Raw genomic sequence first — 144,179 nt, forward strand, 5'->3', positions numbered from 1 at the left:
GCTATTTTCAGCATGCAACCAAGTGTGAAATCAGCCATTGCGACGCCATCAAGGCACCGCCAACATACATTTTAGTCGACTAAATCAACTGCAGATTATTATTATTTTTTTATCCCTCGATTTTGTAACCCATTTTTTCACCCGGTGCCAATTTGCTAAGTGATCCTGGGCACTACACTCCCCCCACCAGTCTAGGGAGGCCAGGGCCGAGCTCATGCCTCCTTCAATGCATGAGAGCCAACTGACCTTCTCGTCACCTGACAGGGGGGAGTTTCCCTGGTTGAACGTGGAAGGAACACGTTATTCTAACCAGTTCCCTTCCCCTCCATCAGGCGCCCCAGCTGACCAGGGGGGAGGCGGTATAGTGACCAGGATTACTACTATTATGTTTCTGTGAGGGTATTACCTAGGAGACACGGGGAGAACATGCAAACTCCACACAGAGTAGGCCCTTTCGCCAACCCCACCTAGGGGTATGGGCGCTGGTGACGCGGAGGAGAAGACACCACCCCCAGCGCCCACAGCGTCCCCCCGGCGGGAATCGAACCCAGGACCTTCTAGCTGTGAGGCGACAGCGCCACCGACTACGCCACCGTGCCCCTGCCAACCGCAGATTTAGTCGACTATAAACTTGATATTTAGTCGTCCAAAAAACTAGACAAAAACTAAAACATTTCAGATGACTAAAATATGACTGCAACTAAATGGATTTTTATTCAAAAGAATATGACCAAAACTAAATCAAAATTTGCTGTCGAAATCAACGCTGCCCTCAAAGTGCTGTTCTGTTTTACGGGGGGCGATGCGTTATGAAAGCTTTGACAGTATACCAGTGGTGGAAAGTAACTAAGTACATTTACTTAAGTACTGTACTTAAGTACAATTTTGAGGTATTTGTACTTTACTTGAGTATTTCCAATTTTCAGTACTTTTACTTCTACTCCACTACATCTCAGAGGCAAATATTGTACTTTTTACTCTACTACAATTATTTGAAAACTTTAGTTAATAGTTACTATTCAGATATAAATTATGATATAATGAAACACACATTAACCACTTTAACCCTATTTTATACCTAGGCTATTTGAAAATAGCAGATCTACAAGCTCACAACGCGTCGCATCGCGACGCGTTGTGAGCTTGTAGATCGGCTATTTTCAAATATTTAGTACTTTTACTTTTGGTACTCGAAGTACATTTTGATGCCAATACTTTTGTACTTTTACTCAAGTAAATTTTTAATTATTTTACTTGTAACAGAGTATTTTTATATTGCAGTATTGGTACTTTTACTTAAGTAAAGAATTTGAGTACTTTTTCCACCACTGCAGTATACGTAGACATGAGGCCCATTGGACCGGGGGGGGGGGGGGGGGGGGGGCTGAGGGACAGGTGTGTGTGTGTGGGGAGTATAACAAGGGGCTTGACGGGGGGCGAGGAGGGCGGTGGATGAGCGGCCCGGGCGGGCATAGATGGATGATGGATGGTGTTGATACAGGAGGCAACAGCCCCAGCTTTATCTAGGCAGCAGCAGCCAGACCTGTCGGGGTGATGGGTGGGCTGTCAGCTCTTTGTTTATGGCCTACCACCCGTATGCCCCCCAAAAGCCTAGATCACTCAAAAATGGCCTAATACCTCATCCTTTTCCTTTGTCTCTCCATCTCGGGCTCTCTCTCTCCTCTCCTCCCCTCTGGCACTCTTTCATTTTCTTCTCTTCAACCTTCTCGGCGATTGCTCTAATAAATGACATCATACGCCCCCCTCAACAGGGACGTGCAGCGGGGTTTGGAGAGGCAGGGGCTGGAATTTTCAAAGGCCAGAAAACCCGAAATGACCCGAAGAATATGTCCTTTAAAGTCACACATCCAACTAGCTTTGAACTGAGCAGATTGGACCTTCCGTTCTAGAGATAATGGCCAAAACGTCTTGAAAACGGCCACTTTTGGTTCGGTTTTCGATCGCCGATGTTCGATTGAGTTTTTGGCCATTGTCGCCCGTTTTTCTTTAATAACACGGGCTAGGAAGGCGGTACAGCGACAAAGTAGATACCTGAGTAAAGTTCACTTTGAGCTGCATCCAACACATCCACTGCCATTTCCGTCTGCCTTACCGTTAGTCCGCTAGGGGTAGTTGAAATTTATTATGTTTTTTTGGGGGTAATAGATATATTTATATTACACCACTGCTCTAGTCTGGAGCAGTGGTGTAAAGTAAATAAGTACGTTTACTCAAGTACTGTACTTAAGTACACTTTTGAGGATTTTTGGCTTTACTGGAGTATTTCCCATTTTCAATACTTTTACTTCTACTCCACTACATCTCAGAGGCAAACATTTTACTTTTACTCCACTACAATGATTTGAAAACTTTAGTTACTAGTTACTTTGCAGATATAAATGATTATATTATGAAACATACATTAACCACTTTAGCCTTATTTTATACCTACACTAGGCTATTTGAAAATAGCCGATACCTAGGCTAATTGAAAATAGCCGATCTTCAAGCTCACAACGCGTCGCATCGCAACGGGTTGTGAGCTTGTAGATCTGCTATTTTCAAACGTTTCAGTATTTTTTACTTTTGGTACTTTAAGTACATTTTGATACCAATACTTTTGTACTTTTACTCAAGTAAATGTTGAATTCCGGACTTTTACTTGTAACAGAGTACTTTTACATTGCAGTATTGATACTTTTACTTAAGTAAAACATTTGAGTACCTTTTCCTAACCCTGGAGAGGGCACTTTTTTACCTTTTTTACTTTAGGTAAAGGGCAGGGGCTCAAGCCTCCTTTCATGTCTACGTGTGCACGTGCCTGCCCTCAAACTTCTTTATCCCGTGTACAGTAGAGGAAGTATAGTGCGTGGACGTCAATTCAATTTCCGTTTCATGGAGACGGTTTGATTCAAAAGGGGAAAAGAAAGAATATGAAAAGAAATAAAATAAGCATTGATAATGGAACGCATCTCCCAGACATTTTAAGTCCAGGGATGAAGGACTGGAAGAAGAAAAAAAGAGGCAGAAAGCAAAAAGGGGAAAAAAGTGTGAGGCCATAATCCTAACGTCTATCCCCACGAGTTGCGCGCTTCTAATTAACGACTGCTTGGTTTATCGGGCTCCGACTGGTGATTGCCGTTTTTAACCCATTAAGACCGGCGGGAACGCATCCGTGTAACCACTTAAAACCATTATTTTATACTTTTGGCTATTCAAAAATAGCAGATCTACAAGCTCATAGCGCGGCACTCTATGAGCTTGTAGATATGCATTTTTTGCTTGTATATATGCATTTTTTTATCGTGAAAATGTGTGCAAATCTTTGAATATATATATTCTTTAAAGCGTTGTGAGCTTGTAGATCTGCTATTTTCAAACATTTTTGTACTTTCACTTTTGGTGCTTTTAAGTACATTTTGATGCCAATACCTTTGTATTTTTACTCAAGTAAATTTTTAATTCTTGTTTTTTTTTTACTCAAATCTTTGCTTCTGGGGGTCCCCGGAACAACATATTTTGAGATGGGGGTCCGCGGCCAAATACGTATCATTTTGGGTGGTCCTTGACATGAAAAAAGTTTGAGAACCACTGATATTATCGCAACATACGTTTTTTCAAAAAACTGTTAGGATTTAGACGACATTTAGAGAATCCCCCAGAAGCAAAGATTTGAGTTACAAAATGTTCGCTTTGAAAAATACACACATTCAAAGATTTGCACAAACTTTCACGATTTTTCGAAAAAAATAGCACATCTACAAGCTCATAGCGCGGCACTCGGTATATCTGCTATTTTTGAATAGCCAAAAAAATTACAAGATAATAGTTAATGGATAATGGAAAATGACAGAGATGCGTTCCCGGTCTCAATGGTTTAATCATTTCCCTTCTCTACACGGTTTCTTCCCCTCTATCAGTTCCTGCTCTGCTCTTATCATCCCTGACTCCCTCCTCCTGCCGCGTCTCTCCTCCGCTTCCCAACCCGACGTCTCTTGTCGCAGCGCAGCCTTCTTCTTTTCATCATGTTCTCACGGAGCGCTTCCTTCACGCCGCGTTCAAGCTTTGGCATCCGACCAACTGGAAGCTTAGGGAAACGGGCCAGGAACCATTTTGTTTCCGACGAGGAGGAGGAGGAGGATGGATCAATACCAGCGGCGGCTTTCACAATAAATGATTAGATCAAGCCGGGGCCTAAAAGACATCTCGGGCTGAATTACACGACGTGTGTGATCTCTCTTGTAACCACACCTAAAAACAGTGTCCCAATACTACACAGCGAATTCCTGTGTTCATTTCACTGTAGTGTATACGTAACGTTACACTGTAGTTATTGAACAGTGATACTGAATAATAAGAGGCTGTCCCTTCAAATAAAAAAGGATGGAAAAGGGGGATTTGAGCAGCGGTCATCGCCATGATTTACGTTCGGACACTGACATGTGATGTCCTAATAAATGCCACACATAGTGTCATAGTAAATCAGTGTTATACATATTCTGAGGAAAACCTGGATACTTGACATTCAGTAATTGGGTCTTACGATAAAAAAACAAGAACATTATAATGGTGTGCAAAAACTGAAAATCAAAAATGTGTGCCACGGACGAGGCCAAGTCTTGCCACTGCATGTCGTGGGAATTTTGATCGATCAGTAATCGATGAGGCACAGAGGAGTCGAGACAATATTCTAGGTGGTGGTGGTTATGCTTTATGTTACATGATATCATGGGGAGTGCAATAACGCTCATGTCAGTGGTACGGTATAGTTCTGCCTCGAGCACAGGGCAGAGATCATAGTTATACTGTAGCTGCTTCAAGGACAAACCGAACCATAACAAGATAGGCTGTACCAAAACAATAGCTATTATTAGGCCTATAGTGGAGACATTTAGGCTCTTACAACAAGCTGTCAAATATCATAATGTATATTATAAGTGATGGTATAATATAAAGGATAGATATAAGCAGCCACATAACTTCTTCCTCACCACCGACACATATTTGTCCGTGTACAGACATATCGATGACCCCTGGATCGGAGCGTTGTGCAGAACAACAACAGAGGTTAAACTAGGGGCCTTTTTTCCCCTGACTCATCCACAAACCCGGAGCCTCCGTCCGTCCGTCCGTCCTTCCTCCTCCTCTTCCTCATCCTCCATAGCCTTTGTTGGGGTTGTGATTGATTTGGAGAGCTGAAATGTGCCTGTCACTTTGATCGATCTGCCCACCTGATGGGGGGGCAGGAGGGGGAGGAAGGGGGCGGGCCATCCCGTTGGCATGGTAATAAATGGAGGGTGACGGGCGGGCAGGCGGGTGACGGAGCAGCAGTTATGGCTTATTTAACCCATTAAGACCGGGAACGCATCTGTGTCATTTTTAGATTTGAGCAAAAAAAATAAAACATTATTTTACACTTTGGCTATTAAAAAATAGCAGATCTACAAGCTCGTAGCGCGGCACCGAGTGCCGCGCTACGAGCTTGTAGATCTGATTTTTTTTTATTGTGAAAATGTGTGCAAATCTGTGAATATATATATATATATATATATATATTGTTCTAAAGCCAACATTTTTACCTCAAATCTTTGCTTCTCGGGGGTGCCTGGAACCAAATATTTTGAGATGGGGGTCCGCGGCCAAATACATATAATTTTGGGGGTCCTTGACAATTATGAAAAAGTTTGAGAACCGCTGATATAGCAACATACGTTTTTTTTTTTTGGAAAACTGTTGGGATAGAAGACATTTTGTAGAATGGGCTTCAGGTCTTAATGGGTTAATTTGGCAGACACCTCAATGACGGAGACGCATAAACAGGTGACACGGTGCTGTAATGGTCACGCTCAGTCACCTCTCAGTGGCGGATTGGATGGAGGGCATGGGGGTGGGGGGGCGGAGGTACTATGTATATAAACGTGTATTTCTTTTCATGTGTTTGTTGCTCAACGGCTTTGGTTCGTGTCCTCTCTCCTCCTTCGCCTTGGTCAAGGTGTTATTGAGAGCGTTGTGGCTGTTATCTCTCTCCGTGTGAGAGCCCCCGCGCCCGCCTCTGCCTCCTCCTCGCTTATAGCAGGAGAACACACCAATCCCAAGGAGGCGAGCGAAGCGGAGGAGCAGCGTGTCTGGGGTGGGTCGCTGTTCGCCGCGTCCTCTCTCCTCCCGGGTGGGCTATAACTCATCTCCCAGCCCCGGAGAAGAGAAGAGGGGGGGGGGCCTTATCTCAGTCTTACCCTTCCCCAGCGCCCACCCCTCACTCGCTCTGTCTTAACCCATTCAATCCGGGTCTTCAATCTGTGTCATTTTAAGATTTATTTGGCTATTAAAAAAAATAGACGATATAGATCTGCTATTTTTGAAAAATCGTGAAAATCTTCGAATATATATATATATTTAAAGCGAACATTTTTAACTCAAATCTTTGCTTCTTTGGGGGGTCCCTGGAACAAAACATTTTGAGATGGGGGTCCGTGGCCAAATACATATCGAAAAATTATTTTCAAAATCCTAACAGTATGTTGCTAAATCAGTGGTGCTCCAACTATTCCATTTCAAGGACCACCCAAAATGATATGTATTTTGCCGCGGACCCCCATCTCAAAACATGTTGTTCCAGGGACCCCCCAGAAGCAAAGATTTGAGTTAAAAATGCTCGCTTAAAAAAAATATATATACAGTATATTCAAAATTTTAACAAAAAAAAAACACTGTTTAAAAAATAAAATGCTATGAGCTTGTAGATCTGCTATTTTTGAACAGCCAAAGAAATCTTAAAATGACAGAGATGCATTCCCCGGTCTTAGCGGGTTAAGGAAAAGATTTCCTCGCGCCCCAATGTGTGAGTTATAGTTGGGTTTAAGGTTGACTGAATGGGCCTGTCTGTTTGCTGTGTCTCTGAGAATTTATGTCTATACGCGGCCTTGTGGGGATGTGTACGTGTGCACGTATAGAGGAATGTGTGGGTGCATCTACGTATATATATGCATGCATGTATGTGCGCCCCTATATATACAGTACAATTAGCTGCATTAATAATAATGCATGACAGGATTTCCAAGATGCCTGCGTTCCAGTATGTCTGAGCAGCATCCAACGCAGGTGAAACGCTATTGTCGTAAGTTATTTAATCATGTGAAGGGCATCATTACAGTTGCAAACCGAGCATTCGCCCCCCTCCTCCTACACACACATGCAACACACACACACACACACACACACACACACACACACACACACACACACACACACACACACACACACACACACACACACACACATGAGGCCTTCACCCACACCCCTATCCTTACCGCCTCTCTCTCTCTCTCTCTCTCTGTCATCTCGGCCTATCAATCAAAAATGTATTAAGTCCGGAGTCGGGGCCGATCAAAGGCAGAATTCCTGGGAGGAGAGCAGATAAGGCCTATCTCATTAATAAGTGCTTTACCATCGGAGGGGCCTTGCGTTCAGCGCCACACCCTGCCTGCCTCCCTCCCTTTGATATCTAATTATCCATCCGTTTCGTTCTGTCAGAGAGAGAGAGGAGGAGGAGGAGAGGGACGACTCAGTGTCATCAGAACCCAAATGCTTATGCGCACACTCGTGTTTGCGTATGTGCGTGTGTGTGTGTGTGTGTGTGTGTATGTGTGTGTGTGTGTGTGCGGTGCACGCTGATGTGTTCAGGGATCTTTAGCGCACGGGGGCTATGCACCAAAAACATCGGTGTGACACGACACACAAGCGATGTTGCAAAAAGACTGTCTGGCACATGGTATAGAAATGCAAATAGCATGTTAACCCATTGAGACCTGAAGCCGATTCTACACGTCTCCTAAATCTCAACAGTATTCTGAAAAACGTATGTTTCTATATCAGTGGCGCTCAAACTTTTTCATGTCAAGGACCCCCAAAATTATATGTATTTGGCCGAGGACCCCCATCAAAATATTTTGTTCCAGGGACCCCCCAGAAGCAAAGATTTGAGTTAAAAATGTTCGCTTTAAAAATATATATTCAAAGATTTTCACACATTTTCACGATTTTTCAAAAATAGCAGATCTACAAGCTCGTAGCGCGGCACTCGGTGCCGCGCTATGAGCTTGTATATCTGCTATTTTTGAATAGCCCAAAGTGTAAAATAATGCTTTTTTAGCTCAAATCTAAAAATGACACAGTTCCAGGTCTTAATGGGTTAAGGCCCGAAAAGGAACCCGGCTCATGTTGGAGCAGCCTTTTTCCTAAAAAGCCATCATGCATACAGTCTGCGGGTTGAAATGGATAGTGGGATCTATTCTATACGAGGGTGTAATAGACCAACCCTCTGCTATAAGACTCTAAAGGTAGAACCATGGCGTTCCCTTTCTATAGCAATCTGTAGAGGCAATGAGCCTTAACCCTTTCAATCCGTTTTTTTTCAATTCAAAAATAGATATACAAGCTCATAGCGCGGCACCGAGTGCCGCGCTATGAGCTTGTATATCTGCTATTTGTTTTTGAAAAATCTTGAAAATGTGTACAAATCTTTGAATATATATGTTTTTTAAAGCATTTTTAACCTAAATCTTTTCTTCTGGGGGATTCTACAAATGTCTTCTAAATATATCTTTTAAAAAAATTACTTATGTTGCTATAGTATCAGTGGTTCTCAAACTTTTTTCATGTCAAGGACCACCCAAAATTATATGCATTTCTCCACGGACCCCCATCTGAAAATCTGTTGTTCCAGGGACCCCCCCCAGAAGCAAAGATTTGAGTTAAAAATGTATATATTCAAAGTTTTGCACACATTTTCAATTTTATTTCTCCAAAAATAGCAGATCTACAAGCTCATCGAACAGCACTCGGTGCCGCGCTATGAGCTTGTATATCTGCTATTTTTGAATAGCCAAATAAATCTAAAAATGACACAGGTGGGTTCCGGGTTCGAACGGGTTAAGAGCACTACCAAAGAGCCAAAAGACGGACAGATAGTGTCGGGGCGCGAGCAAAAGAAACAAGATATTAAAACATCAAGGTGAGATATTGAGGGAAGAGGACAATGGAAAGAAGTGCAAGGGTTAAGAGGATTTTTAAGGAGCAGCGCAGGGTAAAAAGACTGATGGACAAAAGAGAGAGGAGGGAGAGAGGAGGAGAAATGAAGTAGGTCTGGGGAGAGGAGAGGAGAGGCAGACAGGAGAAATGAGAGAATGGGGAAACGGGAGGCAGGAGAAAGAGCAGGGCATTATTTTCCCCTTCTCTCTCCTTGGTTTTCTTGTAAGAGTAGCTCGGGAAGATAAGGGCTAAGAGGTCCGTCAGTCTGTTGTGGAACAATCCGTTCTGTGTGTGTCTCTCTCTCTCTCTCTCCCCCCCTCTTTCTCTCTATCCCTCGCTCTCTCTCTTCGAGATACTAAGGCTTTTTTCTCTCTGTCTAATGGCACAACTCAGATTTCTAAAGCGATGCCTCTGTCTGATATGGCTCATCTCTGGTGGCATGGTTTACTGACATCACTTGTCCAATACTCATCTCATATCGAGCGGGGGGGCTCTGCACAGACCTATACGGTGTTCCGTGACAGCCTGAATACAGCCCAAACACTTCTTCTGAGATGGACTTCTATAAAACGAACAAACGTTGAATTACAGCTTGTCAACCACAACGAAGCGCCAGTGTGTCATTTATTGATACGGGTTGGGTTGGGGAGGGTGGAGAATATTCAAAGCTAACAATAAAGAGTCGAAAATACGTCTTAATTTTTAGCCTTATAGGCTGGTCCCCTAATCGTTCAAAGCAGAGCTCAGAGACAAACATGAACTGAAGCGGGATTTAGAGGAACAAAAAAATGGACTAAAAAAAAACGCTAAAAGGCCCACGACGTGCCTGATGACAAAGACTCCAAAGCCTTGCCTCCGCGACTCGTGTCTCTCTTTTTAAAAGAGAGCCCTTCATCTCTTTGCCGCTCCGTGTTTATGAAGAGACTTGCTTTAAAAAGAGAAAAGGAGGAGCGTCAAACACATACGGGTCACAATGTTTACAAAGACAACTTTTAATCCAATCACAAGCCTTCCTCCTTCTTTTATTTCTCGTTTCATGGGATTAAAAAAACCCCCAGAAATGAAACGTTTGTGAAAACCAAATTAATTTATGGCTGAATAATGTACTTCCTTGTTTAAAAGAGGAGGGAGGGGGGGAAAAGAGGGTCTGGGATTTAAAAACTCTACAAAGGACGACAATTACAGTCAAAGAGGCAACTTAAGTTCCATAGACTGAAGCATTTATTAGTTATTTCATTAGGAGAGTTTCAAGGCAAAACGTAACAAACAGCGTACAGTACAGCACAGAGCACTGAATGTCTTTCTCTACAAACGTTTGACCAAATCCACTCAAAGATGGACACTTTCATCATCGGCCCTGTAATCTGATTATGTGATGGATTATCTGTAGTAGTAGACATAAATATGACTAAATTACAGTTAATCACTAAATGATTCACCGCTGAGGCACGCACACACTCTCTCTCTCTCTCTCTCTCCCTCTCTGTCTCTCTGTGTGTGTGTCTCTCTCTCTCTCTCTCCCTCTCTGTCTCTGTGTGTGTGTGTCTCTCTCTCTCTCTCTCTCTCTCTGACTGACCTGTAGTGAAGCTGAAGCCTGAGGGTTTGAATAACTGACTGGTGCCAGGCTGCCTCAGCCTCGGGCCCTTATGGAGATGAAGCAGAGGTCAACGAAAGGGGCACGGGGAGGGTGTGTGTGTGTGTGAGAGAGTGTGTGTGTGTGTGTGTGTGTGTGTGTGTGAGAGAGAGAGAGAGGGGGGAAGAGAGGAGAGAATTCTGAACGTAAAATTTCCCATTTATTAAATCTATTTCCCCATGTACAGTTCATCCACATGACATCTGAAATTAATTGCATTAAAAGAAAAAACGAGAGAAAGAGATGTAAAGAGGCTCCCGAACAACATGAGAGAGAGAGAGAGAGAGAGAGAGAGAGAGAGAGAGAGAGAGAGAGAGAGAGAGAGAGAGAGAGAGAGAGAGAGAGAGAGAGAGAGAGAGAGAGAGAGAGAGAGAGAGAGAGAGAGAGAGAGAGAGAGAGAGAGAGAGGAGAGAGAGAGAGAGAGAGATGAGAGAGAGAGAGAGAGAGAGAGAGAGAGAGAGAGAGAGAGAGAGAGCGAGCAGTAAAATGTGTTAATTTAACTCCACACTCCATGTGTACACTCTTAGAGCTAAATTTAATAATTTAATGAATTTTACTGTGTGTGTGTGTGTGTGTGTGTGTTTGAATGCACCACAGACTCTTCGGAAGGCAGAAGGACATGGCTGTGTGTGTGTGTGTATGTTTGAATGCACCACAGACTCTTCGGAAGGCAGAAGGACATGGCTGTGTGTGTGTGTGTGTGTGTGGTAGAAGGACATTGTACGGATGGAAAGGTGGACAGACTGAGATGTGTGGAATGTGGTCATGAGACACAGCAGATAACCAACAGTAACGGAGCAGCATGAATGAATGTGTTTCCTCACATGATACAACCGACGCTATAGAATGCTAATTTAGCATCTGCCGACGATGTGGTGGACGTATAGTACTCAACCCCAGTACTCAAGTATAGTACTCAACCCCAAAGGACTTGAGTAGATATACTGCTGGTCTATTATTACAAGTGAAAGTTGCTCCGTCAAATTTTAAGTATCCAAAAGTGCATGCTTTTTAAAAATAATACTTAATCATTCAAAGGCACAAATTACAAAGTACATTTTCTTTTTTGTATTGAAATTTAGACATTTTCGAAAAAACGAGAAAAAAAAAAAAGAGTGAAACTAGCAGATTTACAGGCTCACAACACAAGTTTGGGAGCCTGTAGAACGGCTACTTTCACAATATTTAAAATACGGCAGGGTCAAAAGTACAAATTTCTCTTTGAAATGCAGTGGAGTGAAAGTCACAAGTATCCAAAAAATACAAATACTCAAGTAAAGTATATATAGGCACTCAAAAGTAATTGTACCTAAGTACAGTGCTGAAGTAATTGTAACTGCCCAGCCCTGGCACGATGCAGTGTAGAAAAGTGAAAGTGCTCTAATGGATTTCACGCAGATGTACAGCACTAATGACCTGTAATTAGGTTTAGGGATCCAGTGACAGCAGATGCTTGTGTCTGCAACAGTTAGCTGTGTTAGCTCTATATTCACTTCAATCTTATAAACACACCTATTAGACCAGCTCCCATTATTCTCACACAGTAAAATCCTCTGTGTCCATTGACCTCTGAAAAATATGTAGAAAATTATTTGTACACACATTAGAGCTACAATCCATAATACCCAGGATTTGAACCGTGGTTCTCTCGCACGAGCGACTACATTTCGAGTGGTGTAAAGTAACAAAGTTTACTCAAGTACTGTATATAAGAAAATGTTTGAGGTACTTTTACTTTACTGGAGTCTTTCCAATTTTCAATACTTACTTACTTCCTTACTTACTTACTTACTACTACTCCACTACATCTCAGAGGCAAATATTGGACTTACTCCACTACAATTATTTGAAAACGTTTAGATACTAGTTACTTATAGATTTGGATTATTATTACAAAACATACATTAGCCACTTCAGCCGTATACTATACATTTCGGCTATTTGAGAATAGCATCACGACACGTTGTGAGCTTGTAGATCTGCTATTTTCAAAAGATTTGTATGGATTTTGAAAACTTGTGAAAATGGGACATTCTGCATAATGAATACTTTTTACTTTTGATACTTTAAGTATATTTTGATGCCAAAACGTTTGTACGAATTTTGAATAATAGGCTATTACAGTATTTTTTTTACAATGTTGTATTGATACATTTACTTAAGTAAAACATTTGAGTACTTTTTTCACCACTGCGCTTCAACTTAGTAGTGGAGGTCTACAGGGTCTACATTTCTCAACAGAAGAGCAGGGAGAACCACCACAAATGTGGTAATTATATTGTATTAACATACTCTACCGTAAACATTGGTTAACCACTTAAACCCTATTGTGTAGAAGAAGAACCCTGGGGTCCCCCAGGGTTGTGTATTAGGGTCTGTACCGTTTTCACAATCTCTTGGGCGAAAATAGCAGATCTACAAGCTCACAACAACACGTCACAACACGTTGCAACACAATGCTTTGTGAGCTTGTGGATCGGCTATTTTCGCCCCAAATTATAGGAACGCTAAAGGTTCATGTGGTTGAAATAATGTTTTAATCAAAAAAAAAAAAAAAAGTATGAACTGCTGCTTTAACACATGAATCACAAAGTGTTTATGCGTGGTGTCGCACAGATGTACGCTGAAAAGAGTTGATCACCTATTTTCAGGGTAACCGGAAGACTCGCCCCAAAAACACGCTCGCCCCCATTTTCCAGCGGTTCTTGTATTCTTGTATTGTTTTTTACTGAGGATAAGGTTAGAAATAAGGTTAGGTTTAGGCATAGTTTTACTGAGGTTACGTTTAGGAATAAGGTCAGGTTTAGGCATAGTTTTACTGAGGTTACGTTTAGGAATAAGGTTAGGTTTAAGCATAGTTTTACTGAGGTTACGTTTAGGAATAAGGTCAGATTTAGGCATAGTTTTACTAAGGTTACGTTTAGGAATAAGGTCAGATTTAGGCATAGTTTTACTAAGGTTACGTTTAGGAATAAGGTTAGGTTTAGACATAGTTTTACTGAGGTTACGTTTAGGAATAAGGTTAGGTTTAGGCATAGTTTTACTGAGGATACATTTAGGAATAAGGTTAGGTTTAGGCATAGTTTTACTGAGGTTACATTTAGGAATAAGGTTAGGTTTAGGCATAGTTTTACTAAGGTTGCGTTTAGGAATAAGGTTAGGTTTAGCCGTAGTTTTATTGAGGTTAAGGTTAGGAATGAGGTCAGGTTTAGACATAGTTTTACTGAGGTTACCTTTAGCAATAAGTTTAAGTTTAGGCACAAAGTTTTACTGAGGTTACGTTTAGGAATAAGGTTATGTTTAGGCATAGTTTTACTGAGGTTAAGTTTAGGAATAAGATTAGGTTTAGGCATAGTTTTACTGAGGTTACATTTAGGAATAAGGTTAGGTTTAGGCATAGTTTTACTGAGGTTAAGGTTAGGAATGAGGTCAGGTTTAGACATAGTTTTACTGAGGTTACCTTTAGCAATAAGTTTAAGTTTAGGCACAAAGTTTTACTGAGGTTACGTTTAGGAATAAGGTTAGGTTTAGGCATCGTTTTACTGAGGTTAAGTTTAGGAATAAGGTTAGGTTTAGGCATAGTTTTACTGAGGTTAAGGTTAGGAATGAGGTCAGGTTTAGACATAGTTTTACTGAGGTTACCTTTAGCAATAAGTTTAAGTTTAGGCACAAAGTTTTACTGAGGTTACGTTTAGGAATAAGGTTAGGTTTAGGCATCGTTTTACTGAGGTTACGTTTAGGAATAAGGTTAGGTTTAGGCATAGTTTTACTGAGGTTAAGTTTAGGAATAAGGTTAGGTTTAGGCATAGTTTTACTGAGGTTAAGGTTAGGAATGAGGTCAGGTTTAGGCATAGTTTTACTGAGGTTACATTTAGGAATAAGGCTAGGTTTAGGCATAGTTTTACTGAGGTTACGTTTAGGAATAAGGTTAGGTTTAAGCATAGTTTTACTGAGGTTACGTTTAGGAATAAGGTTAGGTTTAAGCATAGTTTTACTGAGGTTAAGTTTAGGAATAAGGTTAGGTTTAGGCATAGTTTTACTGAGGTTACGTTTAGGAATAAGGTCAGGTTTAAGCATAGTTTTACTGAGGTTACATTTAGGAATAAGGTTAGGTTTAGGCATAGTTTTACTGAGGTTACGTTTAGGAATAAGGTTAGGTTTAGGCATAGTTTTACTGAGGTTACGTTTAGGAATAAGGTTAGGTTTAGGCATAGTTTTACTGAGGTTACATTTAGGAATAAGGTTAGGTTTAGGCATAGTTTCACTGAGGTTAAGTTTAGGAATACAGGTGGTGACCTCGGAGCGGTCGCCACCTGGATTTGCCCCGGGGGGGGGGGGGGGGCGACTGTGTTTTGGGGCGAGCGTTTTGGTATTCATTTTCAGTGCGTGACACGGCGCGTTTCTAACTTCACAGTCTTAACACAGAGGCTTAAACACCAACCAAAACAAGTTGTGTAAGAAGAGATAAATGTGCCTGAAGGCCATGTTCTCTCTCTCTCTCTGGGCTCTGAGACGTTGCCCTGGTTGGGTGTGTGATGTCAGGACAACCAAGCGGGGCAGATGAAAGGGAGAGTCCCCCCCTACTGGGGATGAGACTCCTCTTTAGGGCCAAACGGGGCCAGAGAAAGAGAGAGAGAGAGAGAGAGAGAGAGAGGGGGGGGCCCGCCTCTCTGGGTGGCACTGCGGCGGTCCCAGCCGAGGCCCTGAAGGGGCCTGGTTGTGATTTGGTCTAGTGGACGCTAAGCCGCGGCGGGTCTCTTCTTCTTCCCTTTTTTTCCCCCGTGTTCCCAGAATGCCGTGGCCACCACCAGGTTAACCCCTTAAGACCGGGAACGCATCTGTGTGTCATTTTCTTGATTTCTTTGGGCTATTCAAAAATAGCAGATACAAGCTCATAGCGCGGCACCGAGTGCCGCGCTATGAGCTTGTAGATCTGCTATTTTTTGAAAGATCTTGAACATTTGTGCGAATATATTTAATATATATTTTTTAAAGGGAACGTTTGTAACTCAAATCTTTGCTTCAGGGGGGATTCTACACATGTATTGTAAATCCTAACAGTTAGGGTTGCTGTAATCAGTGGTTCTCAAACTATTTTCATGTCAAGGAACCCCAAAATTACATGTATTTGGCTGCGGACCACCATCTAAACATATTTTGTTTCAGGGACCCCCCCCCCAGAAGCAAAGATTTGAGTTACAAATGTTCGTTTAAAAATGTGACATACGTGCGGTAGTGGCTCAGCGGTAGAGTGTGGCCGGGTAGAGTGAACTGGAAACCGCAAGGTTCCCAGTTCGATCCCGGGTTGGGGGGCTCCCCCAGAGTTAGATAAAAGTGCTATATAAACGCACCATTTACCATTTTTTTATTTCTATATATTCAATTTTTTTTTTTAAATGTTAAGATTTTTTGAATAGCCAAATAAATCTTAAAATGACACACAGATGCGTTCCCGGGTCTGAATGGGTTAAGAAGAAGGCGGGGGTGAGGGAGAGGTCAGAGAGGGGCTCCGGTCCAAAACTGTGTGTCCTGAGGGGGAATCCTTGGGGGGGGGGGGGGGAGGGGGTTGAAGAGGAGGGTGGCTGGCAGTACAGGGGGGTGGGGAAGGGGGGGGGGGGTGGTGGCATCCCTCAGGAGCCTGGCCCCTCCCAAATCAAAACAAACAAACAGAGTGGTCCGTCCGTCGGTCCGTCCGTCCGACCGTCTGATCTAATCTAGGCTTCATCTGCAGAAGAGCTGCCTGGAGCATGCAGCTACCAGCTTACTGTGCAGAGGGAGAGAGAGAGCACACACACACACACACACACACACACACACACACACACACACACACACACACACACACACACACACACACACACACACAAACAAGCAGGTTTGTATCACTATACTTGTGAGGGACATCAACAAAATTTGGATAGTGATTTTATGAATGTTATTTTTTAATACATTTAAACCGTAATGTTTAACCGTAAGCTGAAATACACGTCGACACGTTGTGAGCTTATAGATCGGCTATTTTTCGGTGCACGACAATGGCACGCCCACTAAGTATAAATCATGTTCAACTCTTGATTCCAAACCCTAAAACTATAACCTCAAAATGTCTAAAATCCTGAGTCTTTTTCCAATTGTAAACGTATAATAAACGTATAAACCATTTTTCTTGTGAGCAGCACCACGAAAATGGTCCTCAAAACGTCTATTTTTCAAATTATTCTATACGTGTGGGGACACTTGGTGCTCACAAGTATAGTTATACAAACACACACACACACACACACACACACACACACACACACACACACACACACACACACACACACACACACACACACACACACACACACACACACACACACACACACACACACACACACAAAGGGATCATCATGTTCCCTGACTCACAACATCAGCGCACGCTGTGCCCATAGGGAGCTCATATCACTATATTTGTCAGTCATGCTTATTTATATTCATATAAAAGTGGTGAATAATGCCAATGTAGGATCACCATTTTTTTCTTTTTTTAAAGATGTACTTACACAAGACAATGTATAAAAGGTATAAAAATATTTTGAAAATATCAGATCTACAAGCTCACAATGCGTCACATCGCGACGCATTGTGAGCTTGTAGATCTGATATTTTCAAATGGCAGAAATATATATAGGGCTGAAGTGGGTAATGTAGGTTTTGTAATAAGCTAAATCTACAAAGTAACTAGTAACTAAAGTTTTCAAATAATTGTAAAAGTAAAGTATAATATTTGCCTCTGAGATGTGTAGTGGAGTAGAAGTAAAAGTACCGAAAATTGCAGTTACTCCAGTAAAGTAAAAAATACCTCAAAATTGTAGTACAGTACTTGAGTAAATGTACTTAGTTACTTTCCACCACTGGTTACAGCCATATGCTATTTGGTACGTAAGTTTATATTTGCTGAAGTCATGCTTCTCTCTCACACACACACACACACACACACACACACACACACGCACACGCACACACGCACACGCACACATGAGGGGGAAACCGTATCGAGCATAATTCACACTGCCTGGGAAAGCCTCCATGTTTGGTTCTCTGAATTCTGGCCCTAAAACATTCCTTCACTCTCTGTGTTTTGAAGCTTTGCTATGGTTTAGAGGGCAGACTAAACCTCTCGCCGGCTAACTGTTAACTCAACACAATGCTAAACAAAATTCCTCTTCCTCAGTAGCGCGGCCGGCCAATCGCAGCGCGGCCATTCTAGTCAGCTGACCCAAACCCGGGAGAAGATGAGGGCAAGATTAGACCAATCAGGGGTCAGGCTGAGGTTATCACAACCGCTCCAAAACTAAAACAGATGGAGAGTGGAGAGAGCAGCGCTGAGACGACCCAAACATCTACTGTCGGACCGGGCCCTTGTATTTTTCTACTCCAGTGGACTGGAAGAATGTTAAGATTTAGTTTTGGTTTTGAATTCATGGCCGGTGTTGTTTTAGTAAAACAGAGAGCGTAATCAGTGAGTTTGGAGGGAGGGTGTGCGAGGGAGTACGAGGAAGGGATCAGACATTTTGACCACATGAACCCTATTCTATGCGTCCCCGATTCTGGGCCGTGTCGTAATAGCAGTGGTGGAAAAAGTACTCACATATTTTAGTTACTGTAAGTAAAAGTATCAATACTGCAATGTAGAAATACTCTGTTTCAAGTAAAAGTTTGGAATTCTACTTTTGCTTGAGTATGAGTACGAAAGTATTGGTATCAAAATGTACATAATACCAAAAGTATTAAGTACTCATTACACAGAATGTCCCGTTTCACAAGTTTTCAAACGTATAACAATAATTTGAAAATAGCCGATCTACAAGCTCACAATGCGTCGCATCGCAGCGCATTGTGAGCTTGTAGATCGGCTATTTTCAAATGGCCGAAACATATGTAGGGCTGAAGGGGTTAATGTATGTTTTGTAATAATAATCAAAATCTACAAAGTAACTAGTAACTGAAGTTTTCAAATAATTCTAGTGGAGTAAAAGTACAATATTAGTCTCTGAGATGTAGAAGTATTGAAAATTGGAAATACTTTAGTAAAGTAAAAATACCTCAACATTGTACTTAAGTACAGTACTTGAGTAAATGTACTTAGTTACTTAACACCACTGCATAATAGGCAAACTGGCATATTTCCAAGCTCTTGTGAGCTTCTAGATAGGCTATTTTTTCGGCAAAGAGATTTGGTGTAGAGGGGAAAAAAGGACGGACCAAGTACAGACCCCTGGTGGGCCCCTGGTCAACTAAGTTTATAGGGTTTAAGTGGTTAAGCTAATACATATATATTGATAATATGATATGATAATATTTGACTTTCTTCCTCAGAGGGGTGGAATACCGATGGTTGAAGATATAGAAACGTAAGAAAGGTTGAAACCGTAACCAATTCCTCACAAAAACATGAAGTCAAGTCACCGTTTATTTATTATAGCACGTTTAAAAACTGAAACAGATCAAATCAACCATAATAAAATCACAATCCCCTAAATGCAAGACTAAAATGGGAAACACGTGAATCACAATAAAATGATAAAAATCAAGAGCAGTAGTAGCAAAATAAGAAGTCAGGAGAAACTGAATAAAATAAGAGATTAAAACTGTGTAAGAGGATGTTAAAACAAACAAATCCATAGGGTAACATCAGATTAAATTAAATGCAAGAGAACAAAAAGGCGGGTCTTTAAATTTGATATAAAGATTATCAGTGGTGGGGCTGGACTTGGGGATGGGAGACTATTCCAGAGTCTATAGATGCAGCAACAAAAAATGCCCAGTCACCTTTTATTTTGAGGCGTGTTTGTGGGAAACTGACGGGCGTTATTTTGAAGATGGCAGTGGTGTAAAGTACATTTACTCAACTACTGTACTTAATTACAATTTTAAGGTATTTTTTACTTTATTGGAGTACTTCCAGGTTTCAGTACTTTTATTTCTACTCCACTACAGTACATCTCGGAGGCAAATATTGTAGTTTTACTCCTCTACAATTATTTGACAGCTTTAGTTACTAGTTGCTTTTTTGATTTTTATTATTATTACTAAACATACATTAACCACTTCAGCCCTATATACATTTCGGCCATTTGAAAATAGCCGATCTACAAGCTCACAATGCGTCGCGATGCGACGCATTGTGAGCTTGTAGATCTGCTATTTTAAATTTTTTTAAATACATTTTAAACATTAGAAAACCTGTGAAAAGGGGACATTCTGCATAACTTTCTACTTTTGGTACTTTAAGTACATTTTGATGCCAATACTTTTGTACTTTTACTCAAACACATTTTGAATTCCGGACTTTTACTTGTAACAGAGTATTTCTACATTGATACTTTTTCTTAAGTCAAACATTTGAGAGAGGGTGGGACTGGGTCAACCCCCGAGTACTGGGAATTACAGTAGTCCAGACCGAGAAGTGATAAAAGCGTGGATAACTGTTTTCAGGTTGGTATGAGATAAAAACAGCTTTATTGAATGGAATCTTGCCCGCTCGCATCCTCTCACTCCTTCTTTAGCCTCATGTACCGGTTACACAGAAACATCTTCATTTAACTCCAAGTTAAAGGAACACTCAGTGGTTTTACAGAGTATCCGGCGACTATAGAGCACTGTGTGTCGTGCCCTCTAGTGATTTCCCTCATGGGATCTGAAATAAAAAACGTAAAACATTTTTCTAAGCCCCGCCCCCCCCCCCCCCAAACATTACTCCTGTCGTCTGTCAGTCTGCCTCCGCTTTTTCTTTCGCTCTTTCTATTTTTGCCATTTTGTTTGCTTGTTTTTTTCTCTTATTATCTCTCCATCAGGAATTCAACTCCCTGATGGTGATAAACATAAGGCCCCACTGAGTCTCTCTCTCTCTCTCTCTCTCTCTCTCTCTCTCTCTCTCTCTCTCTCTCTCTCTCTCTCTCTCTCTCTCTCTCTCTCTCATCTTAGTCTTCTTGCACCCAGATGAGATGTAATTGCCGTTTAACCGCGGCGTGACGGAGGACACAATTCTTTCGTCATGTGGGGGGAAAACAAACAAACAAAACAAGACAGATAACGAAAAACCAAAAAAAAACAGGGATGGAAATATGTACAGTGCCTTATCACGGATGCTAATTGTTTCCGCGTGGGGCGGGGGAGGGGCGGGTGGTGATGGAGGAAGGGATAGAGAGACGGGGAGACGGAGAGAGAGAGAGAAAGAGGAACTTGAGAATATCCTCCCCTTGTGCCTTTGGCCTGTGTCTGACTTCTAGAACGTAAGCCTCTCTCCCAAGAAGGTCAACACCAGGTTCAACTTTTCACCTCGGCAGCAGCCAGAGAGAACACACTAAATACCATGGATTACACGACCGCGGTGCGCCGCAGTGTTAGCCCTTCTCCCTGCACTGTGTTTTACTGTGCCAATAGCCCAGTCATTCTCAACCCTGTTTTAATTCCAAATTCCCCCAGTTTGATATGCATTAGGCCACGGACCCCCATTTCATATGAATTTTATTTTATTTTATTATCAATCGTTTAGCTGGGGACCCCCCTGGCTCCCCCTTAACTCTTTGACTGCCAGAGTATTTTCATAAAGTACTCCCCCAGTGCCAGCAATTTTCGTGTTTTTTTATTTTTATATTTTGAATTTTTCTCATGAAAATAATTTAAGGACACATAATGTAAAGACCCAGCACAAATCCGCCACTAGAGCGCAGCACATGACAGCTTGATCATGTCGTTGGGTCTCTCTCACCCTTCTTCATAGATTAGACAAGGAAAAACATGAAAACGGATGTGACGTCCCCCCCATTGTTTTGATCGGCGAAAATTACGTTGTGATATACGACGGCGATGACTGATCGTCACCCAGACCATAGATTATAGAAGAGAACCGTTCCGTTTGTCCGTTATACCGTGTGAAAACCCGTTTATTTACCTATTTTGGACGAAAATGACTGGGGAAAATAATCAAAAACCGGAAACGGAATCCAGGTCATGGAACCGGATGCAGATGTCCGTGAAGTAAGTGGAACTCGAGAATAACATTGAATATTAAGCAGCATAGCGCAATCAGAGATTAAACAATGAACGCGCGTCCAGCGCGTCGAGCGCGTCGACGGCCAACTGGACAAAGTAGCACTTGACGCGTTATCGCGTCGTCCGCAGTCAAAGAGTTAAGGACCCCTGGGAGTCCCCAGAACCCACATTGAGAACCAGTACCAATACATTACCGTGTAGCACTTTTTTTTTTTTTACCTCCATATCATTCAACAGTGCAATTTCTGTGCCCTACTATAAGAGACGGCCCTTGCAAAACCTGAAGCTCCAAATAGAGTTAATTAGAATAAAGTCGGCGCACGAGCCAAGACCACACACACTAACAAAAAGAACAAAAATGTGGTATAAGACGACTTCAAAGGCAAAGCACCACCAACACCCACCCCCCCCCCCCCCCCAAAGTCTGCCTCCTTGTCCTGGGGAGGACATTTAGCCAGCTACTGAAAAGTACTCAGCCAGCTACTGAAAAGTACTCACATGTTGTACTTAAGTAAAAGTATCAATACTGCAATATAGAAATACTACAAGACAAGTAAAAGTTTGGAATTCAGAATTTACTTACTTGTTTTCTAAATCCTAACAGTTCAAAAAAGAAAAAAGAGCTTGTAGATCTGCTATTTTTGAATAGCCAAATAAATCTTAAGTGACACAGATGCGTTCCAGGTCTTAATGGGTTAAAGTACTAAAAGTAAAAAGTACTCATTATGCAGAATGTCCCATTTCACAAGTTTTCCCCAAAAAATATCTTTTGAAAATAGCAGATCTACAAGCTCACACAGCTTGTAGATCTGCTATTTCCAAATGGCCAAAAAAAATAAATATATATATATATATATAGGGCTGAAGTGGTTAATGTATGTTTTGTAATGATAATCAAAATCTACAAAGTAACTATTAACTCATGTTTTCAAATAATTGTAGTGGAGTAAAAGTACAATATTTGCCTCTGAGATGTAGTGGAGTAGTAAGTAAAAGTACCGAAAATCAGAAATACTCCAGTAAACTGTACTTAATTACAGTACTTGAGTAAATGTACTTGGTTACTTTACACCACTGCTATTACTGTGTATTTGATCCGGGGATTTTTGGCGTAAGCACTTGTAGGCACCGTGGCGGGTGGCGGGGGGGGGGGGGGGGGCGTGCCAGCGCAGAGTACGCGGCGCGGTGTGTGGGGGCTACAGTATGTCAGCGCCGGTCAGGTGTGACCAAACAGGGCGCACACCGTCAGACAGACAGGCGGGCGGACCGGGCGAGGCGGGCAGGCTGGCTGGCGTCAGTGTGGCCACACGCGTGTGTCACGACACACCACACGCCAAGGGCCCCGCATACCGCCGCGCCCACACCGCTCTGCGGACGCACAATGAGCGCTCAGTGCTCCGCATCACGCACCAGCGGCAGCAGTAATGTGAAATATTCACACGGGGACAAAAGGTACACCGGCAGCGCCAGGGGAGAGAGAGAGAGAGGGAGAGAGGGAGAGGTGGGTGGGGTGGGGTGAGAGACCTGGGAGGTGGCTGGCTGAGCCAGTGGTGGGAAAAAAATACTCACAATTTGTTACTTAACCCATTAACCCATTAAGACCTGAGGCCGCTTCTAAACATTTTCTAAATCCTAACAGTTTTTCGGAAAAGAATATATCAACTTTTTTTTCACGATTTTTCAAAAATAGCAGATCTACAAGCTCATAGCGCGGCACTCGGTGCCGCGCTATGAGCTTGTATATCTGCTATTTTTGAATAGCCAAAGAAATCTTAAAATGACACAGATAAGTTCCCGGTCTTAATGGGTTAAGTAAAAGTATCAATACTGCAATACAGAAATACTCTCTTACAAGTTAAAAGTCCGGAGTTCAAATTTGACTTGAGTAAAAGTACAAAAGTGTTGGCATCAAAATATACGTGAAGTACCAAAAGTACGAGTGCTCATTATGCAGGATGTCCCGTTTCAAAAGGTAGCCTTTATAATGTATAAAATGTATTAAAATCTTTTGAAAATAGCAGATCTACAAGCTCATGATCGGCTATTTTCAAATAGCCAAAGTTTGAATAAAGCTCAAGTGGTAAATGTATGTTTTGTAATAATAATCTAAGTCTACGCAAAGGAACTTATAACTTAAGTTTTCAAATAATTGTAGTGGATTAAAAAGTACAAGAGATGTTAGTGGAGTAGAAGTAAAAGTATTGAAATGTGGACGGACTCCAGTAAAGTAGAAGTGCCTCACAATAGTATTTAAGTACAGTACTTGAGTAAATGTACTTAGTTACTTTACATCACTGGAGGAGGTGGGGAGGGAGGGAGGGAGGGAATGAGGGGAGAGGTGAGGAGAAGGGAAAGTGGGGCATGGACATACCTGTGTGTGTGTGTGTGTGTGTGTGTGTGTGTGTGTGTGTGTGTGTGTGTGTGCGCGCGCGCGCGCGCGCGCGTGTGTGTGTGTGTGTGTGTGTGTGTGTGTGTGTGTGTGTGTGTGTGTGTGTGTGTGTGTGCGTGTGTGTACGTATGTAAGAGTGAGCGTGTATGTACGTAAGTATGTATGTAAGAGTGTGTGTGTATGTATGCAAAACGATTCTGTGGGAAAGTTTGTTCACAAACTGTCAAATCCTCCACATTAATTTAACTCTTTACACGTATACATCTAACTCTGAGATACTAACTGCTTTATTAACAGGATCACTGAGGATATCTACAAGTACCCCTCTGAGAAAACTAAACATTTTAAGCTGCATTCTAGTTTGAAATTAATCTCCAGACATGCAACCTGTGTCATAATCATAGCCTTCCTTTTTATTAGAAAAAAAAAAAAAAACGTTTCATCAAAATAAAAACACACAAGGAAGTGACATTGTCATCATACAGCTTGAATAATAACTTGCATGACTATCAATACATCTGTGTCTGTAGATTAACCATGATTTTATATGTAGACGTATTTAAATCCAGGCCAAGATCTGAAAACAAACAAAGCAACAGAGCAACAACTACTACAGTATGTCAGTAAGGAGAAGTGTATGATTATTATCATGTCGTTTAATACAAAACCACAATACTTACGTGCTTTATCAGATTAACCCATTAAGACCGGGAACGCATCTGTCATTTTAGATTGCTTTGGCTATTAAAAAAATAGCAGATCAACAAGCTCATATAGCGCGGCACCGAGAGCTTGTAGATCTGCTATTTTTGAAAAAAGTTTTTTTGCAAATCTTTGAATATATATATTTTTAAAGCGAACATTTGTAACTCAAATCTTTGCTTCTGGGGGTCCCTGAACTGGAACAACATATTTTGAGATGGGTGTCCGTGGCGAAATACATATAATTTTGGGGGTCCTTGACGTGAAAAGGTTTGAGAACCACTGTAGCAACGACTTAGGATTTAGATGACATTTTGTAGAATCGGCCTCAGGTCTTAAAGGGTTAAACAAATACAAAAAAGTTTCAAACTGAACTGGGTCAAATGATATGAACTACAGTACCTATCGTCACAAGAGCTATTCTGGGACCACGGTTTGCACACCTCTACAGCTCTCTGCTGCCCCCTGGTGGCGGAAAAAGACGACCGCAACCTCAAAGAGTTTTAACTTGTGGCACAAAAAAAACCACCTCCGATGGTTTCAAATTCCTTTAGGGCAGACAGTGTTCTATAGAGTTGACCTGATGCATGCTGACCTCTTTTGGAGGCTGTAGAGGATGAACAGCAGTTATTAACCCATTAAGACCTGGAACTGTGTCATTTTTAGATTTGAGCTAAAAAGCATTATTTTACACTTTGGGCTATTCAAAAATAGCAGATATACAAGCTCATAGCGCGGCACCGAGTGCCGCGCTACGAGCTTGTAGATCTGCTATTTTTGAAAAATCGTGAAAATGTGTGCAAATCTTTGAATATATATATTTTTAAAGCGAACATTTTTAACTCAAATCGTTGCTTCTGGGGGGTCCCTGGAACTAAATATTTTGATGGGGGTCCGTGGCCAAATACATACCATTTTGGGGGTCCTGGACATGAAAAAGATTGAGCACCACTGATATAGAAACATAGGTTTTTCAGAATACTGTTGGGATTTAGGAGACATGTAGAATCGGCTTCAGGTCTCAATGGGTTAATGTCAGGCATGTGTGAAGTTGCTTGTGTATTTTCAATGAGCAGCAGAGAGAGCCTCATGGAGTACAGTGGGGCCTCTCAGAGCCATCACAGACACTCTGAGCCCCGCACATCTGGTGTGAATCAGCCCAGCTTACACAAACACACACACATGCGCGCACGCACGCACACGCGTGCATGCACGTATGTATGTGTGCACGCGCTCGCTCGCGCGCACACACACACACACACACACACACACACACTTCTAAAGATCCCCTTAAGAAAATCCCTCTCAACTCCTGAACTTCCGACATGACTGGGTTCAACACGGTTGCCCTGCGTCTATTAGTACACACACCATAGCCATGTAATAAGATCTGGGAAGCTGTTACAGAACAGGAGGTTCACACACACACACACACACACACACACACACACACACAGACACACGGACACACGGACGGACACACACACACACACACACACACACACACACACACACACACACACACACACACACACACACACACACACACACACACACACACACACACACACACACACACACACGGACACAATACAGTTTAGGGTCATTGCATGGAGGCATATAAACACGGAGAATCGCCCATGCGTGATTTAAGGGGGGGAGGAGGGGGGGATAAAATGCTTGAATTACAGTGCAAGTACAGGAAATATCAATGGCACTAATTGAATTCTAAATTAATGAAGGCAATAAAAAGAAGAAATGTAATACTCCTCACAAGCAGAGCACGACTACATGTCAGCCTCCAGGTTCCTGGCAGTCCGGAATATTTTTTTTTGCTGGAGTAAAAGTACAAAAGTATTGGTACCAAAAATGTATTTAAAGTACCAAAGTAAAAGTAAAAGGTCCCATTTCACAATTTTCCAAATGTATAAAATATAAAAAAATCTTTACACACACATTCTTCGTAAAACTACAATCATTCTCTGCCTGGTAAACATAGATAACCACATTATTCAAGACACACAGAGACAGAATGCCTTTAAGGGAAGTGGACAAACTCCTGTATACAGTCAGTGACATACAGCCTTGTTCAGTGTATGTGAAATATAGCCTATAATATGTACACTGTAAAAGCCTGAGCACGTTGAGATTTACCCTTCTGTTTTTTCAATCTCGGAGACACCCAGGAATTTGCAGTGCAGTGTTTGTTTAATTATGTATTGTATGAAAATCCTTTCACAATTTCACTAGATTTATCAACGTTCTTGAAAATATGGATCTACAAGCTCACTGCATTGCGATGCGACTGACGCATTGTGTGCTTGTAGATCGGCTATTTTTTTGAATTGCCGAAGTGTAAAAATAGTGGTTATAATAACCAGACTCAGATTGTGTTGAACAGGCCTGACACAATGTAGGCTGAGGCGTCTCCATCTATGAGGCCTGTTCCATTACTGTGAATGAACCAGCAGGGAGTATTCACTCCATTCTTCACATCTCTGTGGAAGTCCCTCTCATAGTGTCTGTTGGATATAGTAGGAAGGATAGAGAAACAGAAGAGAGTGTGTTATTTCTACTGCGTTTTTAATTAAAGTAATACTAGGTAACTTTAAAACAAAAACTAAAGTTAAATTGTATATCTTTTGTGAGTGGAAAACACCCACTCCATGAATTTCACCCCGAAAGCCTTTTATTTATATATTTTCTATTGAACGGTGTCGGGGGAGACTCTCCCGCGAAAATGACGTCATCTGGCCGTAAAATGCACCGGTTTCCTGTTTGGCCAGGAACTACCGCACCGGTTTCGTGTTTGGCCAGGAACTACCGCGCTAATAACAAAAAGGAACCTCACGCTGATTTTAAGAGAATGTAGGATTGTAAGATCAAAAAACAACAGAAAAAGAAAACACAGCTCATGGTAACTAATGCGCCACTGGCTAAGAGAAACGATCCGCAGATTGTATAAAACAATTAAAATAACGCTTTTTGAAACGCTTCCGGCTTCCGGTGAAAACAAATGGAATTCTGGGTAATCGAGGACTACGGAAAATTGTATGCAGTGACGGTAGTGACCAGCAGAGGTTGCTAAAAATCGTTAATTAATCGTTAACCTGCATTGTACAACTTTAAAGGTAGGGTTAGTGATATTTTTTGTATTTTTATTTTTTTTGTTAAAAGGTTAAAGTACTATATTCTGATAGTAATCATTGCTACAGAGCGTTTGTTCGGTCACAGGGGTCTCTCCAGCTCTTTAATAAACAGAATATAGTACATTTTCAGGTAGGTGACAAGCCAATCAGGAGAGAGCACTGAAAATGCATTTTCTGTTTAATAAGGAGAAGAGCTGGAGAGACATGGGAGACTCCTTTTACTGAACAAACACTCTAAAACAATGAGTACTATCAGAATATAGAGCTATTTAACACTTATTTTAACCAAAGTAAATCACTTACCCTACCTTTAATCATCATGACTTATCCACATCAGTGTTTCAGTTTCACGTCAAGAACCCCCAAGTTAAAAATGAAATTGGTCGCAGACCCCCATCAGAAAATTCAGATGAGATGAGATGTGTGCACTGTATGTGTGTGCGTCTGTTGTGAGTCATGTGTACCTGGTCACATTGAGCTGCAGTCCCTTCACATACATGGTGGCATCAGGTTTCTCAGGGACCTCTCCTGGACGCAGGTCTCCCACCTCAAACTCAACCCCATGGTAAAACTGACCTGGACCAAAAAATGACCCATTATTATACTCTTATACCAGTGAGACGTGGTGGGAAAAAGTACTAATTTTTTTTACTTAAGTAAAAGTATCAATACTGCAATATAGAAATACTCAGTTACAAGTAAAAGTTCGGAATTCAAAATTTACTTGAGTAAAAGTACAAAAGTATTGGCATCAAAATAATACTTAAAGTACCAAAGGTTATGCAGAATGTCCCGTTTCACAAGGTATCATATGTATGAAATGTATTAAAATCTTTTGAAAATAGCAGATCTACAAGCTCGTTGTGAGCTTGTAGATCGGCTATTTTCAAAAAGCCAAAGTTTAAATAGGGCTGAAGTGGTAAATGTATGTTTTGTAATAATAATAATCAAAATCTACAAAGTTCTGCCTTGGTAGCCATTTGTAATAATACTTTGAAAATCAATTCTTCCATTCTTAATTCATACCACAAAAATACAACAGATTATGCAAATGATTAGCATGCGGGACATAAATTATCCACTTCCTGGGCCTGTTATAAATAGCATACTCCTGCCCCCTGGTGTTGAGAGTTGTACCTAGCAGGCCATGAACGTCCGGGGACAGGAGGTGAGCGTCCAGGGTGTAGAACCCCAGGTAGTCCTGTCTGTAACGGAGCTTCTTCCACACCCTGGTGTGCAGGACAACCTTAAACTTGACCGAGTCCTTCAGAGTCACTGTCAGAGCGCAGTGCTTGGTCAGATTTAGGTTCATGCTGGATCACAGAGAGAAGAGGGTGTGTGAATGTAATGCACCATGGGGAAGTTAAAGGGATAGTTCAACCAAAAAAAAAATTCTATCAATTACACACCCCATGAAACATTGAATTCATGGAGAATTCTTTGAGTCGGTCATCAAATTAATGGCTTAGGAATCCGACAAAAACTAAAACATCTTCATGAATTCAAGGCTCCATGGGGTGTGTAATTGATAGAAAATAAGTAATTTTGTGGGTCAACTATCCCTTTAATTCAGCAAAATGCCCCAAAAATTATGAGTTAGCTAGAAACTATATTCACACGTAGGCCTATAGTGTCATGTTGAAATTCTACCTTTCATAAGTCTTATCAGTGAGCTGCATGTATCTATTTATTTACAGTCAATATTATGTTTCTAATAAGTTGTTTTTGCTTTCACGTCAGTACTCAGTACGTCACCCAACTTTAACCAACTCAATCCGTCAACGCATCTGTGTCATTTTTGTTTGTTTGTTGCTATAACCATTATTTTACACTTTGGCTATTCCAAAATAGCAGATGTACAAGCTCATAGTGCGTTAAAATGTGTGCATATCTTTGAATATAGGCTGTATATAGTTTTTAAAGCGGACATTTTTAACTCAAATCTTTGCTCCTGAGGAGGTTGGGGGAGGAGGGGGTCCATGGAACAAAATATTTTGAGATGGGGGGGGGGGGGGGCGTGGCCAAATACATATCATTTTGGGGGTCCTTGACATGAAAACCGTTTTGTTCCAGGGACCTCCCCAGAAGCAAAGATTTGAGTAATAAATTATCGCTTAAAAAAAAAAAATATATATATATATATATTCAAAGATGTGCTCACATTTTCACGATTTTTTTCAAAAATAGCAGATCTACAAGCTCGTAGCGCGGCACTCGGTGCCGTGCTATGAGCTTGTGGATCTGCTATTTTTTAATAGCCAACGTATAAAATAATGGTTATATAGCTCGAATCTAAAATGACACAGATGCATTCCTGGATTGAATGGGTTAAGATATTCTATCAATTCTAGATAGATTGAAAAAAGCAGTGTTACTTGGATCCGTGCAGGGCAGCTGTATCAGACCAGAGCAACGTGACGCGTCGGCCATCTTGTGACACAGAGATGTCTTCGGTGGTCACCTCCAGCCTCACCCCCAGGGTCCGGTGAACGATGCCGAAACGCCCAAAGTAGGTGTTGGTTTTACCATCGGGGGCAGCTTTCTTCTTGCCAATAATTTCGCCGTTGACCCAAAAACCTGCGCAAACGATGTATAAGGCTTGAGATCTGAGGCTAACAAATGTTGAGAAAATTGAGAGCAGACATTTGTCACGACATAAATGTAAATGTTTTCGTGACCTCCAAAATCACCAAAAAATACTGACTAAGCAATTGTAAAATGTATGGCGCGGCATGTTCGCCATTCGTTTTGCCATCAAATGAAGCTCCTACTTAACTCTATCATTAACATTCATTTCGACCGTTTCAACATTGACACATTGTGAGCTTGTAGATCTGCTATTTCAGCCAAAATAATGTTTGCCTATTCTAACGAAAATAATGTTGGGCAGGGCTACATAGCCTCACCTGAGGTTGAGTCTCTGACCAGGTTGAAGACGGTCCCCGGTGTGTGGTTGATGTCAAAGCACAGGGCGTCTTCCTGCTCTGGAAGCTCTATCATGAAGTGTGGATCTCCATCCACTGAGCAGGTATTATCAACATCAGAATAAAGTCATGAAAAATCAACTAGACTATATTGAAATACAATCTTGATCTAGAACTACATTCAGGAACTGTGAAGAATGCACATTGTGTCAAGATTTATAAACTATTTCTAGTTTAAATGTGCAACACTCATGCAGGACAACCTAGCCACAGTGTGAAAAGGGGATGGACACCCTTGTTATCAGCTGATATACCGACAATAAGTCACTCTGACCTACTTACTTCAAATAATATCACGAAAAAAAAAACTGTAGTCATTTAGCATACTGTATGGTTGGCTAAACAGCTTGAACACATTGTTATACAGTAGTAATATGGGATAAGAGAATACATGGTAATACCTCATAATACTGGTATGACTTATGGAGAACATGGGTACAATCCTCTACATGTACAGATATGTGTGTGTGTGTGTGTGTGTGTGTGTGTGTGTGTGTGTGTGTGTGTGTGTGTGTGTGTGTGTGTGTGTGTGTGTGTGTGTGTGTGTGTGTGTGTGTGTGTGTGTGTGTGTGTGTGTGTGTGTATATAGGTTTATATATATATATATATATATGCATTATGTATTCTTTGAAGATTCTTCCTTCATTCATATGAGATATTATGCATATTTAATTGGGGATTTTAAGGACATTGTGTGATGCAAAAATGTATATTTAATAACGGCTTACCAGATTGACTAGCAGCACTGGAATGGGAGCTCTGAAGACGTTTATGGGCGGTGTGACTACTGAAGGTCCTTGGGGAGCCTGCCACTGAAAGGATAAAAACAATGATCTTCTCTTAAAACATCTTGAGCAAACATTATGAGTACATTATCCAGTAGGATAGAACTGTTGACACTCACGTACCCTTCCTCTGTGCTTTCTGTCGTTGGTCTGTCAAACAGTGAAAGCAGGGAAAACCATTAAACAAAATAAGAGAGAATGATTGCCACAAATCAGTAAAACAGACGGTAACATAAACCCTCTCCTCTACCTCAGTGTTGATTTCGTCGACTAAAACTATGACAAAAAATGTTCGTCGACTAAATAAAAACCAAATAAAAACTAAGCTATGATGACTGAAACTAAGACTAAAAATATTGACAATTTCGTCAACAAATAAAAACTAGACTAAAATGTTAGTGAGGGACTAGTGGAGAAGAGATCCAGTAGAACTAAGACAAGTATGTTTGGTTGCGCTCAGGTGTTGCTCTCTGAAAATAGCAGATCTACAAGCTCACACAACGTGTCGCGCTGCGACGCGTTGTGAGCTTGTAGATCGTCTATTTTCAGCATGCAACCAAGTGTAAAATCAGCCATTACAACGCCATCAAGGCACCGCCAACATACATTTTAGTCGACTAAATCAACTGTAGATTTAGTCGACTATAATCTAAATGATATCTAGTCGACTAGAACTAGACTAACAGTAAAACATTTCAGATGACTAAAATATGGAATTTTATTCAAAAGACTATGACTAAAACTAAATCAAAATTTGCTGTCAAAATCAACACTGCTCTACCTTCAGTCAGTTTCTCAGCGATGAGGGGACCGCCGGGGCCATCCTCGGGGTCCGGCTTGGTGACCACCAGGGAGGTCAGAGGGGTGACAAAACCGTATTTCAGGGACATGTCCAGAGCCTTGGCCGTGGCGTTGCTTTTCTCCGGTTCAGTACCAATCTCACTGAGAAAGTAAACAGAAAATTATACATTAATTAAGCCATAGTGTGACAAGTTGACAATTTGCCCAGGATTGCAGTTTAGGCAATTGGCACTGGGTGAAAAAATGGGTTACAAAAATCGTGGGATAAAAAATATATTCCCTAAAATAAAATAAAATGATTAACTTTATTGCAATGACATTGCATTCAGTTTGGCGGTGTGACTCTGCTCCTGTGAAACTACAGATTGTTTGCGCAAGTATGACCCATAATCTGAGATCACTCTAACCCCCTGAAGCGGAGCATAAGATAAGATGCATGAACATAACACTGAACACATTCAAGGGCATTAGTTAAGATACAATCTGGGAACCCATCGCCAACTGAAAATGAAAAACAGCGCCCTCTGCTGTTTGTTCTATGTCTGTTGGCTCTGGGCGGACGATAACGTAACACCAGAGCACAAGGAAACCGGTGTTTGTGATGCGCCTTCAGCGCATCACTTCCGGTTGGTGCGACTATGTTTTCATTCCCACTAACAATATTTCTACACGGAACACTAACACCACTTCTCCCAGAGAACATGGATCGTTTTGGTTATAAGCCCACTTGTTTCTATGATGAAAGAGTAAGTTAAAATGTGAATATATTTCCGTGGTTTTGTCTGCTCCGCGGACGCTATTGTTAAATTAGTTTCGGTTTGTTTCGAGGGGGAAAGATCGACGGACATGTGAATCCCGCCCACTACATGTGATTGGGTAAAGCGCGGCCTACTTCCTGATCTGAATGCGCACTCGTTATGACGAACCTCCCCGACAGATTCCAACGCAGTGCAGAAGCTGTTCTTGAGAGATTAGTTAAGATATAACACACAGATATAACATCCCACAATCCACAGACAGAAACATACATTTAACACTAGGGGGGAGGCTGGCGAGGCGGAGGGAGTTTCATCACTGACAGACTGCAGAACAGCACTCCATTAATACCTTCTAAACCAGTAGTTCTCAAACTTTTTCGTGCCAAGGAGCCCCAAAATGATATGTATCTGATATGTAATTTTTTTTTTCAAAATAGCAGATGTACAAGCGTACCACAGTGTGGCACAAAGCTTGTATATCTGCTATCATACGTTTTTCTGAAAAACGTATGATACACAGATGCTTTCCCGGTTCAAATGGGTTACAAAGTAAATGCTAGTCAAGTAGACAAGATCTAAACTCACATCAGAAAATGTATCACAAATGCAAAAATAATCATAAAACTGTCTCTCAAATTTTCCTCCAATGCCTCTTATTTATTAATATATTCACTTCCTTTCTGTGTCCATTTATCTCCTCAAACCCGTGCCTGCTGTGCTTTTCCATGTCATTATTGACCCCATCTGTTTTCTAGGTAACGTCCAATAGTCCCAGCACTTTGAATTTCAACGTCAGGGCATTATCCAGAATAATGCTTCCTGCTTCCTTCTCTTAGCCTCTGGCTGTGTTCGTAGACCATCTTCAAACAGCTCTGCAAACAAATCTGCAGCGAGTGCCGGCTTCAGATGTAGACACACAGGATAGCATGCTACAGGAGACTTTAGATCAGTGTTGTCAAACTGGTGATCCGCAGGAAAAAAAAAGGGAAAAAAGAAATGCATCTAAAGTTTAGATGCATTTCTTTTTTTTCTTTTTAAATTTAGAGTAGCCAATAATTTTTTTACCCCTTTTTCTCCCCAATAGAGTACAGAAGTCCTGATGTCACTCGCCCAATCCCCTGGTTCGTAAAGTAATTTCTCTATAGAGAATAACATTGGGTCATCTTAGAATCGTCTCATATAAGAATTGTGGTCCAAAAATAAACAAACTGTCTCGGCGATATTGTCAGGGTCTGTATCGTTTATGATAGTCAGTCACTCATATTTGATACAGTCTGTTTCTGGCAAAAATGTAACTAATTCGGCGGAAGTAACATTAACGTTTTCTCACCGTCAGTTGATGCTTCATATCCATAAGAGTAAAACCGCCGGGATCATTTGTTTATTTTTGGAACACAGTTCTTATTTGACGCGATATTAAACGCGTCTATGGGAATTCAGAACGGGGGTGGAAAACCGCGACCCAGGTAGGATGTGTAAATGACCTCAGACTTCGGTGCTCTATTTAGTCGTTATGCCAATTGATTCCTCCCCACACACATTTCTGTGTTGTCACTGCTGTCGTATCCCACTGACTCACGTGCCAGTGAGGAGCCCCCACCGGGAGGACGTAGAGCCTTCGTCCTACTCCTCCCGCCCAACACTCCCCGCTGACAGGTGCCGCTCCAGCCCGTAGGAGTACGTGCAATGACCGATATCAGCCTCCCCGCCCGGCTGCCCTCCCCCGAACACGGGGCAATTGGCCCGTGTTCGGGGGAGGGAAGCCGGGCGTGTAGATGCTCGACAAAGCCGGTGGTGGGCAGAGACTTTACCACTGCGCCACCCAGGCGCTAGCCTGGTAAACCCTCCCTCCGGAAATCTCATTTCTATTTGATTCCTGGAGTGAGTCTGGCATGAACCGCCTCTCTGCAATATTGGCTGTGTATGCCAAACGGCCGCGCCTATCAGCGTCGTCGCTCATTGTTCTGTGATTGACAGCTTACGTTGGCCAATCAGGTGGCGAGTTCGAGTGAGCCCAAAACACGAACGGCAGCCATCTTTTTCTTGTGCGGCCAATTCTCCGCTATTTTTTTACTTCAAAAAGCTCTCTAACTTCTATTTTGAGGCACGGAATTTACTTATAAGATATCGTTTGGATAGAATTTAGTTGTTTAACTTCATATATGTGGTCAATTAATCATGACAAAGCCTATTTAAAAAATAATAATTAGAGAACCGGTAGGGGCGGGCAGTGACACCATTGTACCCGAAAAAGGCAACCCATTTTGGGTATGGCTGTCTCAAAAGTCCCGTCGCGTCACATTAAGACTGGTGAACTGCTGATTGGCTGAAGGGGAAAAATTATCATTGGCTGAAGGGGTTGTCAGTCAACGGTATTACTCCCGCCCAACTCCAGCACAGCCAATATTGCAGACAGGCGGATCAGGCCAGACTCACTCCAGGAATCAAATAGAAATGAGATTTCCGGAGGGAGGGTTTACCAGGCTACCCAGGCGCCTTCTTTAGATGCATTTCTGTACAGTTTATGGCAGCGTTGATTTTGACAGCAAATTTTGATTTAGTTTTAGTCATAGTCTTTTGAATCTACAAGCTGCGACGCGTTGAGAGCTTGTAGATCTGCTATTTTCAGAGCGCAACACCCGAGTTCTACTAGATTTCTTCTCCACTCGTCCCTCCCTTTTAGTCTAGTTTTTATTGTCACTATATTTAGTCTTAGTTTTAGTCATCATAGCTTAGTTTTTATTCAGTTTTTGTCAGTTAAAAAAGGTAGTCGACCAACATTTTTTCGTCATAGTTTTAGTCGAGGACGATTCACATACATGCCAAATTTAACCACCTGGTCATCATAGGGCGCAAATGTTTAAATATTTACAGAAAGTTTCCAAAATAGCTAAAATGTGACAATATATCCATGTCAACAATGAGGTAAATAACAATGAAGTAGAGTGAAAACTCCCCTCCTGTCTTGTTTCCTTAAAGCTTTCATGACATTCACTTTTACACCACATTCAAAGTCTTTGTCCTGGTCCTTCAAAAGTGTACAAAAAGTTTTAAGTGAAAATTCCATTCCAGTGATCAATGGCAGGTGTTTTTCTCTCACATTTCTAAAGCCTTTTCAACTGCAATGAAAAAATAAATCTTTGCCTGCGGGTGTCGCTGGTGAGGGATTTTGCCTGTCAATCATCGCCTTTGCTCCGCCCCCCCCAAAGGAAAGGATAGGGGAGGGGAGGGGCAAGGAGGAGAGTGGGCGGGATTAATCGACTGTGACCTCACTGTCGAAGGGCCAAGCTCAGATTACTTTTCAGCCTAATTATTCAGAAAACCCCAGACCACAGAAAATCCACTGAATGTTCTAAGTTCAGGTTTTTTGGGTGTAATTGAGGTCATAAAACCCCAAATAAAACATTGAAAATAAAAAAAGTGAAAATGAATGTCATGATACCTTTAAGTAATTAGGCTTTGAGGGCAAGATTTCTTTCCATAACTGCCATTTCATTTTAATAGTAAAATCAATAATATGGTCTTTTTAGGAGGAAGTTCAAACAGACCTCTGCTCCAGTAGCTGTTGGATGGTGATGTAGGCCCACATGCGTTCTGTGAAGTCCTCAAAGATGTACTCCTTCTCTGGGTAGATAACGTTCCAATCTACAGAGGTGGCCTGGCCCTCTACCTGGAAGTCGTCCTGAGACTGGAGAAAGAGAAAACAGCTATTTAACACGTATATATCAAGACCATTGTTTCACGTATAGTCTAATGGGTGTCATGGGAGTAAATGGGTGAGCGATACCTTTTCAGCTTAACTCATTCACTGCCAGAAAACATACATACATAAATCATCCACTGCCAGCGATTTTTCGATTTTCTTACCTTTTCAAGTAGTCACAGAATATTTATCTCCAGTATGATCAATCCCCTGATCGTTGCTAATCACGAGGGGTTCCACTGCTTCCACGGAAAAAAATAAGTAATTTGCGTGTTATAGGCCGTTGAAAATATCATGTCTCGTCAAAAATACATTGTAAAACACAGGAGGCAAGATAAAGGCGATTTCCCAAATACATTAACCAGGAAGTGAATGGAGCAGTAAATCTTGGGATTACGCGATGGTTCTGTGTACATCTGGGGATGAAATGGTCACTTATGTGTTAGCGAAGAGCGCCATCTAGTGGAAACACAAAAAGTCGTAAAAGTCGTCCTTGGCAGTCTGGGCCTTTGGAAAAAAAGTCGTCAATCGTCCTTGGCAGTCAATGAGTTATAAGACACTCCTGCTCCTCTGTCTCACCCCCTTGGCGAACACTTCCACCATGAAGTTATCCATGTCATCATCACTCAGTCGTCCGGCCACCACGATCTCTGAGCCGTTGAACAGCTGAGTGAAGTGGCTGTTGGTCAGGGACTCTACGGTGTTGTCAGGGTAACGCAGGTCCACCTCTAAGAGTAGAGTGCTGGCCACCTCCTCATAGAAACCCTGGAACACATCACACACAGAAACCCAGAACGGTCATTGTACACCGACATGCAAAATGTAAGTCCATAAGCAACAGCTGTTTTTTGTTTAGTTTTTTTCCTCTTGTGGGGTGTCATCAGACTAACCTGAGCTGCCGACTCATTGCTCAATACAATAAACAGTCACAGCTGCAAATGCGCAAACTTGGGAACTTTATCTACGCCCGCAGATTCCTCGTGTCCTGCCGGGCCTCACCCCACAACTAGGGCATTCACGAATAGCGATTTTTAGCATTCGACTTATTCGACCTATAAGTATGCGAATATTCGATTAATCGATTTGATTATAATTTTTTTTTTTATTGGCCAATGGCCATTGACGACTCGACTCAAGAAATGCGAGTCGACGTCAGGCTCCTCGCCAGACGCGTCGACTTTTCGGGGACAGCCCTACTCACATACAGTATGAAATGATTTGACAACAATCAACCATGAATGGATTAGGAAAACTACCAACACCAGAGCTCACAGCTGCATGTCTGCTGTAGAAAAGAAAAAGAGATCGAATCTCTGCGTGTCTGCTGTAGAAAAAAATCGAATCTCTTTTTCTTTTTTCTTTTTTTTTGAATAATCGACACTGATGTACAGTGGTCGAATAGTGGTTTGATAGTCGAATATTCGATTATTCTGTTAATGCCCTACCCACAACTGACACAGGCCTGCAGGTGAGCCAGTAAAGCCACCCAGCCTGGCAGAGATCTGCGCTTAGAAGAGCACCCTTTTATAGTTTGTAAGGGCAGACACATAACTAACTGCATGACCACCCTGCTTGCTATTAAATTACCATAGTAACCCTGGTGTCCCCATTTTGGGCATGTCGTTATAGGCGTCATACACGTCATGCACCGGTGTTGCACAGAGAAAATAGCAGGTCTACAAGGTCACAATGCGATCACAGCGCGAGCCGATGCGCTGTGAGCTTTTAGATCAATTTTCATTTCATGATGTCATTTCGTGTTAGGCATAAATGGTTAATCCGTCAACATTGAGGAATGGGTCTCATTAACGCCACCTGGAGTTGGATGCTTGCGTCTGAGGCCTCGTAGATTCTGCGGGCCAGACCCTTGTTTTGTTTGGCCATCACGTCCAGAAAGGAGTAATCCACATTGTCTCCAAATCCCAGACAGAAGAGAGACATTTTCCCGTCAACAGCACCACGCACATTTTCCTGGATCTTTGGGAGACGGGACTCTCCTGCATGTATATGTGCACACATACAAAAAAGGACAAAAAAGATTTGACAAGGCAATGGAATGCAATATATTTGCATTGTGATAGCACAATGTATACCCAAAGGCAATTCAAAGTGCTTTACATGAGGCATAAAACGGCATTTTAAGACAAATTCAGAATACGATATAAAAAACCTTTTCTATTGGTTTACTCATTAAGGACGGGAACGCATCTGTATCATTTTAGATTTGAGCCATAGCTAGTGCTGCACGATTAATCGAAAAAAGATTGTGATCTCGATTCAGACACCTATGCGATCTCGATTTTGAATTATGACGATTTTTTTTTCAATTAAAGGAAGAAAAATAAAAGTTTTTTTTTTCTTTTTTTTTTAGCTTAATATTTTTATATCTACAAGAGAATTGTGTGAGAATCGTGTGAGAATCGTGATCTCAATTCTTATGGAGGAAAATCGTGATTCACATTTGAGCAAGAATCGTGCAGCCCTATAGCCATTATTTTATACTTTGGCTATTCAAAAATAGCAGATACAAGCTCATAGCGCGGCACTGAGTGCCGTGCTATGAGCTTGTAGATCTGCTGTTTTTGAAAAATCATGAAAATTTGTGCAAATCTTTGAATATATATATATTTTTAAAGCTAACATTTGTCACTCAAATCTTTGCTTCTGGGGGGTCCCTGGAACAACATATTTTGAGATGGGGGTCCACGACCAAATACATATAATTTTGGTGGTCCTTGACATGAAAAAAGATTGAGAACCACTGATATATAATAACCACATACAGCTTTCAGACATTTGTAGACATTTGCGTTCCCAGATTTAATGGGTTAAGTTTGCACACTATCATAATAAAAGTGTACTTGTCAGCGAGTATTGTTTGTATTGCCGTAAGAAGAGCATTATCCTTCTGCTCAGCCACTGACATGTGGGACTCACTGTGATGTCATTGTTGGTTTCCTGTTTACAGAACTCTTATGTTCCCAGAACTTATTTATTTAGTGTCCCAGACCCACAGACCCACTCTGAACACAGAAACACATTTATTTAGTGTCCCAGACCCACAGACCCACTCTGAACACAGAAACACATTTATTTAGTGTCCCAGACCCACAGACCCACTCTGAACACAGAAACAAGTCCCCTGGACCTTTTCATGTTATCCTTTTAGCTCTAATCATGTCTTGACTGTACTTTGTGCTGTTTACATTTCTGCAGTGGTGTAAAGTAACGAAGTACATTTACTCAAGTACTGTACTTAAGTAAGATTTTGAGGTATTTTTACTTTACTGAAGTATTTACATTTTTGTTGTACTTTTACTTCCACTCCACTACATCTCAGAGGCAAATATTGTACTTTTACTCCACTACAATTATTTGAAAACTTTAGTTACTAGTTACTTTGTAGATTTTGATTATTATTACCAAACATACATTATCCACTTCAGCCCTATATATAGCCTACTTTGGCAATTTGAAAATAGCTGATCTACAAGCTTGTAGATCTGCTATTTTCCAAAAGATCTTAATACATTTTGAAAGCATATTGAGTACTTTTGGTACTTTAAGTATATTTTGATGCCAAAACTTTTGTACTTCTACTCAAGTAAATTTTGAATAACAGACTTTTACTTGTAATAGAGTATTTTTACAATGTTGTATTGATACTTTTACTTACGTAAAACATTTAAGTACTTTTTCCACCACTGCACTTCTGTCTAATAAAGTATTCAATCAATCAAAGAATACTTTGGCTATTCAAAAATAGCAGATATACTAAGCTCATAGTGTGTCACTTTGTGACACACTATGAGCTTAGTACACACTAGGAGCTTGTAGATCTGCTCTTTTTTTTTTATCGTCGCTGGAAAAACTACATTTTGAGACGGGGTCGGCGGCCAAATACATATAATTTTGGGGGGTCCTTGACTTGAAAAGGTTTGAGAACCACTGACATAGACGTTTTTCAGAAAATATTTTTTTTGAATTGGCCTCAGGTCTTAATGGGTTAAATATGTGTTTCAACTACATGTGGCATAATAACTAAAAGCTGCCACAACTGGTTTAGTTTTTTTGTGAATTTATTGAAGGATTACAATAATTGCCCAACTTACCCTTTTTTTTTTTTTGCAGCCAAGGTGAACTGGCTTGTTTGATCTTGTGGTTGACATGCCAAGTATTGCTCAAATCCACCAGTTTGAAACTACGATATGCAGAGTTCCCATTTTTGTCCTTAATAATTATCATTATGAGCCTTTGCATATTTAATGAGGTCACAGATCGTAGCACCTCTTGATTCTTTTTACACCAAAATGAACTCTAGGGGTTTAAAAATTGGCCATAGCAAGTGGACTACAAGAGAGTTGAGCTCACCGCTATTCGGTAATCCATCAGTCAGTAAAATGATCATGTCCGCACTCCTCTCTGGAAGCTTCTGGTCTCGTCTGTCCTTCACCAGCATTTTTACAGCAGTCAACACTGCATCGTTGATATCGGTCCCTGGAAGGTAATTGTAGATTTGATCTTAGTCATGTTATTAGTCAAGTTGCACAAGGGAGAGACTTGAGCCCATGACAAGTACAGTATGACAACATTATAGGCATTTACAAAATAGTGTGCACGCCGGGTCGGGAACGAGACTTTGCCCCATGGGTGAAGGAGTTTAAGTATCTCAGGGTCTTGTTCACGAGTGAGGGGAGGACGGAGCAGGAGATTAGCCGGAGAATCGGAGGCAACAGGAGCGGTATTGCGCAAAGCTCTCGATATACCGAGCAACCTTAGAGATTTAGAGAGTGAGAAGTTCAGTCATCCGCGAGAGACTCGGGAGTAGAACCGCTGCTCCTTCACTTGGAAAGGAGCCAGCTTAGGTGGTTCGGGCACCTAGAACGGATGCCTCCCGGGTGTCTCCCTAGGGAGATCCTCGCTGCACCTCCCAATGGGAGGAGGAGACCCCCCTGGCAGACCAAGGACCAGATGGGGAGGACTATATCTCCACACTGGCCTTGGAACGCCTCGGGATCCCCCAGGAGGAAGTGGCTAATGTTGCTCTGGAAAGGAAAGTCTGGAGCTCTCTGTTACCCCCGCGACCCGATTCCGGAGAAGTGGTTGAAGATGGATGCATGGATAGTATACACAGCACACCATTTAAAAACAAAAATTCAGTCATGTTTTCTTTGCAAATGTCACAGTTAAATAATAGTTCGAGGAGGTTCACTCGGAGAACGTAACGTGTGAGGAAGTTCACACCGTCCCCTAAGTTTTCCTCTTTCTTCCCCGATTAAAATCACACAATCAACTGACTTCTAAAATAAGAAAATAGAGCCATTAGACATATAAAGATGGCTGTTCTCACCTCCTTTAGCCTTTATTTTCTTGGCATACGTCAGGGCTTTGGCCACGTTTCGCTTGGTGGCCTGGGTCAGAGACTCCTTCCAGGTCAGGACGGTGTCGTCGAATTGAACGAGACCCAAGTGGTCGTCCTCGTGGAGGTCTTTGAGGATGGCGACCATGGCGTCCTGGGTCTGTAAACAGTTTACAACGGTTAGAGGACACACTGTCCATATATGGTAGTTAGTTTTTTTGTTAGTTAGTTAGTTTATTTCGGTCATGATTTTTTTTTAAAACAAAACAGTTGAATATACAGTACAACTTAGTCAACAAGATGACTATGTGGCTGAAAAAGTATGGGCTGAAGCCGAAGCTTATTTTGCCCACCTTATTACCATTCAAAATAAATTATCACAGTAGAATATAGAAAACATAAGAGCAAACAAAAGAAAATGAACTATGACGAAGCTTCAAATATTACATTTCAGAACAGACGAAACAAAAATAATCATTTTGGTTCGCATCAGTTTTTCAGACGTGAACAATTTGTATATACCTTTTCACTAATTATATTATAACAATATCTTCGATCACTAGTAACATTTATACCATCACTATTTATCTATCACCATCACTAATTATCATTACTATTTGTATTAATTTATTTTATTTTATCTTTCTATTTATTTATTTATTTTTATCTTCCAATTGTTGGAAATTGTATTTATTATTTGTATAAATAATATTTATCTCAATAACACACTTTCTACATATATGAAGTGATTGCTTCATACATACAGTATAATATATGCATTCAATATGGACCCAGGTGATGCTCTGAGTCAAACACGGATGGACGGATATCCATGAATTTGAACTTGCCTGTTTCATTTTTGTTCCAGACATAGACCCACTCCTGTCAATCACAAACACCACATTCTTTGGAACTCTGGGTAAGTCAGGAGGAGCAAAGAAGTGCACAAAGTATCCATTCACAATCTGAAGGGGAGAGAAAAGGTCAACATAAAAAGCATTAGTTAATCCATTAAGACGATCCAGATCCATTAAGGTACGCATCTGTGTCATTTTAAGATTTATTTGGCTATTCTAAAAATAGCAGATCTACAAGCAGATCTACAAGCTCATAGCTCTACTGTAAGCTATGAGTTTACAGTAGATCTGCAATTTTTTGAAAAATCTTGAAAATTTGTGCGAATCTTTATATTTTGTAACTCAAATCTTTGCTTCTCGGGGTCCCTGGAACAAAACATTTTGAGATGGGGCCCACGGCCAAATACATATCTATGTATGTTTTCTAGATTAGTGGTTCTCAAACTTTTTCATGTCAAGGACCCCCAAAATTACATGTATTTGGCCACGGACCCCCATCTCAAAATATGTTGTTCCAGGGACCCCCAGAAGCACAAATTGGAGGTAAACATTTTAGCTTTAAAACATATATATATTCAAAGATTTGCACACATTTTCTGCGATTAAAAAAAAACATGCAGATCTACAAGCTCATAGCGCAGCACAGAGTGCCGCGCTATGAGCTTGTAGATCTGCTATTGTTTTTTGTTTTTTTTAATCCTTCCTCTCTCTACCTCGCTATTATGTACAGTATGTATGATAGGGGACTGACCTGAACGTCCCCTAGGCTCGTGGCCCGTTTCACGTCGTACTTGATGATGAAATCTCCATCGATCAGAGTTCCATCACAGCCTGGACACTTCCTCTGCTGCTCCAGTGTCGGTGAGAAGGAGATGTGTGCCTGCAAATAATTAAATGCAATCAATCTGTGATTTGTAGGACATGGATATGTACACACATTCTTATACACAGCAGCCAACATGATGGTAAATGTTACAGTAGAAAAACACAGACCACTGAGGGGTGACCTTATAGTACAGAATATGACCTTACTATACCTTTGTATCTGAGACAGTTTTCTCCACTGCAGGAAGAAGCTCATTGGATAAGAAGGTTCCATAGGCATCAACATATGCAATTCCCTGAGGCTCATAGATATTTGCCACTACCTGCGCCCACGCACGCACGCACGCACGCACGCACGCACGCACGCACGCACGCACGCACGCACGCACGCACGCACGCACGCACGCACGCACGCACGCACGCACGCACGCACGCACGCACACACACACACACACACACACACACACACACACACACACACACACACACACACACACACACACACACACACACACAGAGTTACTGGGGCAGATGGTCTGTAATATGAGGGATACATACAATTTCCTATTCACGTTCACACAAATCCTTTACAATGCAGCTTCAACACTTCAAAATCCTCAGTGTTATTTGAACTCTGAAGAGTGTAAAAACTGACACTCTTCTTCAGAGTTCATTTAACACCGAAGGTTTTGCTGTGTGGGTTCTCTTGTACGTGAGGAGAGGGGAAATAATTTTGAACCTGTTAAAGAAATAATATATATCCAGTCGAGGTGAAGCTGATAAGAAACATGTTTATTTGTCCTTTGTTCCTCTTATCTCAGTGTCTTTATACCTCTCTCCCAAGCCAGGCCGATGGCACAACCGCAAGGACTGAAATAAAGACTTGAAGGTGAAGTAGATTTTTGTGAAACTATATTTAGGAGGACGATGGGAGGCAAGTGGAGTAATAAGAGTGATAGTACAGTAGGAGCAATTTGAAGAGAAACATGCAGTGGTGTAAAGTAACTGCATGTACTTAAATACTGTACTTAAAGGGGAAATCCACCCATTTTCAATATTTAACTATGTCATTAATATAGCATAAAGGAGTTGTGTGGAAATAAGAAATTTTTTTAAAAAAAATTAACATTGCAAAAAAAATTAACATTGCAAAAAAATTAACATTGCAAATTACACTGTGATGACTCATCATGGTGTAATTTGCAATGTTAATTTTTTTGCAATGTTAAATTTTTTTGCAATGTTAATTTTTTTTTTAATTTTTTCTTATTTCCACACAACTCCTTTATGCTATATTAATGACATAGTTAAATATTGAAAATGGGTGGATTTCCCCTTTAAGTACAATTTTGAGGTATTTGTACTTTACTTGAGCATTTCCAATTTCCAACACTTTTACTTCTACTCCACTACATCTCAGAGGAAAATATTGTACTTTTACTCCACTACAATTATTTGAAAACTTTAGTTACTTTGTAGATATGAATTACAATATTATTAAACATTAACCACTTTAGCCCTATTTTATACCTGGGCTATTTGAAAATAGCCGATCTACAAGCTCACAACGCATCTGCTATTTTCAAACATTTTCGTACTTTTACTTTTGGTACTTTAAGTACATTTTGATACCAATACTTTTGCACTTTTATTCAAGTACATTTTCCAGACTTTTACTTGTAACAGAGTACTTCTACATTGCAGTATTGATACTTTTACTTAAGTAAAACATTTGAGTACTTTTTCCACCACTGGAAACATGCTTGTTTTTGATGCGGTCGGACTTGACAAATAAACATATTTCTTATCAGCTTCACCTCGACTGGATATATATATTATTTCCATAGCAAACCTGAAGCTTGTGGACCAGCTGTTTGGGTGTGACCCGGATCAGAATCTCATAATGGCCCAGTTTCCTCTGAAGAAGCTCCTCGTAAATTAGAGTAAAAGTCACTACACTATTGGCAGCGATGTTTACGGACACAGCAAACTTCTCAATTTTTCTTCCGGAGGCTCTGGAACAGAAAGATGACATGGGACATTCCTTGATGTAATATAATATGACGTTCATTCCATCAATGCATGTCTTGGTTTGTCAATTTAACAGTGGTGGAAAGTAACTAAGTACATTTACTCAAGTACTGTACTTAAGTACAATTTTGAGCTAGTATTTCCAATTTTCAGTACTTTTACTTCTACTCCACTACATCTGAGAGGCAACTATTGTACTTTTACTCCACTACAATTTTTTGAAAACTTTAGTTACTAGGTACTTTGTAGATTTTGATTATTATTACAAAACATACAGTAACCACTTCAGCCCTATATGCATGCAATTGAATCTTTTCAGTCAGACTTACTTGACCAGTCCAGCAGTCTGTCCTGATGAGACAGCTTTCTCATACTGCTTCTTGGCTTTCTCCTTATCCTTGACCTCTCCAACGTACACCTGACCATCGATCTCCCTGAGGAGCAATAAGTGAACAATTAGCACAAATGGAGAGAGAGACAAAAGATGATGGTAGTTCTCTCAAAACATATTGTTTCCCTTTCAACTGACATGCTGAAGTTGGTGATGAAGGCGGTCTTCCGCGGATGAAGGCGGAACATTGCGGTGAAAATGGTCAGGGAGATACAGAGGCAGACACGGGTACTAAACCCACAGTAAGAAGAGACAGAGAGATTGCACTGACATGCTGAAGTTGGTGATGAAGGCGGTCTTGGGCAGCTCCACCTCGAAGAAGATCTCCTGTGAGGAGTTGGCCTTGTTCAGAGCAGTGGAGGTCATGACGGTGTGAGCGAAACGAGACGCTACGGTACAGTCCACTGTAACACTGTCCACCTCCACCTGAGAGAGAGAGAGAGAGAGAGAGAGAGAGAGGGGGAGAGAGAGAGGGGGAGATTTGATCTTTTGATACATTTGCTGAAGCCCTCCAGGGCAGTGGTTCTCAAACTTTTTCATGTTAAGTTAAATTATATGTATTTGGCCGCAGACCCCCATCTCACAAATAATTGTTCCAGGGATCCCCAGAATAGAAGATTTATGTAAAAAAATAAATTTATGAAATACTGTACAATTGTCAACATTTTTATCAAATAATTTCAAAAATAGCAAATATACAAGCTCATATAGTCATATGATCTTGTATATCTGCTATTTTTGAATAGACAAAGTATAAAATATGGTTAAAGGTTGAAATGATATGTTGCTATATATATTATATTAACACATTTTGCTGGGGGACCCCTTGGTACACCCTCAAGGACCCCTGGGGGTCCCTGGACCCCAATTTGAGAACCAATGCTCCAGGGTGTACAATAAACATTTTCATTAATAATTATTGTTTGCCTACCTTTGCATGGTTTATACTTCTTTTCTGTTAAATAAATAGACAGCACACATGCACACGTATTATTGAGTAAATACATATATAAGAGATTCAGATATCAGCAACACAATATGATGTGATTTATTAAATGTTTTGTGTCGTACCTTTATTGACCTGACACCTACAAACCCTTTTGTTTCCTGGAACACAACGGACAGAGTGCACCAGGTTATTATATAAACAGAATGCCAGATTACACACAACAGTATAACTGAACTTCTTGCCAGTTGTTGTCATGGCTGAATGCTTTGAAAATGCACTTCATGAAAAGGTCTGGATTCAACCAGTTATTTTATTTCCTCCACTGCGCCCTCTACAGATATGGTCAATGGTAATTACCATTTTGACCAGATCTGTAGAGGGCATAGTGGAGTAAATAAATAAAAAATCCATCTGGCGGACATATTTTATTTTCTGCCCAGAAAGTGTATTATACAGAGAAGCTGGGGTGCTGAGAGGCTTCCCACCACAGAGAATAGACTTTCAACAACACAACACTGCCTTTGTTTCGGTGAGTAGCGAAATTGTTTTGTTTATTTTTTACTAAAGTTGGAGACCTCGCACGGCAGTGGAATTTTCGGTCTATAAGAAGAGCAGCGTGCCTGGCAGAGCGTTAGAGAGAACTCACTATAACGCTCTGGACCATGGGGCTACAATGCAGTGGTGGGAAAAGTACTGACATTTTTTACTTAAGTAAAAGTATCAATACCACAATGTAGAAGTACTCTGTTACAAGTAAAAGTCCGGAATTCAGAATTTACTTGAGTAAAAGTACAAAAGTATCAGTATCAAAATGTACTTAAAGTACCAAAAGTAAAAGTACTAAAATGTTTGAAAATAGCAGATCTACAAGCTCACAACGCGTCGCGATGCGACGCGTTGTGAGCTTGTAGATCGGCTATTTTCAAATAGCCTTGGTATAAAATAGGACTAAAGTGGCTAATGTATGTTTTTATAATTTAATAATTGATGTCTGCAAAGTAACTAGTAACTAAAGTTTTCAAATAATTGTAGTGGAGTAAAAGTACAATATTTGCCTCTAAGATGTAGTGGAGTAGAAGTAAAAGTACTGAAAACTGGAAATACTCCAGTAAAGTTAAAGTACCTCACAATTGTACTTAAGTACAGTACTTGAGTAAATGTACTTGGTTACTTTACACCACTGCTACAATGTATCCAGACTGTATGTAGTATGTTACCGTACCTGTGTTAGCGGATCATCATCACTGCGGGAGACGACCAGAGCTCCGTGGGCTGGGCTGTGATGAAAGCACATACATCCACATAGTAGCAGCAGCAGCAGAACGCTCCACACTTCACACATGGCTGATAGCTGTGTCTCCGCTTGTGGAAAAGTAGGAGAATTCGAGGCATGCAGGACTAAACTTGTTCTTTACTCTGTCTCTCTGCCCACGTTCTTTCCTCCACAGGGAGGAGGAGGGAGGGAGGGAGGGAGGGAGGGAGGGAGGGTTGTTGTCATCATATCTGGTAAGTGGGCGTGCCGCGTGCGGTAAGTGGATGTGAACCGTCCCGGTCCGTGCAGTGCATTGTGTAGTAGACCAGTGGTTCTCAACCTGTGGGTCGGGACACCCACATGAATTTTGGGCTGGTCTCCTCCAGATGACAGTGAAGTGACAATTTAAGGACTTTTAAGACCTTTTTAGTACTTCAAAAATGTTTTTTTAAATACATTTAAATAAAAACTGGTCAAACATTGGCCAAAGTCAAATATCAGAAAGAGGCAAACATTTTGAATATAGCCGATCTACAAGCTCACAACGCCGGCAAAGGGAGGAGTTGTGAGCTTATAGATCTATTTTCTATTTTCACAATATTTATCTGTGCAACCGAGTCAAACTAAATTGATCAAACCCACATTCCAAGTGCTCGTCAGGGTGGGGGGTCCCCAGTTCTTTTGGGGAGTCTGAATAGGTTGAGAACCAGTGGTGTAGTCGACAGTTGGCTAAATAAAATTGTGTAATAAATCATTAATAATTTATGAATTACATTCACAATTCATGTGTATCAGTATCACAAAAACGAGAAGGTCTATAGGCTGATGGCTAACCTTATATACCTTTTCAGATCCCTTTATGATTACATAATCAAACAAACCATTTATAGATGTATGTTAGTCTACCCAAAAGTCCCTCAAATTAATTTACACCTTCATAGAGAAATGTTTTCCAAATACAATTTCACATAGGCCTCACATGTTTGCAAAATGTTGACCTTGACCGTGATTGTGACTTTGACATTTGACCTTTTCAATTCAGAAGTCATCCCTTATGGGCAACCTACTGATCTGACCACGTTTCATGAAGGTCTGCCCATCCGTAGATATGGATATATACTTATATACAGTAGATTCATACTAAACAATGGTTATTATTGACTGAGTATTGGAGTCGAGTGTTTTCTTGTGAAGTAAAAACTTGCCAATGCAACACAAATAAGGTACGTTTTGCTTTTGTGACTGGGATTTTTATTTGGTATTACCAGACTCCAACCATACCCTTTCCAAAATTAGAATCTACAATTCACATACATTCACATTCCAAGGCTCTGAAGAACACTTAGAACAAATTGCGATCTGGGGCGACCCAATACCTGACAGTAACAAGTCCCTACAAGTTCTACAAATGCCTGCCCTTCTAAATCAGTAGTTCTCAAACCTTTTCGTGTCAAGGACCCCAAAACAAAAGTGTGTGTGTGTGTGTGTGTGTGTGTGTGTGTGTGTGTGTGTGTGTGTGTGTGTGTGTGTGTGTGTGTGTGTGTGTGTGTGTGTGTGTGTGTGTGTGTGTGTGTGTGTGTGTGTGTGTGTGTGTGTGTGTGTGTGTGTGTGTGTGTGTGTGTGTGTGTGTGTGTGTGTGTGTGTGTGTGCGCGCGCGTGTGTGCGTGTGCGCGTGTGCGCGCGCGTGCTTTCCCGGCTTTAATGGGCTAGAGCAGTGGTTTTCAAACTCGGGTCCAGGCACCATCTGGGTTCTTTGACAGGGTTCCAAATGGACCCTTACAGGTCTGTAACGCTGAGAGTTATGGGGGTCCTTGGGAGTCCTCTTAGTGTACAATTGCTGTTTACGTAAGCATAAAATGTTACAATTAAAGAATGACAATCATGAACATTTGTCCTATAAATCAGGAACCCGGTGTGTCCTGTCATTGAAACTATTACTGTACCTATTATTATCAGTAAGTCTTAAACAGGCCAGACACGACGTAATCTGAGGCATCTCCATCTATGAGGCCTGTTCCATTACTATGAACGAACCAGCACGGAATATTTACTCCATTCTTCACATCATTCCTATAGTCCTTCTGCCAGCCTCTGTGGACCAATGGAGAAAGAGACATTATTATATGGACTCAAATGTGTTAAAAAAAACTGTACAGTACATCGAAACAAAGACAAACACACACTTTTATCTGTACCAGATCTATAGAAATATTCATTCAGCCTATAGGATGAGACAGTCATGTGTACCTGGTCACATTGAGCTGCAGTCCCTTCACATACATGGTGGCATCAGGTTTCTCAGGGACCTCTCCTAGACGCAGGTCTCCCACCTCAAACTCAACCCCATGGTAAAACTGACCTGGAGAGCAGTCCACCATTGTAATGTATTTATTTAAAAGGGAATCATTGTGGACCTGGAGTTTATTCTCTATTATTCTGAAAGCATTTTGTAATGTTTCCATAAGTTATAACCATTAGTATGATAATCTATAACGATATACTAACAACTTAACTACACAATTACTGTACATCAAAGGGGGTCAATTATTTTGACAGCTTTTTTTTGTTCATACAGTGTGATTTGATAGGGGGGGGGGGGTGTATAATAGATGTTTCAGTGTACAGCATTGGTTCTCAAAGTGGGGTCCGGAGACCCCCAGGGGTCCTTGAGGGAGTTCCAGGGGGTCCCCAGCAAAATGATGGATAGTTAGGAACCAAATGGACCCTTATGGGACAAATGGATTCCATTTGTACACTCTCAGAGTTAAATTAATTGATTTTACAATATAAATTGGGGTCCCAGAGATAGAATGTCACTAAATGGGAGTCCGTAGCCCAATGCATGTCAAACTGGGGGTCCTTGAAATTTAAATGGTTGAGAATCACTGCTAGAGCGGTAAAAAAAATCTTCTCTTATAAGGGGTCCCTGGCATATCTTTTCAAATGGGGGTCCGCGGGCTAATAAGTGTCAATTTGGGGGTCCTTGACATGAAGAAGTTTTAGAACCACTGGTGTACAGTACATCTGAGATTCTATCCTGTCCTAGTGCTGCCCCCTAGTGTGTGATTGTGTACCTAGCAGGCCGTGAACAGACGGGGAGAGAAGATGGCTGTCCAGGGTGTAGAAACCCAGGTAGTCTTGGTGGTATGGGTGGCTCTTCCAGACCCGGTGTAACAGGACCACAAACGTCACAGAATCTTTCAGACTGACCATAAGGGTGCAGTCTTTGGTCAACAGGAGATCCATACTGGAGAAGGAGGTGCCAGGGCAGAGAGAACAAGAGGTATAGGGAGGCAGTGGGGAGGGAAGGAAGTGGGGAGGGAGAAAGGAGAGAAGGGAATGTTGATAGGGTGTACAACACCAGTCTGAATTTATGAATGACCAGAGAGCACCTGGAGTGCGCTCCCAGTATTTCTGAACGAACCTGTCAATGTGTATTGTAAATATGTATGCTTAATGACCTGTGGTACACGTTAGGCAAAACCCAGACATTGTAAGGAATTTGTAAAAGAAAAAAGAAACCTGGACAGATTTTAGGGACCCAAAAGGAGGACATGTCTGGGTAAAAGATGACGTTTGGTCACCCTCATTCAGCCTTAACTTTTAAATATCATATTGTGTACTTAGCGAGAAGGTACTCTAAAAAGCAATAACTTACTTGGGTCCTTTGAGGGCAGCTTTATCAGACCACAGTAACTTCACACGTTTTCCATCTTGTAGCACAGAGATGTCTTCAGTGGTCACCTCCAGTCTCACCCCGAGGGTCTTGTGAATGATGCCGAAACGTCCAAAGTAGGTGTTGATTTTACCATCGGGGGCAACTTTCTTATCTCCAATAGTCTGACCGTTGACTAAAATTCCTGAGGAAATCAAATTGGATTCAGTCACTCAGAGATGAAAACATATACATACAATTAAAGGATCCCCCAACTTGCCCTTTAACTCATACAAAATACAACACTATTCAAATGTATTGAGTATTCAAATCCACATCAATATTATGTCCAAATTAAGTGTGAAACTAAAATGAATGTCAGAATAATCATCAGAAGTTGTCCACTACAGTATCTTTGGCTCTGACAATGTGAATAATTAAAAAAACGAGAAGAGAATCATATTTTTAATCACCTGTGGTCGTGTCTCTAACCAGGTTGAAGATGGTGCCTGGTGTGTCGTTGATGTTGAAGCACAGTGCATCATCTCTCTTTGGAAGCTCTATCATGAAATGAGGATCTCCATCCACTGAAAGGACATTATCAAGGTGAGAGTTCAGTTATTATTGGACACTCAAAGTCCAGCTGCCAATACCTGAAGCTGGGCTATATATATATATATGTTAGCACTTGGGTATTTACCCCAATATGTGGGAGAAGAATTTGGACTTTGCCAAAGAGACGTTCCTGGTTAAACAAAATGGCATCCAGATTAAAAACAATTACATTGGAAGCATAAACCTTTATTATTCTGTTGGGTGGAAATGGAATGTTTCACCTTGTCTGTCTTCCATTTGTCGTTGCGCTGTAGAACGGAAATAGTGAAAAGATATTAGAAGATCAATGACAATGTAATATGGATTCAGTAGCTTTAATAGTACTCGTGTCATAACGGACACAAGACCACACAGTCAAGTGTCACACTTTTTTCCTTCCCATTCCATCTTCCCAGTGTTCCCAAATGTACGATAATTTTGCCATATCACAAAAAAAGTGAGTGAATTCACTAAATTCCCTGGCTGCTGCTTCAGGATCCGATTTGGCTTTTCAAAATAAGTCAGGAAATCAGTCAATCTGAGCCTAGATCTGTACTTGGAGGCATTAAAGGAGAATTTAGTTTTTGTATACACACAATAAAAATAAAAAAAAAGTCTCGCTAGACGAGATTGAAATCTCGAGATTTCAATCTCGTCTAGCGAGACTATAATTTTTTTGGACAGTGTTCTGTCACTATGAACGTCAGATCTCAGAAAAAGAAGAGGAAAAAAAAGCTATTAAAATATGTGATCTAACGCAAGGCCTATCCGCGCACGTTTTAAGCTGTGGCGGACCCAGGATGGAGTTATGAAAATGTAATACTGTACCATTCATCCTAAGATATCATAACATCATAGAAAAGGTGAGAAAAACTTAGTCCAAAATGTTCCTTTAAAAACACTGGTCGCGTCTCTCCAGTCCAGTTTCAGGCTTTTATTTGTGTGAGGTCCAGGAAGTTGCCTGCTTCTACGCAGCCTATGTGATGCATTTCTCATCTCTCATCTCGTACAGGAGTATCAAACAAGGTTGTTTCTTGAATGAATGATTTTTTTTGGTGAAATTACATATTTATACTTGTGATTTATCTTTTTTTGGCTGTGTACTAGTGTTCATTTTGACAGCAAATTTTGATTTAGTCTTAGTCTTTTGAATAACACGCCATTTAGTTTCAGTCCTATTTTAGTCTTCTGAAAATTGTTTAGTCTTAGTCTAGTCTTAGTCGACTACATACCATAACCGTAGTCTTTTAGTCTTAGTCGACAAAATGAACACTGCTGTGTACGATAGTTTTCTTTCAATTACGATAATTTTAAGCCTCCGGTACGATAATTTTAACGATTTCCCATCGGTCAACACTGCATGGTCCCTACCCTCAGTCATGGTCCCTACCCTCAGTCATGGTCCCTACCCTCATGGTCCCTACCCTCATGGTCCCTACCCTCAGTCAGTTTGTCAGCGAGGAAGAAATCATCCTCTCCATCCTCAGTCTGAGGCTTGGTGACAACCATGGAGGTCAGTGGAGTGACAAAGTTGTACCGCAGCGACATCTCAAGAGCCTTGGCCGTGGCGTTGCCTTTTTCCTCCGGCGTACCGGTCTTACTGGAAAAAAAGAAAAGAAAAACTGTATTCATAATATACTTCTTCCTACTTACTACACCTGGTAGGAGTACTCAAATTCTTTACTTAAGTAAAAGTACCAATACTGCAATATGGAAATACTCTGTTACAAGTAAAAGTCCAGAATTAAAAATGTTCTCGAGTAAAAGTGCAAAGGTATTGGCATCAAAATGTAATTAAAGTACCAAAAGTAAAAGTACTAAATTGTTTGAAAATAGCAGATCTACAAGCTCACAGCGCGTCGCGATGCGACGCGTTTTGAGCTTTTAGATCGGCTATTTTCAAATAGCCTATGTATAAAATAGGGCTGAAGTGGTTAATGTATGTTTTATAATATAATAATTTATATCTGAAAAGTAACTAGTAACTAAAGTTTTCAAATAATTGTAGTGGAGTAAAAGTACAGTATTTTCCTATGAGATGTAGTGGAGTAGAAGTAAAAGCACTGAAAATTGGAAATACTCCAATAAAGTAAAAGTACCTCAAAACTGTACTTAACTCTCTCAGTGCCACGCCCCGAGATATCCCGAGTTTTTCCCGAGTACCCTCCGTGTCAGCACGAGAAATCCCGAGTTTTTACTTTTGACTGTGGTCGCGCTATACTGTTTATTTTTCATGATCACTTTCGCTTCCTGACTCCTTCAGACTCATTGGGTTCCGGTTTCATGACGCAGATTCCGTTTCCGGTTCTCATTTTTTTCCCGCGGTCATTTTCGGCCAGAATAGGGAAAGTCACGGTTTTTCACACGGTATAAAAAGCGAACGGAGAGGTCCACGTCTACTCTCTTTGGTCTGGGTGACGATCAGTCATCGTAGTCGTGTATCGCATCGTAATTTAGCCCGATCAACGATTGTCGAAAATGTCAACATCCGGTTATGACCGGATATGACGTGAGCCTGTTTGGGAGGGGGCGAGTGAGCCAGCGAGGTCATCAATGTGTCGATTTGTTGCTCTCTACTGGTAGAACTGTATTATGGGTTTAAAAACCCAATCAGATCATTTATTTGAATGAAAATTTACAAAATTTAAAAAAAAAAATTTCCCCCAGTGCCGCAAATTGCTGGCACTGGGGGAGTACTTTATGAAAAGTCTCGCTAGACGAGATTTCAATCTCGAGATTTCAATCTCGTCTAGCGAGACTATAATTTTTTTGGACAGTGTTCTGTCACTATGAACGTCAGATCTCAGAAAAAGAAGAGGAAAAAAAAGCTATTAAAATATGTGATCTAACGCAAGGCCTATCCGCGCACGTTTTAAGCTGTGGCGGACCCAGGATGGAGTTATGAAAATGTAATACTGTACCATTCATCCTAAGATATCATAACATCATAGAAAAGGTGAGAAAAACTTAGTCCAAAATGTTCCTTTAAAAACACTGGTCGCGTCTCTCCAGTCCAGTTTCAGGCTTTTATTTGTGTGAGGTCCAGGAAGTTGCCTGCTTCTACGCAGCCTATGTGATGCATTTCTCATCTCTCATCTCGTACAGGAGTATCAAACAAGGTTGTTTCTTGAATGAATGATTTTTTTTGGTGAAATTACATATTTATACTTGTGATTTATCTTTTTTTGGCTGTGTACTAGTGTTCATTTTGACAGCAAATTTTTATTTAGTCTTAGTCTTTTGAATAACACGCCATTTAGTTTCAGTCCTATTTTAGTCTTCTGAAAATTGTTTAGTCTTAGTCTAGTCTTAGTCGACTACATACCATAACCGTAGTCTTTTAGTCTTAGTCGACAAAATGAACACTGCTGTGTACGATAGTTTTCTTTCATTTACGATAATTTTAAGCCTCCGGTACGATAATTTTAACGATTTCCCATCGGTCAACACTGCATGGTCCCTACCCTCAGTCATGGTCCCTACCCTCAGTCATGGTCCCTACCCTCATGGTCCCTACCCTCATGGTCCCTACCCTCAGTCAGTTTGTCAGCGAGGAAGAAATCATCCTCTCCATCCTCAGTCTGAGGCTTGGTTTTAGTCTTATTTTAGTCTTCTGAAAATTGTTTAGTCTTAGTCTAGTCTTAGTCGACTACATACCATAACCGTAGTCTTTTAGTCTTAGTCGACAAAATGAACACTGCTGTGTACGATAGTTTTCTTTCAATTACGATAATTTTAAGCCTCCGGTACGATAATTTTAACGATTTCCCATCGGTCAACACTGCATGGTCCCTACCCTCAGTCATGGTCCCTACCCTCAGTCATGGTCCCTACCCTCATGGTCCCTACCCTCATGGTCCCTACCCTCAGTCAGTTTGTCAGCGAGGAAGAAATCATCCTCTCCATCCTCAGTCTGAGGCTTGGTGACAACCATGGAGGTCAGTGGAGTGACAAAGTTGTACCGCAGCGACATCTCAAGAGCCTTGGCCGTGGCGTTGCCTTTTTCCTCCGGCGTACCGGTCTTACTGGAAAAAAAGAAAAGAAAAACTGTATTCATAATATACTTCTTCCTACTTACTACACCTGGTAGGAGTACTCAAATTCTTTACTTAAGTAAAAGTACCAATACTGCAATATGGAAATACTCTGTTACAAGTAAAAGTCCAGAATTAAAAATGTTCTCGAGTAAAAGTGCAAAGGTATTGGCATCAAAATGTAATTAAAGTACCAAAAGTAAAAGTACTAAATTGTTAGAAAATAGCAGATCTACAAGCTCACAGCGCGTCGCGATGCGACGCGTTTTTAGTTTGTAGATCGGCTATTTTCAAATAGCCTATGTATAAAATAGGGCTGAAGTGGTTAATGTATGTTTTATAATATAATAATTTATATCTGAAAAGTAACTAGTAACTAAAGTTTTCAAATAATTGTAGTGGAGTAAAAGTACAGTATTTTCCTATGAGATGTAGTGGAGTAGAAGTAAAAGCACAGAAAATTGGAAATACTCCAATAAAGTAAAAGTACCTCAAAACTGTACTTAACTCTCTCAGTGCCACGCCCCGAGATATCCCGAGTTTTTCCCGAGTACCCTCCGTGCCAGCACGAGAAATCCCGAGTTTTTACTTTTGACTGTGGTCGCGCTATACTGTTTATTTTTCATGATCACTTTCGCTTCCTGACTCCTTCAGACTCATTGGGTTCCGGTTTCATGACGCAGATTCCGTTTCCGGTTCTCATTTTTTTCCCGCGGTCATTTTCGGCCAGAATAGGGAAAGTCACGGTTTTTCACACGGTATAAAAAGCGAACGGAGAGGTCCACGTCTACTCTCTTTGGTCTGGGTGACGATCAGTCATCGTAGTCGTGTATCGCATCGTAATTTAGCCCGATCAACGATTGTCGAAAATGTCAACATCCGGTTATGACCGGATATGACGTGAGCCTGTTTGGGAGGGGGCGAGTGAGCCAGCGAGGTCATCAATGTGTCGATTTGTTGCTCTCTACTGGTAGAACTGTATTATGGGTTTAAAAACCCAATCAGATCATTTATTTGAATGAAAATTTACAAAATTAAAAAATATTTTTTTCCCCCAGTACCGCAAATTGCTGGCACTGGGGGAGTACTTTATGAAAATACTCTTGGCACTGAAAGAGTTAAGGACAGTACTTGAGTAAATGTACTTAGTCACTTTACACCACTGCGTTCTTCCTACACTGTAAGCAATCCAGAGCCTCAAAGTCCTGACAGAGCAGCTATATAGCTAGAGATGATTCAAACAGACCTCTGCTCCAGTAGCTGTTGGATGGTGATGTAGGCCCACATGCGTTCTGTGAAGTCCCCAAAGATGTACTCCTTCTCTGGGTAGATAACGTTCCAATCTGTGGCGGCTGCCTGGCCCTGCACCTGAAAGTCCTCATCAGACTATAGAGAAAGAGAAGAGAGTAAACGGGTTAGGGGCACCGTGCTTTATCATCTAAAGCAGGGCGGGGCAACTTTGATGATGTAGAGGGCCACTATATTTCCACACTCACTCCAGAGGGGCCACATTGCATATACTGTCGGGCAGACATCTCTTATCTCCGTATTTTAACCTTTTTCGTAAATGAATGCCAATGAATGCCATTCTATGTCACACAAAAGTAGCAAAAATAGCCGATCTACAAGCTCAAAACGCGTTGCACTGCGACGCGTTTTGAGCTTGTAGATCTGCTATTTTTGTTATTTTTGAATTGGAATTCAGATTTTTTTTTTGCTATGTTTGAATTGGAATCCTGAAAAGTATAATCTTGATTTAATTTCAAATGCATATACTTATGTTAACTTTTTGAACTTAAATACAAATACATTGGATGTAAAAAAGATAATAGCATTGTAATACTAGTCATTAAACTACTACTAATATAGACAGAAGTAATTGAAGCGGGTCGTGTTTGCATGTTTGGAATTGTAACAGCTGAAATCAATAATATATCAGTATTCTGATATTAACCTGCGGGCCGCATTAAGTGAAGGTGGGGGCATTAAGTGAAGGTGGGGGCATTAAGTGAAGGTGGGGGCCGCATGTGGCCGCCAGTTGCCCATATATGATCTAAAGTAAGAGACTACGGTAGCTACTCCTCTGTCTCACCCCCTTGGCGAACACTTCCACCATGAAGTTATCCATGTCATTGTCACTCAGTCGTCCGGCCACCACGATCTCTGAGCCGTTGAACAGCTGAGTGAAGTGGCTGTTGGTCAGGGACTCTACGGTGTTGTCAGGGTAACGCATGTCCACCTCTAAGAGTAGAGTATTGGCCACCTCCTCATAGAAACCCTGGGAAAGATAATAATAATTATGATAATAATAATAATAATATTAAATAATCTTTATTCAAATATCACTTTTCCAGACAGAGATGAAAAAGTACATGCAAAACCAGTAAATAGTTACTTTTACAATAGGATGAGGCTGGCTAGAATCAAGCCATGCAAGTCCCCGCTGGTCAGTGCTGGAAAAAGTACTCAAATGTTTTACTTAAGTAAAAGTATCAATACTACAATGTAGAAGTACTCTGTTACAAGTGAAAGTCCGGAATTGAAAATGTACTTGAGTAGAAGTACAAAATGATAAAGTAGGGTATGCTCCAGGAGGGGCGGGATGATTTGATTGACAAGCTACACAACCAATAGCATTCATTCCCCGCCCCCGCTCTTGATTGACAAGCTACCCAACCAATAGCATTCATTTCCGGTTGCGTAGGATATGCCGCAGCAGCAGTGCCAGTGTCACACAGGTGGCTACCCCAATCATCTCCCGATATATATGGTATGGAACATCTTGATCTAAATCTGTTCAATTAGATTTTCTTTACAGCCACATTTTCTTGTATATTTAATAGCAAATAGATAGGTGTCAATGCTTACTAGGAATACAGGATAGGTGGGCACAATAGGGACATCTAGGCACCTCGGTGTAAAATTGGCTATTGAAGTATCTACATATAAATGCATTTTAGTGGCCACTTTTCTTCTTCTTTTTTTACACTTTAACGGGAATTCCCGGGAAGCCCGGGAAAAGGTCTGAAAATTCCCGGGAACTAAAATTTGCTATTTCCCGGAAAATATTAAACCCTAGTCTGTAGAGTCTATTGGCGTAACGCTGTCCGTACTTTTTTACTGTCTATGATGATCACACCCTCCCTTACTGCACCTGGAGTTGGGCGGTCGCATCTGAGGCCTCGTAGATTCTGCGGGCCAGGCCCTTGTTTTGTTGGGCCATCACATCCAGAAAGGAGTAATCCACATCGTCCCAGAATCCCAGACAGAAGAGAGACATTTTTCCGTCAATAGCTTCGCGGACATTTGCTTGGATCGTTGGGAGGTCAGTTTCTCCTGTAGGTAAATATACGGTACATATATGTTGTACATATACAGTATACTGTATGTAGAATATAACGAACACAAATATTTATAGTACAATGGTACCTTCCATCCTATCACTGACAGGACCACAAACATTTTTTCAGAATACACTACAGGAGGTTAGCTCCCACACATTTGCAAAGATGGAACAAATTACACATAGTCAATAATAGCTTACATGCATTCTCAAAAACACACAGACACAGATTCAGGAGTATATAAGTTTATACAATGTTATAGCTAGATACAAAATTACCTGAAATATTTGTTACAGGGCTCATTAAATCATGTGCTCTGTAGCACACAGTTCAATATAGTAAATACACCTATACTCAGGGATGCGTATAATGTGCCCCAACTACAGTACTGTATATGCAGTCTTCTGCGTGCCACAACTCTGCACAGACTTGCCAAAAAATGCAAATAAACAGCTTATATTTGGAAACATCAGCTTTGTCAGTCTTTGCTCTTGTATTCATTCTTTCAAATTAATTGGCCAACCCGGTGAGATAAAAAATGGACGTGGACAGACACAAAGACAGTTTTCTAAATGTTAAAGTATTCGTACACCCCTTGGTGGCAGAGGGCATTTTAGAACCCAGGCGCGCGAGTGCATGCGTGCCAAGTTTTTGGCGTTTTTTTTTTACCAGGTTGCCAAACCTGGTCTAAATCTACACTCGCTAGTCCTGACTTGTTTGCTAGTCCTGACTTTTGCGTGACTTTTTCCTCATTGGCTGGTCCTTGAGGGCTCAATGTCCTCTCAGAATATGGGATCTAAAGACGACCCGCAATACTGTGTTCGGCCACTGTATGTATGTCTATGAACTGTGGCGCTGTTCCTCATTTGGCCTTTCAACGTTGCCATATAGTGAGAGAAATAAGCAACCATATGGGATCTAAAAACGTTGCCATGTTTAGTGAGAGAAATAAGCAACCTGGTATAATATTTTCTTAAATATCTTTAATTCGGTTAATTCGGTGCTACCTTTTGTTAAGCTTCAGGGATCAGTCCTTTAATTGTATGACATTTCAAACGTTGAGCTCACCCTCATTTGGCATTCCATCGGTCATGAAGATAATCATGTCGAAACTCCTTTCTGGGAGGTTGTTGTCTTGCCTGCCTTTCACCAACATGTTCACAGCAGCCAGTACTGCTGCATTGATATTGGTCACTGGAAGGGGAAACCACACAGTCAACGGTGTGCAATGATATTAAGTCAAATTCAACTGTTTCTTTGCTTTCAAACATTATCCATCATCCATATTAGGATGTGAACAAGGACAAAGATGGGACTTAGTATTTATTTATTTTTGTAAGCATTTTCCCTTTTTCTCCCCATTCTAGTTGATTGCCACACACACTTGTGTAATCTTGTCACTGCTGACCCCTACTGGTTGGTCTTCGGACTGGATGGCATTGGAACCACATGCCTCCTCCCAGGGCCGGTTCTGGGCTGATCAGCGCCCTAGGCGAGATGCGCCCCCCGCACGCGTGCGCTTCGCGGTTTCTGGGCGAATTTTTTTCTGTTTTTGGCTACTTTATTTCGGTTTTAGGGTTAGGGTTAGGGCAGAGTCCTGCAACGGGCCGGGTACCCGCGGATACCCGACGGGCCCGCGTTTGACGGGTGAAAACGGGTGAAAACTTTACTTTGATAAGATCACGGGTACGGGCACGGGCGGTACTGAACTAATCGCGGGCGGGTATCATTTTATTGTGAAAATCAGAGAGCACTGTTTCCGCCCAAACAACGTCACTTGTGTAACTTAACACAGCACAACTGCATGGAGCATGCTGGTCAGTTATCTTAACTCACAAAAACACATTGAACATCCTGTTAAACCTTCAAATTAAAACTATCTGCTGACGTAAACAACGACACATGTGTGCTGCGTAGATGCGCGTTCGCGCGTGGCTTAAGCTCGCTCCTCCGTCTTCACTTGATTTCTGTACAAACCTGACCACTGAATGTAGCGCTGTTGTTGAAGGCTGCTATCTTTTTCAACACACTTTTGAATAGGATTTACATTTTACACGGGTAAACGGGCGGACAACGGGTCGTTTATTTGACGGGCGGGGCGGGTCTGGTTCGTATTTTGAAATAATCACGGGTGACGGGTCGGTCTACGGATCTGAGTATTGACGGGCGGGGCGGGCGCGGGTTCTCAAAATTGGACCCGTGCAGGACTCTGGGTTAGGGTTATGTTATTTAATTCGTATTTTTGCCTGATTTTACCGTTTTTCCCCCCCCGACTTTTTTTTGCCGCCTCTCCAAACTGCCGCTCTAGGCGGCCGCCTAGGTCGCCTGTATGGACGCGCCGGCCCTGCCTCCTCCTCCGATACACATGAAATCTCCTGCCGCTTTTAACACATCGGGTGCCAAACACGGTCGGAACCGTGTTTTCAGTCTTTTTTTTTTTTTTTTTTTTTTCCCACAGGGGAGGGGCTGGAGCAGCTCTGGAATCACCCACGGTGATTCTGAGAAGGAAGGGCCTTATAGATCACCGTGCCAAAAACATGGCTCCCCATCCGCTTCCGTTCTATCTCCTTCTCTAAAACCCCTATAACTCCGAAGCGTGAAAGATGTTATCGTTCCAGGCGTTAGCCAGGACCATCGTGCAAAATGCACGCATGCTTTGTTTCACATGGATTGCTCGGCGTGGAGTCTACAGCTTAAACAGCGCCGCGCAGCTCAACGGTGAGATTTCTGGCACCGAACGTAATCTGTTATTATAAAATTCTGGCACCGAATGTGTTAACCTGCATGCTTACTTCCTTCGGTTTCTATCCCTCTGGTGAATGTCAGGGCTTCGGCCACATTTTCCTTGCTGGCCTTAATGAGAGATTCTTTCCAGAATTGAATCCTATTATCAAACAGGATGATGGCAAAGTAGTCGTCCTCGTGCAGGTCCTGGAGGATGGCCAGCATTGCCTCACGTGTCTGCACAGGGTAACAAGCAGTGGTGGAAAAAGTACTACATTTTTTTTACTTAAGTAAAAGTATCAATACTGCAATGTAGAAATACTCTGTTAAAAGTAAAAATACCCAAAAATGGTACATACTGGAGACATTTTTTCTCTCACACACTCACTGTCTCACATACTTTACACTTTCTCACCTGCCTTATTGCAGTTCCAGACATGGATCCACTGACGTCGATCACAAACACCACGTTCTTTGGAACTCTGGGTAAGTCAGGAGGTGCAAAGAAGTGGACGAAGTATCCATTCACCATCTGAGGGGAAAAAAAGACACCTGTACTGTATACTCAGAAAGCAGTGACGGAAAGGGAGAACTGTAACTATACGCAGTGGTGGAAAAAGTACTCAAAGGTTTTACTTAAGTAAAAGTATCAATATTGCAATGTAGAAATACTCCGTTACAAGTAAAAGTCCGGAATTCAAAATTTAGTTTAGTAAAAGTACAAAAGTATTGGTATCAAAATGTACTTAAAGTACCACAAGTAGAAAGTACTCATTACGCAGAATGTCCCATTTCAAATGTTTTGGAAATGCGACGCATTGTGAGCTTGTAGATCGGCTATTTTCAAATGGCCGAAATGTACACAGGGCTGAAGTGGTTAATGTATGTTTTGTAATAATAATCCAAATCTACAAAGTAACTAGTATAACTAAAGTTTTCAAATAATTGCAGTGGAGTAAAAGTACAATATTTGCCTCAGAGATGTAGTGGAGTAGAAGTAAAAGTACTGAACATTGGAAATACTCCAGTAAAGTAAAAGTACCTCAAAATCATACTTAAGTACAGTACTTGAGTAAATGTACTTAGTTACTTTACGCCCCTGGAGAATAGAAACAATTAATCTCTCAAGAACAGATTCTGCTCTGCGTAGGAATCTGTCGTGAAGGTTCGTCATAACATGTACGCACTGGGCTACAAGTGGGCGTGCCTTCAGATCAGGAAGCAGGCCGCGCTTTACCCAATCAAATGTAGTGGGCGGGATTCACGTGTCCGTCGATCCTTCCCCCTCGAAACAAACCCAAACTAATTTAACAATAGCGTCCGCGGAGCAGACAAAACCACGGAAAGATATTCACATTTTAACTTGTTCTTTCATCATAGAAACAAGTGGGCTTATAACCAAAACGATCCATGTTCTCTGGGAGAAGTGGTGTTAGTGTTCCGTGTAGAAATATTGTTAGTGGGAATGAAAACATAGTGGCACCACCGGAAGTGAAAGGCTGAAGGCAGACCAAAACCCCGGTTTCCTTGCGCACGGGTGCTACGTTGTCATTGTCCCAGAGCCAAGATGAGATAGTACAAACAGCAGAGGGCGCTGTTTTTCATTCTCATCTTGGCTCTGGGTTCCCAGATTGAGAAACAATAGACAGCTGACCTGAACGTCCCCTAGGCTCGTGGCCCGTTTCACGTCGTACTTGATGATGAAATCTCCATCGATCAGAGTTCCATCACAGCCTGGACACTCTGGCTGTGACCTCTGCTGCTCCAGTGTCGGTGAGAAGGAGATGTGTGCCTGCGAGAAGAACAGTGGTGGAAAAAAGTACTCAAATGTTTTACTTAAGTAAAAGTATCAATACTGCAATGTAGAAGTACTACTCTGTTACAAGTAAAGGTCCAGAATTCAAAATTTACTTGAGTAAAAGTACAAAAGTATTGGCATCAAAAATGTACTTAAAGTACCAAAAGTAAAAGTACTAAAATGTTTGAAAATAGCAGATCTACAAGCTCACATCGACGCGTTGTGAGCTACTGTAGTAGATCGGCTATTTTGAAATAGCCTTGGTATAGAATAGGGCTTAAGTGGTTTATATATGTTTTATAATGTAATAAATGATGATTTATATCTGCAAAGTAACTAGTAGCTAAAGGTTTCAAATAATTGTAGTGGAGTAAAAGTATAATATTTGCCTCTGAGATGTAGTGGAGTAGAAGTAAAAGCATTGAAAATTTGAAATACTCCAGTAAAGTAAAAAATACCTCTAAATTGTACTTAAGTACTGTACTTGAGTAAATGTACTTAGTTTACTTTATACCACTGCATCTGACATGTCTAATAGAAGACAAGAGGGTGAAGCGCTGCTGGTTGTGTTATTGCCACATGCTGTGCTATTTAGATGGTTCAAGTGTGCTGCAGTTTGTCGCTGGAATAAAGTATTAATTGTCAAGCGAGATTGTAAACAGCAGGATTCCTTCAATAAATCCAAGGCTCACTGTAGTTTTATGGGAAAAATTGTTAAAATTGCCTTTATTTTTGGTGACAGATTTAAGAAACAACCTAAATGTTGAGGCCTTGGTGGTCATCAGGGTAGTTTGTCAGTAATGAGTTGCCCACTTACTCATTACTTCTTCTTTCTACAAAACGACAGAGTGTGCCTTGGATTTATGGAATATTTAATTATTTAATTATAGGGAAGATGGGCATGTTATTCAACAGGGTAGGGTAGAGGATACACAAAGATGAATGTGAGAGATGAATGAAACGAGCTGTCCGAAGAACCTTTAATGAGAATGTAGAGCCTTTTTTAGCCCTCTACCTTTTTGTCTGTGACGGTTTTCTCCACCAGAGGGAGCAGCTCATTAAGATTAGATAAGAAGGTTCCATGGGCATCAACATGTGCAATACCCTGTGGCTCATAGATATCTGCCACAATCTGTGCAAAGTGAGACACAAACACACACAAAGTGAGATTAGCCTTTCATTAAAGGACCCACTTCACCCATTTTCAACTTATATTATTCATATAATTGGTCCTCACTAATGCTCAGTCGAATCAGAGTCTGGATTTCCAGGCTAGGTTTCTGAACTGTCCACAGCACCACAGTGAGATAGTGAGTAGCTGGAAATTGTGACATCTTATAGTGAGCATTAGTGACGACCAGATAAGGTTGAAAATGGGTGAAGTGTTCCTTTAAAAAGTGTGTGATGTGCATGGAGATCCAACCTGAAAGTTCCGGACAAGCTGCTTGGGTTTGACCCGGGTCAGGATCTCATATTGGCCTAGTTTCCTCTTAAGAAGCTCCTCATAGGTCAGAATGAATTTCACGTTGCTATTGGCAGCAATGTTTACTGACACAGAGAACTTCTCCATTTTTATTCCAGAGGCCCTAGAACACAGACAAACCAAAAAATAATGAATAAAAGAATGATTGGGAATACAGTGTGTAAGTACCATGCGATGCGAGAGTGCGGTCTAGCCAACAACACCAACTCGGGACCCCTCAATAGCTGGCCTAGAAAAAAACTAAATAAAAACTAACCTATGGTGACTAAAACTAAGACTAAATGTATTGAAAATTTCGTCAACAAATAAAAACTAGACTAAAATGTTGGAGGGACTAGTGGAGAAGAGATCCAGTAGAACTAAAATACAAGTCATTTTATGTTTCCCAATATGCGTTGTGAGCGGCTATTTTCAGAGTGCAACCAAGTGTAAAATCAGGCATTACGACGCCATCAAGGCACCGCCAACATACATGTTAGTCGACTAAATCAACTGTAGATTTAGTCGACTTCGACTATAATCTTATGATATTTAGTCGACTAAAGCTAGACGAAAAACTAAAACATTTCAGATGATTAAAATATGACTAAACTAAATGGAATTTTATTCTGCCTGCCAGCCTCATCCTTCTCTCTCTGACCTCGTCCTGTGACCTGTGTTAGGTCCCCGTAGAGGACATAATTTCCGATGTGGTCCGTCCATGTGACACCTAGTGCTATTCGTATAGCATTCTTGTGTAGACTCTATATCCAGGGCCCTTTCCTGTTGTGCGGTCCCATACAGCAACACTGACTCCACTTTAGTTACACACAGCCACCTCTTGAGGTCTTCCTCCATGTCATATATTCTACACTCTCCTCATCCCATGCAGAGCATTCCAGGCAAATGCCCGCTGGACCGTCAGGTCCTGTTCCGTTGTAGCAGTCCAGGCCCGGAGATATCTGAAGTCCTCGACTATACCTCGAGCGCCATCCCGTCGGCAGTGGCAATGGTTTTGTCCTTCGTGTTAAAGGGATATTTCACTTTCAAATAAACTTTGGGTCATTTTATCGTCTACTCAGGCTTTTGTGAACCCCCCAGACTGTTTTTAAGTTGCTTGATTCAGTATTTAGATATTTGATATTAATTTTATCAGACACGCCCACTTCCTATACAAACCCATTGTAACTTCAAACTACATTTTTAACATGTTAGATTCATCAAAAATACCCGTCCTTGGTTCTGGTGACTCACCCTGCCCTCCTAATACGCAAGGGGGCCGTGTTTTTTCGATTCCTTTTTTCATTTATTTTAAATATTTTTTTGGAAAATGAAAAAAAATTAAATATAATAAAAAATATATATAAAATCAATGAAAAAAGTTATCGTAAAAACACGGCCCCCTTGCGTATTAGGAGGGCAGGGTGAGTCACCAGAACCAAGGATGGGTGTTTTTGATGAATCTAACATGTTAAAAATGGAGTTTGAAATTACAATGGGTTTGTATAGGAAGGGGGCGTGTCTGATAACATTTATATCAAAATATCTAAATACTAAATCAAGCAACTTAAAAACAGTCTGGGGGGTTCACAAAAGCCTGATTAGACGATAAAATGACCCAAAGTTTTTATGAAAGTGAAATATCCCTTTAACTGTCAATACTGTCAAGGCCGATCTTCCTGCACTCCATTTCTACTGTCAGTAGGAGTTCCCTTCCTTTCTCTGCTGTATCCGACACTAGGGAAATGTCATCTGCTATAGCTATTTCAAGCCCTCTCCCAGTAACATGCCCTGAGACTTACCTGACCAGTCCAGCAGTCTGTCCTGATGAGACAGCTTTGTCATACTGCTTCTTGGCTTTCTCCTTCTCTTTGACCAACATACATCTGATTATCAATTTCCCTGAAAAGCAAATAGAGTTAGAACGCAACCGGGGTTTATCACTAATAGTTGTCATTTAAAATTCAAAAAAGGCATATGAGCTTTGCAGTGGTGGAAAAAGTACTACAATGTTTTACTTAAGTAAAAGTATCAATACTGCAATATAGAAATACTCTGTTACAAGTAAAAGTCCGGAATTCAAAATGTACTTGAGTAAAAGTACAAAAGTAGTGGTGTCAAAGTGTACTTAAAATACCAAAAGTGAAAGTACTCATTATGTATTGGAAATTGTAAATACTCCAGTGAAGTAAAAACACCTCAAAATTGTACTCAAGCACAGTACTTGAGTAAATGTACTTAGTTACTTTACACCACTGGAGCTTTGGAACATTGGATACAGAGGCAGACACGGGTTCTAAACACACAGACAGTAAGAAGAGACAGAGAGATGGCACTGACATGCTGAAGTTGGTGATGAAGGCGGTCTTGGGCAGCTCCACCTCGTAGAAGATCTCCTGTGAGGAGTTGGCCTTGTTCAGAGCAGTGGAGGTCATGACGGTGTGAGCGAAACGAGACGCTACGGTACAGTCCACTGTAACACTGTCCACCTCCACCTGAGAGAGAGAGAGAGAGAGAGAGAGAGAGAGAGAGAGATGGGGGGAATGATGGGAGACGAAGAATACAGCTCAAAAAGTGTCCGTTGGGCACTCGGGTGACGCAGTGGTAAAATCCCTGCCCACCACCACAGAGGTTGTGGGTTCGAATCCACCCTGGTGCATCCGGCTTTGTCGGGCGTCTACACACAAACACAATTGTCCCGTGTTCTGGGGAGGGAAGCCGGGCGGGGAGGCTGATATCGGTCATAGTCCATATTCACACGGTGGCCATTTTGGAATTTAACATTGCGTTGCTGTGGCAACTGGGGTGGCAACTGGGGTGGCATTTCATTGACTTAATGGCAATATGGCCGCCGTGTGAATATGGTCTATTGCACGTACTCATACAGGCTGGGGTTAGCCTGATTATCAGACTGAAGCTGCGTGGAGCTTCAGTCTGACATTGTCACATTGGCTCCATGTGTCGGCGATTACAAGGGGGAGGGGATTAGAAATTCCCTAAACCAATCCTAAGGGATCCCCACGCCCACCTCCGACTCTCATTGGACAGTACATTTTGTACCGGAGAAGTCCTAGGTTCACATTTACGACACCGGACCAAGAGGCGGTCCACTCAAGAGAGTGGGCGGGGTCTATGGTCTGGAACCAGGCTAGGCTGGGGGGCGGCATCTGTCAGCGGGGAGTGTTGGGCGGGAGGAGTAGAACGAAGGCTCTGCGTCCTCCTGGTGGGGGCTCCTCACTGGCAGGTAGGTGAGTCAGTAGGATACGACAGCAGTGACAACACATAAATGTGTGTGGGGAGGAATCAATTGGCATAACGACTACATTGGGGATAAAAAGGGGGTAAAAAAATAATTGTCTACTCTAAATTTAAGAAAAAAAAGAAAAAAAAAGTGTCTGTTGACATTCAACACTGTCCACAGACAAACTTGATTTAGTTTCTCACCTCTATGTTGTTTGTACTTCTTTTCTGCAATAAAAAGATGAAGAGACACTCATCATGGGACTCATTAACTGGGATAAAATACAGTATGAGTAGGCCACTATATGAGTAGGTCTAACTTGAGGAGTTTACAAAGTTTGCAGTGAAGCAGGCATCTTCAATCACTTATTAAAGTGAGTAATGTGAATCATTTAGTATCATTAAAATAAGTATTTAGTTTACCAAAATGTTTTTTTTTTAAACTCACTGTTTAAAAATAAAAAACATTTTGGTAAACTAAATACTTATTTTAATAATAATGATAATGATAAAGTAATGATAAAGATGATAAATAACAATGTCAAAATGTGTAAGCAGTGAATTTCCAACATCATGAAGTAGTTATTCCAACAATTTCATTTCAACCATACCTTAAGTAACCTGGTGGCATCCTGTGTCTCCTGGAATTCACATAGAAATGAGTATTAACTCTTTGACTGCGGACGACGCGATAACGCGTCAAGTGCTACTTTGTCCAGTTGGCCGTCGACGCGCTCGACGCGCTGGACGCGCGTTCATTGTTTAATCTCTGATTGCGCTATGCTGCTTAATATTCAATGTTATTCTCGAGTTCCACTTACTTCACGGACATCTGCATCCGGTTTCATGACCTGGATTCCGTTTCCGGTTTTTGATTCTTTTCCCCAGTCATTTTCGTCCAAAATAGGTAAATAAACGGTCTTTCACACGGTATGACGGACAAACGGACAGTTTCTCTTCTATAATCTATGGTCTGGGTGACGATCAGTCATCGCCGTCGTATATCACAACGTAATTTTCGCCGATCAAAACAATGGGGGGGACGTCACATCCGTTTTCATGTTTTTCCTTGTCTAATCTATGAAGAAGGGTGAGAGAGACCCAACGACATGATCAAAGCTGTCATGTGCTGCGCTCTAGTGGCGGATTTGTGCTGGGTCTTTACATTATGTGTCCTTAAATTATTTTCATGAGAAAAATTCAAAATATAAAAATAAAAAAACACGAAAATTGCTGGCACTGGGGGAGTACTTTATGAAAATACTCTGGCAGTCAAAGAGTTAAAATAGAGGCTACAAAGCAATGCAAGTCACTCACATATATAATCACTCTTTTCATGCATACACAGAGGAGAGAAAGAGAAGAAGGTAAAAAAGGCTATTTTCAAATAGCCTTTGTATAAAATAGGGCTAAAGTGGTTAATGTATGTTTTATAATATAATAATTTATCTGTCTGCAAAGTAACTAGTAACTAAAGTTTTCAAATAATCGTAGTGGATTAAAAGTACAATATTTGCCTCTGAGATGTAGTGGAGTAGAAGTAAAAGTATTGAAAATGGGAAATACTCCAGTAAAGTATATATTCCTCAAAAGTGTACTTAAGTACAGGTACTTGAGTAAATGTACTTAGTTACTTTACACCACTGAAATTCAACTACAAAATAAGCAGAAGGAGAAGAGAAGCAGTGTTGTTACCTGTATGGCAGCAGCGTCATTGCGGGAGATAACGAAAGCTCCCTGGGCCTGGCTGAGAAGCCAGATGCAGAGACAGCACCACCACAGCAGCACAACACTCCTCAACCTAGACATGACTAAACTCCACTAAACACTCACTCACTTCATTGCTTAGAAGAGAGAGCCCAATGTCCCTGCCCAGGAGGAGGGCTCAAAATGTGTGTGTTGTGTCGAAAACATATTGACCAAAAGACCTGACATAACCTAATGCCCCAATTACTGTAGCATCCAGGCTTGGAAATGTGTTAATGTACAAGCGTACAATAACGCCCTTTTCCTTGAACAAAAATGTAACTGAAATGTATCATTGTAGTAACAGTACATTTTTTTCCTTTGCATAGCGTGAACGATATCCGATCCTCCTTCCCTCCTCCCCCGGCTGGTGCCCTGCGCACTACCCACACCCGTCTGCCTGCCACCCCCCCCCTCTCTACCCTCATCTACTCCTCCCCCCCCCCCCCCCATCCCCTCTCTATCCCACTTCTCTCCCCTCTCCCCTAACGAGGTCCTTCTCCTTGTTACCTCTAGTCGCCCCACCTCATGCTCTCTGGACCCGGTCCCATCCACTCTGTTGCAGTCTATTGCACCTGAACTTCTTCCCTTCTTAACCCACCTTATTAACACCTCTCTGACATCTGGCTACTTTCCCTCTACTTTCAAGACTGCCAGAGTCACCCCCCTCCTGAAGAAACCGACACTTGACCCCTCTGAGATCAAGAACTACAGACCGGTTTCCCTTCTATCCTTCCTATCTAAAACTCTCGAACGTGCTGTCTTTAAACAACTGTCCTCCTATCTCCATCAGAACAACCTCCTGGACTCCAACCAGTCTGGGTTCAAAGTGGGTCACTCGACAGAGACTGCCCTCCTGGCAGTGACGGAGTCGCTCCATGCCGCTAGAGCGAACTCTCTCTCCTCCGTTCTGATACTCCTGGACCTGTCTGCAGCGTTCGACACGGTGAACCATCAGATCCTCCTCTCCACCCTCGAGGGGATGGGTGTCTCAGGCTCTGCACTCTCCCTGTTTGCATCCTACCTGACGGGTCGCTCCTACCAGGTGATGCTGAGAGGGTCTGTGTCAGAACCACACAGGCTCACAACTGGGGTTCCCCAAGGCTCGGTTCTGGGTCCTCTTCTTTTCTCTCTCTACACTACATCTCTGGGTGCTGTCATCCACTCCCATGGCTTTTCCTACCACTGCTATGCCGATGACACCCAGCTAATCCTCTCATTCCCCCCCTCTGATACCCAGGTGGAGACACGCATTGCTGCTTGTCTGGCTGACATCTCGGAGTGGATGTCGACAAACCACCTGAAGCTCAACCTGGACAAGACCGAGCTGATGTTCCTCCCGGGGAAGGGCTGTCCGCACCGAGACATGGCCATCACCATTGATAATGCTGTGGTGACCTCAACTCGGACTGCGAAGAATCTGGGCGTGACCCTGGACGATCAACTGACGTTCTCGGCAAACATCGCATCAGTGACGAGGTCCTGCAGATTCCTGCTCTACAACATCAGGAGGATTCGCCCCTTCCTCACGGAGAAGGCAGCCCAGGTGCTCATCCAGGCTCTCGTTATCTCCCGCCTGGACTACTGCAACTCCCTCCTTGCTGGTGCTCCGGCATCTGCCATCAAACCTCTGGAGCTTGTTCAGAAAGCCGCGGCTCGTCTGGTGTTCAACCGCCCCAAGTTCTCCCACACAACCATCCTTCTCCGCTCTCTACACTGGCTCCCCGTAGCGGCTCGCATCCAGTTCAAAACCCTGGTGCTAGCCTATAGGGCCGTGAAAGGAACAGCTCCTTCCTACCTCCGGGCTATGGTCGATGCCTACACCCCTGCCCGACCACTTCGGTCTGCCACCACGGGGCGACTGATTGCCTCGTCACTCAAGGGTCCTTCTGGCCGATCCACACGGTCACGACTCTTTTCTGTTCTGGCCCCACAGTGGTGGAATGAACTTCCCACTGATGTTAGGACAGCAGAGTCACTGCCCATATTTCGCCGCAGGCTGAAAACTCACCTCTTCATGAAACACTACCCTTCCTCTCTGCCTGACCTACTTGTTGTTAACTAGTTGTACGAACGCTTGTTTTCTATTACTGTATTGTTTATTAGATTATTGGATTGTTTATTGGATCTTGTTTAGTCGATACACTTATTTGTTTTAGCTCATTCTCATTTGATTTAGCTATTTTGTCTCATCTGTTTAAGGAAATAGGTAGCTGATATATTGCACTTTTACCTTAGCGCTAGGTATACTCTTGGTTGCTTGTTTTTGCAGAAAATGCACTAAAGACTTCTGGTGATTAGTAGTTTTCGTTCCCTACCTATGTTGAATACACTTATTGTAAGTCACTTTGGATAAAAGCGTCTGCTAAATGACTGTAATGTAATAGCTGTTTGTATAGCAGTTTTCCCAAGCTATCCCACAACCTTCTCTCATGTGTTTCACCTCAAAGAAAATATACTGTGCGTGTTAAATTTATTACAGGTAACTGTCATATTAAAACCCTCAACATTGTATTTTGTGCATTTCACAAATAATAATTAAAACAAACAACCCCAATACTAACCAGGAAATTATCATTTAGCAGAGTAGTAAGAGACCAACCCAAATACTATACAGTACAATACTAGGTTACAACAGCCAGCTCACACATCAATTATGGTATCTAGCTTTTGACCCACTGTTTCATTAAAACGTAATGTTAATGCCATAGTACTGTATGTGTGTGTGTGTGTGTGCATGCATGCCATAGCATGTGTCCTGTCTAGTCGCTTTAACTTTGTGTTTCAGGGACCAAAAACATCAATGTGACCTTTTTTTTCCACTCAATTTATGTTTGTATACTGTTTGGAGGGAGAGAAAAAAATATATTTTCTATCTCTGGCCCCTGGTGTGACTATTGTCATGACCGACCCCTGAGCAGTATTTATGCCAAGTGTGTCCTCGAATGGACTCATCATTAACATGAGTGCATCTACAAAAAGCAGCCACAGTCATGCTGACGAGTATCAATGTCCACTGTGTGGGGGAGAGTTATAGGCTACTGTGTAAACTGCAAAGTGCACCCACTAATGTCAATATTGTAAAAACACACACTGGATTTGTTTTTAATTCCAGTAAGTTTTTAAGAAAGCTGTTTATAGCACACTACACACATTTTACCATTCACTTTCCATTTGTAATACACCCACTATTTTACGTGTGTGTGTGTGTGTGTGTGTGTGTGTGTGTGTGTGTGTGTGTGCGTGTGCGTGTGCGTGCGTGACAATGCACATCAACATTTAAGTTTTCACATCAATGTAAATGGGTCAACAACAGTTAGCTAAGAGCTAAATACCATCTGTACTCCTTGAGCAGGTTATTAAAATTGGTGGTCTATTTAATAGCTATCAGTACAAGAAACAGTACAAACGTACTAGGCCTGTATGTTACAATACAGTGCCCTCTGGTATTTGCCCTTGTTGCCCTGCCACCTTCCGCCCAATGAACTGACTCTGTGGGAGGAGGTGCAAGCCTACAGACACACAGTGCAGATGCTTCACGTAAGGTCATGAACTCCACGACGTCAGTGTTGATTTTGACAACACATTTTGTTCGTTGTGAGGCTTGTAGATCTGCTATTTTCAGAGCGCAACACCCGAGCGCAACCAAGCATAAAAATGTTGTATTTTTAGTTCTACTGGATCTCTTCTCCACTAGTCCCTCACTAACATTTTAGTCTAGTTTTTATTTGATGACGAAATTGTCAATATATTTAGTCATAGTTTTAGTCATCATAGCTTAGTTTTTATTTAGTTTTCGTCAGTGAAAAAAAGGTAGTCAACGAAAATATTTCGTCATAGTTTTAGTCGACGAAATCAACACTGGTGCAGATGCTTCACGTAAGGTCATGAACTCCACGACGTCATCACCAATTTAGTTCAATTCCTTCCCTGGTAGTAATACTAGTTAGGAATCTAGGGGGTGCAGATGGTGTGACCACTGCCCACACCCAGGCCTGTATTCACACCATGTAGGGTAAATATATTTTCACGACCTTGTTGACCTTGATCTTGATCGTGAACTGAAGTTTTGATCTTTTCAATCCAAAAGTTGTGATTTTGATATCCTAGGTGTGATTTGATAGGGGGGAGGGGTGGGTAGAATAGATGTTTCAGTGCACAGCACATCTGAGATTCTATCCTGTCCTGTCCTAGTGCTGCCCCCTAGTGTGTTTGTTCTGTACCTAGCAGGCCGTGAACAGATGGGGGAGAAGAAGTGTGAACTCTTCCATAATAAACCCTTGTATGATGTAACTGTCACAACTGGACATGCGTTCTTATACCACCTCACCTGAAGATGTTGGCGATTACTAAGGACCACGTAAATCAGCAACTACAATAGCGAGATGCCTAGACATGTATCTAGCTTATTGCTGGTTTAGGCCAAACGACCATGTCATTTTTTACACCACTATAGAAATATGAAGCCGATTGACCAAATGCTGTCGCTATGGCATTTTGCGCTCGTTGCTTGGACCCGTTATTGTTTCTTGCGCCTACATGTTTACTTATTTTTGTCAGCAAATTATATCATTATCGAATGACACTTGAAAGTTATCAGTTATCAGCAATTAACACAGCCAGTGCAAAATACAAAGTGCAACTCCTGACCAAGCAAAGTCCTGACCAAGCAACATGAGGTGACTGCTGTTTTATCAGAATAATCAAACATAGTTTACAGATATGGACAGAAATAGGCCGTATATAACAGCTTCCTGGCCTTCAGAGTTGTACAGAGGCAACATGGGCAAGCTTCTCATCTGCGTTGGTAAGCTGACAAATTGTTATCGAGAACAAATTCCCCCATTTGTTTTTAGTTGAGGAAATTAACTGTAATGTTAGATTAACTTTGAAATGGAATGTGTTCTTGTTTTCAAATAAATTGTCTAATATTATTATACATATTATGATGCATAAGGCTAGGCTAACTTGTACTTAATAATACAATATATTATTTTGTATTTATCCTATAAATTAGCCTGCAGTCCAATTGAATAAAACATTATTTTAAACCGTCTGTATGGTAGAGCATGTTAATACGTTATAACTAGTCCATCTGCAGTGGTTGGAGGTGGTCTGGCTACTCTTCCACTGACAAATGTAGACCTTGGTGTCAGGTAGGACAACTACTGCTAATTAGGAAGCATGAAGCTCATAACCACAGTATCTCCCCTATAGAGTACAGAAGTCCTGACGTCACTCATCCATCCCCTGGTTCGTAAAGTAATTTCTCTATGGAGAATAACATTGGGTCATCTTAGAATCGTCTCATATAAGAATTGTGGTCCAAAAATAAACAAACTGTTTCGGCGATATTGTCAGGGAGGTGGCTCTGTATCGTTTATTATAGTCAGTCACTCATATTTGATACAGTCTGTTTCTGGCGAAAATTTAACTAATTCGTCAGACTTCGGTGCTCTATAGTCAAGCAATACAAGGATTCTATCTTGGTAGAGAAGGTGCACATTTTGTCTCTCACATGAGAGACTATTAACACATTAAGACCTGAGGCAGATTTTTTTATGGAAAATATAATATATATAATAATAAATAATAATATAATATTCATAATAATAATAAATATAATATAATATTTTAAAACAATATATACCCCCCCCCCCCCAGAAGCAAAGATTTGAGTTACAAATGTTCAAAGATTTGCATACATTTTCACGATAAAAGAAGATCTACAAGCTCATAGCGTGGGTATGGGCTTGTATATCTGCTATTTTTTAATAGCCAAAGTATATAAAATAATGGCTATAGCTAAAATCTAAAATGACACTGACGCGTTCCCGGTCTTAATGGGTTTAAGGTTCAAATCCTGGTACGAAATAAAACTTCCGGCTTGCAGCTTTAAGTCTGTGCTTATCCTTACTGAACAAATCAAGCCCCCTTTTTCTCCCCCCCCTCTCTCTGTCACTCTGTCTCTTTCTCTCTCTCTCTCTCTCTCTCTCTCTCTCTCTCTCTCTCTCTCTCTCTCTCTCTCTCTCTCTCTCTCTCTCTCTCTCTCTCTCTCTCTCTCTCTTTCTACAGGACTGGCTCTCCTGCTGCACGCGCAGCTAGGTAAGACTTTGTGCACTATAGTTACCATACTCACAAACGACAGAATACATGACAACAACAACAAGGCCAAACTATTGTGTCTCTCGTACCTTCTTTTCAGGATCCTCCTACATCCTCTCCTGTTATTTCACCAGCTGGGGACAGTACCGTCCCGGCCCGGCCAAGTACTTGGTCAAAGACCTTGACCCCTGTCTCTGTGACATCATCATCTACGCCTTCGCTTCCATGAAGGATAACAAGATCACCACCTTCGACTGGGACGATTTGAAGCTCTACGGACAGGTCCAGGCTCTCAAGAACCAGTGAGCAGACGCGAGCACGCACGCGCATGCTCACGTGCGCACACACACACACACACACACACACACACACACACACACACACACAACACACACACACACACACACACACAGGCCTGAGAACTCAGATTTTATTTTTTGTTCTTCAGGAACAGTGACCTGAAGACCATCCTGTCCATTGGTGGATGGAACTTTGGCACCGCAAGGTGAGTATAGAACAAAACTTGGATTGATAACTCCAGCGCAGAGTGTTGATTTTGTTGACTAAAACTATGACGAAAAATGTTCGTCGACTACCTTTTTTCACTGATGAAAACTAAATAAAAACTAAATAAAAACTAAGCGATGATGACTAAAACTAAGACTAAATATATTGACAATTTCGTCAACAAATAAAAACTAGACTATAATGTTAGTGAGGGACTATAGTGGAGAAGAGATCCAGTAGAACTAGAAGACAAGTAATTTTATGTTTGGTTGCGCTCGGGTGTTGTGCTCTGAAAATAGCTGATCTACAAGCTCACAATGCATCGCGCTGCGACGCGTTGTGAGCTTGTAAATCGGCTATTTCCAGCATGCAACCAAGTGTAAAATCAGTCATTATGACACCATCAACTTCAAGGCACCACCAATATACATTTTAGTCGACTAAATCAACTGTAGATTTAGTCGCCTAAAATCTTATGATATTTAGTCGACTAAAACTAGACAAAAAATAAAACATTTCAGATGACTAAAATATGACTAAAACTAAATGGAATTTTATTCAAAAGACTAAATGACTAAAACTAAATCTAAATTTGCTGTCAAAATCAACACTGCTCCAGCAACAGGTACCTCAGGAACGGGAAACAGCACTAGACTTGTATGACATACTCTCTCTCTCTCTCTCTCTCTCTCTCTCTCTCTCTCTCTGTCTCTCTCTCTGTGTGTGTGTGTGTGTGTGTGTGTCTCTCTCTCTCTCTCTCTCTCTCTCTCTCTCTCTCTCTCTCTCTCTCTCTCTCTCTCTGTCTCTCTCTCTGTCTCTCTCTCTCTCTCTCTCTCTCTCTCTCTCTCTCTCTCTCTCTCTCTCTCTGTCTCTCTCTCTGTGTGTGTGTGTGTGTGTGTGTGTGTCTCTCTCTCTCTCTCTCTCTCTCTCTCTCTCTCTCTCTCTCTCTCTCTCTCTCTCTCTCTCTCTCTCTCTCTCTCCAGGTTCACAGCCATGGTGTCCAGTCCTGCTAACCGTCAGACCTTCATCGACAGTGTGATCAAGTTCCTGCGTGGGTACGAGTTTGATGGTCTGGACATCGACTGGGAGTACCCTGTCGGACCTACCAAGCAGCTCTTCACCACCTTTGCTCAGGTCAGCCTTCTATCATGTTAAATCCTACAATAACGTATATACTTCATGTCATTATGTCCCTGCCCAGCCTAGATTATCTGTGTGTGTAGTCTGTATGTCTTTGAATCCTTTGCCTTAAGCTTATGGTGTATATTAACATTCAATATTGAATTATTCTCTCAGGGATATATACAGTAGTACATTATCATGTACTAAATGCAATAAATGTAATACATGCAGCTCTACTGTACTGACATTCAGATTCAGATAGAAATGTATTCATTCAGTTGCCAAAAAAATGGAGTTGGGAAATAAAAAGTACAAAAACAAGAATGTAAAACATCACACGAGAATAGATATTGCTAAATAGATATCCCTAACAAGTTGCAACAATACAACATCATCATCATCATCATCATCGTCATCGTCATCATACTATAAGCTACAAAATCTTTGCCCCAGAAGACATGTCTGCATACAGAATCCCTGTCCACTGCGTAACTCGGAGAGCGATTGACCAAATGGTCCCAGATTTGACCTCATGAGCTTCAAATGAACCCTGTGATGGAAGGTGCTAAACGGCAATTGGGAGGGCCTTACGGATCCCGAGAAAAAAAGAAAAAACAGGCCTGAGGATTTTATTAATGTCTGTGCAGGGCTTCTCTAGGTCTGTCATAGGCATAGGTCTGTGGCTTCGTGAGACGTTGTGCTGGGTTTCGCGAGATGTTCGTTCGTGTTGGGTTTGGTGTGACAAATGCGAAGGAGGATTATTATTGGCTAAGCTAAGCTTATTAGCTAGGCTTCGTAACTTTGTAACTTGTCATACTACGCCGGCGCCGTCCTAGTTACAGATAAGTAGAAGTTAAATAAACAAGATAAAGCCATCCTTGGGGAAAATAGTGCTATACCCTCATCTTTCTCCATCACCAACTCCATCATGTCTCTCTGCAGGAGGCGGTGGCTGCCTTCGAGGCTGAAGGTAAGAAGAACAACCGTCCTCGTCTGTTGCTCACCGCTGCCGTGTCTGCTGGACAGGGAAACATTGATCCTGGATACGAGGTGCCGCAGCTCGGAGCGTCAGTATAGATAACACACACACACAAACACACATTTAACACTAAGCTTACAACACACTTCTTTTAACAAACCAGCAAAACCCTGACTCCTTTAACCATGCAGCACCCTGGACTATTTCAATGTGATGACCTACGACTACCACGGCTCCTTCTCCAACGCTCTTGGAGAGAACAGCCCCCTGTACCAGGGCCCAGCTGACACCAAATTCTGGCAGCAGCAATTCAACGTGGTGAGTGATGAGGTTCCTCTCTACATTGTGATGCTGTCCGTGACCGACCAGTGATGGAAGAAATACTGAGTACTCGCATGTTTTACTTAAGTAAAAGTATCAATACTGCAATGAAGATATACTCTGTTAGAAGTAGAAGTCCCGTATTAAAAATGCACTTGAGTAAAAGTACAAAAGTATCGGCATCAAAATATACTTAAAGTACCAGAAGTAAAAGCACTCATTGTGCAGAATGTCTCATTTCACAAGTTCAAAATGTATACAAAATCTTTTGAAAATAGCCGATCTACAAGCTCACATTGTGTCGCATCGCGACGCATTGTGTGCTTGTGGATCTACTATTTTCAAATGGCCGAAATATATAGGGCTGAAGTGTGTTTTGTGTGATAATAATCAAAATCCACAAAGTAACTAGTAACTAAAGTTTTCATATAATTGTAGTGGAGTAAAAAGTACAATATTTGCCTCTGAGATGTAGTGGAGTAGAAGTAAAAGTACTGAAAATTGGAAATAGGCCTACTCCAGTAAAGTAAAGATATCTCAAAATTGTTCTGAACCCGGTACTTAGTTACTCTCCACCACCGTCCGTACTGTAAAGAATGGCTGTTAACACCAGTTTATGTTTCCTTTGTCCATAGAACTGGACTATGAACTACTGGAAGAAAATGGGCGCCCCAGCTGAGAAGCTGCTGGTTGGTTTCGGCACCTATGGCCACACCTTCCTTCTCGCTAATCCTTCTGACACGGCCGTCGGTGGGCCAGAGCGTGGACCTGCACCTGCTGGACCATACACCCGTATGATTGGATTCTTGGCCTACTTTGAGGTACGTAGGGTCGCGGTGGTGTGGAGATTTTCCCACAAATGAATACATCGATTAATATAGACATGCGCACAGCCTACTACAGCCTACTATTACTTCACTTGGTGTGTCGTTAGATTTAAATTACTTCATTACCGCTCTCAACCAGTAGGCGCTCACTTGACACACAGGTGTTCGGAACTAGACAGACAGTATGACAGACAGTATCGTCTGTAATCCGACTCAGTGTCGATAACACTCCAAACATTTTAGAAGAACGTCGATGCCACACAAAAATTGACCTTTAAAATAAATCTCTACCTTCATTCAGATCTGTGACTTCCTGAAGCAAGGAGGCACTGAGGTCTGGAATGCCCCCCAGCAGGTGCCTTATGCCTACAACGGCACGGTCTGGATTGGATATGACAACGTCAAGAGCTTCCAGGCCAAGGTGCAAAATTAGTATTTGACATATTGTTCAGATTCGTAGCCGTTTTCTACTGTTTACTGTGGTACTTTATATTTTGTTAAACCTCTCGGTCCGTCTGCAACAGACTGACTGGATTAAGAAGAATGGTTTTGGTGGAGCTTTTGTCTGGACTTTGGCCATGGATGACTTCAGCGGCACCTTCTGTGGCCAGGGGAAATACCCCCTGATCAGCGTCCTCAAGAATGGCCTGGGAGCCGGAGCTGGTAACATGCAGTCTCATGTGCACACACACACACATACACACACACACATATAAAATAGTGGTTCTCAACCTGTGGGTCGGGATCCCCAGGGGGGTCCCCACATGATTTTGGGGGGGGTCCCCAGATAACAGTAAAGTGATAATTTAAGGACGTTTAATACCTAATAAAATTAATTAAAAGACCATTACTGCATCAAAAGTATTTAACAACCTATACTATAAAAACTGGGCAGACATTGGCCAAATTGTCAAATAATATTAGAAAGAGGCAAACATTTTAAAAATAGCTGATCTACATGGCCACAAGGCCTCGCGTTGAGCTTGTAGATCTGCTATTTTCACAATTTATCTGTGGAACCGAGTCAAACTAAATGTAATGCCTCAACTCCTACAATTCCAAGTGCTTGTCAGGGTGGGGGGTCCTCATTTGAAATATGATTATTTTGGGGGGTCCCCAGTTCAAGTATGATTATTTTGGGGTTCACGGATTGAAAAGGTTGAGAACCACTGATATAAAACCACACACGCATGCGTTAATATTCACACACAGACTCCATCAGAGTTCCATCTTTTGACACACCTCCTCTAACTCTCCCTACAGGCTGCACACCTCGCACACATCCTCTGCCCCCGGTCACCCAGGCCCCGCCACCCCCGGGATCTGGACCGTGTGCTGTCGCGGGCGACGGGTCCATCTTGCCGGACCCCAAGAGCAAGAGCAGCTACCTCAACTGTAATGGGGGAAAGGCCACCGTGATGCAGTGCCCCGCTGGCCTCGTGTTCGATATCAGCTGCAAGTGCTGCAACTGGCCTTGAAAGAGGTCATGGTTCCACTTTGTCTTGGTTGTTCTTTAAGTGCATTGGAGCTGGGTGTAAATAGTCTGTTAATGCAAAACCATGCTTCTATGGCCCATTAGTGAGAACTGCTCCATAACAAATCTATCCAGCGATCACTGATGCAAATAAAATAAACAATGTCGTTCAAAGCAACTGTAAGTTATTTTTCTTATCTGCTTTCCTCACATCCAGTTGTTATTGTCTCCACCTGAGTGTTAATGAAAAAGATCCAATCCGTCATACAGTATGGACAGACAGCCATCAAGGCGGGCTGCGGGGGACATTGCATTGTATGCAATACATAATTTATAAATGATGCACCGGTAAGCGCAGTGTCTTACACACTTTGTCTAAACTAAAGCTTCTGAAGCTATAAAGGTGTTACAGGATACATTATAAGAATAAGATTGATTCCATTTTTAAGTTGATTTATGAAATTACTTATAAAAATGTACAGTAAGAGACCATCTTAGACAATCTACTCTAAAAATTGTTTTTTTTCATCATCATTATCTCCGCTAGGCGGCCAGGCGGAGATAAGTATAATACAGTATGCGCTCACCCCTGTCCGTGTGGTATAGATAATTACTTTTTGTCATGTTGAATGGAAAATGTATTTGTCCCATCTGTTACAACTACACGTAAAACTTTTTCATGAAGCTGGTTCGTAAAGTTAATATGACCACTGTAGCCTGAGTCCTATCATGTGATGGCAACATTGATGCCTGGCGAAGGTCCATGAATGAAACATTGCCTTAATAAAAGTTGTCTCTATTGAGCAAGTGAATACGGTGTGCAGGTTATTCTATTCTATTGTATCTATACGTTTGCTCTACAAACGCACCCGTCTGATAAGGTGTGCAAAAGACTTTGGTTTACCTGGGATGGCGACATATCAAAGGAGGCATAGGTTTTCCATTTTTTTATCCACACGAGATATGAACATCTGGATGACATGCAGTGGCTGGGATTTATGAATTAATTGAATTTACAGCTGCAAGGGATATGGACCATTATTTTGTACTGTACCAATAACAGCAAAACACTATGATATATCATTATGCAAGTGCGTTAATAATGAATAGGTCTAAATATTTACTGTAGGCCTGCACTGGTTGTGGCCTATTTGAAAAAAAGAAATGAAAACGTCATTTATCTTGAACCCCAGATTAAATCAACCCCCACATTGTATGTTAAGGGGCCTCTATAAAGCGCACCTCCAAAAGCACAGGGGTCACCAGAAATGCAAAAAGCGGAACCATCTGAGATATTAATTCTAACCCCTCCCCCCGAAGATTTCTCATGTTCCGCTGACTGCAACCTACCCAAATGTTTACCATTGAGCTAATAGAGCCTGCCCGCTTGCTCAGGGGATAAATTGAATCTTGACCATCAGGTCTAAATTCGTGTCAGATCCTGTGTCCTGGTGAGACATGACCTTTGACACGATCTAAAGGTCTCAATAGAAGAGCAGGGAGACAAAATACAACCGCCCCAATTGTAAAAGTTATGTTAGGTACTCTAACGCACAGATTGGACAAAATAACATTGTATTCATAAAAAAAAGAATGTTACATAGTGCCACTCAGTCTAATATGTCCTATGCAGGGGGGAAAAAACAGAATGCCCTCATGGTGGTGCTATAATAGCCCGCTTTATGTTTTGGCCTATAACTCTTATAGGTCATAGAATAAAAAGTCCCCGTAACATGATGAATTCCCCATTCCCGTTTAACAAAAATGTCCGTCATTTTGAATGGCTGTCTGTTAATCATATCATTACTGAATGACATTTGAAAGTTATCAGCACAATTATCAAATAGGAAAACTGAAAGTGTAACTCCTGACCAAACACATGAATGAGGTGACTGCTGATTTGGCAGAATAATGAAGCCAGTTCAAACATGGTTTACAGATATGGAGAGGAATGGAAGGTATATAAAGAGGTCTCTGGCCTTCAGTTAGCTGTACTGAGGCACCATGGGCAAGCTTCTCATCTGCGTTGGTAAGCTGACAAATGTTTTGTTGTGAACAAAATGCACGTTTCCTTTGTTTTTATAGAGGAAATCAACAGTAATTTTGAAATCCATTATTGTGTTAATGAATTGTTTAAAAGTAAAGAAAAGGCTGCACACTCATAGCCACGATGCAGGATTTATTTAAATGAAAACCTTCAGGGAAGAAGACCTTTCCAGGTCGAAATGTTGGTTTTCATTTGAATAAATCCTGCATCGTGGCTACGAGTGTGCGGCCTTTTCTTTGCTTTCATATTTATTTACCAAGGTCAGCAGCACCTCACCAATACTGGTGTGCGCCCACATTGTTTAACATTATTATTCACATGTGCATAGAGGCTAATATATACTTGATAATAATATTTATTTTTTTGTTTATCATATAAAATAGCCTTAAAGCTGCAAACAAACTTTTTTACTTTGTGTCAGGTAGCATATACCTACTGGTTAAGTCTTGGTAGAGCAGGCTACATGAGTTTGGTAGCCTACTGTAGGTTCAAATCACAGGTAGGAAATGAAACGTATAGATTGCAACTTTAAGTTTAAGTGATTTTCCTGACTTAACCACCCCCCTCTCTCTCTCTCTCTCTCTCTCTCTCTCTCTCTGTCTCTATATCTCTCTGTCTACAGGACTGGCTCTCCTGCTGCATGTGCAGCTAGGTAAGACTTTGTCCACTTGATGTGATACTATCTATCTATAGTATCAAACGCCAAAATAAAAAAAACAACAAGAAGCCCTATCTAACTGTGTGTCTCATATCTTGTATAGGATCCTCCTACATCCTCTCCTGTTATTTCACCAGCTGGGGACAGTACCGTCCCGGTGCCGGGAAGTACTTGGTCAGCGATGTTGACCCATGTCTCTGTGACCACATCGTCTATGCCTTCGCTTCCATGAAGGATAACAAGATCACCACCTTCGACTGGGACGATTTGAAGCTCTATGGACAGGTCCAGGCCCTCAAGAACCAGTGAGCAGACAGACAGACAGACAGACAGACAGACAGACAGACAGACAGACAGACAGACAGACAGACACACACACACACACACACACACACACTTTTTGCAAAAATTGACAGAATGCCAAACGACCAAGACACAAATCTTAGTCCCACTGGCGCTATAGCAATCAATTGAAAATATTGACTTTGAACAGGCATAATTCATGCCACATTTGACCTACAGCCATGAAATGACATATGACATATGCCACTCCTCCTTAGGAACACATTTGCCAGAGAGAGAGAGTGCAAAAAAGAGAACATCAGCGTATGCATGTGCATATAATCTTGGTATATTATATACACCAACAGCATTTTTTTTTGTAGCTGCCACCTAACAACGTCACAGTATATTCTACACAGCTGTATATTCTATATGCACTCATCTCTGCACCTCTTCTAGAATTTTATGAAAAACAAGGAAATCCCTACTCCTCCAGAGATTTTGTTTTAGCTCTGATCTGCACAACACTTTTAACAGACTTCATGCCTCGTTTGACCAATAACCATGGACTTCTTTCACTCAAATTATATTTTGGGGATTTGCTCAGGAATTAGAGTGTCTAACTGTAAATCACAAGGTCCTTGGTTCGAACCTCGGCTTATCATTTCAATTGCAACACACAAATCATGACCGTACATCAATGCATGGCAGGGGCGCAGCCATGGGTGGGCCTGGGTGGGCCGTGGCCACATAGAGAGCTGGCCCACCCAATCGATTTAGCAAAAAAAAACATTTGGGGGAATTTTTTATAATTTTAAATTTTGGGATAAAAAATCGGTAAAATCAGGCAAAAATATGAATTAAATAACATAACCCTAACCCAACCCTAACCCTAACCCTAAAATCGAAATAAAGTAACAAAAAAACGCCCAAAAACGCCCAATATCCGCGCGTGTGCATGCGTGCCCACCCGCTCCTGCTCAGCCTATACTAGCGTTCTGGCTGCGCCACTGATGCATGGTGCATTTTTTAAGACAAAATGAAATGGTATTTTGAGAGCATCTAATTTCCGTATGTTATTTCCTAGTGAAAATAACATTCCAATTCATTCATTCATTCATTCATTACAGGAACAGCAACCTGAAGACCATCCTGTCCCTTGGTGGATGGAACTTTGGCACCGCAAAGTGAGTATTTAAACAAGAGGATCAATAACTCCTCCGACAGGATCCTCAGGAACCGGTAAAAGCACTCGTATGACACGTGTGTGTGTGTGTGTGTGTGTGTGTGTGTGTGTGTGTGTGTGTGTGTGTGTGTGTGTGTGTGTGTGTGTGTGTGTGTGTGTGTGTGTGTGTGTGTGTGTGTGTGTGTGTCTCTCTCTCTCTCCAGGTTCGTTGCCATGACGTCCTCTGCCGCTAACCGTCAGACCTTCATCACCAGTGTGATCAGGTTCCTGCGTGGATACGAGTTTGACGGTCTGGACATCGACTGGGAGTACCCAACCGGACCTAGCAAGCAGGCCTTCACCGTCTTTGCTCAGGTCAGCCTTCTATCACGTTGAAGCCTACAATAACATTTAATGTACGGTTCTTCATGTCAATATTTATGTCCATGCCCAGCGTTCATTCTGTGTGTGTATTCTGTATGTATTTGAATCATTTGCCTTAAGCTTAGATTAAAACATTTTAAATGAATGTATGTATGGGATACGCAGTACATTATCACTTACTGGGACTGTGTCTTGGTTTAAAGGGATAGTTCACCCCCAAAATGGCTTTTTTCCTATCGATTAGTCACATTTAGATTCAGATATTCATCATCCTGCAGGAAATTGATTACTTGCTGTTATCATTGTACATAAAGAAGTACAACAAGAATGAAAAATATGTGATACAAGAATAGATATTGCTTAATAGATATCCCTACAAACGTTCAAGAATGTACATTAAATAGAAGTAGGAGTCAACGATGTCTCTAGTAATACTAACACCCTCTTTCTCCATCACCACCACCTGTCTCTCTCTCTCTCTGCAGGAGGCGGTGGCTGCCTTTGAGGCTGAAAGCCAGAAGACCAACCGCCCTCGCCTGATGCTCACCGCCGCTGTCGGTGCCGGACAGGGGATCATTGACCCTGGATACGAGGTTCCCCAGCTCGGAGCGTCAGTACAGATATAATAACACACAAACACACTGACATAATGCACCAAGTACGTTTAGGATTAATGTAAAAACATACAAACAGAATGGAAATAAACCAGTAAAACCTTGATTCCCTTTAACCAGTGTCCTGGACTACTTCCATGTGATGACCTATGACTACCACGGCGGCTTCTCCGCTGAGACGGGAGAGAACAGCCCCCTGTACAAGGGCCCATCTGACAAGAAGTTCTGGCAGCAACAATTCAACGTGGTGAGTGATGAGGTTCCTCTCTACATTTGGGCATTGTGTTATTTTATGTATATCTACAGATATGAATATCTGTAGGCTACTGTAAAGAGTGGCTCTTGATGTCAGTATATGTTTCCTTGTCCATATAGGATTGGACTATGAACTACTGGAAGAGCAAGGGTGCACCAGCTGAGAAGCTGCTGGTTGGTTTCGCCACCTACGGCCACAGCTTCAAACTGACTTCTTCCGACAATTCTTGCGGCGCTCCAAGTGGTGGACCTGCAGCTGAAGCACCTTTCACCCGTATGGCTGGATTCATGGCCTATTATGAGGTATCGATGCTGTGGTGTGTAGAGTATAGACACACCGTATATGCAATCAGAGGGTGCTAAGATATGCAGCCATGGTGTCACAAACAGGAAGTGTGTGTGTGTGTGTGTGTGTGTGTGTGTGTGTGTGTGTGTGTGTGTGTGTGTGTGTGTGTGTGTGTGTGTGTGTGTGTGTGTGTGTGCCCGTGTGCGTGTGTGTGTGAAATTAAGTGAACGCTTCATTCCCTTAATGTTTTATTTTATGAATTTATTTACTGTATTATACCTTGAATCTAAATCTATCTCTTCATTCAGATCTGCACCTTCCTGAAGCAAGGAGGCACTGAGGTGTGGAATGCCCCCCAGGATGTGCCCTATGCCTACAAGGACAGCGTCTGGCTTGGATACGACAATGTCAAGAGCTTCCAAGTCAAGGTGCAACATTTGTATTTAATGTATCGTTCAGATTTGAAGGCAATGTCCACCGTTTCCTGAGGTACTTTTTCCATGTACTGTATTTTAACCACCCGGCCCGGATATACAGGTAGACTGGCTGAAGCAGAGTGGTTTTGGTGGAGCTTTCGTCTGGACTCTGGACATGGATGACTTCAGCGGCACCTTCTGTGGCCAGGGAAAATACCCACTGATCGGCGCCCTCAAGACTGGCCTGCATGGAGCCGGAACTGGTAACATCATGCAGTCTCTCTCGCTCGCACCCACTCCATCAAAGTTCCATCTTTTGACCAGTGTTGATTTTGTCGACTAAAACTATGACGAAAAATGTTCGTTGACTACCTTTTTTCACTGACAAAAACTAGATCAAAACGAAATAAAAAACTAAGCTATGATGACTAAAACTAAGACTAAATGTATTGACAATTTCGTCAACAAATAAAAACTAGACTCAAATGTTAAGGAGGGATCTAGTGGAGAAGAGATCCAGTAGAACTAAAAGACAAGTCATTTATGTTTGGTTGCGCTCGGGTGCTGCGCTCTGAAAATAGCAGATCTATAGGCTCACAACACGTCGCGCTGCAACACGTTGCGAGCTTGTAGATCGGCTATTTGCAACCAAGTGTAAAATCAGGCATTACGACGCCATGAAGGCATCGCCAAAACACATTTTAGTCGACTATATCAACTGTAGATTTAGTCGACTATAATCCTATGATATTTAGTCGACTAAAACTTGACAAAAACTAAAACGTTTCAGATGACAAAAATAAGACAAAAACGAAATGGTATTTTATTCAAAAATCAAAGTTTGCAGTCAAAATCAAACACTGCTTTTGACACACATCCTCTTATCTCTCCATGCAGCCTGCACACCTCGTGCCGTTCCTCTGCCCCCGGTCACCCCCATCCCACCACCCCCAGGCTCTCCATTCTGCACTGGCAGGGCCGACGGACTCTACCCAGATCCCGCCGCCAAGACCGAGTACTACCAGTGCGGCTCTGGAAACACCATCGTGCAGCAATGCCCCGCCGGCACCGTGTTCCAGGCCAGCTGCTCGTGCTGTAACTGGGCTTGAACGAGGTCACTTTGATTTTTGTTGTTCTTCAGGTGTATTGGAGCTGGGTGTAAATAAATACCACGCTGCTATGGAACCCATATGAGAACGTTGCTCCAATAACAACATCTGTCTAGCGATCACTGAAGGAAATACAAATAAATGATGTCATTCAAAGCTACTGGGACTGTACGTTTGTTTTTTTCCTTCTTATCTGCCTTTCTCTCATCCAGTCTCTGTTATGCCTCCATAGTGTTCACTAAGAGACCACACCTCTACTTAACTCTTTCAGTGCCAAGAGTATTTTCATAAAGTACTCCCAAACTGCCAGGAATTTGCGTTTTTTTAAATTTTTAAATTTTGTAATTTTTCATTCAAATAAATTATCTGATTGGGGTTTTAAACCCATAATACAGTTCTACCAGTAGAGAGCAACAAATCGACACATTGATGATCTCGCTGGCTCACTCACCCCCTCCCAAACAGGCTCACGTCATATCCGGTCAGAACCGGATGTTGACATTTTCGATAATCGTTGATCGGGCTAAATTACGATGCGATACACGACTACGATGACTGATCGTCACCCAGACCAAAGAGAGTAGACGTGGACCTCTCCTCAAAAAAACGTGACTTTCCCTATTCTGGCCGAAAATCACCGGAGAAAAACAACGTGACCCGGAAATAAAAATTTTTTTTTACATCCGGCTCCGGGTGAGTCTGATGTAGTCAGGAAGCGAAAGTGATCATGAAAAATATACAGAATAGCGCGACCACAGTCAAAAGTAAAAACTCGGGATTTCTCGTGCTGGCACTGAGGGTACTCGGGAAAAACTCGGGATATGTCGGGGCGTGGCACTGAGAGAGTTAAGTTTAACAATTTATTGAAACGTAATGAGATGGATGAGGAACGGGATGAGGAACCCAAGGTAGGGCGAGACTCAGGGTGGGGGTGAAGTCTAGTGAGCTGACAGCTATCGTCACCGTACTCGGGGAGCGGAGGTGTGGAGGGTGACGGACTTGAACACAATGAATGGCAGAAAAAGCCGATCTTCAAGAGCAGTACTCATGACAGCCCATGTTTGCTCTGTCGTGAAGCAGAACAGTCAAGGCTATTGTGAGGTCGCAGGTGTATTTTTACTCTGGTGATTGCAACACGGATTGGCTGTGGTGAGTGGAGGCAGGTGTAGTGGATACGGATGATTGTGAATGGGGAGTGGGAGGTAGGTGTGGTAGATAGGGAAGCGATTGAGAACGGGGAGTGGTGCCGTGATAAGCAGAGGGTGGTCTCCACTCCTGAACCTGTGTTGTGTACAGCTTCGATTCTCAAAAGAACCAAACAAATAAGTTGTTTATTACAGTAGAACATCACAGAAGTTCCTTATCACAGATAAGGAAAGTCTGAATCATCATCATGATCATCATCATCATCATCATCATCATCATCATTTTCCATATTCTCCTGTACACATGCATACATATACAGCATGAACAGCTGTCAGGCAGACGTTACATTGTACACAATACATCATTTAGAAATGATGTATCAAAGTGCAGTCTCTTACACCCTTTAGCTGAACTAAAGTTATTGAAGCTATTGGTGTCACATTTTACAGATATAAGATCAGATAAAGGCCTGTGATTTTGCAGATTTATCAAAAACAATCAAAATTAAAAACTACATTTATAGCAAACAAAATATTCTTTCATCATTATCTCCACCAGATTATAAGTACTCATTAAGTACATTTTTAATAGGGTTAGGATAACTTTTACTTGCAACAGAGTATTTTTACATTGTGGTATTGATACTTTTGCTAAAAAACTGTGAGTACTTCTTCCATCACTGCCTAATACAGAAGATACGGTAACATTCCCTAAACATTGCCCACTGTGTATTAATTCATGTCAAATACAAGCATAACAAGACTGTTCTCTTCACATTCACATCAGAGGCTATAGCCTGGTGGTAAACCATCCCGGTCGTGGAATTCACATTTTCACATCTGTCGATACTTTTACTTACTGTAAGTAAAACATGTGAGTACTTCTTCCACCCCTGCTGACTGCAAGCTGATCTTCTAATCAGCTCACAGAACGTTTCCACCTGACAGCCAATTAAAGAGACACATTACCCATGATGCAACGCTGTGACAGCTAAACATTTGCGTGGAAAAAACAAACAAACACATTAATAGCAATAAATTGGGGGTACTTCTCAAGTTCAAGATCAACGAGATGTTTTATCTAGAAACCGGTGTTTGCTTTGTCCACTATGCACATTATTTTGGGTTGCACCGTGGAAGTAAGGACCAGTGCTACTGTGACCTATATATACACGGCTCGGTCTGTTGGTACTGTTGGATGGGGAAATGATGATGTTGAGCTTTACAGTCACCCTGCCAGTTCAACTGCATGCGTGCGTGTGCTCCTGTTGACCCAGTATAGGCCGTGTGGTGACCCACCAAAAAGTGCCTAGAAAATGAATTTCGTTCCCACGTCTTGGATCTACTTTTTCAATGCATTTTTGCATAGACAATACCCTTGTGTACTTTGGGTTAAAAGGTCTCCGCACAATATCCTGCAGTATTTTATCACAACCCATAAATGTATATAAAAGTGAATAATCAAAAAACTAAAGTCTTGTGCTATTGTTTTTGCTTGTACAATGTGTTATATTGATTTTGGCAACAAAATCTTTCTTAAATGTCATAAATACATTATACTTAACATCTGAAACAAGTATTGGTGCCTTAGTATACTCATATTTGAATTTAGATCATGAAATATAGCAAATTTGTTAAAGAAAACACTTCTACGGAAGTGATTGGCACCCAGCACAATGAAACATACACATAGTACATTTAGCTAAAAGCTTATGTTTCATACATTAAAAAAAATCACAACCTACTGTGTAATGAAAGGTAGAAAAAAAAGCAGCACACCTTGGCCCAAAATGGCTGAAAATCAATCAAAATGCTACCACGCCCCCCTAGATTGGAATAATGCCAAAAATAGACTAGACTAAAATAAATACACTAAAGCTGCAAATTATTACAAAAATTACAATGACATATTGTGTCATTTGTACATCAACCCCCCACCCACCTCCCAGATCAGGCCTTCTGTGTCACTCACAGGTATGAACAGAGAAATGTTGGTGTGACGTTGTCAGACAGTGCAACAGCAGCAAAATAGTATACAAATATGACAAAATATGAAAGTGCAGACTACATCTCCTGTGGATGACACTGATCACACCATTGATGGATTCTGGGGCACCAACTTCAGACTCAATGAGTATGTCTTGCAGCCCTGCATCACCAAACCTTTTTCCTAAAATACCTAGGAAGGACATGTATGAAACTCTATGTCCGTGGCACTTTTTTCTTTTTCTTTTTTTTCTATAATTATTTTTTTTGAGAGAAAGTGTTTCAAAGTGTCCAATAATAACAATAACAACTCAATTATAATAACACTCAACAAGCATAATCCATGGAAACCCTTGATCCACAGCCTCACCATGAGACCTCCTCCTCAACTCTCATCAAAGTTAGGCACCATTGAATCAAACTATTGTGACATTGCATTCCTTTAGATCATGCCGTGCCCTTCATGAATTACTCTATAATTATCTGTTTTGACACTCAAGTCTTTTTCCTTTGTCCCATCAGCATGCTTTCTCATCAACATTTATTAGGTCTACTGTACCTGTTCACTTTAATGGAAACCACACCTATTGAAGCTACGTAGACGAACAAAAAACTAGTTTAGCTGGAACTTCCTGTCTCCTCCAGTAACACTGTCCTCTGATGACCTTGGTCATAAAGGCTTCCTCTAGGCTAGAGTCAAAAGTGCAGGCTATCTCTAATACAGACACCTCCTCAACCACAACAACATCTGGTGTATTAGCTGTCAAAGATGTAAAGATGTCTGAGTTATCACTGAGATCAAACATGTTTATACATTCTCACTGTAGATGCAAGACATTTTTACAGGTTTGTCTTGCCATAATTATAAAAGACATACTTGTGGTGTTTATGTATGTACCATAGTGTCCATGAGAAGGTAAATAGATGTTATGACTTATGTGTGAATTCCATGCTGCAAAACTAGCAGCATGGAATTCACACATAAGTGTCAATATCCTTGATCTGAACAATATATATATATATATATATATATATATATATATATACAGTATATATATACAGTATATATATATATATATATATATATATATATATATATATATATATATATATGTATATATGTGTGTGTGTGTGTGTGTGTGTGTGTGTGTGTGTATGTGTGTGTGTGTGTGTGTGTGTGTGTGTGTGTGTGTGTGTGTGTGCGTGTGGCTTACCTGCTGACGTTTCTGCTTGAGGGAGTTGATCCTTCTGCTGTTTTCCTCTCACATTAATGTCAATAAAACGCCGAATTATACAAAATATTTTTGCTTTGTTTTGGTCAGAGTTGAAGCGTTTGTTTTTGCGGCCATCCTATTGGCCGACAACATGCATGTGACCGAAAACCGCACCACCCCTATTGAAACTAGAATATTCGCAATTCTGGGAAATTGCAAGTGTGGTTGCGCCGACGCGAGTCGCGGGTTGCGGTCGCTGGGACACGAGGAATACGCCGGGAGGAATACCATTGGAGGCCGTACACGTGCGATCCGAATTCGGTGCAGATCGGATCCTGCGTTCCTGATACATGGCGTTTTGATTTTAAGAAGTAGGCCTCTCCCACTATAGAAAATGGCCCCTCCCACAAATGTTGTAAGCCAATTATATTGTCACGTCACTCCTGAGATCACTTGCATTTCATTTTGAGAGGATTGAAAAATCATGTTTTTGCATCAAACGGCTACATTTTGCGCATTTGTGGCACCCCCTATGTATCAAAGTGAAAATGCTTTTGGGGAGTTGTTGAGTAAACCACCGTTGACATGTGATTCAAATTTGGGGTTGACTGGAAGTTTTGTTCATGATTTTTGGCATCATTTGTAAAACAAGCCCCTCCCCTTTGGAAGCCTATTACGGACGAACGGTATGGTTTCCGCTTTGATATGTTTATCGCATGGGTTCAGCGATTATGTGTACCAATGTTTGTGAGATTTGGACAAAATCTGTAGGAGAAGGTGCAAAAACTGCGTGGCCTATATAGGGAGTTGCGTCATGACCCAAGGAATCCAGGTTTTTTGATTCTACGACCTACGGTTCAAGAGTTATAGGCCGAAACGTAAAGTGGGCTGTTATAGCGCCATCATGAGGTCAACTTGTGTAATTATTTTTTTTATAATTTGGCACTGGACTCTTAACCTCCCCTCCAAGTCTTGTAACTGTAGCCCTTACGGTTTCGGAGAGAAAAAAAAAATGTTTTCGCATTTTCTCATGCAAGTCAATGGGGAAAATGAATTCACTAATAAATGAATATCAATTAAATTATACAACTTCTCTCTCTTAGCAAAATACACGCACACGATTCCCGATGAAGCCGGTCATTTTGACATATGGCACAAGTGTGTGGCGCAAAAACTGTGGGAGGAGTAGCGGGACAAAATAGTCTGGTTGCCCTGTTAGGGCAACCACACTAAATATTACTACGCCTAGTAAGAAATAGTACTGACTTTAAACACTGATTATAAAAATACTGCAGGAAAGCAGATGGAGAACTTTTTGTTTCTTACTTACTACCAATAGATCTTTTTTAAGAAGCAAAGATTATTTAGATCCACCTGATGGGAACGAAACTGAACGAAAAGGGCCTTGACCAGACGGCCTAGTATGACTCTGACAACCCTGATTTACAGGGAAAGTCTGCTCATCAATTCCAACACCCCATTATTCCAATGATTAGCTTAGGGGTTAGGGTAGGGAACGTTGGATTAATGTGTAGTCGTAATAATGACATGGCACCCACTTCAGGTGTAAGGCGATCTGCTGGGACCCTGATGGAGAACACGAACTGGTTGTGAAAGTGACTGAGAAGTGGCAACTGATCCCGTCCAATAAACCATTTTCACATTATTATCTCTGCAGGCCACCTTTTTTCAAAACGTGCCTCATGGTGGCGCTATAACTAAAGGCCACTTCCCGTTTTGGCCTTCTTGAACCAGCAGTACAATAAAAAAAATAAAAAAAATAATACATAATAAATAACTATTGTATTGTGTGTGTTTTTTTTTAAATCACTCTACAGTGTATACAGTAATGAAAAAAATATACTCTATATGTCAGGTCACAGCCTCTGCCCCCTCCAGTTTGTCCTGATATCTCCCCTGCCACTCTCCCCAATGGAAGTCCATAGGTCCAAAGATTAAATGATTATACCGCAATGAAATAAATAAAATCCACAATGAAATATATAAAAACGTATTTTCTATCCGTTTATATGATGTTCACTGTACATATTTTTTTTTTAGATTTCTACCCGTTTATATGATGTTTTTGCATAGTAGTGTATATTTGTCTGTCATTAAATGTTTCGATGAATTGAGTACAAAGGACCCCAATGGAAACAAGCCATAGTGCTTCCTTGAGTTTAAAATCCTCTTAACAGACCTTGTATTGAACTGTACTTCCCTGTGCTTGTCTTTGCAAACTGTTAATAAAGTATTCAATCAATCAAAACTCCCTAGGAAGCAGGGAGGGGTAGTAAAAAAGACTCAAAGAGTGAAATAAACAACTCATAATTGTCTATTGGTTATTCGGGTCACATGACCAGGAACAGGGTGACCCAAATGTATAAGGGCACAGATTGTGATGTAACGTGATGACGTGATTGAGACCAGGACGTTTAGAGAGAGGCGCGGCCGTTAACAAACCAACTGAAACACAATAAGCTTTGTGTCTGATTCAATTCAGAATCAGGTTTCACTAACTAATAATAAGTAAGGCACACAACAATAATGTAACGTCCACAACGTGGACGTTGAGTAAAGTTGTCAGTGTTTACCAGGCTGGTGAAACAAACTGCTAAACTTTGCCAGCCTAGGCTGGCTCAGGGTGGAAGACAGGGTTAAACAACTAAAAATGGGTCTGGTCTTCAAAATTGTAAATGCAGATTTGCCCGATATGCCCCCTATACCCGCATATCTGTATAAATACCTCGAAAAAGTTAGTGACACCCACAGCCACGAAACTAGAGGGAGCGTAAACAACAATCTGGTACCACCCTCCCATAAAACAAACATGGGCAAATTCTCCTTCTATAGCACAGCCACCAAGGAATGGAATAGTCTAACCCCATCCCTCAAAAAATGCAGTTCCCTGGGCTCATTCAAAACAGCCCTAAAAACCCATCTTTCTGGAGGCCGAAAGAGGAGCTAGTACCAGTTTCCCTGTAGACAGACGACCCCCCCCCCCTCCTCTTTTTGTACATATTTTGTATTTCCTCATGCTTTTTTTGTATCTAATTTTTATTTTTCCATGCTTCCCCCCCCCCTTTTTTTGTACATATATTTTTTTAAATGCTTTTTTTGTACATAGTGGTATTTTTTCTGTATTATCTGTATTTTCATGTTGATTTTTGAACTGTTTGGTTGCTACTATATATGTCTATGAAATTAACTCAAGGACCCCAACGGAAACAAGTCCGCAAGGACTTTTTTGGCCGGACCTTTTAGACAAAAGCATTATAAATGTAACTGTGTTGTTTTACATTCTTTTGCCTAATAAAAATTTCAATCAATCAATCAATAAAACAACAGCTGTGAACTAAAAGTGAATTATCTCCAATGACCAAACGGGTGAGTTTTCTGCAGGTGTTGACTTTAGCTCAGTGTGTTCTCAAACTTTTTCATGTCAAGGACCCCCAAATTGACACTTATTAGCCCGTGGACCCCCCATTTGAAAAGATATGCCAGGGACCCCCATAAAAGAAGATTTTTAAGGCTCTAGCAGTGATTTTCAACCATTTTAATTTCAAGGACCCCACGATTGACATGCATTAGGCTACGGACCCCCATTGAATGGCATTTCTATCTCTGGGACCCCAATTTATATTGTGAAATAAATGTTAATTTAACTCTTGAGAGTGTATAAATGGAACCAAATGGACCATTTGGTTCCATTTGTACACTCAGAGTTAGACCCATAAGGCTCCATTTGGTTCCTAACTTATTAACTATCTGTCATTTAGCTGGGGACCCACTGGAACTCCCTCAAGGACCCCTGGGGGTCCCCGCACCCTTTGAGAACCAATGGCTTGGCTAATGAACTGCATTAAGGAATTGATGAAATTGTGTAATTAATTCACTTTTATTTTACTTGGTAAAAAGCTACAACTAGATGAAGCATTGTTGTGTGAAGTGAATATATATATGTGGTATTGAGCTGTTTGTTTGTGATGCTGACACAGGCCTTGTCAGTGGTGTAAAGTAACTAAGTACATGTATCGTACTTAGAGGTATATATATATATATACCGGTGTATATATATATATATATATGTGTGTCCAGTAAAGTAAAAGCTCCTAAAAATGTTACTCATGTACATGTATTGTACTCGAGTAACATTTTTAGGAGCTTTTACTTTACTGGAGTATTTCCAAATTTCAATACTTTGACTTCTACTCCACTACATCTCAGAGACACATTTTACTTCTACTTCACTACAATTATTTGAAAACTTTAGTCACTTTGTAGATTTTGGATTACAAAGCATACATAAACCACTTCAGCCCTACAGTATACTGTATAGTTTGGCTATTTGAAAATAGCCGATCTACAAACTCACAACACATCACAACGACACGTTGTGAGCTTGTACATCTGCTATTTTCAAAATATTTTTATACATTTTATACATTTAAAAAACGTGTGACAGGACATTCATTCTGCATAATGAGCGCTTTTACTTTTGGTACTTTAAGTATATTTTGATGCCAATACTTTTGTACTTTTACTCGATACATTTTTAGTACCACACTTTTACTTGTAACAGAGTATTTCTAAATTGCTGTATTGGAACTTGACTCAAGTAAATAATTTGAGTATGTTTTGTTTGCGCCATTGGGCATAGTAAATCACTTCACAAGCACAAGTTACGGTAGTGTCTGTCTGTTGTGGTTAAATGTGTAGGCTGTGTGTTGTAAAGCAGTGGTTCCCAAACAAGGGGTCAAATTATTTTGGAGGGGTCCCCAGGTGATTAGCTTAATGTGCAACATCGTTTTCTCACTCAATAGTAAACAATCCAACATACATACACACTCACACTCACACGCTCACACCACACAGCTGAGTCAAATCACTAATTGACATCACCAGCTGGATTGGAAGTGACAGTCCAATTGTGTTGTGTTGCATGTTTCCTCTGTACATATGACATGTTTTAAGTAACAACACACAGTCAAGGACTAAAAGGGTTTTAAATATGGTTATTTAGGCTGTTGACACTGAGGGGAAGTTACATTATTTGTGGGTGACGGTGACCTGTGTCTCCTCTGCAGTGCTGGTAGTGTAATCATGTTGCTTGGGAAGGTGCCAAGCACTGTAGAGGAGGAGGGGTGTTCATGTTCATATTTGTATCATGTTTTGTCTTTTCATAATTTGTGAACGAATTGGGCCTGTGAAAGCAGTTTGGAAATTCCTTTCTGATTAAAGGTCCTTACACACCGGGGCGATTTTTTTCATGCGAATATTACGTTTTTTTTTTAAACCTTATAAAGTCAATGCAAGCTTCCACACCAGTTTCGCGGAGCGAAAAAAGCGTCTTTTAATTATTCGGAACGAGTCCGAATTTTGCGTATATTCGCATATTCGCCGGTGTGTAACCGCCTTAAGAGTTATTGTGTAGATGACTCACAGGCCTTGTTTAGCCATAGTTGAGTTAATTGAGTTGATTAGTGATTGGGATATGGTTTGCCTCACCTGCTACAGGTGAAGGGAGGTCAGTTTGGCTCGAGGCCAGAGACACCGTCAGGGGAGATACACCTGCCAGGGCCTTCATGGAATGCATGTTAACCCATTAAGACCGGGGACACGTGTCATTTTAAGATTTATTTGGCTATTAAAAAATAGCAGATCTACAAGCTCGTAGCGTGGCACCGAGTGCTGCGCTACGAGCTCGTAGATCTCCAAAAAAAATCTTGAACATATGTGCAAATCTTTGAATATTCTGCAAACTGTTTTTTGCAAAAACTTATGTTGCTATATCAGTGGTGCTCCAACTTTTCCATGTCGAGGACCCCCAAAATAATATGTAATTAGCCGCGGACCCCCATCTCAAAATATATTGTTCCAGGGACCCCCAGAAGCACAGATCGGAGTTAAAAATGTTAGTCTTAAAACGTGTATTATATTCAAAGATTTGCAAAAATGTTCAATATTTTTTTTAAATGGCAGATCTACAGTACAAGCTCATAGCACAGCACTCGGTGCCGCGCTATGAGCTTGTATATCTGCAATTTTTTAATAGCCAAAACAATCTAGAATGACACAGTAATTATTATTAGTTTATTTTTATTTGTCATTTTAGAGGTATTAAAAATGTCTTAAAAGTCCTTAAATTGTTACTTTATAAATGTGCAAATACCCTGTATACACTTATATTGTATGTTGGTTTGTTTACTGTTTGTTTAATGTTGCACATTAAGCTTATCATCTGGGGAATAATAATTTGGGCCGTCCCCCCCTGTTTGGGAAACATTGTTCTACTACTCAATGCTCAATCTATGCATTATCATTGTATTTTCTAATAAAATTGAATAATTTACAGTAATACAAATGTTTAAGACAATTAAGAAATGTATCTTATGATGAATCTAAATGCCCCGCCCCCTGCACAATAGCTTAAATGTGCTTTAAAAATAAAGTTTGATTTGATAAACACTAGGCTGTGTTGTGACAGGATACACTATACCTATATCTGGCTCTCGGGTCACTTGAATTAATATTTGTTTCTTTGTTTCTTTCTTTCTCAGAGTGGAGACACAGACTGTGCTGAGATTGTTCTTGTGCCCTAAATGCCCAGAAGACTGAGGTTCTCACCTACAGTATAACACCCTCCCAGAACATCCACCTCTAATGACTACACAGAGATTATCTGGTGAAGCTACCTGAGGGAATTATGTGTGAGTCCCTAGAATGTGAGGTGAGATCTTTGACTACCTGAGGGTGGGGGGGGGGGGGGGGGGGGTGGTGTGTGTGTGTGTGTGTGTGTGTGTGTGTGTGTGTGTGTGTGTGTGTGTGTGTGTGTGTGTGTGTGTGTGTGTGTGTGTGTGCGCGTGCGTGCGTGCGCACGGCCAGTGACTTTGACCAGTTTCACTTTCAAAACCTTTGCATCATGCAGGTCACACAAACAGAATGCGAAGCATTTTGTTGATATAACACGTTTGTTCATATAGAGTCCTATCCACAAATCCACCATTTAACTTCCACAATCCACATTATCAAAGGTTCAAGGTTGTACTTTATTGTTACATCTCGTGTACAGGTATATAAGAGTAGAACTTAGTTTTTGGTACCTTAGTTTTGAAGCTTCCTTCAGACAATGCAGCAGCATAAGCAATAACGATAGAATAAAGAATTAAAGGGGAAATCCACCCCTTTTCAATATTTAACTATGTCATTAATATAGCATAGCACTGTGATGACTCATCATGGTGTTATTTGCAATGTTAAACCCACAATCAATCCTCCAGTTCAAGGCAACACAGAAAGGGGGGAACTTTTTTCTTATTTCCACACAACTCCTTTATGCTATATTAATGACATAGTTAAATATTGAAAAGGGGTGGATTTCCCCTTTAACGTAAAAAGATTTAAAGAAAGAGTGCAAAAAGAGCAAAAAGAATGAAAAGAGCATCATCAAATCAAATCAAATGTACGTGTGCATAAAAATAAGAAAAAACACTTGGTATGTTGTATACACCACCAGCATTTTTCTTCAGTGGCTGTCACCTAACTTATCAAAACCATGGTGTTGTGTGCCGCATTCTGTTTGTGTGACATGCATGATGCAAAGGTTTATCTGTCTGTCTATCTGTCTATAATATATATACATATATTTTATGCTTTTGCTTTACTTTTTTGCTTTATTGTTAAATTATTTGTACTTTTTCTGTAAAGCACTTGTACTTTATTCTTGCTCTGTAAAGCTCTTTAAGCCGCATTTCATGTCATGAAATACAAATAAAGTTTATTATTATTATTATTAGATGTACTTAAAATGGAGATGGCGGGAGACGTCGCTGGAAGGCTCAACCCGAGGGATGCCCTTAGAGGTGGAGATCTCGCTCTATCCATGGATTTGTCTGCATGGGGGGGGATTCCTCCGCGCCGCTGACCCTGGTCTTCGGTGGACCTCCACTGTGGCTCGATTGCTGAGCGATCCAGAGTTCCACGTGTGTATTCACACGTGTGTCTGGTCGCCGCACGGTGGTCTCCACTGGTGGTCTCCGCCAAAGACCTTGGCCCGCCGGGGGTTTCCTCTGAAGACGCCTCAAAGTAGGAACCTCTTTAGGGCTGTCACCATTATGACGTTTAACTTGACGCTTGATTAATTGTCGCTCAAATAATTGCGATTAACGATTTAATTGTTTTGTACTAACATTATGAATAAAACTCTGATAAGACTCTGTCTGGCTTTTTTAGGCTTTGTAAACAAAGCTGCACAGGGCAGATATGATGCAGATTTATTGCATAATTCAATAACTACTTAAACAAAAAAACATGAATTGCGGAAATAGCCGATCTACAAGCTCAAAACGTCGTGACGCGTTTTGAGCTTGTAGATCGGCCATTTCCACATGTTTGAAAATATATGACAGATTTTCAACATGGAAACGATTATGACGATTTTGACTATTATCCCCCAAAAAGTATTGCGACTATCTCAAATATGTAATAATTGTGACAGGCCTAATTTTTTTCCAGGTTTTTGTTCATGTTGTGGAATCGCACGCCGACGTTGAATCTACGCCTATGTTGGTAGTGTAGGTTTTGTTTACAGGTTGAATCTACGACTATCTTGGTAGTGTAGTTTACTAGTTTTTGTTTTCAGGTTGAATCTACGTCTACAGTGTAGTTTACTAGTTTTTGTTTTCAGGTTGAATCTACGACTATGTTGGTAGTGTAGTAGTTTTTCAGGTTGAATCTACGACTACAGTGTAGTTTACTAGTTTTTGTTTGCAGGTTCTACGACTATGTTGGTAGTGTAGTTTTTGTTTTCAGGTTGAATCTACGAGGTAGTTTCTTTCAGGTTGTAGTACGACTATGTTGGTAGTGTTGTGACTGTTATTTTGTGTGTGTGTGTGTGTCAGAGAGAGAATTTGCATTCAATACGTTTTTAGACATAAGCCTCTGTAAATCCAGGCCTGGACCTGGTCATTTCAAAAGGTCCAAAAGACCTGGTCATTTTAAAGGTCACTTTTTGGTAGGTCCCAAAAGGTCACTTTTTTTCTGGTGTAAAGTCTGGATGTTACTTTATACCTTTATACCTTGGACCTGGTCATCTGAAAGTCACGTTTTGGTATGTACCAAAATGGGGGGAGGGGGGCGGAGGCGTTCACACTAATCACATGACGCTGCTACATTTTAATCAAGACAATCTACGTTTTTCATTTAAAAGTTTAATTTCTTGCCCGAAGAAGATCAAGATCATCATGTCGATGTGTTTCAAAATACCTGAACTGAGTCAACGAGATGCACATTTTGAATGATACATTTCTAACCAATGGAGCAACTATTTTTGATTGCTCGCCCACCTTTGGAGTTACATCATGGCAAGGTAACTATACAATCCAAAATCAGAATGTGGTACTTATGATCATATTATTTTATGAACAATCTAATGAGCATTTTTCTTTTCTTTCTTTCTTGACCCCGATCTTCAACACAAAGGCCAACACCAGAGTAGGCACCTGAAACGTCCGAACACTGTTCCAGTGTGGTCGTATGGACCAGGTGCTGAAGACGATGAGAGATTATCGCCTCGACATACTAGGCCAGGGGTATTCAACTAGAATAGACAGGGGGCCAAAATTGTTAAATGAATTGAGGTCGGGGGCCACAGGCCTATGTAAAAACAAAAAAAAAATGTTCATGGTTTACCGGTAACTGTTCAGAAATTTGTAACCAGATAATACCAACGGTTAAATGGTTAATATTTATTTTTCATTTAATTGTTAGTGCAAATTCACCCCCCCCCCCCCCCCCTCAACATAAAGTGGTGCCTGGAGGCAGATGCACAGCCACCACATAAGACTGCAATTCTGCCTTAAGTTAAACACATGGAAATAAAGTACCATGCGCACTTCAAGAAGTTGACAAGCTGACATAGACCTGAAGGCTGTGGGATTTCCTTTTCAAAACATTTCACAGAATAACACAATTGCAGTTTGATAACTGAGGCAATTATGTACTATGCATGATAATGCAGCATGGCAGATCTACAGTAGTAGGAATACATTTCCTACCAGACAGAGTGGAGGATCGTCCCCAAATATTCTGGAATACAACTGCTTCCAATAATTAGTCCAATCAATTAAGCATGTGTCACTCCTCCAGCACAGTCGGGACTGGGAAAGTAATTAATAGTTGATAACAACACAATACTATTGTAATTAACCCCAAATTATCATCAAATTGACCATCTTCAGTTTAAAAGTACATGAACAAGTGGATTAAGTTCTCACTATAAACCACATTGTTTCAGAGGACATATGGACACTAATAACAAATACAATATAAATACTGACCCATAAAGATGAATGCCACTAATGCCATAGTCATATTCTTATCATCGGGACTTTACCAACAGCTTTAACAACATATCTATACGCCAGAGAGGGTCGCTTGTAGAAAAAAAAAGCTTTGGCTTTGATGCTATCTTAGAATAGATGTATACCTATTTGCCCAACTCGCCGAAGTCATCTCGCACCTGCGCCCTACAAATAGCCCCGCTGATAGTATTCCCTCCAGTCTCCTCAAGGACGCGTTTGACACTGTTGGCCCGAGTATCTTGTTGCTCTTCAATACCTGCCTCTGCACAGGCTCAGTCCCAGCTGCTTTCAAACAAGCCGTGGTGCAGCCTCTCCTCAAAAAGGCTACTTTAGACCCCCTCTCCCTTTCCAATTTTAGGCCAATATCACAACTCCCGTTTCTTTCCAAAGCCCTGGAAAAGGTAGTCTACCTCCAACTGCAAGCTTTTTTAACCACTCATGGCATTCATGATACATTTCAGTCCGGCTTCAGACCTGGACATAGTACAGAAACTGCACTCCTAAGAGTCCTCAATGATATACGCCTTATCACAGATATAGGCTGCCCTGCAGCCCTGGTACTCCTCGATCTGTCAGCTGCTTTCGACACAGTGGATCACCGGATCCTGCTGTCTAGATTGGAGCACCACGTTGGCATTTCTGGTACTGCCCTACTATGGTTCAGGTCTTACCTTACCGACCGTAGTTTTAAAGTTAGACTAGGCGATTTTAACTCTAGTGTGGCCCCTCTAACCTGCGGCGTCCCTCAGGGTTCCATCCTTGGTCCCATCCTCTTTCTGCTCTATATGCTCCCATTAGGCTCACTCATTAAGCAACACAATCTATCATTTCATTTCTATGCAGATGATATTCAGCTCTATTTACCGTTAAATATGACCAGCACAGACCCCGCCCAGCCACTGTTAAAATGCCTCTCTGATATAAAATCCTGGATGAACACAAACTTTCTCACTCTGAATGAAAGCAAGACCGAAGTCATCATCTTCGACAATAACCCTAGCTCACCCATCACCCCACTCGGCCCCCTCAGTGATAATATCCGTTCCTCAGTTAAGAGCCTTGGTGTCACCTTCGACAATACACTCAAATTCAACAAGCATATTAGCTCCGTGGTCAAGGCTAGCTTTTTTCAGCTTAGGCTTCTAGCCAGGGCAAAGGCCTATCTACCCCGTATCGACCTCGAGCGAGTCGTCCACGCGTTTATTTTAACTAGATTAGACTACTGTAATGCTCTCTATGTAGGCATTGATCAGTCCGCTATCCGGCGTCTTCAGCTTGTGCAAAATGCCGCCGCCCGCCTCCTCACCAACACCAATAGGCGTGACCATATCACCCCAGTCCTCGCCTCCCTCCACTGGCTCCCTGTCCACTTCAGAATTGATTTTAAGATTTTAGTGTTTGTTTTTAAAGCCCAAAATGACCTGTCTCCTCCATATCTAGCTCAATTGATCATTCCTTACGCCCCAACAAGAGCCCTGAGATCGGCCAATCAGTCTCTCCTGGTTGTGCCTGACACACACTTCAGGACCAGAGGAGCTCGTGCGTTCGCCGTGGCCGGTCCCAATCTCTGGAACGCCCTGCCTCTCCATGTTCGCACTGCTCGGTCTTTGACGGCCTTCAAGTCCCTACTAAAGACTCATTTTTACTCTATTGCTTTTAATTCTATTTAATTCATTGCCTGTCTATGCTACTATGCTCTGTACTGTGAAGCACTTTGGTTCGACCTGTCGATGTAAATGTGCTATATAAATAAAGTTTGATTTGATTTGATTTGATTTGACAGTGCAGAAACATAATTGCCTTGACATTAACGAGCATCAGCTGAACAGACACACACACCTCCCCTCTGCAGTGCTCTAAAGTGAATGCAGTCTGTCTCATTTCTCTCCAAAAGCCCTTGATGGAATATGATTAAGGATTACTGTGATTATGGTAAACTCACATTTCGGCTCCAAAAAAAAAACGACACAAGTGGCAGCAACCGTGGTTATGAGGAGATAAATGGAGCTGCAAGGTCGGGGGAAATTAATGAAAATGGGGAGAGTTTCACTAACCTGTGTGCCACACCCAACATCAAATGCAGGATAGGAGACAAACAGCCATCAGTCTCAGCCATCTCAACACGCCTTGGCCTCACCATTCACAGAGGAAAGAGCAAGGTCCTCAAAATAAACACAGACAGTGTTACCCCATCACACAAGAAGGTGAAGCACTAGAGAAGGTGGAGAGCTTCACCTATCTCGGCAGTATTGTCGATTAACTGGGCAGGACAGATGCCGACATGAAAGTTCGGATTGGCAAGGCAAGAGCAGCTTTCCATCAGCTGAGGAATCTGAAGAAAATGTCTGGGGATCCTCACATCTTCCCATAAACACCATGATCAGTATCTTTAATTCCATGATGAGACCTGTTCTGCTGTATGGAGCAGAAACTTGGAGAACAACTGTTAGCACCATGAAGAAAATCCAGGCATTCAACAACACCTGCCTTAGAAGAATCCTATGAATCCGCTGGCCTAACACAACCAGTTACCTGGAACTGTAGCAGCGAACAAGACAACACAGTGTAGAAGAAGAAATCCACTTTGGGGGAATCTGGGAGAGACATTTGATCTCTGAGGAAAATGGGTCTGGAGCAGCAAACGTCAACGATGAATGTTTACAAATATTGTTTTGTGAAGTGGAATCAATATTAAATGACGGACCACTTACCACGTCAACAGATGATCCTACAGATCTTAAGCCGTTGACTCCCAACCACTGTTGCTAATGAAGAAACAGCCAATCATGCCACTTGGACTGCTAACATAAAAGAAGACTCCTATATGCACGCCGAAGGTGGAAGCAAGTGCAGTATCTTGCTGACTTGTTTCGGAAGAGATGGGTGCGTGTGTATCTGCATCTGCTTCAAGAGCCACAAAAGTGTACACAGATTAAGAAGAATGTGGCAACAGGAGGCGTTATGATCATGGGCGATTCATAACCACAGAGCTTGTGGGCGTTGGGAAGAGTCACGCAGATGATACCTGATGCAAATGAGCTTGTCAAACGTGTGCAGGTCAAGACAAACGCACTGGAAAGAACAGTGGACAAGCTATGCCTCATCTGTGAGATGGACACTGACGTTTATTGTTTTCATGATAAAGGTTGTTTGTGTAATTCTGTTATGATTATCTTGTTTGGAGAATATATTTGACTCCATTTTGTTTTAATTGGTAATTGTCATGCCTTCCAATTAGGGGCCGGAAATGTCAAACCCAGAGAAATCATGTTTGAATACATTTTGATGTTCAATATGTTATTCATAATTTTGTATTAATATAAGTGAATATGAGAGAAAGGCAGACAACCCTTCTTTCGACCAGAGAAGACAACATCGGAACGTGGAACATGAGAACCATGTATGAGACAGGGAAGACATTACAAGTGGCAGCAGTGATGAGGAACTACAATCTCATCCTGCTTGGAGATGGTGAGACACGATGGTCACAGTCTGGACAGAAGCGACTGGCCTCAGGAGAGATGCCGCTGTATTCTGGACAAGTGGACATGAAGAGGACAATGCCTCCCACACCCAAGGAGTAGCACTGATGCTGTCTAAAGCAGCACATAGGGCGGGAAGCCCCTTGGCCCAAGGATCATCACGGCATCCTTTCGAACCAAGAAGATAAACATGAACGTCATACACTGCTACTCCCCTACCAATGACAGCGAGTAACCAGACAAAAAACAATTCTACAACAGACTGCAGTCCATCCTATATTGAAGTAGCCTAGAGGGTGGGTAGGCAGGCGGGCGGTGGACTTAACAAACGTAACATGCGTCTGCAGCATCCCCTTTGGCATCGCTTCCAGAGTCTGCAGCATCCCCTGTGGCGTCTCCTCCAGAGTCTGCAGCATCCCCTTTAGCATCGCTTCCAGAGTCTGCAGCATCCCTTATGGCGTCTCCTCCAGAGTCTGCAGCCCCGTATCCAGAGTCTGCAGCCCCGTATCCAGAGTCTGCAGCCCCGTATCCAGAGTCTGCAGCCTCGTATCCAGAGTCCCGTATCCAGAGTTTGGAGTCCTGTATCCAGAGTCCCGTATCCAGAGTCCCGTATCCAGAGCCCCGTATCCAGAGTCTGCAGCCCCATATCCAGAGTCCCGTATCCAGAGTTTGGAGTCCCGTATCCAGAGTCCCGTATCCAGAGTCCCGTATCCAGAGCCCCGTATCCAGAGTCTGCAGCCCCATATCCAGAGTCCCGTATCCAGAGTTTGCAGTCCCGTATCCAGAGCCCCGTATCCAGAGTCTTCAGCCCCGTATCCAGAGCCCCGTATCCAGAGTCCCGTATCCAGAGCCCCGTATCCAGAGTCTGCAGCCCCATATCCAGAGTCCCGTATCCAGAGTCCCGTATCCAGAGTCCCGTATCCAGAGTCCCGTATCCAGAGTCCCGTATCCAGAGTCTGCAGTCCCTTATCCAGAGTCTGCAGTCCCGTATCCAGAGTCTGCAGTCCTGTATCCAGAGTCCCGTATCCAGAACCCCAAATCCGGAGTCCTGTATCCAGAGTCTGCCGCCCCATAGCCAGAGTCTGCAGCGTCCTCTGCAGCCTCGTCTCCAGAGTCTGCAGCTTCCTCTGCAGCCCCATATCCAGAGTCTCCTTGTCTCCAGAGTCTGCACCGTCCTCTGCGGCCGGTCTCTGCAGCGTCCTCTCCGGTCCCGCCTCCAGATTCACACAAAAGAAAATGTCACAAATGTCAAATAAATGCCACAAAAATTGTGGCATTTATTTGAGAGATGCCGCTGTATTCTGGACAAGTGGACATGAAGAGGACAATGCCTCCCACACCCAAGGAGTAGCACTGATGCTGTCTAAAGCAGCACATAGGGCGGGAAGCCCCTTGGCCCAAGGATCATCACGGCATCCTTTCGAACCAAGAAGATAAACATGAACGTCATACACTGCTACTCCCCTACCAATGACAGCGAGTAACCAGACAAAAAACAATTCTACAACAGACTGCAGTCCATCCTATATTGAAGTAGCCTAGAGGGTGGGTAGGCAGGCGGGCGGTGGACTTAACAAACGTAACATGCGTCTGCAGCATCCCCTTTGGCATCGCTTCCAGAGTCTGCAGCATCCCCTGTGGCGTCTCCTCCAGAGTCTGCAGCATCCCCTTTAGCATCGCTTCCAGAGTCTGCAGCATCCCTTATGGCGTCTCCTCCAGAGTCTGCAGCCCCGTATCCAGAGTCTGCAGCCCCGTATCCAGAGTCTGCAGCCCCGTATCCAGAGTCTGCAGCCTCGTATCCAGAGTCCCGTATCCAGAGTTTGGAGTCCTGTATCCAGAGTCCCGTATCCAGAGTCCCGTATCCAGAGCCCCGTATCCAGAGTCTGCAGCCCCATATCCAGAGTCCCGTATCCAGAGTTTGGAGTCCCGTATCCAGAGTCCCGTATCCAGAGTCCCGTATCCAGAGCCCCGTATCCAGAGTCTGCAGCCCCATATCCAGAGTCCCGTATCCAGAGTTTGCAGTCCCGTATCCAGAGCCCCGTATCCAGAGTCTTCAGCCCCGTATCCAGAGCCCCGTATCCAGAGTCCCGTATCCAGAGCCCCGTATCCAGAGTCTGCAGCCCCATATCCAGAGTCCCGTATCCAGAGTCCCGTATCCAGAGTCCCGTATCCAGAGTCCCGTATCCAGAGTCCCGTATCCAGAGTCTGCAGTCCCGTATCCAGAGTCTGCAGTCACGTATCCAGAGTCTGCAGTCACGTATCCAGAGTCTGCAGTCCTGTATCCAGAGTCCCGTATCCAGAACCCCAAATCCGGAGTCCTGTATCCAGAGTCTGCCGCCCCATAGCCAGAGTCTGCAGCGTCCTCTGCAGCCTCGTCTCCAGAGTCTGCAGCTTCCTCTGCAGCCCCATATCCAGAGTCTCCTTGTCTCCAGAGTCTGCACCGTCCTCTGCGGCCGGTCTCTGCAGCGTCCTCTCCGGTCCCGCCTCCAGATTCACACAAAAGAAAATGTCACAAATGTCAAATAAATGCCACAAAAATTGTGGCATTTATTTGAGAGATGCCGCTGTATTCTGGACAAGTGGACATGAAGAGGACAATGCCTCCCACACCCAAGGAGTAGCACTGATGCTGTCTAAAGCAGCACATAGGGCGGGAAGCCCCTTGGCCCAAGGATCATCACGGCATCCTTTCGAACCAAGAAGATAAACATGAACGTCATACACTGCTACTCACCTACCAATGACAGCGAGTAACCAGACAAAAAACAATTCTACAACAGACTGCAGTCCATCCTATATTGAAGTAGCCTAGAGGGTGGGTAGGCAGGCGGGCGGTGGACTTAACAAACGTAACATGCATCTGCAGCATCCCCTTTGGCATCGCTTCCAGAGTCTGCAGCATCCCCTGTGGCGTCTCCTCCAGAGTCTGTAGCATCGCCTCCAGAGTCTGCAGCATCCCTTATGGCGTCTCCTCCAGAGTCTGCAGCCCCGTATCCAGAGTCTGCAGCCCCGTATCCAGAGTCTGCAGCCCCGTATCCAGAGTCTGCAGCCTCGTATCCAGAGTCCCGTATCCAGAGTTTGGAGTCCTGTATCCAGAGTCCCGTATCCAGAGTCCCGTATCCAGAGCCCCGTATCCAGAGTCTGCAGCCCCATATCCAGAGTCCCGTATCCAGAGTTTGGAGTCCCGTATCCAGAGTCCCGTATCCAGAGCCCCGTATCCAGAGTTTGGAGTCCTGTATCCAGAGTCCCGTATCCAGAGTCCCGTATCCAGAGTCCCGTATCCAGAGCCCCGTATCCAGAGTCTGCAGCCCCATATCCAGAGCCCCGTATCCAGAGTTTGGAGTCCCGTATCCAGAGTCCCGTATCCAGAGTCCCGTATCCAGAGCCCCGTATCCAGAGTCTGCAGCCCCATATCCAGAGTCCCGTATCCAGAGTTTGCAGTCCCGTATCCAGAGCCCCGTATCAAGAGTCTGCAGCCCCGTATCCAGAGCCCCGTATCCAGAGTCCCGTATCCAGAGCCCCGTATCCAGAGTCTGCAGCCCCATATCCAGAGTCCTGTATCCAGAGTCCCGTATCCAGAGTCTGCAGTCCCGTATCCAGAGTCTGCAGTCCTGTATCCAGAGTCCCGTATCCAGAACCCCAAATCCGGAGTCCTGTATCCAGAGTCTGCCGCCCCATAGCCAGAGTCTGCAGCGTCCTCTGCAGCCTCGTCTCCAGAGTCTGCAGCTTCCTCTGCAGCCCCATATCCAGAGTCTCCTTGTCTCCAGAGTCTGCACCGTCCTCTGCGGCCGGTCTCTGCAGCGTCCTCTCCGGTCCCGCCTCCAGATTCACACAAAAGAAAATGTCACAAATGTCAAATAAATGCCACAAAAATTGTGGCATTTATTTGAGAGATGCCGCTGTATTCTGGACAAGTGGACATGAAGAGGACAATGCCTCCCACACCCAAGGAGTAGCACTGATGCTGTCTAAAGCAGCACATAGGGCGGGAAGCCCCTTGGCCCAAGGATCATCACGGCATCCTTTCGAACCAAGAAGATAAACATGAACGTCATACACTGCTACTCCCCTACCAATGACAGCGAGTAACCAGACAAAAAACAATTCTACAACAGACTGCAGTCCATCCTATATTGAAGTAGCCTAGAGGGTGGGTAGGCAGGCGGGCGGTGGACTTAACAAACGTAACATGCGTCTGCAGCATCCCCTTTGGCATCGCTTCCAGAGTCTGCAGCATCCCCTGTGGCGTCTCCTCCAGAGTCTGCAGCATCCCCTTTAGCATCGCCTCCAGAGTCTGCAGCATCCCTTATGGCGTCTCCTCCAGAGTCTGCAGCCCCGTATCCAGAGTCTGCAGCCCCGTATCCAGAGTCTGCAGCCCCGTATCCAGAGTCTGCAGCCTCGTATCCAGAGTCCCGTATCCAGAGTTTGGAGTCCCGTATCCAGAGTCCCGTATCCAGAGTCCCGTATCCAGAGTCCCGTATCCAGAGCCCCGTATCCAGAGTCTGCAGCCCCATATCCAGAGTCCCGTATCCAGAGCTTGGAGTCCCGTATCCAGAGTCCCGTATCCAGAGCCCCGTATCCAGAGTCTGCAGCCCCTTATCCAGAGTCCCGTATCCAGAGTTTGCAGTCCCGTATCCAGAGCCCCGTATCCAGAGTCTGCAGCCCCGTATCCAGAGCCCCGTATCCAGAGCCCCGTATCCAGAGCCCCGTATCCAGAGTCCCGTATCCAGAGTCTGCAGTCCCGTATCCAGAGTCTGCAGTCCCGTATCCAGAGTCTGCAGTCCCGTATCCAGAGTCTGCAGTCCTGTATCCAGAGTCCCGTATCCAGAACCCCAAATCCGGAGTCCTGTATCCAGAGTCTGCCGCCCCATAGCCAGAGTCTGCAGCGTCCTCTATAGCCTCGTCTCCAGAGTCTGCAGCTTCCTCTGCAGCCCCATATCCAGAGTCTCCTTGTCTCCAGAGTCTGCACCGTCCTCTGCGGCCGGTCTCTGCAGCGTCCTCTCCGGTCCCGCCTCCAGATTCACACAAAAGAAAATGTCACAAATGTCAAATAAATGCCACAAAAATTGTCAAATTAATGCCACAAAAATTGTCAAATGCCACAACAAATGCCAGCTTATCTCCACTGCAACGACCAAAGTGCACACCCTGATTGATCACATCTACGCATCACAACCAGGCTATTGCCACCAGTCAGGTGTACTGCTGACTTACTACAGCTATCGCAATTCGGTGTACTGTGTTTTGACTTCGGCAGCATCAAGAAGTGAGTGATATGCAACACCCTTCAGCCATGCCTCTCCCTATACCAACACTCCTGGTCTGTCAAATACTCCTCATTCCCTCTATCCCAAATGACCTCCATCATGTCCACATGGACATCTTGGCAGCCTAACTTCGCAATTGGCGCCTGCAGCCCAGCATTGGCAAGATAGTGTTGGCAGCATATCACCTCAATAACAGCGAAGCAAAAAGGGAACTGGACATGTTCATGGACACCAACCACCTGGAGTTCCAGCAATCCCCATAGGACACTGTCTTTTAAGCAACACCCAGAGCCCAAAGTGTCACCAAGGGTCTCGCCAATCTGATGTCTCGTCCTGGGACTCCTCTGCCAAGGTACTACGAATCCCCACGCAAACCCTGGTCTTCGCTGCAGCCAAATACTGTGCCTCAGCCTGGTGTAAAATCCCACATGCCAAAAATGTTGATGCTGCCATTAACAGCGTTCTCCGGATCATAACTGGTTGCCTGAATTGCCTTCCAAATCCTAGCAGGAATTTCCCCAACCGGCCTCCCAACAAGAGGCTGCAACCCTCACATCCTCGCCCCAAGGAAAGTCCAGAAACATGACTGGCATATCCTGCATGACACCTCTATGACAGCGTTGCCTCCAAACAGACTCAAGTCCCGCCATCCATACAACAAGAGATGCTCAGTTCTATCCCTGAGGACCTGTCTACAAAGGCATGGATGGAGACATCCTGGAAGCAGGAGTGGGAGTCTGCTGCATGGGCCCACACGTTGTCACCGCTACATCTGGGACCCAGATTACTGCACATCAAAGGAGGAAGATCTGCCATGCTGTCAATTGACCTTGCTGAACCGACTGCGTACTGGGGTTGGACACCTAAAAAAAATGCATGAGGTGGGGCCTGGCAGACAGCACAGTATGCTTAAGCAGACTGTTGATCACATAATCACCTCTGTGTCCTGTACAGACCACCATCGGAGGCCGGCCCCTTTGATGTTGGACCTGAGATGAGTGCATGGCTGCACGTCATTGAGCTGGACATCTGATGATGATACACGAAAGAAGAAGCCCGAGTCTCACTCCTGTTTGTAATTTATTGTAATATCTGTTATGTTTGTAATACATGTTTCATGTTGTCTCACCAGAGTTTGTTTTGTCCTGTCCCAATTGTTGATCTGCAACTACCACCCCGCCCTACCCCACCCCTCCCCCTCCCCCATACCCCCCCCTCTCCCCCTCCCCCCCTACCCCCATACCCCCCCCCCCCCCCACAAAGAGGGGGGGTATGGGGGTGTCCCCACTCTCGGCCTGCACCTTGTCGTGGTGAGTGGGCTTTAAACCAAGACAGGCCATTTAACCCATTAAAACCGGGAAATGTGTATTTTTTCAAATGCTTGTAAAATGTTGAATCATTTTGAATAGTTTTTAGTTTTTTACTTAATTCTTCTATTCTGGGGGTCCCGCCCCCCAGAAGATTTGTTTTTTCTCCAGGGATTTTTTTAGCAATTTGCGTGAGGCGTTCTACACACATTTTATGGACCATTATCTAAAATCCCAGTTGAAGAGAAGTTCGTAGATGAAAAAACTTAAGCCTCCATGAGTATATATTGAGAATACTTCATAAAAAAAGGGGGGGGGGGGATCCTCTTCCTGGGCACCTTTCTCTCGATCTTACATCTGTGGTTCCAATGGCTCAGTCGGTAAAGTGTCTACCTCAGTCTGAAGGTCCCTGTTTCAAACCCCGACTTATCCAGGCCAAATGTAATTTCCCGAACAAAAAAAAAATCATGACTTTGTTAATTAAAACGTGCATTTTTTTTAGACAAGATGAAATGGCATTTGCCAGTATTTGTTTTCAATTTTGTGACGTATGTTCTAATGAAACATGGGCAGCGCGCATGACCGAAGGAAAAACGTTATCCTTGTCAACAAATTAAAAAAGGCCTGTTGTAGTTGAATGGGTAGAAAAGGACGCCTGGGAAACAGAAGGTCACAGGTTCTAATCCAGGCCACGACTAAACCGGCTGGCAAGGAATTGTGACGTAACACTATAACCTAATTAGAATATTACGATCTGTCCATGTTGTGTAGATGAAGTAAAACATTTGGCAAACTTTTGTCTTGAAGGATTTCAAATCTGCCATTATAAGCCAACATAATAAAGACATGCATTTTAATATCTATAATCGCTCAGAACTCTGCTCAGCTGTTTCCATTGAATGCTTGATTCTGATTGGCCAATCCCTGAATTCAGTAACTCAATACTCAATAATTCGGTGTGTTATTTCTGGATAATGACCGATCATCTCAATAGCAGACCACTGTCTGATCAAAGGCTCAGAGCACCGGTCTGCACTGCTTGGTTTTGTGCCATATCCAACATGACAGCCATGTAAACCAGGGGTTTTCAACCGGTGGTCTGTTTTTTTTTTAAAACTTTTAATAACTTACAGAAGTTCTTACTGTATTGTATGTGTGATATGAAATGTGAGCTTACCATAATCACTGTAATCCTTAATCATATTCCATCATAATCAAACAAAATCACTGTATTTTATTAGATATTATTTTGATATTATAGCTATTTTCTCCAGCTCCCTGTGGTGCATGAACCCCCCACCACTATTGTGTGGGGTGGGTCTATGATGGACCCACAACGCACAATAGTGGTGGTCCCCAGGTTGCTCTTAGTCAGGATGGTGGTCCCTGGGTCAAAATCAGTTGAAAACCCCTGATGTAAACAAACACGCAATGTCATTTACAGCTAAACATTGCTCTCAAGAATGTCTTTGAAAACATTTGATGCGAGAAATAGACGATGCAGTAACCGAAAATGTATTCTAGTTGATCAACACTTCCTTGTTGTCCGCCTAGCGCAACACCTATGGAATACTTTCATTAGCATAAGCAACGAAATACTCCTCCCGAACAGGATATAAGATCTCTGTTAACCCACCAATGCATCATAAATTTAAGACCAGTAGGTCTTAACAGTGAAGTGAAATGTTTCACACATTTTGTTTGGTTTATGTGGTGGACTGTTTAAAAATCGTTAAAAGGATAACCTTTATTTGACTTCTGATTGTCAGCATATTTGACTTCTGATTGTCAGCAAATCATATCGTTACTGAATGGCACTTGAAAGTTATCAGCACAAGTAGCAAAGCCAGTGGAAAATAAGAAAGTGCAACTCCTGACCAAGCAAATGAATGAGGTGACTGCTGGTTTATCAGAACAATAAAGCCAGATCAAACATTGCTTTACAGATATGGAGAAGAATGGACCGTATATAAGAGGCCTCTGGAAGTTCTGGCCTTTAGTTAGCTTTACTCAGGCATCATGGGCAAGCTTCTCTTCGTTGGTAAGCTAAGGAATTGTTGTTGAAATCAAATACAATAACTGCAATAATTTTAGATTAAGTGTGAAATTAAATGTACTCTTGTGTTCAAATGAATTGTTTAACATTCTGATACATATGATGCATACATATTACTTGTTTTTTGTATGTCATATAAGTTAGCCTGTCGGGTAGCACAGCTACTGATTGAGTCTTGTTGGAGCTGTACATGAATTTGATCTCTCAAGGCACGTGGGAGACTAGAGTAAAATCGTGTAGGAAATTTAACTTATGGATCGCAGCTTTAAGTAAGTGTGGGGCTGTCACAAATACAACATTTAAGTTGATTAATTGTCACACAAATAATTGCGATAAACGATTTCATTGTGTTTTTGGCTTTAAACATTGGAACATAATAAATGCCTTTTAGGCTTCATAATCAAACATTGCACAGGGCAGATATAATGCCCTGATAAATAACTTCAATTTACAAATAAATGACTGACATATTTAATACTTTTATACTGAAAATAGTGGAAATAGATGATCTACAAACTTACAATGTGTGACGTGTTGTAAGCTTGTAGATCTGCTAATGTAAAAACATTGATGAAAAAAATTCAAAACATGGAAACGATTATGCAAAATATTTCCGATTATCTCAAATAATTACGATTAGACGATTATGTAATAATTGTGACGACAGCTTTGTAAGTGCTGAATTTACCTTACTGAACCAACCTATCCCTTTTCTTTCTCTCTCTCTCTCCCTCTCTTTCTCTCTCTCTCTCTCTGCTTGTAATCTCTCTGTCTACAGGATTGGCTCTCCTGCTGCACGCGCAGCTAGGTAAGACTTTGTCCACTTATTGGTGTGATATACTGGGCAAACGGCAAAATGAAAAATAACAACAAGCTCTTAACTGTGTGTCTCACTGTCTCTCATATACTAGGATCCTCCTACATCCTCTCATGTTATTTCACCAGCTGGGCACAGTACCGTCCCGGTGCCGGGAAGTACTTGGTCACGGACATGGACCCGTGTCTCTGTGACATGATCGTCTATGCCTTCGCTTCAATGAAGGACAACAAGATCACCACCTTCGACTGGGACGATTTGAAGATGTATGGACAGGTCCAGGCTCTCAAGAACCAGTAAGCAAATAACACGCGCGCACACACACACACACACACACACACACACACACACACACACACACACACACACACACACAAAGGTGTGAGAACTAAATGTATGTATAAATAATAATATTTGTTTACTTTTTTCCCTTCAGGAACAGCAACCTGAGGACCATCCTGTCCCTTGGTGGATGGAACTTTGGCACCGCAAAGTGAGTATTAAACAAGAGTGTCATTAACTCCAGTGTCAGGTACCTCAGGTAACAGATAAAAGCACTTGTAGAAGCACTGGAGCAAACTCAGACAACTACAGCCTTTTCTATTTACAGGGTGCAGGCAAATATAGTGCAGGCAATGCAATGTCAATACATCTTCATCAGGTCAGATAAAAGCATTTGTATGTGTTGTGTCATCTCTCTCTCTCTCTCCAGGTTCATAACCATGACGTCCTCTGCCGCTAACCGTAAGATCTTCATCGACAGCGTGATCAGGTTCCTGCGTGGATACGAGTTTGACGGTCTGGACATCGACTGGGAGTACCCAACCGGACCTAGCAAGCAGGCCTTCACCGTCTTTGCTCAGGTCAGCCTTCTATCACGTTGAAGCCTATACAATAACTTATTCTTCATGTTATGTCCCTGTTCAGCCTTAATTGTGTGTGTGTGTGTGTGTGTGTGTTCTGTATACCTTGGAACCATTTGCCTTTAGCTTATGGTGTATTTTGATACGAAATATAAACATTTTCTCTCAGGGATACACAGTACGTTATCTCTTGCTGTGGGACTGTCTTGGTTTTAATAAATACAGCTCTACTGTAGGCTACTGACATGCAGATAGAACTGAACAAAATTGTGTTATCCTTTTAGCCTTAATGTCTGACTGTACCTCGTGCTGATTACATTTCTGACTAATAAAGTATTCAATCAATCAATAAAACTTCATTCAGGACGTAGCTCTCTTGCTTTTTCAATTGAAAAGAAAAAAAAAGATACAGAATTCTGAAATAGAAAGTACAAAAACAACCAGAATTAAATTAATGTCACACGATAATATTAAATAGATATCGCTAAAAGGTTGCAACAATATAAAGTTTTTGCTTTAAAATTATGACTTATAAATTATAAAATAATATAAAATAATATAAATATATATATATATATATATATATATATAAATATATATATAATATAAAAATAATAACTTATACATTTTGCGTATATTCGCATATTCGCCGGTGTGTAACCGCCTTTAGTGTCGAAGTGTCCTTGAGCAAGACGCTGAACCCCTAATTGCTCCCGATGAGCAGGTTGGTGCCTTGCATGGTTCTCTCCGCCATCGGTGTATGAATGTGTGTGTGAATGGGTGAATGTAATGCACAATCTATGTAAAGCGCTTTGGATAATATCTCTATATAAATGCACCATTTACCAATACTGACACCCTCATGTCTCTCTCTGCAGGAGGCGGTGGCTGCCTTTGAGGCTGAAAGCAAGAAGACCGGACGTCCTCGTCTGTTGCTCACCGCTGCCGTGTCTGCCGGACAGGGAAACATTGACCCTGGATACGAGGTTCCCCAGCTCGGAGCGTCAGTACAGATATAATAACACACATTAACCCATTATGACCGGGAAAGCATCTGTAATTTTAGATTTTAACCACTTTAACCATTGTTTTATACTTTGGCCATTCAAAAATAGCAGATCTACAAGCTCATAGCGTGGCACGCTGTGAGCCTGTGCTATTTTTTGAAAAACCATGAAAATTTGCGCAAGTCTTTGAATATATATATAGTTTTTTTTTATATATATAGACATTTGTAACTCATATCTTTGCTTCTGGGGGATTATACAAATGTCTTATACAAAAGGGGGAGGGGGTGGGGGACATTTGTAACTCATATCTTTGCTTCTGGGGGATTATACAAATGTCTTCAGTTTTTTGATTTTTTTTGTTGCTATTATCAGTGGTTCAGTGTCAAGGGCCCCTAAAATGGGTCAAAATATGTTATTCCAGGGACCCCCAGAAGAAAAGATTTGAGTCAAATTTTCAAGATTTTTCAAAAAACAGCAGATCTACAAGCTCATAGCGCAACACTCTGTACCGTGCTATGAGCTTGTATATCTGCTAGCCTATTTTTGAATAGCCAAAGAATAGAATTATGGTTTAAGTGGTTACACAGATGCGTTCCAAATTTGAATGGGTTAAGCACCAAACACACTTTTGGATAAACCTATACAAACATACACACAGGGAAACATCCTAAGAATAAACCAGTAAAACCTTGACTCCCTTTTACCAGTACCCTGGACTTCTTCCATGTGATGACCTATGACTACCACGGCGGCTTCTCCGCTGAGACGGGAGAGAACAGCCCCCTGTACAAGGGTCCATCTGACAAGAAGTTCTGGCAGCAACAATTCAACGTGGTGAGTGATGAGGTTCCTCTCTACATTTGCACTTTTTTATGCTGTATGTATGGATGGATGAATATCTGGCGGGCCTTGATGGCGTCGTAATGGCTGATTTTACACTTTGTTGCATGCTGAAAATAGCAGATCTACAAGCTCACAACGCGTTGCGCTGTGACGCGTTGTGAGCTTGTAGATCTGCTATTTTCAGAGCGCAACACCCGAACGCAACGAAACATAAAATGACTTGTCTTTTAGTTCTACTGGATCTCATCCCTCACTAACATTTGGTATACTTTTTATTTGTTGACGAAATTGTCAATATAATAGTCTTAGTTTTAGTCATCGTAGCTTAGTAGTTTTTATTTTGTTTTCGTCAGCGAAAAAAGTCGACAAAATCAACACTGTTCCGCTGACACATTTAGACCGTTGTATCATGGTAGCACAGCTACTGATTGAGTCTTGTTGGAGCAGTACATGAATTATGGTCTTGAGGCATGTGAGAGACTGAGTAAAATCAGGTAGGAAATTAAACGTATGGGCATTATATATTTAAGTATACTTAGGTGTAGGGCTGTCACGATTACAACATTCAAGTTGATGATTAATTGTCACATAATTCAACGTGGTGAGTGATGAGGTTCGATCCTCTCTACATTTGTACATGTTGATACTGTATATGTATGGATGAATGAATATCTGTACTGTAAAAGAACGACTGCTGATGCCAGTATAATTATGTTTCCTTGTCTGTCCATAGAACTGGACCATGAACTACTGGAGGACCATGGGCGCCCCAGGGGAGAAGCTGCTGGTTGGTTTCGCCACCTACGGCCACAGCTTCAAACTGACTACTGCCGACCATTCTTGCGGCGCTCCCAGCGGTGGACCTGCAGCTGAGGCACCTTTCACCCGTATGGCTGGATTCATGGCCTACTACGAGGTATCGATGCTGTACATGCACGTAGACTACTTTACTTTGTGTGCCATCTAATTGATTGATTCATAATTGATTGATTGATATACCTTGAATCTAAATCTCTACCTTCCTTCAGATCTGCACCTTCCTGAAGGAAGGAGGCATTGAGGTCTGGAATGCCCCCCAGCAGGTGCCTTATGCCTACAAGGACAGCGTGTGGCTTGGATATGACAATGTCAAGAGTTTCCAGATCAAGGTGCAACATAATTATATATTTTTTTTACGTAATGTTCATATTTGTAGCCACTGTCTGTCTCTTGTGGTATACTGTGTTTTTAAACCACTCGGCCCCCGTCCACAGACTGACTGGTTGAAGAAGAGTGGTTTTGGTGGAGCTTTCGTCTGGACCGTGGCCATGGATGACTTCAGCGGCACCTTCTGCGGCCAGGGGAAATACCCCCTGCTCAACACCCTGAAGACTGGCCTGCATGGAGCCGGAGCAGGTAACATGCACTCTCGTGCACCACACACACAAAACAACACGCAGGCTTGAATATTTCCACACAGACTCCATCAAAGTTACATCTTTTTTTTTCTTTTTTTTTAAAACTTTTATAGTATGAAGACATACAACCCCACATATACCCCACCCTCCCCGGTTCCCTCACAATAAAACAATAATTATAAATGGGGGAAAAAGGAAAGAAAAAAGAGTAATACATAATTTAACATGAGGTTGGAATTAGAAATAGAATATAAAATGAACCTGAATGAAGTAAGATTAAGTAGGTTTAGTGTATTCAAACCAGACGTTAACCAGATAATAGTACAATTGATTTGATAAATATAGTTTACCACACATCCAGGTGTCTCTGTAAACATGATAAATTACAGTCCATCTTTTCTAGAAACCACAGTAAACGGGGGGAAAAAGGAAAGAAAAAATAGACATGTGAAGTTACATCTTTTGACACATTCCTCTTTGTCCTCTTATCTCTCTTGCAGCCTGCACACCTCGTGCCGTTCCTCTGCCCCCGGTCACCCCCATCCCACCACCCCCAGGCTCTCCATTCTGCATGGGCAGGGCTGACGGACTCTACCCAGACCCCCAGGCCAAGAATAAGTTCTGGCAGTGTGACTCCGGAAACACCATCACACAGACATGCCCTGCTGGCACCGTGTTCGACAGCTCCTGCACCTGTTGTAACTGGGCTCACTGAGAGAGGTCACATGGTTCCACTTTGACTTTAGTCGTTGTTTAGGTGTTATTGGAGCTGGGTGTAAATAGTCTGTTAATGCAACACCATGCTGCTATAATGGCCCATATGTGAGAACTGCTCCATAACTGTTTCTGTCTATAGCGATCACTGATGGAAATAAAATAAATGATGACTTTCAAAGCAACTGGGACTGTAAAGTTATTTCTCATCTGCCTTTCTCTCATCCTGTCGTTATGTCTCCACTTAAGTTAATCAATTCTCAAAATATCCAAACAGTACAAAGACGAAGAGAGTAATCATTATCATCATCATTATCTTACAACATACAGTATTGACAGCCGTCATGGCCTTCAAGTAAACCTTTCCCCCATAATGTAATAATAAAATATGCGAAATAATAATTTCACATATTCTAGATTCAATACACATAAAGTGAAATATTTCAAGCCTTTTTTTTTATCTTGACGATTATGTCATATAGCTCATGAAAATCCAATTTCTCAAAATATTAGAATATAAGACTATAACATTTTAATAAAAGATGTATAATACAGAAATGTCAACCTTCTGAAAAGTCTGTTCATGTATTGGTCGGGGTGATAGTGAAAGTTAGAGGAGTTCTTACTGTATGGTGTGTGTTATATGAAATGTGAGCTTACCATAATCACAGTAATCCTTAAAAGACTGCATGCTATATCATATATACATTCGGCCTGGCGTAGTGCTTTGTTTGAGCAGCAGAGGGCACTCTGAGTTCAGACTAGTAGTTGAATGGCAGCAGGCGTGTATGCTTGTGTGATCTTGCTACTGTTATCTACGGCATTGGTTCTCAAAGTGGGGTCCGGGGACCCTCAGGGGTCCTTGGGGGGGTACCAGGGGGTACCCAGCAAAATTAGTTAATACAGCGTCACAATCATTTTAACCACTTTAACCATATATTTTATACCTTGGCTATTCAAAAAATAGCAGATCTACAAGCTCATAGCGCGTCACTTCTTGCCTTGCTATGAGCTTGTAGATCTGCTATGTTTGTAAAAATCCCTGGCACAAAATGTTTTGAGATGGGGGGGGGGGGGGGGCCCGCAGCCAAATACAATTCATTTTGGGGTCCTTGACAGGAAAAAGTTAGAGAACCACTGGTCTACGGGTACAGGCGTGCACTTTCAGCAACGGCAACAATTGAAGAACCAGATGAAAACCAAAACATGGAAAACAATGTTATAGACATTGAAGACGCCCCCGTGTCTTATAAATCAGCTGTCTGGCAGCATGTTGGATAAGAGAACTTAAACTTGAAAATATTTTTTATCTTTTTGCAGTTTTCAGGACAGGATTGTTGATTGTTGTTATTAGTTCATGTTAACTTAAGTTTGCACTTTGAATAAGAAAGCTTTTTATTCTATTTTGTGGTGGTGTTCAGTAGAACAAAGGTCTGAAAAGACATGTGATTGTGAAATCATATGTAGAGGAGTTAATGTTCAGTATAACAATTTGACTTGTAAGGAGATTTCATACTGCAATTCTTGCAGTTGACCTGTTGCCCTTTTGTATTCAAGTTATGGATTTTTTTTTGTCAGGAAGAAGTGACACAATGCAGAATGCACTGTATTACAATAGTACTGTGACTACTGTCTGTTACTATAACATTTTTGTTGCAGTCCAATAAAACAAAATGCAACTATAATGCAAAAACACAAGTATTGGTTTGCATTTACTTTTTTTTCTCCCCCATATATTTTTATAATAAAAAAGTGCCATATATCGTATCGTATCGATATCGTGAGCCCAATATCGTGTATTGTATCGTGAAATTAGTGTATCGGCACACCCCTAATACACAGATAAACTTCATGTTGATTTTTACAATTTAAAGATCCAGATCCGTAAATCCGGTCCGGGTTTTGATTTTGACTGCGCTTTTTGTTTACAGGCTGAAAGAGAGCCTCAGCGTCTTGTTAGATCACATGGGCAACATACGGCCCGGCGGCCGGACCCGGCCCTTTGACCATCTCAATCCGCCCCACCAAGTCCTCAAAGGAAAACAACATACCCCCCACCAAAAGATCTACATTCTAAAAGGCTGCCATATATTAATGGTTTTGGGACAAATTAATTTAACTTGACTTACCATTTACCATTTGAGTACATAGTACATACATGCATTCTTCCATCCATATGTACTCAAATGTTTTATGTATATAATGTAACAGTGAAACAGTCTGCCTTGAGTCCATATTTAAAACATAATGCAATGTGTTTAATCAGTGACCTTTGGAGTGGTGCATATCAGTTAAGATAAGATACTGTCTACATTTATAGGCTCATTTAAAAGTTGATGCGGCATTGAGGTGGATTGTTTTATGTAAGTAATCTTTTCATTGTAACCTCGTACAGAGTACACCAGAGTGATACAGGACAGTGCATCTGTAAAAAAAAAAACTATAGAAACAAAGAAATAACATTTTGTAACTGAAACTTCTTGTTGTGAAAGCAATTCTAAAGATAGTCTGGCATGTCTACCAAATCCATGCAGTTTTAACATAATTCAGCAGCATGTGTTTCAAGTTTCAATTCAATTGTACAATGTGTGGCCCCTCGCTCACTTTATCGAAGTCAGTATGGCCCTCTGGAAATAAATGCTGCCCACCCCTGTGTTATATCAAACTATGTCAAATTGTTATAGCCTTACATCATTCCCCAAAACACATGCACATATCACATAGCCATTAACACTATTCACCTGTTGCCACATCACACATATATTCAATATTCAAATATCTTTCTGCAAAAATCTTACACAATAGTAAGGTTAAAGTCCTATAAATCATTAACTGCACTATATGTTCATTCAGCAAACATATGCTCTCAAGTGATCTCAACATATTCTCAAAGACCACAGTTAATAAACAGGGCCTAGATGTCCCATGTGCTTTGGAACAATGTATCCTAACCAGGGTTCCAATTGTAAAAGAAAGAAAGAAAGAAGTAGTAGAATAAGGTGCAATGTGTTGATGAATATTCATCAACGTGTGTGTGTGTGTGTGTGTGTGTGTGTGTGTGTGTGTGTGTGTGTGTGTGTGTGTGTGTGTGTGTGTGTGTGTGTGTGTGTGTGTGTTCACAGAATGTCTCTCTCTGTACCGTTATGAGAAAAACACTCTCTCATCAAATTAATGATTCATACCTATATATATCTTATTCTATAGCCAAATTTTTATAAGGTTATGTAATGCAATGGTTTAAAATAAAAGCTTTATTTTAATAAGACACACACACACACACACACACAACACACACACACACACACACACACACACACACACACACACACACACACACACACACACACACACACACACACAGACACAGACACACACACACTCTCTCTCTCTCTCTTTCACTCACTTATGGGTTTATAGATCAGCTATTTCTAAAACCATCGTATGGAGCATAAATGGGGGTGTATTTTACTATACAAAGGGGAAAACATTGATTGCCATACTTAGAAGCGCTGAACTATTCCAAACTGACCTGCAACTTATGGTATTGAGGTTTGATGACACTCATACAGCAAATAAGATCTCTAAAAATTGAACACTATGTTACCTTTTCATAAGCAGTTTGGCTGTGTGTGTGTGTGTGTGTGTGTGTGTGTGTGTGTGTGTGTGTGTGTGTGTGTGTGTGTGTGTGTGTGTGTGTGTGTGTGTGTGTGTGTGTGTGTGTATGCAAAGAGAGCAGCAAACGTCAGCACATCTCTGTTACATATTATTATTTTATGAGTGAACTTCAACCTGCTGCTTGACCTTTTATTGCTGTCATCGTAAAGTGGACCGTACCTCAGTCCTTGTCTTTCTTACATGTAAACAGACAGACAGAACAGTTTGTGAAGTAGTTCCGGTAGATTAGTAGATTTGGTGGGGGCCGCTCATTAAAAATAAATTAATTAAAAAAACTAGCGTCATTTGTATTGTTGACCTATTTCTACCATATAGAGCAGGTTTCGTTCAATTTCGACACCTCTGTCACATGGTACTAATGTTTGTGTCCAGAATCACTGCGCCGCGGCAGCCTACTCACGCACAAAATATATGACACAAAAAATAGTACCATGTGACAGAGGGGTCGAAATTGAACGAAACTTGCTCTATATGGTAGAAATAGGTCAACAATACAAATGACGCTAGTTTTTTTAATTAATTTATTTTTAATGAGCGGCCCCCACCAAATCTACTAATCTACCGGAACTACTTCATATTTATCAGAACCGGACCATAACTCTGACCACGGGACTCGGGCAATCAATTAATACCTTTGCAACCACTACATTAATGGTAAGTATTTCCTACAGAAAATACTCAAAAAATCTGAACTAACCCTTTAAGCTCTACACTGCAGATTTTTCGCCAGGATTTCCTCTTTTGTCAACAAGAGTGCACTCAAGACTAAGCTTCAGACCTCCCAAAACAAACTGATACGACTATACTATACTCGGCCTAAAGCTAGTGACCCACCTAATTCCAATGCACTTTGCTAGTTTGGGATGGCTCAGGGTAGAAGACAGGGTTAAGCAAAATAACAATGGGATTGGTGGCCTGGGCCGTAGCGTGACGGTCCAGGTGTCGCGGGTTCGACTCCCATTCCCGACGACTTTTGCTGCGTGTCACCCCCCCATCTCTCTCCCCATTTCTTGTCAGCCTACTTTCCCTATCCCTCTCTAAATAAAGGCATAAAAAGCCAATGGGATTGGTATTTAAGATACTCAGAGGGTCAGTGCCCTCAATACCCTCATACCTGACTAACTACTTCTCCAAAGTGAGTGACACCCACAGTCACAACACCAGAGGGAGCGACAACAACGACCTGGTACCCCCCAACTTTAGAACAAACATGGGAGAATTCTCATTCTACTACTCTGTCACCATAATGTTGAATGCCCTGACACCATTCAAAACTGGCCTGAAAAAAGCATCTGTCAGAAAACTACAAGGTTGGGTTAGATATTAACTTCGATGGAACGGAGGTGTCATTCACTGCTGCCGTTTGTCCCTTTTCTCCTCTGTAAATATAGCTGTTTGTATTTGTTGATGACATGTATTAATGGGTTGATATTCTATGCTCTGTTGATTAATTGAGTACATATATAGGACCACAATGGAAACAAGTCCCTAGGACTTTTTTGTGTTATCCTTTTAGCCTTAGTGTCTTACCACCTTTATTAGAAATGTCTGTCTAATAAAGTAGTAGTTGATCAATCAATCAACTGATATACGTTGATTCAACTTATTTTATTCTCTTATTGTTATTAATAAGAGAATGTGGATTGGATCTGGAGCAAGGACACAATTCCTGGTGAGCTGATCAGTATATGGGCTGGCAGCCGGGCCGTTACTAGGCTATTTTGTGTGTGTGTGTGTGTGTGTGTGTGTGTGTGTGTGTGTGTGTGTGTGTGTGTGTGTGTGTGTGTGTGTGTGTGTGTGTCAGATTGCTTGATATGCAAAGAAGGCAGCAAATGTCAGCACATCTCTGATAGATATCATTATTCTATGAGTGAACTTCAACCTGCTCCCTGACATTGTATTGTATTGCTGTCATTGTAAAGTGGAGCGTACCTCAGTCCTTGTCTTTAGTACTGCTTCTCCAAAGTGAGTGACACACCCATCCACAACACTAGAGGGAGCGACCATGATCTGGTATCACCCACCTTTAGAACAAACATGGAGACATTTTCATGATTCTACTACTCTGTGCCACCATAATGTGGAATGCCCTGACATCATCCGTTAAAGCAGTGGTTTTAGACCCTTTTCATGTCAAGGTCCATTATTTATTCGGTATTTGAGCCACGGATTCATCACCGTTTGATGAGATTTAAGCCTCTCAGACACAAAACGTAGAATATTTTGTTGTCGCTGGATAAGATTTTGTCCACAATTCCATCCATGCTGTGTTGAGAGACAACTGGCAAACGTTGCTCAAAATAACAATTCTTCTACATTCTCTAATTGTGTAGACTTCTTGTACATTAAGTAATGCAGATGTTTAACAATAATTTTACTCTTGAGAGCGTAAAATGAAACCAAATGGACCCTTACCGTAAGGGTCCATTTGGTTTCATTGTACACTCTCAAGAGTTAAAGATCTACCTATAGGGTCCATTTGGTTACCAACTCTCCATCATTTAGCTGGGGACCACCTGGAACCCCCTCAAGGACCACTGGTGGTCCCCGGACCACTGGTTGAGAACCACTGCATTAAAGCATGTGAATCACTGGTTTCTTTCAAAACTGGCCTGAAAAAGCATCTGTCAGAAAACTAAAGGGCAGTTAGATAATACTTCCCATTTGAAAGGAGGTGTCATTCACTGCTGCAGTTTTTTCTTTTACTCTTTTCTCCTCTGTAAATATAGCTGTTTGTATTTGTTGATGACATGTATTAAAGTGTTCGTATTCTATGCTCTGTTGATGAATTGAATACATAGGACCACAATGGAAACAAGTACCCAGGACTTTTTTGTGTTATCCTTTTAGCCTTAATATCTCTCTAATAAAGTATGCAATCAATCCATCAACCAATATACGTTGATTAAACTTATTGTGTGTGTGTGTGTGTGTGTGTGTGTGGTAAACTAGCCGTGTGTGTGTGTGTGTGTGTGTGTGTGTGTGTGTGTGTGTGTGTGTGTGTGTGTGTGTGTGTGTGTGTGTGTGTGTGTGTGTGTGTGTGTGTGTGTGTGGAGAAAGTGACAATAAAGTGTAAAGGGGTTGCAGAGAAGTTAAGGGATAATAAAATACCTCCTCCTTGTAAGAGCAACAGACTTTGCTTGTTAGTGAATACTGTATTGATTGATTGATTGAATGCTGATATTGATTTATTAGTGCATTAAATTTCCCCATCCACTTTAATGGAAAAGTGCAAAAACTCAAATTCAAGTATTTTTTTCTCAGAAACCGTAAGAGCTAGAATTACCAGATTTGGAGGGGAGGTTCCTAATTTAGTCCGAAATTATTGATAAAATAATTACACTAATCGGCCACATGGTGGCGCTATAACAGCCCCCTTTACGTTTTGGCCTATAACTCTTGAACCGTAGGTCGTAAAATCAAAATTTCTTTTTCCCTAGATTCCTTGGGTCATGACGCATCTCCCCATATAGGCCACGCCCATTTGCGTCAGGATAGATTTTCCGCCATTTTGAATTTTCTTCAAAACACACTTTTAGCTCCTCCTCCCATATATTTTGTCCAAATTTAACAAAAATCGGTACACATGATCTCTGGGCCCATGCGATAAACATATCCAAACGGCATTTTGATAGTCCTTACCGTTCGTCCGTAAATGGCTTCCAAAGTTAGTGGGAGGGGCCCGCTTTACCAAAAATGCTACAAATCACGAACGAAACGTCCGGTCAATCCCAAATTTGAATCACATGTCGAGGGTGGTTTACTCAACGAATCCCCAAAATAATTTCCACTTTGACCCATAGAGGGCGCCACAAATGCCCAAAACGTAACCGTTTTATGCAAAAACATGATTTTTGGGGGATCAATCCTCTCAAAATGAAAAGCAAGTGATCTCAGGAGTGACGTGACAATGTAATTGCCGCAGCCTCCGACGGTATTCCTCCCAGCGTATTACTCGGGTCCCGGCGGCACCGACCCGCGAATCGCGTCGGCGCAACCACACTCTGCAATTGCCCTGAATTGCGACGCGTCTAGTTTAAAATGAGATCCCCACGCACTCAAATCATGATGACATTTAAGAACTGTAGACTACCTATCATATGATTTATGATGTAGTGAATACTGTAGACTACCTATCGTGTGTGTGTGTGTGTGTGTGTGTGTGTGTGTGTGTGTGTGTGTGTGTGTGTGTGTGTGTGTGTGTGTGTGTGTGTGTGTGTGTTCCATGGAGGCGGGGCTGTAGAGTATAGTGTACAGGATGTTCTGTAGCCGTCCAGTCGTGGCTGCTGCAATGTCTGAAGCAACTGAAAAGAAACAAGTTTTAATCTCATGTACCTGTACATAAGCTCATAATAAATTAGTTTTAATCTAATTTACCTGTACACAAGATCATAATAAACACGTTTTAATCTCATGTACCTGAACCCAAGTCATAATAAATGTGTTTTACTTGAACTTGGAACCTCACCTGAGTGTCAGCAGATTCCTGCCAAGCCTTTTCTTATCAGCCCAATACAAGGGACAAGGTTCAGTGTGGCTTTGTCTGTACGAACCAACCAGAAAGGAGCTCTCGTCTCATGTGACCTCTGAGGAACCAACCAGAAAGGAGCTCTCGCTCTCATGTGACCTCTGAGGAAATTAAACCAAACTCAATCTGTTAGTCAGACAGACAGATAGACAGACAGACAGTCAGTTGTACTAAAATGGCGCAGCAGGGAGTTCAACTGGATCAGGATCAGTTGTGCTGTTCTATCTGTCTGGATCTACTGAAGGATCCAGTGACTGTTCCCTGTGGACACAACTACTGCAGCAGGTGTATCGAGGGTTACTGGAACCAGGATGATCAGAGAGGGAGGTTCAGCTGTCCACAGTGCAGACACACCTTCATCCCAAGACCTGTTCTGATGAAAAACACCATGTTGGCTGAGGTGGTGGAGAGCCTGAAGAAGACAGGTGATACCTTTAAATTCTCTTGTAAATACAGCTCACTGACTCTGTTTAATTGATTATTAGACAGAAATGCAAACAGCACAAGTACAGTCATGAACTTGGTCTAAAAGGATAACATCCATTGAGGTCCTATATATTCAATTCATCAACATAGCAAAATAAATAACACCAAAATACAATATCACCAAATAGGCGGGTGCAAATATGGTTTGACCCCAAAAAAATTGGAACAAAAGGTTTCTCAATGGTTTATTGTAGTATCAGGTGTACTTAATAACATATCAAAAGTCTACCAAAATCGGACCGCTAGAAATGTAAAATTTTCAAGATGGCCGCCGCGAGTTCCTTAAAAGACCATTACTCCTCCATTATTCATCCCAACTAATTTTGGTGTCTAACCCTATGTTTTGGTGATATAGGAATCCAATTAGCTTATATAAATTATAGTGAAGTGATTATAAGTACAATTATGTATTGATAAGTACAATTATGTATTTAAAAATTGGTTATAAGGGTATTTATGTTAAAAATTAAGAAACTTGTCTAATATAAATGGACATTTCTCCTTTTCCACGTGACATAATGCCCAGCATTGGTGATTTTACTTATAATTCAAATTCTGTTGAAGCTTTCAACAATTTATTTTGGGAATACATGCATTATTACTGTGTGGTACTGTGAAATTAGTCAAAACAGGGCCGCCGCGTGAAGGCTCAGTACCGCTAACCCCTATTTTTTTGTCACTTTTTTCTCATGCTTTTGTATTTTATATTGTTTTTGTACTTTTTGTATTTTTTAGATTTTTTAGTATTTTTCTTTTCTTTACTTTTTTTCTTGGATCAGATTTACCCCAGATTTACAATGAGTTATCACACTCTTCCTCCCATAAAGGTTGATTATGCGGATTCTCACAATTCTCGACTTGACATGGTCCACAAGCAGGCATACATGGCAGTCCGTATCGTCTGCAACTACACCGTTGTGTTTGGCAGGCAGTTTTGCAATTACAGTGGACCATATGCAGGAGGCTTTCTGGGGCAGCAGTTTTTTTTGGTCATAACTGGCACAAAGTGATTGTCCTCCAATCTCCATCCCCAATCCACCGGATTCATGTCACTCTCCATTTCAGTCCACACCATGATCTGGTAATAAACTCTTTGGCAGTGATATTTAGTCGAGGACTCTGTTGGAGGGAGATGTTCTGGGTTGACAAATGATTTGGCAGACACAATTTTCTTGCTAAGAAGTTTGTAGCGCAAAGATGAAAGTGAATCTGTATTCTTGCCACCAAACATAACTGCCATTGCCTTGCTCCCAAGGTCCTCTACCACATTTTTTGCTTGATTTGGGAGCAGAAACCCATTCGCACAGGTCTGGATGGTTGATTCACCCTTCACAAGTTTCTGGAACGCGGACTTTTTGCCAACACAAAAAATGCGTGACGTTGTATCACATCCTGTGAAAGCATGAATAAACAGCAACTGAGAACACAAGTCTCTACCCAGGACTTGTTTCATCTCGCTGATGTCATACACTTTAGGAACTTTGGATTTGTCCGAACGAAAATAGAGGCCTCTATTGTTCTTCTCAGCATAGTAGAGAAGAAGAACGAGCAAGTCTGTATCTTCCCCTATCAAGGTTGTGGACTGATGTTGTGACGCCTTGATTGCAACCTTGACAATGTCCACGTCTGCATCCCCTGGTGCATTGATAACAGTGCAGCCCTTCTTCTGCAGTTCCTCAGTCACAAGCTTAATAAGTCCTTGTTTGTTACAAGATCTGGACAGGAAGTCATCCTTTCTTCCCACAAACTCAGTTTGTGCAGTGAAGCTAACGATTGGGTGGGTGTTTTGCCCACGTCGTTGATGCGTATTGTCTTTGATGGAAGGACTGTCACTATAACCATCAAAAATTACAGCTGCTTTACCATATTGGTGTATGGTAAAGTCAGCATAGGACTGTGCAATGACACCATAACTGTCACCCATTTTCCATGGCAAGCGATGAATCAGGGAGCCACCATCAAGGACATAATGTTCAGTTGGTGGGATAGAATCCAGTATAGTTTTCTTTGATTCTTTGCTTGTCAGTTCAGTCACTGCCTGAGCTAGTTGGGGTTTGTCAGCCTTACGGAATATTTCTTTGGCTTCAAACAGGGCTGCAGGGAATGGGCTGAGCTCATAGGTCATTACCTCTTCCAGTGAAAGGTCTCCGGTTTTTGACATAATCAGAAATCGTTGGAACAACAGAGCAGGATCAATGGTTCGGTCTTTGGTAACTTTGATGCTAGACTCATCTGCAAGGGTTTTTGCCCGGTCTTTGCGTTTGAATGAGATCCCAAAAATGGGCTTTCCAACCATTTTTTCAATGATCTCATTCCCAACAGCCTCAAACTCATGAACATTCACGTCTTCTTTGGCGACTACACCAGTCACAATGTTTCTCAGAGATGGGTCGAGAGAGAATGGTTTAAAAGTGGCAAGTTTTTCTTTGATCTTTTCCTGGTCAGCGTGATCTCGTTTCATCCTGGAATCTGTGGATTCTCTGTGTTGCTCACTGGTCGTGTAGATGAGATCATTGAATTCCTGCATGGCATTGTTGTACTCAGATGTGATGGGTGTGGACATGGTCCACAACGCACGCATTTCTTCGGTCATTCCACTTCCATGAGTCAAGCCTCCACTACTCTTCAAGGACCGCATTAAGGTCTGCTCAATGACAAGGTCAGAGCTAAGGCCTGCCTAGAAGTGGTTGCTACGGCGTATCACATGGAAACCCCTGGAAAATTTGACATAGACATCGGGATGTCTGGTTTCGAGTTGGCACATTTCTTGGACGTAGAAAAAAGCTGATTTTAGGTAATTGTAGTGCCCAGCAGCAGCAAATATTGTCAGGCAGTCCAACATTGCACGCAAGTGCATCGTCCAAGATCCTGTGCGATCTGCTTCGATCAGCGCTCTTGCCGTCTGCAGCATTTTCAGATTTTTTTATCCACAGCCGACTTGTTTTTGACCTTGTGCTGAGTTCTGCCTTCTTAGTGTCAACTTCTTCTTTGATTTGTCTCAACTTATCCGATGCTACTGCACTCTCCAAAGTCGTCTCTTTCACTACCAAGGATGAGTACATCTCTTCTGCCTCATCTATCAATGACTCAAACTGTGGGTTATCCTCCAGCATATCCGACACTACTAGGTGATTGATACATCTGTCCACCAGCAGATGTCCACGGAAAGCTCTTTGTACTGATTTCCCAGTCATCATATGTTGGACAGCATTTGAGCCATAGACAACTTCCATAATGTTCCTGAGTCCTGAGCCTTCCATCAGTGTTCCTATTGCACCAAGTAGGTTCATGAATGTATGAAAACATCCAAGCATCAACACAATGCTTTTCAGCTGGCTACTCTGTGGTGCATCCATGATGATCTCTGCAGCTTTCCAATACAGTGGCTGATCGAACGTAATAATAGGTGGAACATGGTGTTTGATAGCAAGATCACAAATGAAATTCAGCGTGGACAGAATGCATGTCTTGTCCCCAGAGTACAAGTCAATCATAGGCAGGAACACAACAGATGATTGGCCTGGGTGTTCTAATCCTTAATGAATGATATGCATCATTCCCTGCCACCCAGGGGTTTCTCGTTTGAAATTTAGTGAGAGCTCCCACAGTACATCAACTGTCCTATCACAGTTGATCAATGCCGGGAGTTGTTTGAACACAATGTTTTGGCGCACATGTTTCGCCAAGCGATGTTCGATGATTGGGATTTTACTCTGCATTGAAACATCCAGGTTGGTAATCTGTCTCCTTGGAATGACACAATCCTTCTTTCGCCCTGGTGTGAGTGCTGCTATCGATAGTAAGGATATTGTGGTCAACATTGTCACCAGCAAAAAGAAGAGCTATGTCCGGCAAATCTATGTCATCCACTAACATATCTGGGGAAATTGAAGCTGCATTATTTTCAAAACGCAATACTTCTTTATAAGATGAACAAAATCCCATCCCATTAAGGGTGTCCACAAGGAATCGTGACCGATACAAATGATGTGCCTGCACTGCAAGACCAACTTGTAAGGGAGCTACAACGGCCCGTGGCCGAACTGCTTGGACAATTGCCTGTCCAATTGCTGCAACCTTTCGGCTTGTCTCCTTACCCACGAAAATAAAATTTAACAATGTCCGCAAAGTGCCAGGAACAAATGAGAGGGCAGAATCAAGCTCAAGCGACTTTGCACTTGGATAATGATTGGTAAGGAATGGGACATTGGACTTGATATCACTTTTAATCAATCGTGCTGCTGTTTCAATGATCTCTTGTTTCTGTGATTCTTCGTCCTTTGCTTGAGCGTTGAAATAAGATCTCAGTATCTGTGATGTCCTTTCCCTCATTGTCACTATGTCTTGGAGGCCTTCCGCTTCAGAAAAATGTACACTGTCCCCATACTTTTCTTTTAGCTTTGTCTTGAGGTAGAACTTTCCAAATGGTTCGGAATCTGTATTTCTCAGAAATTCCTTCATTTTATCATGCAAATGTGTAAGTGTCAACTGTTCCTCGTCATTATTCTCAAGGTAAGAGCAAATTTTCATGAATGCCTGCTCCTGATCTTCATTTTTGGGCAGCCAGACTTTCTGCGCTTTGCCTCTGGGACCTTCTGGAACTGTGGTGGTAAGGGATGCCCATTACGGAAATTAACACTGCATACGTGATGGTAAATACTGTCTGCAGCATGTAGATCACAGCCATAATATTCAATTCTGCCTTTGACGGTGAAGGCCCATTCATCAGAGCGATTGTCACAACACTCAAGAATGGACTTCACAAAAGTATCTGTTTTTACGTAACTAAAGTGTGCACTTCCATGCGTTACTGACACTGTAGCCCCACAGTAGACCCAATAGACAGTCGGTTTGGCTGTTGAAAGGACTGGTTGCTACTCTGGCACTTCTCTTTGGTGGCTCAACTTTAGTTTTTTTAATGTCTTTTGGATTTATGTACTGCTTTCGACAATTTGAGTGTACTTTTTCACCAGCTGAAATTACTATGTCATCCCCTCTTTGCACACTTGCACTGGTAATTCCATCAGCGCCCTTCTGTCGGACTTTAACCACATCAGAAGCATCTATTAATTCTTCACGGCAGATTTAGCAAGTCTCTCTAGCACTCATGGTCAAGCTACCATTCTAATATGCTTTTTCCACTAGCTGAATTTGCTGTGACCCCCTGTGTGAATCTGACAGACACTCATTGAAACACACAGGTATATATACACAGGGACTAACTAGACACAGGTGAAACTCAAAGAAAATCAACACAGGGATTGGCTGGGCCAGACAGGACACAGGTGATACAAATGAACCATAATCAGGGTATGTGAGACAAGACAGGTAACAACTACAAAGGAAGACAGGAACACAAACCCATTACTACAAAATAAGATGCAAGAGCACACTTCAAAAACAGGACACAGGAATTCAGAGCTTGACAGAGGAGTTATGAAGTTCTCGTGGGGTGGGTAGGGGGAGGGCAGCAGAGTGATTTTTCCCAATAATGGATGGGGTGGGGTGTATAACCAAAAATACATTTTTTTAAAGCCAAATTTGATCCACAGAGCTATCAAAAACGTTTCAATAATGCAAGCAATACTATTAATCAGCTGCCAATATTCTTGCCACCACCTTCAGAATTAATGGAATTTGTGACAATTAGATTTGTTGGTTTTAGCTGTTTTGAGGATATCTTGTTCCAATAGAAAAAAAAATAACTAGACGGATATTTATTACATAATTAGTTAAGTTGGGAGACCATTTCAGAGGGTTTTAATAGAGTCACAAACTAAATATTGAGATTCACAATTATCTAATTGTATCTCTGCAATGTGGACAAGTCCAATGGATTCCTAGGCCCCCAAAACATAGGGTTAGACACAAAAAGTACTTGCCTAGGATAAATAATGAAGGAGTTAAGCTGTTTTAATGATTTTTGGGCATCTTGGACGCCATCTTGAAAATAACACCTTTCCAGTGATCAAACTTTGGTAGACTTTTAGTATGTTATTCAGGACACCACATACTACAGAAAACAGTTGAGAAACCTTTTGATCCAATTTTTTGGGGGTAAGGTGCTTTTTTTTCATATATGCACCCGCCTAAAAAATACAAACGATTATATGAACATGAGTAAAACAAAAGTTTACAAAACTAATGAGAGATGAAACGTCTTATAACAAAAATAGTAAAGGTTTATCCTGAGAAAATATCTTACAAGCGTCGGAAATGATTAATGATAGCTTCCAGATAGTTTTCTGAAGTTTAAACAGCGAGTACAGAAATGTAAACACATTTTGTGATAAACGGTGGTTCATCCTTCTCATGACGTCATTGCCATCCCAGCTGTTCAATCAATCAAAGTTTATTTATATAGCACATTTCATACATCAAGTGCAGTTCAATGTGCTTCACAGAATAGGTTTAAAAAACAATTAAAAAACCCGGAGGATAACAGCAAAAGAGGAAAAGAAAACATTTAGAATAAGACTAGGAAAACAAGACCTACCTTGTGACTCCTAGGCAACCAGAAACCAGAGACCTCACTTATGCCATTATGTATAACAACAAGGCCGTGTGGCAGGTTATCTTGAGGGGAAACATATGTTCGACACACAGTCTGACACAGAGTGGTGTTAAGGCAGATAGACAGTAACAAAAACAATAGTTATCAGGCTGCAGAGACATGCTGGCTCCTATAGGCTACCAAATATGAGGGTACAGGCACATACAGTACCAATGAAATACATTTTTATCAGATTTATATGTATCAATCTATCAACAGGACTCCAAGCTGTTCCTCCTGATCACTGCTACGCTGGACCTGGAGATGTGGCCTGTGATGTCTGCACTGGGAGGAGACTGAAAGCTGTGAAGACTTGTCTTAAGTGTCAGGTCTCTTACTGTGACACTCACCTCCAGCCTCACCATCAGTCTCCTGCCTTTAAGAAACACAAGCTGGTCAAAGCATCCAGCGAGCTTCAGGAGAACATCTGCTCTCGTCACGACGAGGTGAAGAAGCTTTTCTGTCGTACCGATCAGCAGTGTATCTGCTCTCTGTGCTCCGTGGAAGAACACAAAGGTCACGATACGATCTCAGCTGCAGCAGAACGTACTGAGAGACAGAAGGAGCTCGATACAAGTCAGCGGAACATCCAGCAGAGAATCCAGGAGAGAGAGAAAAACCTGAAGGTGCTTCACCAGGAGGTGGAGTCCATCAACCACTGTGCTGACAGAGCAGTGGAGGACAGTGACGCCATCTTTACTGAGTTCATCTCTTCCACTGAGAGAAGACGATCTGAGGTGAGGGAGCAGATCAGAGAGCAGCAGGAACGTGAAGTGAGTCGTGCTGAAGAACTGAGGAGGTGTGTGGAGCAGGAGGTCACTGAACTGAGGAGGAGACATGCTGAGCTGGAGCAGCTCTCACTCACAGAGGATCACATCCGTTTTCTACAGCGTTACACCTCCTCCCTCTCAACGATCAGTGAATCTACACACCCAGTCAGCAGCAATGTTCGTCCTCTGAGATACTTTGAAGATGTGACTATGGCCGTGTCCAAGATGAGAGACAAACTAGAGGACATTCTTACAGAAGGAGGGACAAACGTCTCGGAGACAGTGAACAGAGTGGATGCTTTACTGTCAACACCAGCAGAACCCAAGACCAGAGCTGACTTCTTACAATATTCACGTCCAATCACACTGGATCCAAACACAGCATATCAATACCTGTCTCTGTCTAAAGGGAACAGAAAAGTAACATGGATGGACAAACCACAATCATATCCTGTTCACCCAGAGAGATTCACTACAGTGTATCAGGTTCTGAGTAGAAAGGGTCTGACTGGACGCTGTTACTGGGAGGTAGAGTGGAGTGGAGGCGCTGTTATTATAGCAGTCTCATGTAAAGATATCAGCAGAACGGGGTGTCATAATGAATGTGCATTTGGATTCAATGATAAATCATGGTCTTTAATGTGTAGGAAACAAGATTATATTTTCAGACACAGAGGCATTGAAACTGTCATCCCAGGCCGTGTGTCCTCCAGAGTAGGAGTGTACCTGGACCACAGTGCAGGTACTCTGTCCTTCTTTGTGTCTGACACCATGACTCTCCTCCACACAGTCCACACCACGTTCACACACAACCTCCATGTTGGATTTTATCCTCTATCACCTGGAGCCTCTGCTGAGTTGTGTGACCTCAAGTAGATCACACTTCTGTTATGTCACGAGTCCAGAATCGTTTCTTCATTATTTTATTGTTTTTCTCTCAGCCTGCGTTGTGAGCTTGTAGATCAGCTATTTTTGCTTTGCGTCGTATGATGAAGTATAATAGGGGTTTTAAAGTGGTTAATAATCTATTTTAATATGTTGTTCTCCTCTTGTATTCATACACCTTCTTGCTACCATTTGTCTTGTTATGATGTAATCATTACTTTATGGATTTTATATTTCTGGTGAAATATAATATTTTTGTTATTGTTTTAGACTTGGTTCTCAAAATGTTCAGGCCACGACCCCCCCAAAATAATCATATTTGAACTGGGGACCCCCCAAAATAATATTTGAACTGTGGACCCCCCAAAATAATCATATTTGAACTGTGGACCCCCCAAAATAATCATATTTGAACTGGGGACCCCCCACCCTGATAAGCACTTGAAATTGTAGGAGTTGAGGCATTACATTTAGTTTGACTCGGTTCCACAGATAGATATTGTGAAAATAGCAGATCTACAAGCTCACAACCCATCACAAATGTGATGTGTTGTGTGCATGTATCTGTTATTTAAGGTTTGCCTCTTTCTTATTTGACAACTTGGCAAATGTTTGACCATTTTTTATAGTATAGTTTGTTGATTACTTTTGACGCTGTAATGGTCTTATTTTTATTTTATCTGTATTAAAAAGGTCTTAAAAGTCTTTAAATGGTCTCTTTATAAATGTGCAGATACCCTGTATACACTTATACTGTATGTTGGTCTGTTTACTGTTGAGTGAGAAAACAATGTTGTACATTAAGATAATCATGTGGGGACCCCCCTGGGGGTCCCGGCCCACAGTTAGAGCAGCACTGCTCTAAGACACAGTATAAATAGTCTTTGTGAATAAAGTGACATTAAAGATGAACAAACCAAACATCTCTGATCTCTGCTTTGTTCTTCTATTCTAACAGTCTGTGTAGAAAGGTTGACACAGCAACTTTTAATCTAGTTAAAGGTTAACTTAAAGGTTAAGATAGATAACGTTTTATTTACTAGTCTACATAGCTGCTTTGACACCCATTGTTATGGGTCACAAGATATGACATTTTTGGCTTCTTCTACAACAACAAAAAAACATATTTTTCAAAAACATCTAAAAAGCCTATCTACACGCTCATGTGTTGTGAGCTTGTAGTGAGCTTGTAGTGAGCTTTAACTAAAAAAAAATGAAAAAAAGGGGTTTAAATTGATTCATTCATGATGTATGTTTGTATTGGGAGACACCAAATGTCTCTTTAGGATCTGGAGCTATAGGCTCACCGTCCCTTGAAGTAAGGAATCGTCCCTTATTGGTAAACTATAAGACCTGTCCCAGGCTTAATGTACTGATAAGAGACACAATGTGGTCCTTATTTTTGGGGAATCTAATATTTTGAGATATGGATTTTTCACGAGCTGTACTGTATGCCGTAATCATCCAAGACATTTTTTTTTCTTCAAATATTTCACTTTATGCAGGCCTGCCGGTATGAATGGGCTAGTGGGGCTAAGCCCCCCCCTATCTTATGGAATAAAGATGAGAAATTATTATTCAAATGTTTTAGAAGAGATTATTTTATATGCTGGTGGAACCTAGAGCAGCAACAGCATCAAATAGTTACAAGAAAAACACAATATGTCAAAATGGGCTGATTTATTTTAGCCCAAATCAGCTTCCATTGGCTTTCATTGAGTTGAGTGTTTCGTGTTTGACAGCTGACATGACACGCCTGCTTGATTCACTCACCATAGAGCGTCGCAGTTCCCGCCCACTTCCTGTTTTTTTTTGGTGCCGGAAGAAAAAACTTTTCCATTGACATTTCCAAAAATATTTATATCTATTAATTTAAGCCTCGAATCAAACCATCACGAGATGACATGAATCATGACCATAAAACGTTTTTTTCTGTGATTTTTATTTATTTTATATTTAATTATATGATATACTATATTTAATAAATACACTTTGTTTTGCCGTTTTCAACAAAAAAAAAATCACAGAATCAAACGTTTATGGTCATGATTCATGTCATGTCATGATGGCTTGATTCGAGGCTTAAATTAATAGATATAAATATTTTTGGAAATGTCAATGGGAAAATGCATTGAGTTTTTTCTTCCGGCACCAAAAAAAACAGGAAGTGGGCGGGAACTGCGACGCTCTATTGGGGATAATATTTCTTAGCCCCCAAGCTCCGCCCTCACTGGCTTTAGACCAATGACAAGTGCTACCTGCGTTTCTGTGCTTTCTTCTGGGAAGGTGTGTGTGTGTGAGAGAGAGAGAGAGAGAGAGAGAGTGCGTGTGCGTTTTCCACCACTGCATATAGGCTACTATAATACCAGCAGAATATGGATGCTGGGGTTGAAGTGGTTAATATAACTGTACATAATCAGGGCTCATCAATGTGTCCGTGTGGAACATTTTACATGTAGTTTTTACACACCATTATAATGTTCTTATTTTGATCATAAAACCCAATTTACTGAACGTCAGTCTCCAGGTTTTCTTCAGAATATGTATGACACTGATTTACTATGACACTATAAATGACACATTAGGAGTCAGTCAACTGCTATTTTCAAGGACCCCCATAACTCTGAGAGGGTACAAATGGAACCAAATGGACCGTGAAGGTCCATTTGGTTCCATCTGTACACTCTCATAACCGTAAGGGTCCATTTAGAACCCCCCACAAGTAACCATGAGGGTCCCTGGACCACACTTTGAGACCCACTGGTGTAGAAGAGTGTTTCCAGTGAGTCAACACCCTGACTCTGTTTGACCAGAATGGAACAGAGCCTTCATTAGTATCATTGGTAACACCTGTGAAGGAAGAGGCCCAATTTCTTTACAATATGGCTGCTGTGCATAGAGCCTATAGAAGGTTCATTTGGCAAAGGGTCCTTGTAAGAAGATTAGGAAAGGAGACATGTGTACCTCTATGCTGCCAGTGGATTCAACATACATTCTAAAGGGGTTACGTCGCCCTCTGGTGGTGGTTTCTGTTTGAAGCACCAGTGAGAAAATGCAATTGAATCTATGCCTGTTGTTGTGTTGTGTTGTGTTGTGTTGTGTTGTGTTTCTGCTAACTTTCGTTTTATTTTGTATTATTTTTTACTGAATGGGATCCCAGAATGTTTTTCTGCTGACCTGACTTGTCTGTCGTCACTAGTTCTGTCTTGAGGATGTTGCAGAGAGAGAGAGAGAGAGAGAGAGAGAGAGAGAGAGAGAGAGAGAGAGAGAGAGAGAGAGAGAGAGAGAGAGAGAGCTCTTATCTAATGTCTGCATGAAGCATGGACCCCTTAACTGAGAGAGAGATGAAGCAGGGACCCCTTATAGCTGAGAGAGAGATGAAGCAGGGACCCCTTATAGCTGAGAGAGAGATGAAGCAGGGACCCCTTATAGCTGAGAGAGAGATGAAGCAGGGACCCCTTATAGCTGAGAGAGAGATGAAGCAGGGACCCCCATTACATATTGTATAACATTGTGTTGCAGATTTCATAGATGTCATAGATAGCTTCATAGACTAGTTTGACAGCACTATCATTAGATTCATGTTAATGTGTATTTTCAGACATTTAACCACTTAAACCCTCAATACTTAGTAAACTTGACCTTTGGCTCTGTACTTGGTCTGTACTGTTTTTCCCTCTACACCTCTTTGCCGAAAATATCCGATCTACAAGTCCATGAATGTGGGTTTGGATCCAGTGATAGATGGTGGTCTTTACGGTGAACCAAACAAGGTTATAGTTTTATACACAGAGGCATTGAAACTCACATCCCAGTTTGTGTCTCTAGATCACTGCTTCCCAAACTGTTCAGCTCAGGACCCAAAAGAGAAAAAAACATGTTTGCCTGGGACCCAAACTAGTGAAAATAGCAGATCTACAAGCTCACAACGTGTCGCTTTGCGCCGCGTTGTGAGCTCGCAGATCTACTATTTTCACTGCTTCTTAAATATGTTGTTTTCTGATTTAGGGAATTTCTTTGATATTTTTTAAATTTGATTTAAATACAAATATTTGAAAAATGTTTGAAATCGGTTTCGTCTCACGAAAATGTGTGAATATTTATGTGGAAATCTTTAGAAAATCTTTTTAAATAATAATAGTTAATGAAAAAATGTAGGAGACAAAAAATAAAGGGATATTCACTCACCACTCACCCACGAAAAAGGATCCGCGACCCACAAATGGGTCCCGACCCACTGTTTGGGAAACAGTGCTCCAGAGTAGGAGTGTACCTGGACCACAGTGCAGAGGTCATGACCTCCAGAGTAGGAGTGTACCTGGACCACAGTGCAGAGGTCATGACCTCCAGAGTAGGAGTGTACCTGGACCACAGTGCAGAGGTCATGACCTCCAGAGTAGGAGTGTACCTGGACCACAGTGCAGAGTTCATGACCTCCAGAGTAGGAGTGTACCTGGACCACAGTGCAGAGGTCATGACCTCCAGAGTAGGAGTGTACCTGGACCACAGTGCAGAGGTCATGACCTCCAGAGTAGGAGTGTACCTGGACCACAGTGCAGAGGTCATGACACCATGACTACTTCAAGCAACTTGGATTGTGCATTTCATTTATAAACCAAGGTCCCCAGAGTGTCGCCATTCTATGTCACACAAAAGTAGCAAAAATAGCCGATCTACAAGCTCAAAACGCGTGATGAAAGTCCCCAGTGACAGCTGTTGCGCTCGCCATGTTTATGAATGGTTAAAAATCTTTTGAAAATAGCAGATCTATAAGCTCACAACGCCTCACAAGCTTGTAGATCTGCTATTTTCAAAAGATTTTAATACATATTAGAATTTGGGAAATGGGACATTCTGCATATCTTTACTTTTGGTATTTTAAGTATATTTAATTTACTTGCATAATGGGGACACTTTAGTGTTTTATTTACCTTGCAGATGTCACCTCACCGCTGTAATTTAATTCATAAAAACAAAAGTTGTATTTGGAGTGGACTGCTTCAGGACATCTGACAGTTGGCTCTGGTATTTTTATGA

At 41.8% G+C, this 144,179-nt stretch overlaps 3 protein-coding genes across 3 annotated transcripts in view; 2 read left to right on the forward strand and 1 right to left on the reverse strand.

Moving 5' to 3' along the window:
• Positions 1–26,822: 26,822 nt before the first annotated feature.
• On the reverse strand, positions 26,823–71,295 carry LOC308082896 (uncharacterized protein; the record flags this gene model as incomplete). The annotated part of the gene is given in 41 exon segments (XM_080424979.1): positions 26,823–27,313; positions 28,405–28,516; positions 29,078–29,253; positions 30,316–30,517; positions 30,847–30,960; positions 31,653–31,736; positions 31,833–31,859; positions 32,491–32,651; positions 36,817–36,956; positions 37,551–37,736; positions 38,787–38,968; positions 41,343–41,468; positions 42,322–42,490; positions 43,179–43,295; positions 43,939–44,067; positions 44,225–44,335; positions 45,865–46,027; positions 46,373–46,477; positions 46,706–46,860; positions 47,366–47,389; positions 47,506–47,541; positions 48,606–48,781; positions 50,659–50,726; positions 50,883–50,994; positions 51,710–51,882; positions 52,294–52,495; positions 52,764–52,877; positions 56,749–56,909; positions 58,165–58,304; positions 59,011–59,196; positions 60,073–60,254; positions 61,331–61,456; positions 63,055–63,223; positions 63,402–63,518; positions 64,641–64,778; positions 65,800–65,916; positions 66,208–66,370; positions 68,049–68,120; positions 68,122–68,148; positions 68,587–68,741; positions 71,182–71,295. Coding segments are annotated over 41 exon segments (5,370 nt in total). The 3' UTR covers positions 26,823–27,174.
• Positions 71,296–76,014: 4,719 nt separating this feature from the next.
• Positions 76,015–89,783, forward strand: LOC308082897 (acidic mammalian chitinase-like; the record flags this gene model as incomplete). Its single annotated transcript, XM_080424980.1, has 20 exons — positions 76,015–76,039; positions 77,308–77,337; positions 77,438–77,639; positions 77,786–77,842; positions 78,828–78,978; positions 79,909–80,033; positions 80,137–80,263; positions 80,902–81,087; positions 81,395–81,514; positions 81,618–81,756; positions 82,357–82,552; positions 85,410–85,577; positions 86,685–86,741; positions 86,944–87,094; positions 87,589–87,713; positions 87,838–87,964; positions 88,093–88,275; positions 88,567–88,686; positions 88,796–88,937; positions 89,572–89,783. 20 exons carry the CDS (start codon positions 76,015–76,017, stop codon positions 89,781–89,783), a joined length of 2,643 nt encoding a protein of 880 aa, XP_080281106.1.
• A 40,825-nt stretch (positions 89,784–130,608) lies between these two features.
• The window catches only part of LOC308082898 (uncharacterized protein), a gene marked incomplete at its 3' end in the record, with an annotated part of 20,776 nt that continues 7,205 nt past the window's right edge, over positions 130,609–144,179 (forward strand). Inside the window, exons 1-2 of the mRNA XM_080424981.1 lie at positions 130,609–130,873; positions 137,707–139,129. Of these exons, the coding sequence (XP_080281107.1) occupies positions 130,624–130,873; positions 137,707–139,129 (1,673 nt within the window). The 5' untranslated portion in view covers positions 130,609–130,623. The remainder of the gene's footprint in view (positions 130,874–137,706; positions 139,130–144,179) is intronic.

Source organism: Gymnoscopelus braueri, assembly GCF_963280865.1.
Source record: "Gymnoscopelus braueri genome assembly, chromosome: 3".
NCBI lineage: Eukaryota > Metazoa > Chordata > Actinopteri > Myctophiformes > Myctophidae > Gymnoscopelus > Gymnoscopelus braueri.